The 144179-nt window shown below is 36.8% G+C and overlaps 5 protein-coding genes, 1 long non-coding RNA gene and 1 pseudogene across 11 annotated transcripts in view; 3 read left to right on the top strand and 4 right to left on the bottom strand.

Annotated features, from left to right (window-relative positions):
- LOC306851038 (protein turtle homolog B-like) overlaps nt 1-51877 on the bottom strand; it is a 63691-nt gene extending 11814 nt beyond the window's left edge. The window contains exons 1-10 of the mRNA XM_079387083.1: nt 51742-51877; nt 35921-36122; nt 28131-28273; nt 19253-19404; nt 11199-11316; nt 4072-4213; nt 2346-2491; nt 579-721; nt 336-476; nt 120-239 (exon numbers count right to left, since the gene is read on the bottom strand). Of these exons, the coding sequence (XP_079243209.1) occupies nt 120-239; nt 336-476; nt 579-721; nt 2346-2491; nt 4072-4213; nt 11199-11316; nt 19253-19404; nt 28131-28273; nt 35921-36122; nt 51742-51805 (1371 nt within the window). The 5' untranslated portion in view covers nt 51806-51877. The remainder of the gene's footprint in view (nt 1-119; nt 240-335; nt 477-578; nt 722-2345; nt 2492-4071; nt 4214-11198; nt 11317-19252; nt 19405-28130; nt 28274-35920; nt 36123-51741) is intronic.
- An 11236-nt stretch (nt 51878-63113) lies between these two features.
- LOC306851431 (junctional adhesion molecule 3B-like) lies at nt 63114-72994 on the top strand. The gene is made up of 9 exons (XM_079387652.1): nt 63114-63284; nt 67180-67248; nt 67663-67776; nt 67870-68022; nt 68426-68628; nt 69660-69759; nt 69969-70098; nt 70215-70266; nt 70620-72994. The coding sequence occupies exons 1-9, from the start codon at nt 63236-63238 to the stop codon at nt 70653-70655; spliced, it is 906 nt and encodes a 301-aa protein (XP_079243778.1). The 5' UTR covers nt 63114-63235; the 3' UTR covers nt 70656-72994.
- A 59-nt stretch (nt 72995-73053) lies between these two features.
- On the top strand, nt 73054-76812 carry LOC306851429 (vacuolar protein sorting-associated protein 26B). 2 transcript variants are annotated; one of them, XM_079387651.1, is made up of 7 exons: nt 73084-73281; nt 73371-73595; nt 73677-73833; nt 74551-74715; nt 75159-75334; nt 75483-75625; nt 75703-76753. In XM_079387651.1, the coding sequence occupies exons 2-7, from the start codon at nt 73373-73375 to the stop codon at nt 75832-75834; spliced, it is 996 nt and encodes a 331-aa protein (XP_079243777.1). In that variant the 5' UTR covers nt 73084-73281; nt 73371-73372; the 3' UTR covers nt 75835-76753. The 2 variants fall into 2 exon arrangements, with proteins under 2 accessions (XP_079243776.1, XP_079243777.1); XM_079387650.1 differs by having other exon boundaries at nt 73054-73595; nt 75703-76812.
- LOC306851430 lies at nt 76001-78212 on the bottom strand. The gene is made up of 4 exons (XR_013782498.1): nt 77940-78212; nt 77378-77442; nt 77189-77281; nt 76001-77095 (listed from the first exon to the last, which is right to left on the bottom strand). It is a non-coding gene; the product is annotated as an uncharacterized lncRNA (long non-coding RNA).
- Nucleotides 78213-78292: 80 nt separating this feature from the next.
- Nucleotides 78293-84453, top strand: LOC306850911 (isobutyryl-CoA dehydrogenase, mitochondrial-like). Of its 3 annotated transcripts, none has more exons than XM_079386872.1 (11): nt 78293-78436; nt 79044-79144; nt 79232-79401; nt 79595-79704; nt 82267-82343; nt 82419-82556; nt 82690-82825; nt 83077-83174; nt 83266-83418; nt 83513-83615; nt 83723-84453. In XM_079386872.1, exons 1-11 carry the CDS (start codon nt 78322-78324, stop codon nt 83776-83778), a joined length of 1257 nt encoding a protein of 418 aa, XP_079242998.1. In that variant the 5' UTR covers nt 78293-78321; the 3' UTR covers nt 83779-84453. The 3 variants fall into 3 exon arrangements, with proteins under 3 accessions (XP_079242998.1, XP_079242999.1, XP_079243000.1); XM_079386873.1 differs by having other exon boundaries at nt 78298-78436; nt 82419-82553; XM_079386874.1 differs by lacking the exon at nt 78293-78436 and adding an exon at nt 78891-78945.
- Nucleotides 84454-84917: 464 nt separating this feature from the next.
- LOC306851723 (V-set and immunoglobulin domain-containing protein 2-like) lies at nt 84918-86987 on the bottom strand (annotated as a pseudogene). The gene is made up of 6 exons: nt 86936-86987; nt 86249-86412; nt 85988-86188; nt 85924-85946; nt 85679-85837; nt 84918-85099 (listed from the first exon to the last, which is right to left on the bottom strand). The product of its transcript is annotated as a V-set and immunoglobulin domain-containing protein 2-like (transcript).
- Nucleotides 86988-87650: 663 nt separating this feature from the next.
- On the bottom strand, nt 87651-131259 carry LOC306851194 (endothelial cell-selective adhesion molecule-like). Of its 2 annotated transcripts, XM_079387340.1 has the most exons (8): nt 130853-131259; nt 102295-102440; nt 100711-100912; nt 100472-100627; nt 93731-93775; nt 90571-90693; nt 90346-90475; nt 87664-89208 (listed from the first exon to the last, which is right to left on the bottom strand). In XM_079387340.1, exons 1-8 carry the CDS (start codon nt 130917-130919, stop codon nt 88725-88727), a joined length of 1353 nt encoding a protein of 450 aa, XP_079243466.1. In that variant the 5' UTR covers nt 130920-131259; the 3' UTR covers nt 87664-88724. The 2 variants fall into 2 exon arrangements, with proteins under 2 accessions (XP_079243467.1, XP_079243466.1); XM_079387341.1 differs by lacking the exon at nt 93731-93775 and having other exon boundaries at nt 87651-89208; nt 130853-131236.
- Nucleotides 131260-144179: the final 12920 nt, after the last annotated feature.

Below are 144179 nucleotides of genomic sequence, written 5' to 3'. Positions count from 1 at the left end.
AGGATGCTTTGAGGGGGAGTAAAACATGGGCTAATTTTCATTTTTGGGTGAACTAACCCTTTAACTATCTACGAAAAGGGGAAAAATAATACACGTAATGTTGTGGTGGGTCATGGTACCTTTCTCCATACGATGGTTGGAATCTCAGGTTCTCCAGAAGCAGCGCAGGGTATGACCAGCTCTCTACCCGCCTCCTGACGGTACTCCCCCCCGGGCCTCACATTGAAGTAAGGGGGGTCCTGGGGTCACATGATGATGTTTACTTCACAAACCACACAACACATCTCAAAAATTCAAGGAAAATGTGATTTTTTAATTAAGATGTACTGACTCACCTTTAGCACCAGAGTGGCCGGAGGGGACTGTCCCATGGTACCTAGGACATTGTAAGGCACACAGGTGTAGGTGCCAAGGGAGTCTTCTGTGACCTCTGCCACCCGAATGCTTCCGTCTGCCATCTGGCTCCATCCAGGATACTGTGAGAGGAACAAAGGAGCAAAATCAGAGAACTGGAGTGTTGTCAAATGTTGTCAAAGAGTCTTGACATTTCAGAAGTCAAAAGTCCATGCATTACAGACCTTCTCAATTCTGAGGGGGTAGCCATCTTTCTCCCATCGGACTGACGTAACTGGGGGGTTCGCATCCACTGGGCAGCGAATAATTCCTGGCAACTTTCTTGGGACGTAGATGACAGGTGGCATGTTAACAACACGGGCAGGGTCTGCGGAGAGGATACGGTCCAAACAGGAATGAGGAGCAGGGGTAATAATGTTAGTTATGCTAAAGCATATACCACAGATGATGTAATCAAGTCAGTCTCGTTATGCTGTCAAAGTACTTTATCCATTTTTTTAGTACTTTATCCATCATAATACGTTTCATAGCAGTTATAGATATTAAAATCTAAATCAACACATCTCCCATATTTTCACTGCAAAATCGCAGTGTTCGGGAGCCTGTGTAAGTGATGTGTGGTAACAGAACATGTAAGTGTTATTTAAAGCCCTTCCTGTGAAGTTCTCTCACCTGCAGCAGCCCTGGGGTGTCGCTGACTGATGTAGCACAACCCCAGCGGCACAGAGGAGCGGCTGCTAATGAGACAGTCAGCCACTGCTCGGCATATGACACAATATAATGTGCTTTTCCACAGTTAATCTCTTTTCTCTTCAAACTGCCAGGCTATGTTTCCCCTCAGTTAATTCATTAAGGCCCCCTTGTCACCCCTGACCTCTTTTCTGCTGTGATGATATAGTGGGTCGTCCTGAAATACTGTTCGGGGTGGTAAAATAAGAGAAACAAGCCATCTTTTGAATTCTATATGCCCCCTTTCCAGCAGAAAATTCACATTCAAGAAAATACACATTTTCACTACACATTACACTTTCTTCCTATTGTAACAATCATGTGTGTGTATGTGGGTGTATAGTATATATACACACACAAACATAAAATTATAAGTTCGTTATTTAATGTTTTGCAATTTTATATATACATATATACAGAGCCATCCTTAGGTGGGTGCAACTGGTCCAGTCGAACCGGGCCCCGCAGCAAACGGACCGAGTGGCATACCAACTACCCCCAGCCCCACCCGGAATGCTTCAGCTAAGGTTATATGTAAAAAAAAAAAAAAAAAGAATACATATATATATATATATATATATATATATATACACACACACACACACACCCAAAACCCAAAACTGGTTGTGAATACAAATAATTATATTTCTTCATTATGATAACCTCAATGAATTAATATATGTAGGTGATGTTGTAGGAGATAACTGTAGGTGATATTGTAGGCTTGAAACATTGATTTGCATTCACATCTGTGTATTTTGTCTGTGTTACAGCAGCTTCTTTTAGAATCCAGAGCTGGAACTATTTGTTTTCTAATAAGGAATTGAAGTTGCTTCAGTGACAACTCTTGGCTGTCATTTATAACTGTCACGATTCCAATTTTTCATGGTGACTGCAGTAAGGCTTCTCCAAATCTGTCTTTTCTATTCAAGAGAGACAGACAGACAGACACAGAGGCAGCTCAGACTCAGGGCTTATCCGCCACTTCCTGCAGCACCACAAGAGTCCTGGTGCAGATGGAAGCGAGCTCTCAAACCCTCCAGAGAGAGGCAGCAACTAGAAAATCTCAGATGCCTGGCAGCCACCATGGCATCTCAAAGGGTGTAAATAGCTCTGTCCCTGTACGTGACAGACACCAATTACCCGCTCTGATGATAGTATACTTGACATAAAACACCTCAAAGGCACACAGGACATAGACTGAGATTTCAAACGCAAGCCTGGTGCTACCGGCTCTTTAAGAGGTTGAAGGTGAAACTCACATTGCACAGTCAGGTAAGCTGAAGCAGAGGGGGAGATGCCCAGGCTGTTACTTGGGCTGCAGGTGTATTTCCCAGCATCCTCTGGCTTCACTCTGTAGATAATGAGGGTTCCGTCAATAAAGATGCGAACGCGGAGCTTAAGATCACTGCAGGGAAGAGAAGAGAGATGATCCGTTAGAAAAATATTATTAAACGTGTTTGTACACCGAGAAGAACTGAGGCGGTTACAATGTATCATTATTATTGCAGTCTGTTTCTGCCTCAGAGTGAATAATAAAAAAGATAATTGTGAGAAAGTTTTAAATGAACGTTATACTTTTTGATGAAAAATAAACATCAAAACAGTCACAAGAATTAAAGCTACATTTGTGAGATATAGATGAAGAGTGCAATTAAGGGAAAGTCACAAGTATGACATTTTGATAAATTTGACATGAAGCCACAATTGTGATAAATAAAATTACAATTGTGATATATAAAGTCACAGTTACGAAAAAGTCATAATTGCGATACAAAAAAAGCAAGATTACGAGAAAGTCACAAATACGACAATGAAAAATGTGAGAAAAAGTAGCAATTTAAGAGTCACAAGTATGAGATTGAAATTTTGAGACGGTCAAAACTCGTAAAAGCGTAAAGATAAAACAATTTAATTGTGAGACATAATGTCAAAGTTATGACAGTCATAATGTTGGATAAAATACATAATTATGAGATAAAATCTTAATTATGAGAAATTTATGAGACATTTGTAAGTTATTATTATGGGAATTAAATTCACTTGTGAGGTATAAAATTGCAATTGTATAGACAAATTTGTGAGTATAATGTCACAATTATGAGATATAAAGTCACAGTTATGAAAAATAAAGACATATAAGATATACATATAAAAAAAACTTTAAACATTTCTTTTTATAATTGATGGGAAATGGCATTCAGTTTAATTTTAGCTTCTTAACTTTGGCTTTGGTTGAAGTAAACTTTATATTTTTTTCCCCCATCAATAAACTGTTCTTTTCACACACACACAAAAATTATATATATAAAAAAAATCAATAAACAAATGAAATGAAATAAAATAAAATAATTTGAGATTAGACAATATTTGGCAATCCCCCTACTAATAATGTACAACCCTGAGGATGAATGTATGTCTTCAGACAAAAAAAAATCACTTCTAAGCAAAAAAATATAGATTTTTATGGTTAATTTTACAAATATCAGTGTCTACTAAAGTGTTTTTACACAAAGTGGTAAGTTGGCCAGCAGTCTGAATATTCCCATGAACATCCGTCCGCCCCTCACAGTTCAATAGTACCGGAAACCGTTATTTCGAAACACTATTCTGGCCTGTCTCCACAAGAGAGGAACAGACTACAGCCCTGCATATAGAGGGTCAATACGGCCACGCTTGGGGGAGTCAGAACAGCTTCTGGCTCGGCTTCAGATGATCAGCATGTTTTTTTAGGCATGTGATGACACAAGCACAATGTCACAAGATGTTCCCATCCCGGCATAAAAACCTGCTGTGTGCGCCTCCGTCACTGCGCTAGCATTTGCCTTAATGCAGCTGTAGAGGGCTTGAGATTCAGGGATTCTGGGTCTAAAAATATATGTGGCTCTAATCTAAAACTGACAGACACACACACACACACACAGACAGCAGCTTCTGTGTTCAAGACTCTGAGACTTGGCACAGTAGTGAACTCGATCATAACTTTACTTCTTGAAGTAGACGTTGTCCTCCTCCCAGTACCAGGTATAGGTCAGGTTGCCAGGATACGCCTCTGCTTGGCACGTAAATTGGGCATTCTGGGATATGTTAACAGTAATGTTCTCAGGTGGTGACACGATGTATGGAGGACCTGGTGGAGGCAAACAGCGACAAGGGTTATAGACAGACAAATAAGCAAAAATCAAAACAGAAAAATTAGGGTTATTGTTTAGACTAATGTGAGCTGTAAGTAAAGTTGCAATTGTAAGGGAAACAATTATGAGAACTTTTTGAGATAAAGTCCCAATTATAAGAAATATAATTGTAACTGTGAAATATAAAGTCTCAATTGAGAAAGTCGCAATTGCACAGTCATAATTGCAGTATGAGGAATAGATACGTTTGCAAATGTGCAATTACAAGATATTTTTGCAATTATGAGAAGTAAATTTGCAAGAAATACATTTGCATTTATGAGATATAAAATTACATGTACAGTATGAGAAAGACATCTGTAAGATAAATGGTTGATGTTTATAAGATACAGACACATTTGTGAATTAAAGTTACAATTATGATATATACAGTAACAGTTACTGTATAACTGTAGTTTTTACAATATAATTTTTGTCAGCTGTGGTTGCCAGATTAATTTAGTAAAAAATACAGAAAAAGTTAAATTCACCACAAGCAGTGTTTCCACAAGCTTAAGTATATACTAATATACGGAAGGTGCACAGAGTCATTCATGCAAACACAACACACCATCATGGTAACACACATGACGCTTAAATAATGCAATAAACATTTAATAAACAACAGAAGATGTGCCATAAAACCCTAATGTACATAACTGATAAAAACTATTAAGTAGCATGATTATTCAAACAAAGCACTTTCAAATGTGAGACAGACACGCAGGGAATTCTGGGAATATCAATTTAGAGTATTTGACTGTAAATTATATGTTGATTTTCTCTTTTTTACTTCTAAAAACTACAACAAGCATTTTACTGTAAATTTACATGAAATGCCTGGATAGCTCTTTTACAGTTTTTCCCTGTATATAGTACAGGAACTTACTGTTAACCTACTGTGAATGTTTTTTTCATAGCTATTTTACAATATTTTACCGTTAAAATTACACAGTGTGAAAAATAAAGACACATCGGTGAGATGTAGTTTTAAATTTTTTTTTGGAAACAGTTTTTCATTTAAGCTGATGGCAAATAACTAGCACTCAGCTCAATTTTATCATCTTAAAGTCCGAATGAAATCTAAATTTACAATATTTATTTTGTTACTACATATTGCTAGTCTTAAAGGGAAAAATTAATCCGTGCAAGTTAATCCATTGAAGAAAATTATTTGTCTTCGTAATCTTTAATCAAAATCTAATCATTTGCTTCCGCTCTGAAATGGCATTCCTTCTCTGATGACGTCAGTTTGACGACATGGCCTATGGCTTGGGCAAAATTTGTTTAACCATGCCCCTTCAACCATTAGTTTGCGGTGAGTGAAAGATGAGAGGAGGAGCGCAATAATAAAACCCCGCCCTCTGTTCTATAGTTCCTGCTTCCCCTTCCATTTGTTCTCTGGTTCTGAGCCAAACAAGATAGCAAGACTAATCAAGAACAACCAATTACAACATATGACTAATTAAACAAAACAATAAGCCAGTGACATGACCGGAAAACAAAAGGAAGAGGAAGCAAGAACTAAAAGAATAGCAGATCAACTTTTAAAGCAGATCAAATAAACATACATAAACCAAACTGTGCAAAACCTCTTTAGTATTCATATTATATTTATGAGCAACTTTAACAACAGGTTGTCTAAATGACAACCTATAAATGCAATGCTAACAAGCTAGCATGCTAATGCTAACATGTTAGCGTGGTTATACTTTCAAAATATTGTGCCAGCCGTTCGCCTCCTAACGTTCTGTTTCTTAGCGTATTTACTGGAAGTGCAAACACATTTCATTTTTGTTTATATACACAAGGGAAAGGAATTATTGTCTGTGGTAATCAACTGCATGCCACAGATGTGATATTCCTTGCAATTATCCTAATTCTCCTCCATGTTTATGTGTGTATATAAACCTGTCTAATAAAGACAGCAAGGATACTACTGTCAGACCTTCCCACAGAGAATATTATCCTTCCCACATGAGGCTGTCACTGAAATTGCCAATAGACTTTTAATTAGACGTGTGGGTAGGCAGGAATATTGTCGTGACACTCGGACCGCTGTGAGATTTGTGGGTGCTCTGCAGAAAGATCCAGCATGAGTGCTGCTCTTTGCACAAACCCATGACTAGCTGTGAAATATCTTCTAATCTTAATATGTGGACTATGCTGAGAGCTTCCTGGATGTTTCCTTAATGTGTAGTAAATGACACTGCGTCTAAGGGGATTATTGACAGTAGCGCAGCTTTGCTTATTAAAATGAAATCGCAAAAGGCATCACTTGAAAGCGTCTAAAAATATCCCTGGCGTTGCTCATGCTCGTGTTATTGAAGCAGGTTTTAACTAGAGTGCCTCTCCAGAGGCTTCATGAGAATATTGCTTTTTGTAAAAACAATATTGCTAGTTTACTAAACAAAACAGCCCATGGCCAAGGCAATTTTGGCTCAGCACAGTTCATATGTGTCTCCATCTGACTCGTTGGTACTCAGACAAGAGCAGACGATCCTCTTCTAAATCACTCCAACTAACGCTCTAAATTCCAGGTAGGGCAGATTATATTGCTTATAAATATATATATATATATATTTCAATATGATCAGATATTCAGTTTTGTTTCAGTGTTTATGTACTCGGAATGGCTTAAATTGGTCAAATGTAATCCATCAATTCAATTAAGCAGACATTGTTGCCAAGTGGATTCAAAAAGTAATCAAATATCTAATTAAAATCTAATAAAAAACTAAAATAAATAATGTGTGTGTGTGTGTGTGTAACTGAATGTAAAGTTTCTTGTAAATGCTGATCAGTCCTGCACAATAACATTTAGGAGTTTTAGCCCATTCCTTAGTGCAGAACCGCTTAAACTCTGTGATGTTGGTGGGTTTCCTCCTATGAACTGCTTGCTTAGGTCCTTCCACAACATTTTAATTGGATTAAGGTCTGGACTTTGACTCAGCAATTCCAATTAAACATTAACTTTATTCTTCTTTAACCATTCTTTGGTAGAATGACTTGCAGAATGTGTGCTTGGGGTTGTTGTCTTGCTGCATGACCCACGTTCTCTGATGTTTTCCTTTAGAATTTGCTGGTATAATTCAGAATTCATTGTTCCATCAATGATGGCAGGCTGTCCTGGCCAAGATGCCGCAAAACAGGCCCAAGCCATGATACTACCACCACTGTTTCACCGATTGGATAAGATTCTTAAGATGGAATGCAGTGTGCTCTTTTCTCTGAGCATAATAGCTTCTCATTTAAACCAATAAGTTCTATTTTGGTTTCATCCATCCATTAAACCTTTCTCCAATAGTCCTCTGGCTTGTTCACATGTTCTTTGGCAAGCAATTTTCTTTTTGGAGAACATTGGCTTTCTTCTTGCAACTCTCCCATGCACACCACGGTTGCTCAGCGTTCTCCTGATGTTGGGCTCATGAACATTATCATCAGCCAATGTGAGAAAGGCCTTTGGTTGCTTAGAAGTTACCCTGCGAACTTTTGCAACATCGCAGACGCAGACTATTACACGTTCTGCTTTGGAGTGATCTTTGTTGGTCAACCACTTCTCGGGAAGGTAACAGTGGTCTTGAATTTCCTCCATTTGTCCACAATCTGTCTGACTGTGTATTTGTAGAGTCCAAACTCTTTAGAGATGGTTTTGTAACATTTTCTAGTCTGATGAGCAACATCAACTCTTTTTCCGAGGTCCTCAGTAATCTCCTTTGTTCATGACATGATTCACTTTCACAAACATGATCAGACTTTGATAGATCCCCGTTCTTTGAATAAAATAGGTCACGTACTGACATTTGATAGTCATTGCACTGTAAAATGTATATATATATATATATATATATATATATACACACACACACACATAAAACATTATAACATATACTAAAACATTTTTAAAAAGCCTCACACTGACTTTTTTTTTTTTTTAAGTGATGATGCAAACTAATTTGAAACATTTATTTGAAATTAATAATTACATCTGATCCAAAGAAATTAATTAAATTATTCTTATTCTGATTATCTTGTTACAGCATCTCACGCCAATAGAAATTTAATGTCTAAAAAAAATGCAAATCTGAAGTACTGTCCTGACATTGTACTACATCTTTCTTTACTGTATACTTTATGATTAACTAAAAAGTGATGTGAAGGGTGCATTAAAACAGGGTTCTTCAATGTGTTTTAGAATGTTTTTAGGGTTATAAAAGCTACTAATATATTTATAAAATCATGAGATAAATCACTATTATTTAATTCTATTGACAGTCTTGTTTTAAATATTTAAAAGATTACTTTAATGATGTGAATGATCAGAAAAAAATATGTCAACGGATATTATCTCTAGATAATTTCAAATAATAATTTGCATTTAATTTATTCTATAATACTGTATCAAAATAAAAGCCGATTCTTTTGAAAACAACATCAATTCTTTATATAATTTTAATATTTTACAACAGCATAAATTGGTCTTTATGCATGAAATTACATAGCTTTCATACATTAGCTTTCACTAATTTAGGGGAAATATTAAATTGTTTTGAAAGCCCTGCATTAAAATTTTTGTGATATTCAAGACATTGCTTCATTTTTCGCCAGCAAATCATCACAAATATATGGTAACTACTCAGTATATATCAGCCAGCTCTTAGCAGGTTGTGTAGGAAGTATGGACAAGAAGCTCCACGATGATTCCTGGTGCTCTGTGATCACAAGTGTCCTCTAAATTCTCCGTTTCCCAGCGCAGGCTGTGTGTTAGCGTGCTGCTCTGTATTCACAGCCATGCTCCACTGCCATAAATCTGACTGCAGTGAAAGCCACAAAGCCAGTGACAGGCAGCTTGCTCATGTTTGCTGTCATACTGTACACGGCCCATGGATAATAAACTGAACCACTTCATCATTCTGTACTAACGCGGAGGCCATATGGAGAGAGACTGTGGTATCAGTACCAGGTGCTGACTCAGAGCGAACAACCATTATTCTGTTTGCATGTGCATGAAACTCACACACTTATCAAACAGATCCCCTCATATCCATCATGAAGGAGACAAGACAGCCAGATCTTTTTCCAGGTGACGTTTGATCCATGGCTTAAACGGACCAGTGTGTTGATGACAGATTTGTTTTCCCTTTAAAGGAATAGTTCACTCAAAAAATTTAATTTTGTCATAATTTACTCGCCCTCATGTTGTTCCAAAACTAAATGTTTGGAACTTTCCAAATGTTGAACATAAAAGAAGATATTTTGAAGAATGCTGGTAACTAAACAGTTGTTGGTCCCCATTGACTTCCATAGGGAAAGAAATATTATGCAAGTCAATTGGGAACCGTCAACTGTTTGATTACAAGCATTCTTCAAAATATCATCTTTTGTGTTCAACAAAAGAAAGAAACCCGTACAGCTTTAGAATGACATGAGGGTGAGTAAACAACACAATTTTCATTTTTGGGTGAACGATCCCTTTAAAATCATTATTTGAACTCGTTCTCAGAAGCCAGGCCAAAAGGTATGGAGGCCCATTTCTGCCATTTAAGAAAACAAAATGCTTTGGTAAATCATGATATAAAATGTCATAATTTTGAGATTAAATATATAAATTATGAGATACTGAGTCATGGTTGAGATGAAAAGTCAAAAACTATGATATACAAAGTCAAAATTATAAAGTCCATTATAAAAGTGTACATTATGACAAAATTAAGTAGGAATCATAACAAAAAGTCAAAATCAAGATAAGTCAATTATGTCATTTTAACTTCAAATTTCAACATTTATATCAAAAGTATGGGAGCTTTAATTTTTTTAAGTGAAATGTATGAGATACTAAGTTATATTCATATCATATACTGTATCATGATTACTGTATGACTTTTTATGTCATGGGATAAAAGTCAAAATTGAGATAAAAGGTCATAATAATTATTCATAATATACTTTTGACATTTTGTCTTTTTATGTCCAAAAGAGTATCTCACGATTTCTACTTATGTTATAATAATGGCATAGTATCTCAATTTTGACTTTTTGTCATAATTATGTTACCGCAAGGTTTTTTTAAATAGATGCTGGTCGACAGAATGAAAACAGAAAATATAGAATTATTGTGAATGCTGATAGCATAGCTCAGATATTCCAATCAGAATTTTTTGATTCTTACTTTGGTAGTTTGCAAAAACTGAGCACTGCGGGAGAGATAACCAGTGTCCTTTTCTCCTTCTATTCTTATTACAGTCTAGATGAAATATCTGAAATATTAAAGAGATCTCCATACTGATCCTTTTCTATTGGTCACCAGCTAGACCAGCACAAATAAGCCTGACCAGCACAGAAATTAATGTGATCTGATATTTTCAGTAAGTTTGTAAATCAGCAGTTATGAGAAAGATATATAAGATCCTCATGTGAACTACAGGTTAATAAATAAACAGGCCACTCTGAAGGTGAGTGTGTACAAGACATGAGCGGTAACTGTAAACCTGCAGTATATCACCTCCATCGCTCCGAGCAGGGCTGTAAACAGCTTCTACTGGAAGGCTCCATTAGGAGCTGAGTGACAGGAAGTGATCTATGCAGATGGAGCGGACTGAGCGTATCGACTGCGGCAGATGTGCTTAGAGTGACGAGACGGAAAGACCAGACTTTGACAACACTTATGTGTCCATGCACAGATTCACTGAAAGAGACTAATTAACCAGGGAGCACTGAGGGCTTTGCATCTTTGCACCTAGTATCGACAAGACGCGATGACCACAGTAGCGAGAAAAGGACAAATATTGACAGTGAAGGACACTTGCTTGCTTCTCCTGACAATTACCGGAAGATTTTTTTTTTGTGTATAGATGTGTCTGTTGTGTATGTATCTCTTTGCTGGAGAAGGAAAATCAATGGATATGTGTTGCAACACAGACATTGCAATCTGTAGATGCTCACCTTGCACCAGAAGGCGGGTAGTGTGTAGCGCCTCCCCCTGGTCACTGTGGGCATGGCAGCTGTAGGCCCCCCGGTCCTCCCGCGTGATGGCCTGCACCGTCAGACTGCCATCACTCACCTGTACAAACAGTATATGTATTAAACATGGCTTACACAAAATGGTCAAAAATCAGTGTGGTAGCTAGTTGATTTAGCATGTTGCTAATATGCATTGAGCTCTTTACACCCCATTTTCATCCCATGAGGACATAAGGGGCCAGAATGCATCCACAGAAGAAGAGATCTTTTTTTTAAACAAAGTATATTTTATGGGACTGTCAATTTGACATATTGAGCTATTAATTAAATCCGTTCATAAGTTGTCAATTTTCTACTTTATCAAGGCAGCATTTTATCAAGTGATCTACAGTAAAAACATCAAAACATCTTTAAAACATGATATATTGAAAATATATACATTCAATTAAGTTGAGTTTTTTTTTCATTTTGTGCTTTCTAAAGAGTGGTTTGAACTATTTTTTAACTTACTGCCTTCAAAATTTCAATGGTAATATTTTTATACACAGCATAAATGGGTCTTTGGATGTGAAATTAATTATTTTAAGCTCCTTGTCATCAAAAAGTTTGAAAGCCCCTGCATTAAAATAATAAACAAAAAGAGTTATTTATTATGCATTTATTGCGGCATATATTTGTTTTTTTCTCTATCATATTTAATCTCCATTCAATACAAAAAAGTACTGCTATAATAAAAAAAATACATTTATAAAATAGATAATATAATAAAATATAATTGTCACGGTTGTGTCGGGAGGAGGAAGGCGAAGGAAACAGCTGGTGCAATTCAAACTCAGTTTAATAATAACAAAAAGGCAGAAGGACTATGGAGAACACAACATAGTATAACTGTGACCGGACAACCAAAGACTGAACAGACTGGGGCTTAAATACATACACAAACGAGGGTAATTAACTAGACACAGGTGAACGGAACGAACTAATCAGGGCAACTAGGTTTGGCCACTTTGGCCAAGAAACATTTTCTTGGGTTGAACCTGGGGTCTACAGGACAAAACATACTGAACATGTGACATTACTCCCGCGTCCTGCGCCGTTACAATTCCACCGGGGAGGGGGGGCGGGTGCCCTGGAGGCTGGTGCACAGCAGGAACAGGGCGGAGACAAGGGAGGCCTCTAGGGCGGGTCAGAGAGCCAAGGAGGCACCGGCAGATCAGGGAGCCATGGAGGTGCCGGCCATTCGGGAGGCCAAGGAGGAGCCGGCCATTCGGGAGGCCATGGCCGATGGTCCAAGGTCTTAGGTTCGGCCACTTTGGCCACGAACATATGCCCCCCCCCCCCCCCCAAAAAATTATTGGGGTGAACCTGGGGTCTACAGGCCAGGATGGACCCTGGAGGAGAAGGCACTGGAGGGCACCCTGGAGGAGCGGGAAGGGGTAGATGGCGGGCCGGACAGTGGATCGGCCGATGGGCTGGATAGCTGCTGTCATCCTAGGGCTTGGGAGTGGAGCGGCGGGCGGGCGGGCCAGACACAAAACATATGACAATAATATAATATAATATAGATGTTCAGATATATATTTGTGTGTGTGTGTGTGTGTGTGTGTGTATTTCTATGTTAAATTTTCATTCAACACTGAAAAGTTTTGCCATAAAATGGTTAAAAAAAAATTACATTTATAAAATGGTTTAAAATTAATGTTAATTTAATTTAACTTTAAAGCACATCAGATTTCAAATGAAACTTATCATTTGCAAATTAACAATATGGAATTTTAAAAGTGCATTTTTTTAAATCATATTTTATTTTTTTTAAAGAAATTCTGCATTGTTTTGCTTGTGCGTTTTAACAAACCAATCAAAATACATCTGCATCCCCATCTGAGCTTGAAAGTGCAGCTACATCTTTCTGCACAGGTTCCTGACAGGACGTTTTGGAAGAGGAGTGGGTCGAGTCTTATTCCCTGCACGTCGATAGCTTTAGCCAGAGGAGACTGGCATTATTGTTCCTCCCACACAATATCCAAAGGTGTGTCAAGTCCCGCTGGATGGTTGACACAATCCTCCAGGTCTGTCTCATCACCATCCTGTCTCTGACAGACACAGCACACTGATGACCCAGACAAGAGCAGGTAATAAACTCTCTCAAACACTGTGTGAGAGCTTTATTTAAACACACACTGCTGTGGAGGAGGGCAGGGTGAGAAAGAAGCTCTGTGCATCAAGACGAGACATCTGTGCCTCTTGCTCTTTAGTGTGTGTATTCCTTCACCGCATTCCTCCATTTCTCTAACAAGCCATGGAAGCAGGGAAAATAATGGAGGACCACCGGCGTCCACACCACTGTTCTCAAAGGTGAGGTCACGACACACTCCTTTTGAGTAAATGTCTGGGACTGTGGCTGGTTAGCAGTGGGAACGGCTTTTAAGAGCAAGAGCCAAAGCGGAGTGCTTTCTCCCTACAGAAGAAATAATTAAATATAGATTTGATACAATCTAATTGCAGCCGAATCAAGATTAATCACAGCGCATGGGGCAATTTACTAAATGCGATGTGGAATTTCCTAGCCTTCTGCCAGCATTCACATTCACTGACATAAAAATCAAGTGGGATTGTTTCTGCGGAGGGTCAGGGATTAAGTGTACAACGGCCCCCCTAAAAAGTATCTTTTGCACAATTAAGGTGGCTGCAAAAGGTAGGCATACTACATTTAAAGTTAAAAGTGGATAAAAACAGAACGACTAACTTCATCTGATATTTGTTGTGCTCAGAGCAACCAACTGCATGTTTCATAAACATTATGAAATGAAATCATGTTTTGGAGGCAAAAAAGGTCAATATTTTCAGATTTGTCAGGTTTTCTAACACTGTTGGCGACCACTGTAAATGCAAAAGCATTCTAATTAACAACAATTTTTATTTTTAATTAAAACAACAACAACAATAAATAATAATAATAAAAACTTAAATAAAAAAAATATAAAATTAAATAAAAAAATTAAATGTGACTTAATACTAATTGATAATAATTTCAATACAATTTTAATTAAAACAATAATTGTAATATTAATAAATTATAACTTAATACATGTAACAATTTAATACATATTTAGTTTGAAAAGTTAGCGTATTAAAGTAATTGCCACATGGTTTGTGTGTGTGTGTGGGTGTGTATATATATATATTAGTAATCATCATTTAGTCTTGTCACCTGTGTTTGATTAATTATCTAGTTTGCTCCTTTATTTCCTGTTTCTTTATAAGCATTCAGTTTTGTCTCAATCCTTGTCGGTTCTTAAGTTTATAATGGTAAATGTGTGTTGATGCCTAATAAAGTCTCTTTTTGTTATTCTTCATCGTGCGCTCCCGTATCTACAACCACCAACCGTTACAGAAGAACCGACCGCTTACCGAAGACGAGATCACTGCTCAGGATGCTTGAGCTTGTGCCCGTCGTTTGCGGGGGTTCACGCCACCGTTCGCGGCTCGCCCCTGCCCGTGCTGCGTGGGATGCCGATGAATGTTCCGCCCGCGGCGAGGAGGATTCCGCCGCAAGGGGCGATGAACGTTGCGCCGTCCGCGACGAGAAGGATTCCGCCGCCTATGACGGATTACCCCGAGCCGCCGAGGGAAGAAGTTCAGGTACCAGTGGGGGTTTTAATTGAGTTTGAGGGCATGTCATTCCCTCCAGTGCCTGCTCCTCGCCAGTGCCATCCAGTGCCTGCTCCTCGCCAGTGCCATCCAGTGCCTGCTCCTCGCCAGTGCCATCCAGTACCTGCTCCTCGCAAGCGCCCTCCAGTGCCAGCTCCTCGCCAGTGCCTTTCAGTGCCTGCTCCTCGTCTGAGCCCACCAATTCCGGCACTTCGCAAGTGCCCACCTGAGTTCCCGCTGGTTCCATCCAGCCCACCTGAGTTCCCGCTGGTTCCGTCCAGCCCACCTGAGTTCCCGCTGGTTCTGTCCAGCCCACCTGAGTTCCCGCTGGTCCCGTCCAGCCCACCTGAGTTCCCGCTGGTCCCGTCCAGCCGTCCTGAAGTCCCGCTGGTTCCGTCCAGCCCACCTGAGTTCCCGCTGGTCCCGTCCAGCCCCGCGCCTCCCGTGCGCCCTCTAATGTCCGCGCTGCAAGAGCGCCCTCTAATGTCCGCGCTACAAGAGCGCCCCTTTGAATCCGCGCTGCCAGAGCGCCCCCAAGTGTCCGCGCTGCCAGAGCGGCCCCAAGTGTCCGCGCTGCAAGAGCGCCCTCCTGCGTCTCCGCTGGTCCCGTCCAGCTCTCCTTCGTCTCCGCTGGTTCTATCCAGCTTCGTGCCTTCCATGCGCCCTCAAGTGCCCGCGCTGCAAGAGCGCCCTCAAGTGTCTGCGCTGCAAGAGCACCCTCCTGCGTCTCCGCTGGTCCCGTCCAGCTCTCCTTCGTCTCCGCTGGTTCTATCCAGCTTCGCGCCTCCCGTGCGCCCTCAAGTGTCCGCGCTGCAAGAGCGCCCTCAAGTGTCCGCGCTGCAAGAGCGCCCTCAAGTGTCCGCGCTGCAAGAGCGCCTTCAAGTGTCCGCGCTGCAAGAGCGCCCTCAAGAGTCCGCGCTGCAAGAGCGCCCTCAAGTGTCTGCGCTGCAAGAGCACCCTCCTGCGTCTCCGCTGGTCCCGTCCAGCTCTCCTTCGTCTCCGCTGGTTCTATCCAGCTTCGCGCCTCCCGTGCGCCCTCAAGTGTCCGCGCTGCAAGAGCGCCCTCAAGTGTCCGCGCTGCAAGAGCGCCCTCAAGTGTCCGCGCTGCAAGAGCGCCCTCAAGAGTCATCTACGCTGGTCCCGTCCAGCTCTCCTTCGTCTCTGCTGGTTCCGTCCAGCTCCGCGCCTCCCGTGCGCCCTCAAGTGCCCGCTCCTCCAGAGCACCCCCAAGAGCCCTCTCCTCCAATATGGCCGCCTGAGGGGAACTTTCCCAAAGAAATTTTGGGGGGGGGGGCCATATAGCCTCAGTTTGTGTGGCCAGGCCAAAGGCCAAGGCCACAAAGGACCCAGATCCGCCATGGTCGTCCAAGGACCCCGATCCGCCATGGCCGCCCGAGGACCCAGATCCATCATGGCCTCCCGAGGACCCCGATCCGCCATGGCCGCCCGAGGACCCAGATCCGCCATGGCTGTCCAAGGACCCAGTCCCGCCATGGCCTCCCGAATCTCCAGTCCCGCCATGGCCTCCCGAATCTCCAGTCCCGCCATGGTCTCCCGAATCTCCAGTCCCGCCATGGCCTCCCGAATCTCCAGTCCCGCCATGGTCTCCCGAATCTCCAGTCCCGCCATGGCCTCCCGAGTCTCCAGTCCTGCCATGGCCTCCCAAGGCCCCTGATCCGCCCTGGAGGCTTCCCTGTTCTCCTCCCTGTCCTGATCCTATGCCAGCCTCCAGGACGCCCGCCCCCCCTCCCCGATGTTACTGTTACGGTGCGGGACGCACCTACCGGGAGGGGGGCGATATCTGTCACATGTCGGTTTTCCTTTCAGTTCTGTTTGACCTTATTTGGTAGTTCCTGTTCTGATTTAGTTAATTAGTAATCATCATTTAGTCTTGTCACCTGTGTTTGATTAATTATCTAGTTTGCTCCTTTATTTCCTGTTTCTTTATAAGCATTCAGTTTTGTCTCAATCCTTGTCGGTTCTTAAGTTTATAATGGTAAATGTGTGTTGATGCCTAATAAAGTCTCTTTTTGTTATTCTTCATCGTGCGCTCCCGTATCTACAACCACCAACCGTTACAATATATATATATATATATATATATATATATATATATATGTGTGTGTGTGTGTGTGTGTGTGTGTATAAGAAATGCTCATTATAATAATTCAAATAACAATTACATTAACATTTAATAATTAAATTAATAAATAATTTTTGTAATGTTTTGTTTGAAAGGCTTGCTACAATAATAAATGTAACTGGGTTTGATATTTTGTTACATAATTCTAAGACATTAATAATTAATAATCATTTTAATAACATCCAATTAAAACAATAATTAATCAATATTTGAATAAATGTAACAATTTAAAAAACTTCTGAAACAAAATACAAATTAACATTAATTTTCTTATATTTAATAAATGATTATACATTTTTATATTACTATTAATGTAGATATAATTTGATATTTTGAATGTTTTCCTTGAAAAGTTTATAATAAATTTGAATAAATACCGGCGTGTTTGCTATTTATTTATAATATTGTATTTATTATATTATGCAAGCACATACTAAGGACATGCATATACTTTTATGTGGGAGTTCACAGGCTCTGCACCATCTCCACGCCTCAGCCGTCAAACAGCTTGCAAGACATCACAAACGTGACCTTTAGGGAATACACTGCATTGCCGTGGAGTGAAGGAGGAGAAGAGCAGCCACGGGGTTGGAGAATAACCTTGCTAAGAGCGGTCATGAAGGAAAAAACAGCAGCCAGCCATCACTTCCTGTTCATCAATCGCCGCTGAGCGAGAGTGGCAGGCAGAATACGGCAAATGGCACTCAAACACGCCTCGTGTAAATGCTAGCTGTGACCAAAAGCACGCTGGGAAATGCGGAACAAGACGAGTGCGACTAACAAAGGCGATGCAGGTGGCTAGTCTAAAACAGATGAAAGTGAACATTCAGATGTAAGACAGAAGCGGCTACACTGTCTCTCTTGTCTTTTATTTGTCTGTTTCCTCAGGGATCGCTCCTCTGATGTGCTGAGAGGCAATGCCTACTGGAGCCAGACTGACTGCCTGTTCTGTCAAATCCTGTGCCGCCTCCTCCCTCGCAGCCCGCATGCAGTGTAAGGTGGAAACACGCTTGTCAGTTTTCTCCATTCCCACTGCAGGCGTGTGCTCTTCAACTGTCAGACCCCCGACGCAGGCCCCGACTGACAGAGCCTTTTCTTACAAATAGCTAGTGATTATTCATGCTTCCATTTCCAAAAGAAAAATGAGACAGTACAATCCACTGCGGATCAAATTCATGGCTAGACTAAATTCATACTGGCTATATTTGAAGACAAAATACATTGTCAATTTCTACTTTATTAAGGCAGCAGCTATCCAAAACGAAAGTGCTCAAACTACAGTGAAAATGTTTTCTCACACACAATTAATTTTGTCTTATTAAAATATATAATAAAAGTTTCTTATGCTCACCAAGGTGTGTTCAGTAATATAGTGAAATATTTGTGATTTCAAAGCTGAATTTTCAGCATCACTACTTCAGTCTTCAGTGACACTTCTAATATTCTGATTTGGTGCTCAAAAACATTTCTTATTATTATCAATGTTGAAAACTATGAAAGCCTGTTTCCGCCATATAATAAGATTTATAAGCAATAATAATAATAAACATAATTGTGACTTTTTATCTCACACCTCGCAATTCTGAGGGGGAAAAAAGTCATAATTGTGAGATAAAAATTCTAGCAATACATTTCAAAAATTCTAAAATTTTCTAGCAATTCTGACTTTCTTCCATTTTTTTTCAGTTTACATCTCGCAATTCACTCCACCACGGAATAAAAAATCAAAAATATGAACAAATGTATTTTTATAAACTTTTTTTTCCAAGTTCTGACTTTTCTTCTGTCTTTTTTCCCACAGAATTGCAGGTTTATCACAATCCTGGGTTTATATCTTGCAATTCTCAGAACTGCAAGAAAAAAAGTCCAAATTGTTAGATAAAAAGTTGCCGTTATCTTTTAAAATTTGCAGTTACCGCTTAATATTTTTGGTGGAAAATGTGAAGTTTTTTTTAAGGATTCTCTGATGAATAGAAAGTTCTTTTCTATTAAATTTTTTTGCAGCATTAATGTCACTTTTTTTTAAATGTAATGCATACTTGCCATATAAAAGTATTAATTTCTTTAAAAATAACAATCTTACTGACCCCTTATGAACAGTAGTGTATTATGTAAAATCGAGTCTTAACATGTATGTAGTTTTCTTCTCAAGCAAATTGATCTTGTTTTCAGGATATTTCGATATTTTTAGTGGAAAACAAGTCAAAAACACTGATTAAGAAAGAGAATTCAACCCACTTACCGTGTATTTCTTGTTGCTGGTCAGCTGATCCCCCTCTCTAAGCCAGGTGACCACCGGCTTGGGGTTTCCAAAGGCAATGCAGGTCAGAGTAATGCTGCCACCCTCCCTAGCCTCCACATACTGCGGTGGCGTGTCCGTGAACGTAGGGGGCGCTGGGGGAGAAACAAAGACATGACAAGTTGAGTCCAGATTCTTGCATATTTACTAATCTCAAGTCTCTATGATGTAAGTCAGGCCTCCTTTTTAATGAAAGTCTATGGTGTTGTATTGTCACCAATCGTAACACATCTGATTACCAGAGTTGGGTATAACGCATTACTGTAATCTAATTACTTTTCCTGGTAACGCAGGAAATTACATTACTTAAGTTACAAATGCAGTGTTAAAAAAATGAAGTAAAAATCATGTTTTGATTGTTTTCAGTATGCCCTTTAATAAATCACCGGAGAATGCCAGCTAAAATGAGAGTCCTACAACATTTAGATGCAATGAAAGGTTGCCTATCATATTTCAAAATATTGCACTCTACGTATTTTAGTCTGGCATTATAATTTGGGAAAAGTTCAACAAGTGAATGTGTACAAGTTTATGTCACAGTAACACTAATAAAGTAAAAAATAAATGACTTATCAGAATGAGATCAACCACTGGATTAAACTGTGTCGGCATCACAATTCAAGGCTTATTCCTCACAGCGCGTCTTCTTCCAAAAACGGAAAGTAGCCGTGATGAACTTGAACCTTTCTACAGAGGTAACGTGAGCGTTTACATATTCGCGCATCTCAAGCTTGGTTCCCGTGAATGATTATCTTATAGCGCGCGATGTGCGTGGGCATGATCACATTATAGGTGAGCTCAGATGGGAAAGACTGTACCTCGCGTTGGTTTCATAAGGATTATTTTATCAGAGAATATTTGTTTTCGACATGACTTACTTCATTTAATAATTTACACTTCAAGCTTTCTTTAAATATACTGTATTTCTCATGTCATTTTCATTCATTCTAGTGACTCGTTTCAGGAAGATATTCACGGAGACTGAGAATGCAGAAAGCGCACCTTATTTGTTTTCTTTATTTTACAAAACCAAAAAAAACGTTTTGTTGATATTGGGAGTGAATCAGGGTAAACAAATAGGCCTACTTATGAAATTAATGAAAGAACTATGAGTTTCTCTTTGTAGTATATTTTTTAGGTTTGATAACTTAAACTTGAAAGTAACTTGAAAGTAAAGTAATTAGTAATCTGATTACTTTTTAAATACAGTAATCAGTAATGTAATCAAATTACAATTTTAAAGAAGTAATTAGTAATTTGGAGTGGATTACTTTTTTTGTAACTTAACCCACACTGCTGATTACACTGGATGTGTAGAACTTTGTGAATGATGATGATCATTCCATTTCAGCATAATTCTGCATAATCACACTTACGTGTACCTATCTATCAAGTGCTAATACAAGTCTAGAGGAATATGCATTGCACACTTTCAGTAATGAAATCCTAACTTCCTCTGCATGTGGGTCACCGTTAGCCTATAGCAGTTTTGCTTTCAACAGCGCAAACACCTGGTGAAAAACAAACAAAGCAAGCAATTAATGCCTCTGAACATCTGTCCATCTGTGCCTACCATGAGCTTTTTCATCCACACTACAATCTGTTGCAGGCTAAACACAAGGGAGAAGAATTTATAGCCCAAAACATCTTGCTGAGATCAGCATCAAATTGCTAAAAATATATATTCCCTAAGGATGGGTCACAATAGTCAGCTAATCCAACCACACAGTAGTCCGCTGTTGACTAGTTTATTAGATTTTTTCATGCATCTATTTTTACTTTTGATATTTTTCGCAGTAGTGCTAATTAATGTGCTGACAGCATGTCAAGCAGTTTTCACAGTAAAAACCCTTCAGAAAACTTGTGTTTTAAAGGGATAGTTCACCCAAAAATGAATATGAATATAATCGGATTCTTTCAGATTAATATAATCGGAGTTATATAAAAATAAAATGTCCCAAAACCTTATAATAGCAGCAAATAGGGGTCGAGCTTTTGAAGCCCCCAAAAAAGTGCATCCATCCATCATAAAAAATACTACACACAGTTCTGGGGGGTGGGGGGAATATGAGAATACGAGAATATGATAGTCCTGTGAGAACCAAACTTTGTTTACATCAAAGAAAAACTAATCTCCCATTGGCTTAAATAGAGATCCTCTGACATTGTTTTGGTCTTCTAATTCGAGACCGGTGTTTTGTTTTGCTCTTTTCTCTGCACTTCCTCATTTGTCACCGCATTTTCCAATCTCTTGTGAACACATGTGCAACAGTTAGCGGAAGCTAGAGATCATGGTTTATAAAGTCGTAAATATGGATACTTTTCTGAGAGAAATTCATCCATTCACTTCAGAAGGCTTTTATTAAACCCCCGGAGCCATATGGAGCAATTTTTATGATGGATGGATGCACATTATTGGTCTTCAAAATCTCAACCACCATTCACTGCCATTATAAAGCTTGGAAGAGCCAGGACAAATTTTAAAATAACTCTGACTGTATTCGTTTGAAAAAAAGAAAGTCATAGAATGGCTAGGATGGAGTAAATAATGGGATAATTTTCATTTTTGGGTGAACTATCCCTTTAAATTCATCCCCTTTAAACCACCTCCACTATAGTCATGTACATCATATCATTGTTATATAAGTTATACTTTAAATAAAAAAAAATTCACAACTTTCTCTTCCATTCCAACACATCCTATATTGTTTTTGAATGTGTCTTATGTCAGTGAATCCTAAAAAAAACCCTACAGTAGTTGTTTAGGCAACCCACCAAGTCTATTCTGACACTATGTTGTTTTGCAGATCCCTGATATTGACTTTCTTTCTTTTCACCATTTCCATCTCTGTTTTTCTCTTAGGAATACTTTTTGATGAACATTTGAAGGTACTTTAAGGGACAAACTAACTCCATTACACACCTGCCCTACTTTCTGGACTCTTCTCACTATGTGTTTTTGGGAAATCTTGGGCTCACACTGCGAATGACAAACAGAAGACATATTTCAGAAGGCACTTGTTTGAAGGTCTTTCCACATGAACAGATGGTCTGGACAGAGCTCAGTGACTAGACGCTCAACACTTTTTTCTGTGCTTCACACCAGACTTTAACTTCTAGCAAGCAAACAACCTTCGCTCTCAAATACTGATTGAGGTCTAATTAATAATACCTAAATAAAATGATTCAGAAAGACAGATTTCATATGCTGAGCTGCAGAGTGTTCACAAACTAATTTGCTTTTTGAAATTATGATGTAGATATACAGTTTCACACTGCTGTTGACCTCCATAGAGGGAAATATCTCACGACTAACAATTTTTAAATATTTTTACTGGCAAACAAGACAAAACTGCTTATTAAAAAGATACCAAAGCTCCAAATTTTAAAACACAACCAAATAATTTATTCTCATGATACTCATATGGTTTCGAACCTTTCTTTTTTCTGCAGAATCACACATAAATAAAAAAAACGAATCGTTTTTTATATAGTTAGCGTTCTGTGTGTGAACAGTTCTTAAGATGTTCTTAAGATATTTTCTTTGTGTTCCATAGAAAAAAAAAAAGCATGCAGGTTTGAAAAGACATGAGAATGAGTAAATGATGACAAAACTTCCATATTTTGGCTGAATTATTTCTTGCTCAAGGGGACAGTGATGATATCTGATCCATTGTGGGTTCAAACCTGCAACCTGTAGGTTACCAGCTCACATCTTTAACCACTAGGCCTTACTATTGTGGTTTGGACTGGCACTTAGTATCAGAAGTTAATGATCTGTGGCCACTATGGGGGTGGGCAGGATGCTCTGAGTGTGAAGTGTGATGGCCGCACTGATAAAGGAGGGCTGTGTGATGACCTGAGCGTCTCCACAGTGCCACTACTGTTCTCTGAGCGGGTACATCTGCCCGGCTGACACCTGCTGGGAACACGTGGGCAGCCAGCCACCCTCTCACCCGTCCTGGCAGGAAGAACAGCCACTGCCCACATAGGATCCATACAGAAGTGGATGCTAATATCGCCGGCTACAGGAAACCAGTGCTGTCAGACTTTCTGCCCTTGTGAGGCCAGACAGCACCTGCCCCAACAAAGACGCTTTTGGACAAGTGGGACAGTCTGAATATCAATGAACACCAGTGTTTCTTACAAAACTTTTTAAGATAAGCTTACACAGTGTGACTGAGTGTTCATATTTGTGATGCAACTAGAATCTGTACATTGAATAGTAAGTATTGAGCATATTATGCTGTGATGTCTCTTCCCAAAAATGTAAATAATGTGGCGGTCTCATGGTGCAGTGATAAACAGTGACTGTAAAACAAAACTAGGCTGCACAAAACAAAACTTAATAGCGCAAAATAAAATTAGATTGAGCGAAAAACATCATGGTGCAAAACAAAATGATATTGCAAAAAACAAAACTTGACTGTGAAAAACAAAACCATATTATGCAAAACAAAATTTGATTGCACAAAGCAACATTGTGTTAAACAAATCTAGACTGTGCAAAACAAAATGATACATCAAAAAAACTGGGATTTGCAAAACAAAACTACATTGTGCCAAACAAAGCTAGAATGTGCGAAACAAAACAACATTGTAATAAATAAAATGGATTGCACAAAACAAAACTAGGCTGCCAAAATCACAACTATATTATGCAAAATAAAACTAGATTTAGCCAAAAAAATGACACTGTGCAAAACAAAACTAAAATGCACAAAACAAAATACTGCAAAAAAACAAAACTAGAGCGTGCAAAACAAAATTAGATTCCACAGATAAAATAAAGCTAAGAATATGTTAAACAAAACTGGGGAGCGCAAAACAAAAACAGACTGTGCAAAACAAAACGATATATGTAAAAAAAACAAATTTTACAAAACAAAACTGGATTGCACAAAACAAAACTTAACTGTGCAAAACATTACTACATTGTGCAAAACAAAATTTGATTTAGTAAAAGATAATATTAAAAATGCAAATAAAATGCAATTCAGTTTTATTTATAAATTTCATATGTGTGAATTGAAACTATACACTTATTATTTCAAACTAGACACTGATGTTGAAGTTTACGAGTTTTGAAAAGCTATCTAGCATCCACAGCATTACATTATTGTTCAGTCAGCGAAAAAGCGGACCAGCACCAATTTGGTGGAAAAGGCATATCATAAAAGAATAGCAAGCTAAAGGTTGATGATTATAAAAAAATATTTTAGAGTTAAGTTTTTATTTCCAACAGCAAGACTTTTAAGTATCCATATAATAAATGCACATAAAGCATTTCATCACAAACTGACCAAGTCAGCTAATGGACTTCTCCTTAGAGGATCATCTTTAAAGGCATGACAATGCATGCTTATTAAAAGTCATAAAATGGTTACATCCCATAAAAAACTGCCAAAATCTACTGGGAGGAGCAATATCTACCTCTATCTTTTTTATTTCAGTCAAAGACTACCATGGCTGCTGGTCACTCACACGTCCGCAATCAAAGCAATGTAGTGAATTTCAAGCAGGCATTATGTCGTTTAGATTCAAAGCTGCATTGCTTGCAAATCCGACCATGAGCCATTTAGCCAAAAGGCTATTATACACACTTTATTGTAAAACGTCCTGATGACATATAAAAACCACACACCATCTACACACCGCAATCACTGATATTGACATTTCAGAAAGCACCTAAGGGCCTGAAGTGTGTGTGTGCGTGTGAGGGGACGTGACTGAGTGAACTGCCGAACTGACCATGAATGCAAACGAGGGAGGACATGAATGGCCGCTGCGGCAGTACAGAGGAAATAGGAAGCCGTGAAATAAACCCTCACAGATGTTCGCACAAGTGCCACCCGCCACAGCTGCACAGGTGACATTTCTCCGGCTGAAAAACGACGAGGCAGACACTGAACTCATTCACCCCGGGCCAAAAACACACACATACACAAACGCACCCCGCATGCAATAATACACCCTTCACTTGTGCCTCTCGCTCACTCGCTTTCCCGGCGCAGCTCAGAAATGGAGAAACAGCTACTGCACTTTCCAAATAAGTCACAGTGATTTCTGCAAGCGAACGGCTGTGGACTTTCAACCTGGACGCAAGGTGCAGCAGACTGTTATCCTTGCTGGTGTCATTGTTTGAAGTTTGGAATATGCATGAGTCTCACCTCACAAGCATATGTTAAATATACAAATAGCCTGTGCTTACGGAGAGCTGACAGCGCTGTGCTAATTATACCGTGCCTGTGGATGACACCTCAACGTCTGACAGCAGCCAAATAAATGTCAGGTGCTGCTTCATTTCACAATGAATAATCAACATAACTGAACGCAGAGATACAAATAACCAAACTATGTACATCACTGCAGCAAACATGTACTCATTGCCATATATCTGACTTGTACAGGAATGACAAATTAATTACTTTGTAATAGATGAAAACGGCTAGTACTGCTCTCTTCCTAACTTGTTCGGTTTACTTCAAACAGTACTAAAGGAAACATCTGTTTGGGCTGGTATAAATATTTCTTGCAAAGTAAAAACAGGTTAGGGGTGCAAAAGAGTGCGAAAGTGCTGTGGAAAGGTTTACTGAAAAACAAAAGTAAGCCAAAAAACAAAACAAAAACCAAAAAAAAAAAAAAAACGAAGCAAGACGAAACAAAACAAAATGCAAGGTAAAATTCACCAAATTTGACACTAGAATGTTGTACACTGTGCAAAACAAAACAATATATCAAAAAACAGCAAAACAAAAACAGAAATAGGATTTGCAAAACAAAACCACACTGTGCCAAACAAAAATAGAATGAACAAAAAAACTCAACACAAAAACTACTTTGCGCAAAACAAAGCTAGAATGTGCAAAACAAAACTGTGATTTGAAAAACAAAACTACATTGTGATAAATAAAAACAGATTTTTGGGTTTTATATATATATATTGGGTCTATATATTTGGGTAGAACGCTCAATCCCTCCTGTGCAATTTCAGCCAGGACGACTGCACACTTTTATCACTTCCTCTCTGCTACTGTTCACTGAATAGACACATATCTCACTTGGGGATGTGATTAAATAAATGGACACTATAAAGGACCATCAGAGTTCCTTATCACCAACATACCAACACACAACATACGCTAACGATTTCTCACCAACATGAGAAGAGACAGTGGTTCCTTAATGACGCCCATAATTATCTTTAATTGCTCTGCCACTGCAGCTCTACATGTAAGGTGGTGTACAGTGAGAATCAGTATGCAGTGCAGCTAAATACAAAAGACTCCAGTATTGGAATTAATCTGCTGCGTCAGCACTTGATTTACGCCTACAGAGGTGTTGCGATACTATTAATATGCGACCGAGGGCCTTTTGTATATTGACCCCCAGGCAATGATTACTGAGCTGTGAATCATGATAGTTTACATATTGTCTTAATGGATCGTATTAAATTCATCATCTAATAAAATGCAAACACTCACCGTGGAGGAGATAATATATTTCCAGCGGCGCTGAACCATGCCCATAAATAATGAATCAGGCAAAATGTGATGTTCAAACGGAATGAGAGGGAGGAACATGACATGACCAAAGCCTTGAGCTACCCCAAATTTGCCTCTGTAGTTTGGCACCATGGAAGACATCTCCATTAGTGTAATGGAAATGATGAGGGCTCTGCCTGGTGAAATATTACTCTGTTTATTAGACATAAGGGCATGCAGATCTCAGAGCGGGTCGATAGGTTTCTTCTGAATGCTGGCCCATACCCAAACGCTCATAATATTGAGTGTAGGCTTCATGAAAACACTTGACAAGCACAAAACAGGGAGTTTTGGCAGGGCATATCAAATGATAGCCCCTTTTATTTCTAAACAGCCAGGGTTTTGTTACATTACGTCACAGCCATGAACTCGAATTTGCTACTTGCTGGTCTAAGGGATTAGAGTAAATTTCATTGGATAAAAATCTGTGTAGTGCAGGATGAGCAGGATCAGTATTTTTATTCATTTTCCTAGAAATGTATAAACATTCAGGAGATAACTAACATATAGATGACCTTAAAGATTAGAGACATGGTTTAATAATTAAATAATTAAAATAAACATTTGGAAATCAAATCATTACCTATTATTGCCCAGTGTACGACAAGAACAAAATATTGGCTCTAAAAATGGAGACTTCAATAACATTTTCTGAGGGAAACAATGGCAGCAGACCTAGACCACAAGGGAGTACATTGCTCATTTCTGTAGCAAAAGCATGAAGGCTGTTTTTTGTTGGGTCTACCACACATATTAGTCACAGCAGCAGCTAGTCATGAGTGGTAAGAGACAGTCACATCCTCCTCCACTCCTCACAGCTCTGATTTACTGCTGAAATTAGAAATGAATATGAAATCAAGCCACGATTAGTCCTACTCCACCCCCAAAGCAGACATCCATTATAAACGGGGGGGTGGGGGGGGGGGGATGGAGTGGCACACCGAAAGAGAGAGTGAAACAAGGAGAAATGCATGTCGGCCCGTCCTGCAGTGTATGCAGTGTCTCAAGAGAAACTGAGTAGGCTACATACATTCACATATGCAGATATAAACAAAGCCTTGTACACAAACCACTGCAATGAGTCAAACAACTTGAAATGGATGGCACGACAGAATGAACGATAGATAGATAGATAGATAGATAGATAGATAGATAGATAGATAGATAGATAGATAGATAGATAGATAGATAGATAGATAGATAGATAGATAGATAGATAGATAGATAGATAGATAGATAGATAGATAGATAGATAGATAGAGTGGTGAGGTTCTCACCGTTGACTGTGAGGTGAACCCAGCTGCCATTGTGGAAGGTGTCGTATTGTTGCTCCAGCATGAGGACCCTGCACTCATACCAGCCCTGGTCTTCTGAGCGCACCTGGTCGATCTGCAGAGACGCTTTGCCATGCAGACTGGCTCTACCTGAAAGCGCACAGGAAAAGAGGAGAGCTGAGTGGGACTGCTGCAATGGACTCACTGCAGACAAAGACAAGCTTGTGTTCACTAAGCATGCATACACACATTTCATATCTCATTTAAAATGATCTGTATCTCATTAACATTAGAAAAAGAGTATGAACAAATGTATGTGTATGTCTCTGTGAATCTGACACATCAGAATTTGCATACAGGGTTATTATTGCTATCTAAAAGTAATTATTAATTAATTAAAGTAATTGAGTGATTTAATTAATTAAAGTAATTAACTAATTAAAACACTTTTATGAAATATATATGAAATTTCAAGCTGAAATTTCACATATATATATATATATATATATATATATATACTGTATACAGCTGTAGGGATGCTTTGTAAGTAAGACCCAAAGACGAAATAAATACAAAGCAGCTTCAACAAAACATCTCATTTATTAATCCATGAGGAGAATTTCAGTGTAAATTGTACATAAAACCATTCTTGCATACACTATCAATTTGAAGTGACAATTTAAGTAAAAATTGTTTTAAGATTTTCATTCTTGTGTTGCATGAAAAAGGCTCATTGCAATGTGCCACACATTGTGCTAATGTGAAGAATGTCGCATCCAAAAAAACCTGACATGACAGACAATGGCACCGGTTAATGACAATGTAACAAATGCACTGACGTTAACAAACAAGCTAGATGAATTTCAGGGTCTACAGTTTAATCTGCCTTGTTTAAAACGATTCTTACTTTGCTGTCACTGCATACTGCGCTCTGCTGAAACAGGAAATTTGTGTTTTAATTAGCTGTCTGTGTAATATTGGTTGGTGGAGATTATTATTAGTTGCTATCTCCATGAAATAAAGTCCAGTATTGCCATTATGATTACAGTTAATCACTCCAGCATATAAAGAGAAGAAGAAGAAAAAAACGCCCACTGAATGTTCTATGAATGTTATATGCTATATAGCTTAAAGTCTATGGAGGACCAAGCCTGCATGCAAAATAAATAAATTAATTAATATTATTTAATTATTTATGTATGCATAATTAATTTATTCTCACATGTCATTCTATATTTATTTGTTTATACATTTATTTATTTCATATAGAATCTTTGTATTTTTAAGGTTTCACCAATGACATTGTTGCAGATCACAAAATGATTAAACAATATTCAGCAAGCCAGCATGAGGAGCAATGTATAACATTACTAGCAAAGCAATCTTCCCTTGATTTTAGCCCTCCTACACTATTGAATGAAATGTGTGCTGTACTTGAAATAGAAAAGAACAAAGTATCACAAATCACATCTGAGTGTTACACGTTCTGTACCAAGAAGCTTAGCAACACCGACAATACAAATAGTCACCGAAAGTTAGAGAAATTTGGGCAATCAAGCATCTCTCTGTCTGAACTAAGCCATTCCAGAGCTGGCCACTATCAAAATAGAGTATCTCATTTGCCTATTTGAAGACTTTAGCTGGGATTTAATGTTTTCGAACGTTCACTGTGAGTGTCTCAGGCTCCGGCTGGCCCTCATACTTCATACTGCTGTGTAGTGAGCACTAGATATCATAGCCCTGGGATCACAGCTGCACCTGAGAGAGGAAACGGCAGGTTTCCAGAGCAGAAAATCAATACGGCACGGGGCAGAGGAGGCTGCGGTCTTGCAGTAAAAAAATAAGGCCTTCAAAATCACAGCTATTTTAGTGCGGGGTGATAAAGTACTGATGGGATCGAGCATCGGCATCAACGTTAGGGAGCATCTTCACACTGAATGTTACAGCAAATAAAAGGTTTTCTCGAAGCCACTGCTAACAGGACTGCATCATCTTTCCCACTACAGGCTTAAATGTTGTTCGGTGCCAGTGTTTTTGAACACGTTTTAACATGTTCTATATGCCAGTGTATTTTAACTTCATGTGTTTTCTACTAATTGGATAACTAATCAGTAGTCACATTTTAGTCATTTTAACCACCTCTTGTTTTTATTTGTATTTTAGTGTTTTAGTACGTAACACATGAAGCCAAATATGAATATACCTGTTTATTAACACTAAACCAGAATAGTGATTCTTGCGATTCATACAGTATTATGCTAAATAGAAGCAAGTATACCTTCATCACGAGAACAAAGTAAATGAGACATAAAATTAACAAAAAACAAAAAAGGAAAAAATTACAAAATACATTCAGGTGATAAAATATAAAGAAATAAAAATAAAAATGTAAAAAATGAAAAGATTTACATTAAATATGCCAAGTTTAACGACTACTTTACTCCAATGTGTTCGCTTTTGTTATAAATATATATTAATTCAATTTATTTGACATATTTATTAGGTTTTAAAACAAAAATTTTACGTTTAATATTTAAAAATGTATATAAATTTGCATACAATTTAGTAATATATTTTAGTCTCTCTCTCGCTCTTGCTCTCTCTCTCTCTCTCTCTATATATATATAGTAAAATATCTACAACATCATATGCAAAGTTAGTATGCATAATAATAATAATATAATAAAAATGCATGCAAAATTTTACCTAATGACTACTTTACCCAATACAAAAAAACATATCTCTGGATAAAAACAGGGTCTATTTACATCACAACAGTGCCGTTTTAGTAATTTTGTAATTGTCGCCACTGTGATTTAGGTCAAAAATTCATAAATAACTCAATACATATCAAGCAATCTGTAAGAAAAGACTAAGCAATAGTGACCACATAATGAAAACAGTTACTCAAACTTGTGTTGCGACATTACTGTCTGATTCAATATAGTCGGCACAGCATCGTCTTTTAGTTTCAATCTTTTTGAAAATCCTGCATCTGTCTTGTTTGTGAACAAAGGACCGAGTTCTTGCTGACACGGTCTAGAGCTTCATTAAAAATAAAGTTCATCTACTCTTTCCTAATGTTGGGATCAGAAGGAAAGCAATGCAAACACTGTTTTTCCACAACTTGGCACTGCACAGTCTTGTTGCCTTCAGAGCCAACTTTATCATTTAGTTGCGCAGACCTGCATGTTCGCCACTCTCGTAAACATTACATGCGCAAATAAGTGGGCGGAGCTAAACAGGCAGTGATGTAGAAGCAGGCGTTGATCTTCTTCTGCGGAAGCGGTGTTTAGCCACACTATTACATCATAAAGTAGAACATTCCAAAAGCTATCATTTTGGCAGACTGCCTTCTATTTAAGCTGTTTTTAGACTAACTATAAAGTGTTGAGTTCTGAAACTGTCAAAATATAAAGGGAATTTTGGTTTCTGAGTTCATGACCCCTTTAAACTGATCAAAAGTGACAGTGAAGATATTTATAATGTCACAAAAAATATCTATTTCAAATAAATGCTGTTCTTTTGAACTTTCTATTTATCTTTCACTGTTTCCACAATAATATTAAGCAACATTGATAAGAACGTTATCAGCATCGATAATAATAAAATATGTTTCTTTAGCAGCAAATCAGCATATTAGAATGATTTCTGAAGGATCACGTGACACTGAAGACTGCAATGATGCTGACAATTCAGCTTTGCCATCACAGGATTTTTTTTTAAAACAATTAAAAAAATTAATAATTTCACTATATTACTGTTTTTACTACATTTTGATCAAATAAATACTAATCCCAAACTTTTGAATAGTGGTGAATATATACGAGCTTCACACCAGTAGAGGTTTGTGAGGGCTCACCTCAGAAGATCACATTTTATTCACAGCACTCTACGTTCTGAGCGCACAGGGCCGTTCATTAAGCAAACTCGTTAGGCGCTTAATTACCAAAATGCTCCTGCAGGCCTCTTGCCAGCAATGACTGGGGATGGATTTGTGCACTTCGTTTTAGGGGCTCATAAACAGGCCCGTCCTGAATGAATACAATCTGCCTCTAGCTAAGAATCACTTTAGAAGAGCCTGTGTAAATCACATCTAAACTGCTGCAATGATTGCCGCATAGATTGTCCGTCTGCAAGACAATGAGGACTCTAATACGCTAAATTGGTGGAGGAATCAGACCCGGAGCTCTGGCAGTAGCCAACAGGGAGAGAGTTTGGGAATTTCTGCAGCAGAAAATTGTATTGTGAGTTACAGTAATAGCCTTTTGGAGTTCAATGGTAATTGTGTGCGGGTCCAGCCAAACTGTGAGACTAAAGCCTCATGGCGTAAAGGAACAATACGAAATGAGCTGCCATTGCGACGCTATAGTACCCACAGGAGACAATGATATACAGTCACACCGATGGAAGCCTGGAACTGAACATTAGATCTCATATCTAATTTAAAATGCAATGAGGCCACAACTAAACAGTAGAATGATAGTTAATTCACTTCCCCCTTCCTCTCCCTTAATAAAATCAATTATTTATTTTATGGATTTATGAGAAATTGCAATATAAAGATGTGAAGCACAAGTTCTTTCCTGGCCTTCTTTAGAGCTTCAGCCTCTCATTCAGAGAGGGAACAGTTCAATTAAAACCCCACATATGATAAGCCACCATAGTAGCACTGTTCCAAAACCTAGTGAGCTACCTAACTAGACGTCATGTGAAGGCATCATAATTGCGCTCTTGACATGAAAGCTGTTCATTAGACACATAACAATCTAGGAACAGTTATAATATTTGCAGCTAAACAGAGGGCAAATTATAAATATATATTGATTTATTTTTTATTTCTAAAAGTGTTACAAAAAAGTGATACAAAAAAGTATATAAATATATACAGTATATATATTAGGGATGCTCCATTCAGGAATTTTGCAGCCGATACTGAGTACCGATTTCTTGTCATGGTGATCGGTCGATACTGATGCCGATTCTGATGCTTCAAGCTTTATACATATGTAGGCTAATAATGTTATATCAATAATCACAAAAATTATTCCTTATACAGTAAACATTTTAACATTCCTTTAAAATGGTGTTTATGCATAACATTATGTATATCAGGATACTTAATATAAGACAAAAATAAATGCAAACAAAATGTGTTTGATGCAACTCAAGGCAAAGATGGGCTCGGGACTCGAGTCGCATTTTTATAGCCTCCAGACTTGACCTGAACTGAAATGACTCCAGACTTTACTCGACTCGAGGAAAAAGACTTGTGAATATTTTAAAAGCAACTCAAGTCTTTTATCCTTGAATACTTCTATACAGCAGCACCATTTCAAGTGAGCAGCACATCAAAACAGCGGAGTGGATCACACAACAAGCGCTCAGGGTCGTTTATGGTAAATATCTTTCAGCGCTATATCCTTGTATTTTTATCTAAAGCTAAACACACTTTTATTCAAGCCCTTTCAGCTCCGTGCGCTTTCTCTCTCTGATGCACGCCGGCGCCAAGTTCAAGAGCTGCTGCGGTTATTTTAACAACAACAGAAACACGATAGGCAAATTATAGATTAGCTTTCACTACAGAAGAAAAAAAACAATGCTGCAAATATAGTTATTCTTCTTTCTATCTATTTATCTATCTATATCCTACGACTCAAACCATATGTAACAAGACGTTTCTGATCTACTTTTAGCATTATTCATCTGTAGGCTAATATATATATAGAGAGAGAGGACAAAGTAAATTGAAACATTTAAACACCAATATGGAGAAGGCTGATGTAACTCATAAGGTTTAATACTGTCCAATTTATGACTGAAGAGGAAAAAAGAAATAGAAACATTTAAACTACTGAAAGAACAAAACGTAGTAGTTTGATCACGGTTATCCACGGGCACTGCAGATAAACCGCGGGTCGGGTAATAAAAAAATGCATTCTGATTATTTTTATATTTAAAATAAATCATAAATTATGCAATATTAACATTTTTTTTTTTTTCATTAGGCAGACAATTTCATTTGTGAAAAGAAGAAGATATTGTGTTTTATAAATAAATTTTCATAGAGCGGCCGCGATCAGCTCCGGTGCCTGTGGAGCCGTAAAGCCTGCGCGCCGCAGACATGTGCAGTGATGCGCAGATCAGCTCTAACCTCACTGAATCTGATCCATTCATCATATCATCATGCAAAACATAATAGCATTTCCACACTGGTGATGACATGCAGCATATGTCCCCACGCATCATATACGTAATTGCGATCGGTACGTGAGATCGGCTGGTATGAGTACCGATCGAGTCCTAAAATGTGATTATCGGCCGATACCGATCTCCGGCAGATCGATTGGAGCATCCCTAATATATATATATATTATATATATATATATAATTTATATATTTTAAATATGCAAAGTATTTTACCCAATATTTGTTTTTGCAATGCATTTTTAATTATACATGTTCATTCCATTTTTAAATGTTAAAAATAAAAAATAAAAAAAAAATTTATTGAAAAATGTATTCTTTTTTATATCAAACATTATTACAACATACATGGTTTTTTAAATAATAAAATGTATATTTTTAAATATAAGTTTATAAGTTTATATAATAAGTTTAACATAACTATTTTTCTCAATATTTGCACTTGTTATGTGTTTTAATGTTAGTTAGAGTGCATATATTGTTAGCTTGCTGCGAGTTGAGTCTCCTGTGCACTAATGTAAGGAGCGTTTTGTGTTTCTGTCCATAAACAGCGTTCCATATCATTAAACTAATGCGATTCCAGCGCAATCAGAATGCTCCCTTAGAACGTAGCTGCCTATGTAGGCCACAGACAGAGCTGCAGTTAAACAGGTTTTGGAACAGAGCTCTCTCGATGTAGAAAGCAACAGAAGTTTCCAATTTAATAAGGTGTGACATGGCAGTTGAGTGATCAAATAATCTCAAACAATCAAAGATGGATGTGTCTCACGCAGCTCTGCGCCCTGTGTCGTGGAGAGTGTGTGCTTTGAGAAGTGCTGACAATAGGTGATTTTTCACCCAGACGGCCAACAGCAGATCTGCGGTAATTAAGATTCTGGGCTCAATCCAAATTCACATACTATTCCTGCTGCAAAGCCCACTGTGAATTTCCATCCTGGTTTAGGCCGGTTTATGCTGGTTCATCGAATTATAAGGGATCCAAAAGTCTGAAAATCTATCATTCAAAATCTGATTTCCAAGTGGAAATAAACTGAAAGACATTCTGAAATTCATCGTAATTTTTCAATGTAACTTTTTATTCAAAGTGGGATGCTAGTAATATAATTTGTTATAAAAAAAAAATCCTTAATTAGAAAATAATGCACAATGGAAAGTGGTCTCAGACCAGTGTTATTTTAGAATTATTTGTACACTATTGTAGTATTATAAAGTATTATAGCTTTTATTTATATTTATATTCTTTCAATTTTAATTGCATTTAAGGTATCATTAATTTTGTTACGTATATATAGCTTAGCTTAGTGTGTATAGCAGGATAGCTTTAGTAATTTTAGAACTTAAACTTTTCAGATTTTTTTAAGCTTAACTTAATAATATTTACATATATATTTTATTTCAGCTTTATTTAAATTATCGAAAGTGATTTTTAATAGTTTTAGTTAACAATAGCAACATTGTGTCAGACTATACCTTACTATTGGAAGTGCAAAATGTAGTTTCTACACTTAGCTGACATACAATTAATTCTTTACTGTACGTAATAATTAATTGGAATTAAACTCTAAACATTACAAAGATGCTGGCACTTACCGGCATACTCAGGGTCCACATGAGGAGGATAGAAACGGAAGTTGATGAAGAAGGGGATAGGCACACCGAATTTGAACCACTCCACCACATAGGGAGTCTGCTGGCCGTTTAGGGGGTGGCTCACGTCACATCCCAAAACAACACTCTCTCCTGCACGGGCCGTCACAAACTGGGGCTCCTCTCTCACTCCGTGGGCACCTGGACACAAAAAACACACACATATTCAGCACAGTCTAAAAATAAAATAAAATAAAATAAAATAAAATAAAATAAAATAAAATAAAATAAAATAAAATAAAATAAAATAAAATAAAATAAAATAAAATAAAATAAAATAAAATAAAATAAAATAAAATAAAATAAAATAAAATAAAATTAAATTAAATTAAATTAAATTAAATTAAATTAAATTAAATTAAATTAAATTAAGGAGCTCTAGCTGGCCAAACTTGAATCTGCATCCTCAGAAGCACTACAGCTCTAACAACAACACACCAAAAATGAGCAGATTTAAGTGCACGTTTGCTGCATTTGTCCCTAAAAACTATACTCAAAGTGAGGTGTCAAACAGCTCATTGTCCTATTTAACAAACATTTGTTGTTAAGACTTGGATAGTTTCCCAAACGCTGGACTTCTGAAAGTTCTCAGGTAATTATTACTTAAAAGGAACGGCCAAGCACATAATGAGATGACAAGAGGCTTATCCACACACCTCATTGATCTCAGCTAATTCACACTTGGATGGCTTTTACAATAGAGGAACCAGAGTTTTAGCAATCAATGCACAAGCACGTCACATGCCTGTGGGTGACCTATCGGAACGCTAAAGGTCATTCTACCTGCCTCAGCAGAAAATATATTGGTGGAATGGATTTTCTTCAGCTAGCTCCACCACAGCCATTGAGCACTCTCTCCTCTATTAGAGTTAGCATGGCTTCAGCGCCTCAATGAAGGGGAAAATCACCTCCGGGATCAAAGGACCTGCTGACGGTGCATTCTCCACCACGGAGACACTGTATGGAAAACTAAGTGATTCAGTAACATTAAAATGTAAGAAAAAGAAGGTTACAAAAACAGTGCTCTCTGTCTTTCCTTCCTTACAACATACTAAAAAACACTACTATTTTTATAACACTGAAGTACCGCTAAAGCACATCAGAATGTCAGTATACCCAAGTATACATTACAAAGTGACAGTTCTCATTCATTTAAAGTTTAACATGACAAAATTAATGTCTTGTGGTTGACTTGTGAAGAACTGATTGGACTTAAAAGTTTGGGGTCAGTAAGAATTTTAAAGTAAGAAATTAGTATTTTTATTCAGAAAGGACACATTAATTTGATTAATTTGACTTGCATATGCGTTTTGATCCGCATTGACAGAAAATTGCAGACATTCCAAAACTATAAATGCAACTGAACATTAAGGATAGCATTCAGTATGTTAAAAACAAAATAGCAACCGTTTCTCAACTTTCTACCAAACTTATATGCAACTGTGGTTTTGTTTACCAGTTTAATCAGCTTTATCCAGTGGAAGAGTTAATCCACTTTATTTGATTTAGCTCACACAGGTTTTGGACTGAAACAGTGCAGATTTAATCAAATTACTCCTTTCCTAAAGTAAAGCTTGCACCCTACAGTCACGGGCCTGGGCCCTGAAATCCGCTCTACTATTGTGAGTGCAGAAGATCGCAAAGTACCACAAAGAGAGCAGCTTAACTTTAATGAGAGACCAACAGGGTGCATGCATACTTATAAACTCACTGCAATCTGCACATGACCAGGTTCACAAAGAGCATTTCAGCAAGCCGTAAATGTGGGTCAGGGAGCCCCACGTTTAGCCTCATTAGAATGGGCTAATTGTCATATTGTAACACTTTTGCATGGTTGGGAGCGTATATACTGTTATAAAAATGTTGCATGATCAAAATTGCACATTGCACACTTGAATCTCACATAATTAACACTTCACTTAGTCTGTTAACTAGCAATATAGCTATATTTAGACAGCTTCTTTTTATAGCCTCTACATACTTTATCTAACAGTTTATTTTTTCCCACTGAGATCCACTTGTAATTGTATGCGCTCTCTGATCCTTTGAATTAGACTTGGAAAACTTTCCTTCTTTCCTGCCTTACTTATTGTTACAGTAGTTCTCGTGATTTATACATATTATCTAACCTACTTCCTCCTTATTACCTCACTGCAGGGCTCTAGACTTACATATTTTATATATTCTACATATGGTGGCACCAGCACCTGATTTGTGAAGTGAAGTGACCCATACTCAGAATTCGTGCTCTGCATTTAACCCATCCAACGTGCACACACACAGCAGTGAACACACACACACACCCAGAGCAGTGGCAGCCATTTATGCTGCGGCACCCGGGGAGCAGTTGGGGGTTCGGTGCCTTGCTCAAGGGCACCTCAGTCGTGGCATTGAGGGTGGAGAGAGCGCTGGACATTCACCCCCCCCCCCCCCCCCCCCTCCCTCCCTCCCACTAACCATTAGGCCATGACTTCCCCCAGGAGTGACAGGAGTGAGGGCCTATAAAATGAAAAATGTAAGGACAGAAACCAATAACAATGGCAAATTATTGTATTTCACAAGTAAGAGCAGTTACCAGTAATATTACATATTTAAACTCATTCAAAAACCACATTCAACAATAAATCACCATAATTCACAAATGTCCAGGCTCTATAGTCCATGATTCTACTTTGCATTTGCCCACTTAAAAATAAACCATTTGCCCACTTAAAAATAAACCATAGTTAGTCTATAGTATCTATACTTTTAACAATAATATGCCGTGGTATGGTCACACTAGATTTTGAGCACATGAAATTTCTGCAGACACTATAATATGGCATCACACTCTTATGTCTGTGAAGCCACTTTGACACAATCTGTATTATAGAAAGCCTATAGAAATAACGGTGACTTTACTCTGTGTGTCTTTTTTTAAAACATAATTCAATATAAAATACATCCAAAATGTAAGAAATAGTCAATCCACTCCACTTTACTGCAATGCTGCAAACCTGCAGATTTATAGTTTGCTTTCTCTTTATTCATTTAAGAGGTCAGAATGCGACACATCCATCTTGGTCATATCTTCTCATGATATGAATTCGTAGGTCAGAGTTCACCAAACGTAAACTTCAGCTAAATTTGCATGAGCTTGCGTTTTCAGGAATGGAAATCAATGGAACAAAAGTGTAGTGTATCCGCCTCTATATTCATAGAGCTTTGCATCCAAAACCATGCATGACTTCTCAGAACTATGATTAAAATGAACTATGGTTTCTATAAAGCTTATGTTATTTGTGATGAAAAACAGTGGTCTAAACTAAAATAAAAAACTAAAAAGGAACTGCCTTACCCTTACGAAAATGAACTATGGTTTTATTATAGTAGTAGTAACTATGTTTTTTGGGGCATTGATTACCATTTCAATTATGACAACTCTCAGAAGATTTTAGCATGGTAATGGATCTGACAATGTTAATGTACTTGGTTTTGGCGGAATAGATCTACTACACTGCCGCTGAATTTCTGCTGCTGTTGGTTATTGCTGTAGTTTTAGATTATTGCTACTGATGCTGCAAACAAGTGCAGGAACTTGCTACTGCCAATTCATACAGCGATATGGTGCTGTGAGTGTTTCAGACACACTGCTGCAGCACAAATAGCATATAAAATAACCCATAGCAAATCTATACAGGTGAAGCTGGGGAAGATGGAGGGTTTCAGAGGAACTCTGAAAGCGCGCTGCAAAATGCTCAAGTGAAAACCAGCCATTTAAATATAAAGCAGTAAGCTCATTGGCTGTGTATGCAACATGTACCAATAAGCTTGTGCCAAGTCGTTTAATGCTGTGAATATAATCAGTTATGTTAAGAATCCATCAGCCTCCACCATCTAGAGTTTCATGAAAGAACTTGGCATTTTTACTACAAATACCATGGATAAGTTCAAGTTCAAGTTCAAGTTGAGCTTTATTGTCATTCCGCTACATGTGGGGACATACAGTGGAACGAAATGTCGTGCCTTGCAGCACCACAGTGCTACATAAATACAGACATACAACAATGAAGTAAAAAACACTATAAACCTGTACACAACTAACCTACTGACAGATTTTAACTATAAGTATACTATACATAAATATTTACCCTATACAAACTAAAAAATAAAAGAAAAAAAATACAAACTATACGAATGCTTCACATAAATATTTACCCTATACAAACTAAAAAATAGAAGATAAAAAATACAAACTATACGAATGCTTCACAAATACTGTACATGTGCAAAGAGAGGCATTTTCAGTCAAGCAGCTGGTTGGGGAACAGTGCAGGATGATTTGTAGTGCATGAGCATGTAAACATACATGTATTGCTGAGTCTTTTGTGGTATTGTGTACACGCAGCAGTGTGTGTAAGTGTCCATAGTGCACATAGTGTTAAGTGTAAGTGTCCATAGTGTAAAGTGTCCATAGTGCACATAGTGTTAAGTGTAAGTGTCCATAGTGTAAAGTGTCCATAGTGCACATAGAGGAGAGTGTGTTACTACAGGTGGTTTGTACAGGCCCACTCACCTGTGTGTAGCACACTTGAATTGCACAAAAAATAAAAATATAATAAATTAAAAAAAATAAAAAATTTAAGTTCCATACAGTTTTTTCTTTGGTGTGGTAAGGTTGGGGGGGTGATCCATGTTTCAGGAGGTAGGGGTTTGCATGGGGTTTCAGAGGGGGGCGGGGTGGTTTGCGTTCAGGGCTCTCACAGCCTGGGGGAAAAAGCTGTTGAGCAGTCTGGCGGAGTGGGCTCTGATGCTCCGGTACCGTCTTCCTGATGGTAGGAGCTGGAAGAGACTGTGGGAGGGATGGGTGGAGTCCTTCACGATGCTGTTGGTTTTGCTGGAGCATCGTGTAAGGAAAATTTCCAGGATGGAGGGGAGAGGGGCATCGATGATCTTTGCAGCTGTGTTCACTGTCCGCTGGAGAGTCTTGCGGTCAGCAGCACTGCAGTTCCCGTACCAGACAGTGATGCAGCTGGTCAGCACACTCTCAATGGTGCCTCTGTAGAATGTGGTGATGATGGATGGAGGGAGACTTGCTCTTTTCAGCCGACGGATAAAGTGTAGGCACTGTTGTGCCTTTTTGGAGAGTGACATGGTGTTGGTGGTCCAGGTGAGATCCTCTGTGATGTGCACCCCCAGGAATTTAGAGCTGCTGACTCTCTCCACAGTCGAGCTGTCGATGGTCAGTGGGGGTGGTCAACGGAGTTTCTCCTGAAGTCCATCACAACCTCCTTTCTCTTCTCCACATTGAGGGACAGATTGTTAATGCCACACCATTCAACCAGCTGTGCCACTTCCTCTCTGTAGTGCGTTTCATCGTTGTTGCTGATGAGACCTACCACTGTTGTGTCATCAGCAAACTTGATGACACAACAGCTATGGTTAATCGTGTTTAATTTGTGGTTACCATGGTTTAACTATAGTAACTATAGTAGTACATTTTCGTAAGGGTAGTATCATAGCAATATTAAATTATATTCACTTACTCCCCAAACACATGCAATGAAACAAATATGACTATATTAACAACATAAAAATATATTATATAAATATGTTACTGTATGAATACCAAATTTCCCAAAATATCATGATTAATATAATTAGTGCTTTTATAGTAGTAACTCTAGAATTATTGTTAGAATTATTTCAGATAATTTTAAACTTGTATAAGCAGAGACATTTGGGGTTTGTAGCAGAATCTGTGCCGAATTCAAACACTTTTCACTGAGTTGTATAATTTTAATATTGCTTTATCAAGACTGCTCCGTGAGGAAACGCACCATGTCTGAACTCGCGCCATGACGTCCATTGGTCCAATATGATAATTCGCCCGCAGTGCGCTGTTGACGCTGTTTTGTTACTGTTTAATATTTATTGTTATAGTAGCCTTGCAACTGAATCAAATGTCATGTTTTACACAGCTATATATTGTACGAATTACACATTATATGGTAATGTGTAATTCGTACTCGAAAGGCTCGAAAAGTGGTTTTTCAATTTTATGTCACAGAAGAACCATTTTGGTTCCCCAAAGAACATTTCAGTAAACAGTTATTAAAATAACATTATTTTCTTAGTGTGCAGAACACTTTAATAATGTAAATAACCTTTTTCCACTATAAAGAACCATTTGTAAAAAACTGCAGTCATGTAGCTCAAAGAAGGGCGTAAAACAGACTACTGCAAATGACTGTATGGCAGGCAGGGAACATGAGGATTAAAGGTGCTGGACCCCAGTACCAGCTCACCCTTTAATCCACTTGTGTCTGCTTTCACTCCCAAAGGCACAACAAAGACACATGACCCTTTCAGCGCATATAAACACACCAATCACTCACACTACACATTTACACTGCATTATATGGGCCCTTGGTGATCCGAATGGGGCAGATATTTGTGTTTTATATCATCGGTTGAGCTCTTAGCTGTTACGGTTCAGAGAACCTTCAAAGAAGAAAATAAAATTTGTTTGACATAAATTACTACAGAACAATGTTTTGTACAATTTTTGCTACTACCACGACTATGACTTACCTTTTTCTACACAGTCATTGCATCAAGAACACGTTTAAACTGTAATGTTTTTTTTTTTTCAGTTTGTCTGCTCCTGGTCAGTGAGAGAAATTATGACCTGCATAGCTCTCTCTATTTTCAAGGTCAACATGCCACCCAACCCTTTTTGAGATCATATGTAGGGGAAGAGAAACATGGGCTGGTCAGTTTATCAAAGGAAGACGGAAGCTTTCTCTGTAGATTAATACTGTCAGTGTGTGTATATTCATATGCTGAGGTGTTCAAACCAAACATCCATATACTTCAAGCTCACATTCCCTATTTTTTGCTGAGCACAGAGGAGATTGTGTTGAGAAATCATCCAAATCATTATTTATGCAGCCCTTTTACTTTGAAATATAAGGAAAAAGCATGGAACTAAATAAAATGCTTTCCCAGTCTGTTTTACTTATAATAGTCTTACCAGGAAATCAAGGAATCTGGCAGCATCCTTTTCAAATGAGGGAATTAATAAATTATTAATTGTAGGAAAATGCAACATTTATACAGAAGAAAATCTAATTACATTAAATATTTACAGGTTAAAAATTATCTTGATACCAATGATCTTGATAGAATGATTGCTGAAGTAGTACATCTCAAAATTATAGTTTTGTGGCATTTAATCCATAAATATACATATATGTGGTGTATACTTTTTATATAATTACTCAGCACATTAGCAGCAAAACCATCCATATCAGGCACAATCAATAGCCTATAGTTACCTAGGCCTATATGTACAAATATGGGGGTCATATAAGATACAACAATAAAAAAAATAAAGATTTTTTTATTTATTTTTTAAATACTGATATTTTTCTCTCTTTTCTTCATACAGTGCTTGGTAAAAAATAATAATAATAAATAAAACATTCTACAAAGTATCTCTTTTTGTGTTTCACAAATTAAAGAAAATTATACAGGTTTGGAACGACATGAGGGTAAGTAAATGATGGAAGAATTAAGCATTTTTGTGTGAACTAGCCCTTTAAGTAACACTATTCAACATCTTCTGTCACATCTAATTAAATCATCTGATCATATTCACTCAATGCTGGTTCCACATAAAACACTGATATCAAACATTACAGAACCGACTAAACCACTACAAACCATGAATGAGTCGACTCAAAGAGGAGCTCTCAGCGGTGTGGCTCCCTCCTTTTATGAGACACAAACAACCAAGCTGAATGGTTACTAAAGCTCAGACAATCCCCAACGTAAAAACCCTTTCCACTAGCAGATGGAATTATCCACTATCAGGATGAATAAGCTAATGCCAACATGCTGGAAGCCGATGAGTAAATTTGTTTATATTCATCATAATTAGATGCAGTTATACAGATTATACCATTCACTATACAGAACAGTCTTTTCAAGCTCACTAATGGTATAAACTAATACTATATGATGGCAATTACTCAGCACATCAGTAGCAAAACCGCACGTTCCTGGGATCAAGCGTAATCTGTGAGCCGAGAGGCAGCGTTAGTCTCCCTGCCAACAGGGCCATTGGGACACATCATGAATAGGCAATCAAATGGAGAACAGAGCAGAGGTGGGTTCTCAAGGACACTAACCCACTCGGCTGTGCAGGCCACTGACAAATCTGTAATTGAATGCCAGCCTGTACATGATGAAGGTCACTTCTGCGAGAGCAATGTGTCAGAGCTGCCCAAAGAAAGCAACACATGCCGTGAGGATGAGTGACCAGGGTAAAAACACCAGCGCGAGTGAAGATATAGACCAAGATATAGACTTCATTGATACTCTTGTGTCTGAATGGGAGCAAATTTCTCAATCCATGTTCTAACAGCATCTACTGGAAAGCCTTCTCAGAAGAATAGGTTTAACTCCCCAATCAATTTGGCTAATATGTGAATTAGGTGAACATTAAGAAAATGTTTAATAGTCAAGAGTATTTTGAGGCAACTTTACGGTTTAAGTAAAGCAAATATCCTCTGTATTGCATGATAAAAGTATAGTGCCCTCTCCATGACTCTAGCACAAAAGAAAAAGTTAGCAGATGAAATAAGAGACCTCTGGGACACCAGATGGCCGCTTTGCTCAATGGAAAAACAAGCCGCCATCACTGTAACAGGGTCGTAGGTGTCCATCTGACGGAACGCATTGCAAACTCATCACTGTGGTCCATCTGGAGGCTGGTGTCTCTGAACTTACCGATCTGTTCCTAGACTCAACATGGATTTGATAGCACCGTATGCTACAGTTTTCCAACTAGCCACTGGTTTAGAAATACGTTGAAGATTGTTAACAATGCTTTTAGGATCTTGAGTGTGAAATCTGATAAAGGAATTCGCTCAGTCACTGGCCCATTCATTTGCCCTGACATCATTTTCATTGACAACACACAGAGAGAGAGAGGGAGAGAGAAAGATAAGAACAGGATTTTATTTTTTATTTTAATTTTCATGCTGTATTTATTACTACTTTATTGCATTATTTAAGACTGTCACTAACAATTATTTTTGTAATCAAGTTGATTATGATAATTAATCGAGTGATTGGATAATTATACATTTTTATGTTGGAAAAAAATTTGTGAAAAATAGCCTTGCAAATTACATAAAATACATACAGTATATAGTAGCAATGAGGTAATACTAATTAGTCCAATAAAGTATAAAAAGCAAGTAATCATGGTTTTATTGAACAAAAATACAAAATATAATATAAACAATAGAGCTACAACTGCAGAGGACAACAAGTAACAGCGTGATGATTGTATTTGCACTTTACTGCATGACCTAATCCTTGTTTACTATTGACTAAACAACATTTAATTCAAATGTCCACTTAATCTTTAATATTTGGCTATTTCTTTATGACAGAAATGCTACAGCCACTGTAATTTCTTGAATATGTGGACATCAAAAAGTGTAAACTCAGAGTGAGGGTTTAAACTTTTAATTTGAAATCGCGACGAACAGTTAGCATATTAAGAAATATATTGATGTACTCTCTTATATTTGTGTAGGTTTATGAATGGTTTACCTTACAAAATGTTGTATGTTGCGTTCCCAGATGAACGTTATAACATCCAGCCTTGGAAAACTATCTAATAATGTGTTTCATGGATTCTCGTCCGTGGATTGCGCCACTTCCATTATTTTGCTGCTTACTCGACACAATCAAGTTTTGTTTAGTTTTTTATAAAATACTGAATCAAGGAATCGTTATAATATAATAATTCATTATATAATATTTAACAATCAACTTATCGTATTAATATAATTATTAATTAATATTATTTTATAATACTTTCATTTAATGAAATCAAAAAGCTTCAAGAAACAGCTTATATTACAATTCCATGATATTTAAAAATTCATAAACACACTTTTGCCGGCAAACGAATATGATCCAAAAATTAAATGATAATGCTTGTAATTTATCTGGCAAACATAGTTGAAGTTTCAACTGAGAGGAGTTGTGATCGACTTGAAATGGTTTGCAAATTTCAGGCATTATCACTTATGTTCTGCAACATTTTATATATTATTATATATTATTTATAAGTATACTATTTATAGATTTTAAATTATTTATTTATTTATTTCTGGTGCAGCCAACTATGTTAGCCAGCTAAGTGACATATTTAATTAGTCAGAACATTTTCAATATCAAAGTTTAGTACATCACATAAAATGAAGTGTTTATTTTTGTAATGGATAAAAACCATGCAAGCCATGCAACTCAATAATAGCCCAAGAGGCCAAGTAACAGTTTCATTAACTGTCCCTAAATTCCCTCAGCAGCCCCAGAACACCAGGCCGTACAGCACGGGGTATAATCTCAGTAAAACACAGCTAACAAAGAGCTCAAATACAGGAGGAACGCAAACAGAGGCAGGTACACAGAGTCTCAGATTGTAAAGTTTACTGCACCAGACTTGAAGATGCCTGGAATGTTGAAATGGCATTTGATTACAGTTACGCTTAAAACTGATGACAGCAGAGGAAGAAATCCACATTCTCAGCAGGAAATCCCATCTTGAGGAAAACAAAAGCAAAAGCATCAGCATCTTTTTCCACATTACACTAAGGTACGATAAGATCAGAAAGCATGACGACACCCACCACACAGAACAATGCAAGGTATCTTCTTAATAAGACGTCATCTAAAATATGATGAATAATGAAGCCGGCCAATACAGCGCCTCCACTGCGGAGTTCTCCGCTATAGCTACGCCTGAGGGAACGGGAGAGTCGAAGATAGTAAAGCGTCCCTCAGGGAGGAACGGAGATTCTTGTGCTTGCTATCTCCTAAACACAAAGCCATCAGTGTAATATTTCACAGGAACAATGCGAAGAGATATGTGGTGGAAAATTAGCCCAATGCATATCGCTACATAGTACGCCCTCCAACAACAAATAGCTAGCTAATGCATCAGTATAAAAGAGCGCATTTTAATGAGGAGAGTCTCCATAGCAAGTGTGCAGTCGAGTGCAAAGGGCTCTTCTCATGTAGTGCATTGTGTCTGAGTGGACTGTTGAATATTTCATGGCGGTGAGGGAAACGGCACGAGCCGCACCGACGGAGCCCCAGCTGATGGAGGACTGGAAGGAGACAGACTGTAAGGTGAGACTGGGAGAGGATGTAGGCAGCGCCGTGGCAGCATGCCCAACTCTAGCCGGAGCTACTGTCTCAGCTCAGCCGAAAACACCACTACATCGCACCCCAGCCTCACAAGGGCTGACAGCTGCACTGTGCTTTTACTGATTGACCCACACAGGCTGAAAATTGGATGCCTATAGATACAGTACCTCATGGCTTTTTCAACACTATAAAAAACGGAGGTATTGTCAACTAAAAAAAGTCTTGTGTTTGGAATGGCTATTGTAACATGGCTACATGTAACGATTTTATAAATATCGTGATATCTCAATAGCAAAACTATCTCAATATTAATCATGGTCACATGACAATATGAACCGATAGGCCTTCCGCGCAAAAGGTGCAGTTTTTTAAAATATATCTAAACTTCTTATTCTAACATAAAAGGTCTTTAAAGTTGTGTTTTGAGCCATTATGCTTTGGCACAATAGCTGTCAAACAAACTACAACCAAAAGCAAAATATGGCGTAATCCTTTCATCAAGTCTGTTTTCGCTACATGTATTGCACATGCTGTGAGTTTAGGGCGCATTTAGGAATGCAACAGCTAGCAGTTAGGCTTTATTTTCACGGCAGATTATTACAGAATTTCACTAGATTTGTAGTGAGACTCATTTTTGTAAGCATGTTTTGACTGAAGCTGGAGTATTCCTTTAAAATAAAAGCTCTACCGCTGTTTCTGTCAAAATAAAAGATTAAAAGTGCAGTATGAATTGCTGACAGCTTGCGGTTTAAATGCAGTCCAAATTCAAAATATCTATTTCAAGTGTAGAAATTAGGAAAGAAGTAACGTTATTGTAATTTGACTCCCTACTGTAGCAAAAATGCAAAAAATAATATAGGCTACCTATGAAATATTCATTTTCATTTATTTTGCAGCGCAACTGTTTTACAATATATGGCTATTACTGCTATTATTAGTAGTAGTAATTATTGTTGTTATTATTATTATTCTAATTTGTTTGGTTAAGTCCCCTTTAAAGTTCAGGTACAAGTCAATTCACTGACTTTTTCTGACTTAGGTTTTCTTAGTTAAGAACATGGGTTGGAGGAGCTCTTAATTTTGAACTCTCAGAGTGCATTAGACAGAATAATTTAACTTTAAAATGTACAAAACTTTCATTTTTTCCAATCCTTCATTTGTCTTTTTTTTTTAAAATATCGCAATAAATATAATTCGTATAGTGGACTTAATATCACAATCTTATCATATCGTGAGATTTTGATATCATTACATCCCTACTAGTTAGTCTAATAAACGTCCTGTAAATTCATACATTTGAGTTGTGTACATTTAAGAATTTGTAAAAGGACATGATGCTCATGTTGTCATATCTATGAATTTATTACATTTGTTTAAAAATATATTTCAATGCAATCTTGTATCAAATCTTTCAAAACCCATGACTTGCATCGAGCATGTTTTTCATTTCTGCATTAAATTAGTTTGGAATATATTATCATAATGAAGAAAAAAGATATATTAAAAGAATGACATTTTTAAGTTGTTTGGCATAAGCTTTTAATGTTTTAGAGAAATCTTAATAAATCATTCATGGAAACTTTTTTTGTGGAAAAATTTTAATTGGACGTTCATCTGACATTTTGTGGCAACTTGTTTCAGAATGTTTAGAAAACATTCAAAAGTAACAATCCCATGATGTTTGCAAAATGACAAAATTTAATCTACACCTAACGTTTTAAAATAATCTTAAAAACTGGACTAATATTTTCATAACTTAACAGGAACATTAGTTGGGTTCATGCTCATGGTGGCTGGGGGGCTTTTATGATCACGAAAATCTCAGTGGAAGTAGTAGATCTTTCAGGTACTACTCTTTGATGTGAACAGCCTCAAAAGAGGCCCCCTGCAGACCCTCATGACTGTGTCAAGGTCAATAGGTCTCTTTGAATAGATAATTTTACCTAATTCTCATTAGAAAAGGTTAGACAACATTGTTTTTTCATGCATCTGTCAATTCTGTGATTTTGAGCTTTTGGGTTTTTCATAAAGTATTTTTTCAGACTAGTGGAAAGAAAATATGCACTTTTACATAGTTCAGCCAAAAATGAAAATTCTGTCATTAATAGCGTTCCAAATCCATAAGGCATGCATGTTCACAAGAGTACCATGGTGCATGCGTGTGCATTCCTCTGCTTGTGACAATGTGCAGCGCAGTCGTGACACTCATGAATGCACGTCGAAGGCTGACACAGAAGAAAAGAAACTGCTGAAAAATGTTGAAACCCTTTTTAAAGCCTGACCATGTTATCCTCCCTGGAATCATATATACACAGTAGTAGACGTATGAAGCCACAACCCAAGATTTCAGAAAGTTGTCAGTTTTCACTCTTCCTGAACCGGGACCAGTGGTTGCACCCAACAGTCAGAAGGCTGCAGGTCAGACAAATACTGCTTGGCAAGGTAAGGGGGAAGGGAGCTTTGCCAGAGGTGTCCATTACCGACAATCTGCAAACTGTGCCAAGAGCTGCTCTTCACAGCTTTATTAAGACTGAGACTGTCGCTGGCCCTGCTTATTGTAACACTCTGTATGTGGCTTCAATTCAGAGGATGATGCTTGGTATAAGGCTGTAGGAAACTTTGGTCACCACCATTACTTCGCTTTTCTGAGATGGCAATCCAGCTGAACAGTATGAGTTGGCTTTTTTACCCTTCTATGTCCATAAATTGACTCATAGCTGATATTTTCTAAATACATTATCTCCTTTTTTTTGATTCAATGCTCTTCTAAAGGTTCGAATCTACTCACAGGAGTAGGATCACTGCGGCAATTTAACACCTAGATTGTAAATTCAGATACATTTTGAAGCTATTCCAGTGTGTACATTATTTTATTGTTCAGATAACCAAAATTGATGGCACTTAAATAACTCTTACCATTATATTTCCTCACAGGAACTTCTGATTAGATCATTTTTTCCTTGACTGCCTCAGCTTTTGTTGCAGCACATAATCTCTTCCAACATCTCACGAGTCTCATACGCGCATCTCGTTCTCTAAAATAAACCATTGGCTTTGAATTTTTGTGATTCACTCTCAAATATGAAACTGACTTATTGTCTTGAAGCTAACAAAGCCGGTCAACAGACACAAGAAACTCTGTGGCTCGGGCACATGTTGGGCAGCGGTATAATTTTGTCAATCAGAGAAAATCAAAGCGATGAGTGGTGCTCTTATCAAGCCCTAATTTATGCCACTCGTGCACTAACATTGTCTCATTACAGTGTGCTTGACGCTCCCTAAACGACAGCTTCAAAATGGCTGATGGTGGATTTGGGAGACAGGAAACAGACTGTGGCTATTATTTCATAGAGTACATACAATTACAGGCAGAAAGCTCTCAAACAAGCATCTAGGCCTGGGGTTCCCTGTTACTTTTTGTTTTGCAACCCACAGCAACAGATAACAGATTTTATTCACTGCACCTTCAAAGTGGTGACACTGGACTGTATAAATATTTAACTTTATTTTAAAGCTTTATATTATGACTATACTTCATAAATTTGACTGTGAGACAAAGTTAAATAATTATAATAAATGCTGTTGTGTGATAGACGAAAGAATTATATGCTTTTGTAATTTTGCTTTTGCAAATGTCAATTACAAGTATAACTTCACAATTTAAATTACTGTTTGTTTAATTAGACTATAGTTAAAGGAGGAAATAGCTCCTCCTGTCGGCCATAGGTGAAAAAGCAAGGTTGATTCAGTCCATTCGTCAACAAATAAGAGCTCCAAATATAAGAAATATATACGAGAAAGGATTTGATATCAGTGAAAGGACGAAATAAGCTAGCGAAAAGACCATGCACATCGTTTCTTTCGAAATATAGACGCGCCTATGTGTTTTGAGGCTATGCATTAGAGCTTTTATCATCATAATACACAAAATTGAGCATATATATATCCCTGTGTAAACAGGCACGACAGACTGTTGTAGCCCAGACAATCGCAGCATGTCTCCATTCAGTGCCGCACGCCCCTTTTCAACACTAACTGCAATTCTGGACAGACTTTCATCAGTGATATTCTGCATTAACGTCTCGAATCACAGCATACATCATGGATGATCAATGTATGCATGCATAAACGCTCTTTACGGCACACAAAAAGCGTTTGTCATCAAAAGAGCATCAATCGATTGTAATAGCGACCAATACACGCCTTCAATTGTCTCGTTCATGCCCTAATATGAGATCATGCAAATGCTATCAGAAAGGTTGAATAGCAGGTTCTATTCCAATTGAATATATGCATTTGATCAAATATATTAAAGAAATCCGCCGATTGTCATATACATGTAGCTCAACTGTTAGAGCATGGCGCTAGAAACGCTAAAGTCGCAGGTTCGAACGTTTGTATGCTAATAAAATGTATAGATTGAGATATAACGCAGGTCGCACGCATAAATAAAAGTGGCATGTAACGCATCTATTAAAACACGAATGTAACGCCTGAGTGTATTTCCCACAATGATGCAGAATAAAAATACTGCACTTCAACTCACCTTGAGCTGCCGTTCCTCGGGTGCTGAAAACACTTGCTATCAAAGTGGCCACATACCAAATCATAGTACTATTGCCGACCAGGAATAATAGCTCAAAGTGCCCCTTTCAATAAATCTTTCATATTCAGTTTCCTCCGTTTCCAGTCTGATACCCTGCTTATCATATCCTGTGCTCTCCTCTATCAGCGTTTTCCTTCATTTTTTTCCCCTGCCCGTCCTTCCTATGGCATCCTCCCCCGACGAGACAGAGCACCTGCACCAGCGCCTTTATGGAAGACGGAGATGTTCCGAAGTGCAAAGTGAAACCAAGTGTGGGAATGTAGCCATTGGGTCCGCCCCCGCCGCGCTCTGATTGGTCAGCACCAGGCGCTTTGGGGCGTGTATTGGTTAATCATCCGCCCCCTGGTAGTAAAATGGCATGGCAGATGCTCTTATTCAAGGTGAGTTGGAGTGTGCTGGTGTAGTACAACTGCTGCAGTATCATGCGCATTAACAGAAACCAAAGTCCGCACCTCTTTGGATCTTCTCTGTTGTGTCTCTTTTTGAGTGGCACATATGTTGTTCTGGATCTACGCAGATATGGACGACATTATAGTGCGCGTGGGTAATAATGAGCTTTGACCCGTGCGGTTTTAAATTCAGGATGTAATGCGGCTGCAAACTTCACTTGTGCACATTTCCTCTCAGGCATGACATTTGATTCTGATGGAAAGAGTGCATCAACATTACACACACACACACACACACACACACACACTTACGCACACTAAAGCACACTAAAGCAATGGGTGTGGCAACCAGTATCATCAGAGTTCAAGATGTTGCCATCCGCATTATTTAACTCGTCTGTTTTTTCATTTTATTATTTTTTGTTGTTGTTGCGTTGTTGTTGTTTCACCAGTCACCAGATTCTCTCACTACTTTCATGAACAGGGCACAAAAAGAGTCTCAATATATATATATATATATATATATATATATGGGATATATAAGTATTAAGTATTGAATAAGTGGTTATTTCTTTGGTTTGTTTTTAACCTTTTTATTCATTTAATTTGACCTTTTTATTTACTATTAATTTGATGTCTGTGCAACCATTATTATTGAGTGATTATTCAATTATTTAGTAATGAAAATTGAAATTAAATAGACAAAATGTGACAATTCAGTTCTCTTCCACCATGTACCTAGAAAAAAAGTCTAAATAATATTATTATTTGTCAAGAAAAAAAAAACAGGGTTACATGCCGGAATTTTGGTCATTTAAATGATAAATTTAACAAACATAAAAAGTAAAGTTTTTTCAGACATTTATTAATCTCTCTATCTACCTATCTATTATTTTTAGATGTATATATGTTTTGTGTTGAATGCATTTTGTGTGGTCATTGTTTTTTTCAGTTAATTTTAAACAAATCAACAAAAGTTCATTTTTAAAACAATTTTCAACTACAGAAATGTCAATGTTATCGCATTGTATGGTTTTATTTACTGTCATTTTTCTGATAGGTTAATTTTATGTTAGATCAAACATATCTAATAGGTTTCACAAATAAATAAATAAATGCAATTTGTGCTTTCATTGGTTTAAAGAATGACATAAGACACCTGGAAAGAGCCAACAACAGTCTCTGAAGTGGTGTTCTAAAAATGTCAAGCTGAGAAAATACACATGAGTTTACAATTCATGGTCTACACGTTATCAAACAGCTAGAATTCTAAATCATCCCAGTCATTAAGTCATGAAATCATTAATCATCAGGACCCAGATTTTAGTTTTGATCTCACTTTTGTCCTTGCCAATGTCAAGTTTTCTATTGTCAGGCGACACTGACTGCAGGCAGAGAGTTAACAACCCACTTTTAATTTTTAAGATGAAATAAAACTTTATGTACAGACAGACTGTAAACCTTTATTTTGAGAGACAGTTGTCCTTTGTGGTCTGTTCAGTCCACAAGGAAACTAAATTGTCCCATGAGAAAGCAATTATCTAGGATAATGAATGCTTTGAACCAGAAAATACAGACTATAAACTGCACTCTGTGCTTGTGTTTAACAATCATTCTGCTTGGAGGCACCACACGTATCTGCATGTGAGCCTTAACTACACATCAGATTAATCGCTTCTAATTGCTAAGGTTTATTCCATAATATGAAGATTATAGATGCCAAAAACAAGCAAAAATCTGTAGATTAAACTGTAATTGCTCGTGTTATTTGTTAAACGAATCATCTCATGTAAGTCAATCATCTCCGATTCTCATAATCTAAAAATAATTATTCTTAGTCCTGAAATAGCAGATTTCTGTTTATAAAGTCAGATATTTAGACTGTAGAGCTGTAGACTGCTGTAAATTTATATTCCAAACACAGAGTATCTGAAAACATTGGTATTCAATCAGAAGATGGGTAAGACTGAATAATTTGAATCAGGACTATGCAAATCTGTTTATAGTTACATCACCACACGTCCTGAGGGAATGATTTTACTCCACACTTAATAAAGGTTCAAAAATGGAATTTACACGGAGATGCCATAGAAGAATAATCTTCCAAAATTGCATTCAGTGAACAGTGAAGAACGTTTTATGGATCTAAAATACATTTTAAAGAATATTTTGTGCAATGGAAAGATTCCATGGATGTTAGAACCATAGAAGCCAATGAAGAACCTTTAAACCTTAAATGCATTAATGTTTCGCCAATCATTATTACATATTCGGGTTAAAGGTTCCTTATAGGCATCTGTATAGTTTCATGAACATCCATGGAACCTTTCATTTCACAAAACTGGTTCCTAGTCAAAAAAAATGTTCGTCACACTAAGAAAATAAATTGATCTTTCAAGAAGGTTCTTCGGGGAACCAAAGATTTTCTTCTATGACATGAAAACCTCCTTTTGGAACCTTCATTTTATAGAGCGTTTGCATTGGTGGCAACACTTTTTAGGTGTCTAATGAAGGGTTAGGTTTATGTATGGCATATAGAAGGGATTTTAAGTCATATTATGTTTTTGGACATCATTATTTATTGAACTAGACATTATTTTTATCATTATCCTAGCTTGTTCAAAGAGATGTCGGTTCATGAAGTAAGAAAGATGTCAGAAAGGCTTTGAATGTTTGACAGCTAATAAACCCATCTTTAAAGTTATTAAAGGGATAATTCACCCAAAAATATAAATTCTGTCATTAATTGCACCCTCGTGTCATTCAAAACCCATAAGACCTTCATTCATCTTCAGAACACAATTTAAGAAATTTTGATGAAATCCGAGAGCTTTCTGACCCTCCATAGCTACGAGACTGAAACATTAAAGACCCAGAAAAGTATTAAGGACATTATTAAAATAGTCCATGTGACATCAACATGCTATGAAGAATATTTTGTAATATTTATTCCTCTTCCAGGCAGTTTCGTTACATTTTCCGTTGATTGGAAATTCTTAATTATTGCCCTGATGATGGAAATGGGAATTTTCACTGCTCTAGCTCTTTTCTTAAAGCCACTTCACTAATTTGTAAAGTTCAATTATCTTTTGCTGCACATCAGAAATACATTCTTTGGTTTTTCTCATTGTGATGGATGACTAAGAGAATTTGGGCTTTGTTTTCCCTCCTATTTATATTTCTGTGAAACAGGAAGCTATGGCTGGATAATTTCATGTTCATAATCACCCTGGAGTGCTCAAAATTGTGAATATGAATGGGAATATACTTACTCAGAAGAATTTCTACCAATAATTGTGTCCAACGTGTATTTAAGAAAAACGTTTATTTCATAATGAGATTTTCCCCCATTTCAATTGTTTTAGTTCAATGAAAGGTTAGATTTTTGTAATTTTTTTAAATAAAAGATCAAAAGGATTAATAATCCAGGTTTATTTTCAAAGCCTTCTTTGATCATATTTACCAAGGGTGCCAATAATTCTGACCAAGACTGTATCTGAATTCAATCAATTCATTCCATAGAACAGGACTGAATAATAATACAAAGTTAATCAGGTCAAAAACAGGGTGACAGACATCTTTAAACATGTTTGAATGTTTGTCCAGTGACAGTGCTGTCATGGTCCAACTACTGCTTTCGGGCTTCATCTGCCATGGAAGAAGTGCCAAAATGCAATGGCTTTAATGTGTGTAATCCCTGCCTCACGTGATTCCTACAAGGGCAGCTTGAATTAGGAATTAAACAGCCTTTCCCGAATGCTTACAGTGATGCCTCTCCAACAGATGCTTTTCTAAACATCTGTTGTCCTAGCAAGGACACGCATGATAAAATCCACCATGTTGCAATAAAGTTGTATCAATTATCTACCGTTTAAAAGTGGAAGGCTCAGTGACTTGATCGTAATAAAGATACACACATAAATAAGTGTGAACCCTAATTTGGACAGGCCCAAATTTTCTGATCATATTGGAATATTTACAGAATCACATATTTTTAGGAATAAATAAAATAAAATCAAAACAAAAAAAATAATTAGCTAAATAAAATATGAAAAAAAAAAATCATACATTCATAGAAAGAACGTGATTAAAATAAAATAAAAGAAATTGAAGCCAATATACACTGTACTAATATACTAAATTAAATAAAAACATTAAAGGTGCTTTTTTATTTATTTATTTTTATTTTGTTTACATTTATATAGACTGTGCTAAACAGATGTGATAAATATGAACATAAAATAAATAAATAAAACATATTATATGACAACTAGAAAAAGCTGATAAAATGTAAAAACTGTAACTTGAATGCAATGTAAGTCGCAAAAAAAAAAAGCTTTAGTGTTTTTACCCTAGAGTATTTTTTGTTGAAGCATGAGCCTTTGACACATTCTGTTTCTATGGGAATGTGAGGTTGCCAAGTAATACCAAGAAAAGTCTAACTCTTGGCAACTGCAGCGTGTCATGGCCTCTGCTACTGATGCTGAGCGGAACAGACATTTTTCCCTCAACTTCATCTGTCCATTTAAAAGAGTGGGTGTAAGTATGTGAGCATGAACTGTGCATGGTGTACTTTCACTAATGTGGCAAGAGAGCATGTTTTCATGCTCCCAGTTCAGGCATGAAATTGCAATGATACGGCTGCTTTGTCAGACAAATATGCATGATCTCAGACATGTAGCTGTAAAAAGGTTTTACATTAAGCCGAAAGTGCACTATACTATGCTGCATCTTAAATAAACTAGTGCATCTTAGTAAAAGGGCATGACTTATTCCACATGTTGTGCTGAAAATCACTGAAGATATGAACAGTATATTTTTTTTAATTGATTTTGTTATTGCAGTGAAACAGTGTTGATGATACCTTATAAGGTAATGATTTTTTAGGATATATACTGTATATGCGCATCTATAATGTATAATTCCAATCATTTATGATAAACCTATATTTTTATACTATTTATATTATTCATGATAATTGTATGATTTTTATTATTTATATATCATTATTATTATTATATAATTCGCATATATACTAATATATAAACCTTTAAATATATTTCTACAATTATTATTTATTTATAACCTTATTTTCTTTCATCCTTGTTGGCACTGAATCTCTGTTGGTGAATTACGTTCTTAATGAACAAAAACAAAAAATGAGATTTACAGAAATACTTCAAATATTATACATGCAATTAAAAAATATTACATTTTTTACATTCATACATTATATATTACATATATATTTACATACATTATATTACATTTTTTTTCCATTTTTTTCTACATTTTTTAGAGACAGTTTGATGCCTAATAGTAGCAAATAATGCCATTTTCTGAATATATTATTATTAATATTATTTAATGTTTCAAACTTTACAGTTTTAGCAATGTAGCATTTAATAACATCAAATTTGACTTGCAGATTTTTGTCTATGTCTAAACTATCCATGAAGTCATCTCTAAGCTATTGTACTCCTAAGTGGATGAAATAATTTAAAGTAGATATATTAAAATGTAGTTTTTCTTGAAGGCAGACTAAAAATATTGATCAATAAATATTGAAAATAAAAAATAGAAAAATATAAATATTTACGGTATATTGAACTTTTGTCCAATCAAATCCTCTCTAATATCACCTGCAGATGACTAGCAATACAAATCTTTTTAACACATCAGAACTAAAAGTCATCTGATATTTTAGCAATTCAGCATTTTATGTCAGGGCAAATCAATCAATCAACCTGGTACTGTGATAGGTTGCTGACCAACCACCTCTTTGGCTGTTCTCCATTAGCGTGCTATTGCCAGACTGATTCTGTTGGTTGGTTTTACTGTATTTCCTAACACTTTAAGCTGCAATCTGTGCACCGCAGTCTAGTTAAAAACCATCCAAACCCCCAATATTATGAAAAATGCATATGAAAATACGTGTGCCATAATGCCTCACAGTAGCTGTAAACCAATAAAAACAAGACCTACAACTTTAAAACAAGATCTACAACTGATGTTACAGACTTTAAGCTGCCGATTATTACATAATTATCAGAGTGCATCGTACTAATAATGTCAGAGACTGAAGTTGAGTGGGAACTGCTGCGTATCCACTGCAATCAAAGAGAGCGCCATAAGTTGAGCCTTGATGAAATTCCACTGTTACCAAGCAACTAAACACACCATGAAACATAAGAAACGTGCTGACGGTCAGGAAGGTGTGTGAACTGCCTAATGTAATTATGCTGTGATGGAGGAGGCCTAATGACATGACATTAGGCGAAAACCATCTTTTGACACATGAAAAGTTTATATACATGTTTATACATTAGATACACGCTTAAAAGCCAGACAAAACGTCCATTTGTGAGGTATTTATATGTGTAATTCTGTCCACTGCAAAATCCTCCCATATAGAGTCAGAAAAAACCCAAATACCTATGACTAAATCTCTAATCCACTTTATCCTGTAATGATGTGTCTCATAATAAGCCAGCTATGGTAGTGGTACTGTCCAGACATGCTCAGGAGGTCTACACAAAAGCATCCGAAATGTGATTTTCCAAATATAAGCTGGAGCTACAGAGTAATGAGGCGTTTGTTGCTCTTCATATACAAGTTTATTATGTGTTGACTCAAGTTTTTTTTAGTTGATGGAGGCAAATATACTAGGTCAGTTAACTTACAAGCTAGTTGAGACAGTGAAAACTTAAATGTTAAGTTGAATGAACAAAATCAGAAACCGCAAGTCATGTCAATTAAAAAATGGGGGAAAAAAACATTGAAACAACTGCGAAATAACATTAGTGTACTGTTTACGACATTAAATTTAACTGTAGGGGGCTTCAAAGTAGCAAAAATACACAAAACTAATGACATCACGAATTCTGACTGCATGGTAATGAAATAAATAAATTGTCATATTTAATAGTAAAAATGCTACAGTAAAACCTGTTACGGTAAGCTCTCTACTAGGCTGTGAACAATTGTAATAAATCTAATGGAACATTTCATGTCATTTTACAGTAATGTGCTGCAATATAGCTAGATTTAAAATCACTTCTCCTTGGTATATATCACCATAACCATTATAGACATGGTATGATTTTCCGTAAGCTGCTTTGAAATGATTTATATTGTGAAATGCACTAATAAATTAGACTTTTCTTGCTGAATGATATAGCAAACAGCTCTTATCAGCACTATACATCTAAAAAATGACCTTAGCATCTTTCTCCACGTGTTTGCCTTTGATGTGAGGTGTAACACCATTTAACACTAATGTGGGCTTGTGAAACACATTCCTTTGGCCTTGTTTCCAGCTTGCCAGAGCACCTGAGATGGTTGCCATGGTTTCCTGGTCACATATGTTCTGATGATGCAGATCAAGTAGCTGTTGAAATGATCTTCAGATACATGTGCACCTTTGAATGATTCCATCCAGGAAGGCATTTGAATGTGTATTCAAGACATCATGCATCATATATAAATAAAAATATACCAGGCCAAGAATGAATGAAGCTCTGAAGGTGTCGTTGTTCTCTAGAGGACTAAAGTGTTAGTGTTTAAACCCTCTGAGCAGACGCAGCAGGCGCTGATAGAGCTGGACAGTTTGGTCGCAGTGTGTGCAAACACAGTGTAACAGTGGCGAGAGGGGGTGTGATTGCAGGCTGTCTCTTCGGCTGTGCTACAGTGGCTCGACTGTGTTTCTAAATGCAAAAAAAGGTTTTTTAACTGATGAAATGAAACCTGTAACTTGCATGAATGCATGAACATCCTATGTTGTTCTCAAACGAAGACTAATAACATCCATTGTCCTAATTAAAATGCCAATTAATAATTGATTCTCTGAGTTTGCTTCTGTGAATAGTACTGTACAACATAATAAGCTAATTCCCTTGTTGAGCATGGTGTGGTTCGAGCCCAAGAAGTGAATAATGCATTCAAATTATAACATGACATAAATAAATTAAATAAAAAAAGCGAATGCAGTGACCAGGGAATTAGTACATTTAAATACACTAATAATACACACAAAGACACATAACATCAAATACATAAGACATTTTTAATCCTTCAGTGTGACCTTTGACCTGTACTCATAATTCTATATGACTGTCCTCTCCATGTTATATGCAATTGTGTGTGAGTGTGTGTGTGTGTGTGTGTGTGTGTGTGTTTGCTTTTATATACCAGTGGGAACTTAAACCTGAATTCACACAGACTCATGGGGACTTGTGTCACGGTGAGGACCTAAATTGAGGTCCCCATGGGTAAACAAGCTTATAAATCACACAGAATTAAGTTTTTTGAAAATCTAAAAATGCAAAAAGTCTCCTGTGAGGGCTAAGTTTAGGTGTAGGGCAATAGAATATACTGTCTGTACAGTAGAAAAACCATTACGCCTATGGAAGTCCCCACAAGGATAGCGAAACAAGTGTGTGTGTGTGTGTGTGTGTGTGTGTGCGTGCATGTTTATGTGGTTTATGAGGACACAAATTTGTATAATGACATGGGTATGACAGAGGTATTACAATATGAAGGTGGTTTATGAGGACACTGCCTATATTCCCGTAATTCAAAAGGCTTAAAAAACATACTAAATGGTGTTTTTTTGAAAATCTAAAGATGCACAAAGTCTCCTGTGAGGGCTAAGTTTAGGTGTAGGGCAATAGAATATACTGTCTGTACAGTATAAAAACCATTACGCCTATGGAGAGTCCCCATAAACCACAAAAAACAACATGTGTGTGTGTGTGTGTGTGTGTGTGTGTGTGTGTGTGTGAATTAAAAGTGGTTGATGAAAGTGGTGAAATACCAAATATTTCATAAATATTTACTGCATTGCGTAGATTCTACTACTTCTTATTATTTTTATTTTCTCTAAAACGATTGGTAAAGGTCATATTTTTAATTTGAATTAAAAATAAATATATTATTTCCTTGTGATTTAATATTTGATTAGCATTTAGGGCAAAAAAAAAAAGAAAAATGTGTAAGCAGGTGTGAGGTGTCAGATACAGACAGACGCTGTTATGGTGTTACATTTTACTGCCTTTTTTGCCAACTCAAATAATTATATGCAAAATTATTAATTGCTTAAAATATCACACACTTCTCATCTACTCGTACAACAGTAATAATCACAACAATATATTAATCTTTTTGTCAGGATCCTACCCTGACAGTCTTGTCTGTCTTGTCCCTGTTCAATGTTTCTTTGTTTGTTTTGTGTCTGAGCACATGGCTCTGTCTCTGTTTGTGTTTGCCACGTGCTCCTCTTGTCCAACCTCCCTGTTTCCCATGGTCACGCCCCCTTGTTTAGTCCTTGTCTAGTCCTCGTTTGCTTGATTGTGTTCACCTGATCCTCGTGTACTCTGCTGCTTTATATTGCGTTCCTTTCACTTGTGTCTTTGCTGGTTCGTTTTGGTGTCTACCGGTTTCTTGGTCCTAAAGATATCCTTTGATCTAGCTCAAGTGATTTTTTTTGTTCTCTTGTCTTGTTATTTTATATACTCGGTTCCTTTTTGTTTTCTCTAGTTCTGTCTAGTTCTTGTTTTTTGATTGTGTATTCTTATCTAGTGGTTTCTCTTTTGATTAGATTTTCTTTTGTCTGTCTTGTGTCGTTGTGTTGTTGTGAGTCTTGTTTGTTATTGTGTTTTGCCCTGTCCTGCCCTTTACCCAGATTCCCTGGCCTCTGACCCCTACCACCTGGAAGCAGCTCTCCACTCTCACGAGTCAGGTCTTTGGTTCTGTGAGTCACTACCTGGCGGCTAGACTGGTGCGACTTCTGAGATTCACTTCAAGCTACGGGGTCCCTGTCTTCCTGCCTTCCTCTGGAGCTGCTGCCTCTGTGCTTGAGTCCGCTGCCACCTTGGACAGGCTCAGTGGTCATCCCTCCTGCCTGTATTGTTGTCTGCCCTGCCCCTCTGTTTGGACCGATTCACTTCTCACTCCACCTGCTGTTTCTAGTCAACGTCTTGTCAATAAATTACCATTGTCCGCTCATTTGCATCTGGGTCCCATTTCTTGCAGATCCCTGACACTTTTTGGTAATTCATTTTGGTGAGAGTCTGTTTAAAGAAATTATTCACTTGGATAAGAGGCGAAGAGTCTTACACTAATAAAAAAAGACCTATTTAGATGAACATGATATAATAGGTTCGTCAAAAAAATATTTTATACAGTGGTGGCCAAAATTATTAGACTAGTATTTTCACCAGCTAAAAATGTTTTTAAGATATTTCTATCTTTTGCTGTGGTGTCAGTAGGAAATATCAGTTTGCATTTCCAAACATTAATTTTGCCATTAATTGTAATCCAGTGCGTTTTTTTTTTTTTTTTTTTGCTCAAGGAGTCTGACAACAGCCAGTGCTCCACACAGAGATCTGATCTCATCATCATCCAGTCTGTCTGGAATTATATAAAGAAACAGAACAAACTGAGACCGACTCAATCCAGAAGAACTGTGGCAACGTATCCAAGATGCGTCAAGAAACCTACCTGTACACGTATCATGAATTTATAATTTATAAAGTATACAGTAATGATACGTGCCGTGGACAGGCCCCAGATATTATCTTTATCCTCTCTAACACTGCCATCTGGTGTTGAAATGTGAAAATTATGCAAGAGGCATTAAGTCGACTAATCGTTTTTAATGTAAATGCATTCGTTCTTTGGTCACTCCCTTTTAAATCCAGATCTCTTTTTAAACTATAAAAAAAAAAAATGTACGCCCAAGTGAACATGTATCGCTCTTATACGAGAAATAGCCTACACCTACTGCTAGGCCATATTTACCACATAATGACATAATTCTCGATTTAAGTACTATTTTAATACCTTTATTTCAAGTTTAATCCATATATCTACCATTAACGCTCATCACCAACCGGAAGTCCGCGAGCGCTGTCTCAGCCCCTCCTCTCTCTTCCGCTCAGATGTCCTTGTAGCTATGGAAACTCATCAGCGGCAGCATCCTCCAGTTTGTTCACCCCGTCGCCTGGACAGCTAAGCTAAATTTGTATGTAAAACATCTCTTCAAAATGGCGATCGGGCGTCAAACGCTTTCCTTGGTGCTCTTTTCATGGCTGTGTGAGTAAGATTTCTTTTTTTGCTGTGGATGAGTGAGTAGGTCTTGTTGAACAGGCGGTCGTGGATCCGTGTGATGGCATTCTCGCGCTGACCCCTGCTGCTAACGCTTTACTACCGTTAGCCATTTAACGCCACAAACAATTTTAGTGTAAACACGGTTTCTAGTAAGATGTGAACGTTACTCACTGTTTGGAGTAATTGGTTTATATCGCCCTGCGGTGGAATACGCTGCCTGCTTTGACAGCATTTTCGGGCGCGTTCGAACGTTCTAATATAAACACCCTATATTCAAAGACGCTGTTTAGGTAGGTAGTTCACTAGGGGTTGAGACACAGCTCTAGTTTGTATTCCTCAGCATGCTTGTATGATGTCTGTGTAATGATATCCTAATTGAGAGTCGTTTTTAATCAGATTACCCTTAAAAAGAAGTACACTAAGTTTAAAAAGAGGAACAATTACTAACTGAATATAATTAATTGCACACAATTAAATGAAAATGCATTGTAGTTTCAAATTAAGAATGTTTTTGACATGCAATTTCATAATTATTTCTGTTGCTTTTGAAATATAGTGTGTACTGGCAAGCATTTATGGTAAGCTAAAATCTAATGCCATTTTAGTTCAAATGTGTATGTCATTAAATATAGTTGTAATTACACATTTGTAATGATGAAGATGCAATTTAGTACATTTAAAATATATTGAATATCAAGTACGTTATGTGCTTTAGTGCAGTATGTTAATATTTAGTGTCAGCAACACATTCAAATAAGTGTAAAACATTACAAAGTTTACTTTTTAAAAGTTTAATTATGCGTGTTAAGCAGCAGACATGAAAGTGTACTCTTAAGCACACTTTTATTTCAGCAATGTTACATTATTAATATAGTTTTCTAAAGAAATATGCTTTTAAGTGCACATGCAATACACTTAAGCTCTTTTTCACAAGAAAATCAACTATTTAAGATCAATGTTGAATTATTTTACTGTAGCTCACATGTTTTTGAGGTATTGCAGGTCACATGTTATTGGACTCATTTTTTTCTCAGCACAATGTGCCTCTGTGCATGTTGTGTGATGTGTGAAGAGGTGTAGCTTCATTCATTCATTTTCAAAGCCGTTGCTGTTGGTCAAAGTGTCCTGAATACCAAGCTACTTTAAAACGGACTCAACTTCAGCCTATTTTCACTTTGTCCAGTGACAGGATCTTTGTATATTAGAATGTTCTGTCAGAACTGTGGAGAAGAGTTTTTGTAAATAATCATGCGATAAAGAATGTCTCAAGCCAAAGATCACACCACAACCTCCCCCTTTTCCCACTCTTTCTTTTCCTGTCACTTTTTAGGTCACTTCTTTAGTTAGTCTGTTTGTAATTTGAAATGCTACAACAATCAGCTATTGTCTTGTAAAGTAATTATACACCAAGTGTGCCATCAAAACAACCATAAACCGGAATCATAATTAACATAAATTAAAACGGATATTAAAAAGGGGGCTTTTGTTATGTTGTTTAGAGTGGAAATGCAGAAATGTGTTATTAGGATTTGTGTTATTTAAACTTACAATTACGATAATGTTTTTTAAACTGTTACAAATGCATATACATTCTTCTCATATATATATATATATATATATATATATATATATACACTGCTGCTCAAAAGTTTGGGATCAGTAAGATTTGTAATGTTTTTAAGGGAGTCTCTTCTGCTCATCAAAGCTTTAAAAAGTGCAGCAGAAATCTTTTCTAACAATGTAAGTCTTTACTATGACTTTTTATTAATTGAACACATTCCTCCAAAATAAAAGTATTAATTTCTTTAAAAAACGAAAAAAATGCACTGTCCCCAAACTTTTGAATAGCATTGTATATTGTGACACAAAATTTATTTTTTGAATAAATGCTGTTCTTTTTAACTTTTTATTAATCAGAGAATCCTAAAAAAAAATCACAGGTCCCAAAAAAATATGAAGCAGCACATTTCCACGTTTCCAACATTGATTATAAATCAGCATATTAGAATGATTTCTGAAGGATCATGTGACACTGAAGATAATAATGCTGAAAATTCAGGTTTGATCACAGAAATAAATTATATTTGAAAGTATAGTAAAGAAAGTATAGAAAGTAGAAAACTATTATTTTAAATTGCAATAATATTTCACAAAATAACAGTTTTTTTCTGTATTTTTGATCAAATAGATACAGCCTTGATGAGCAGAAGAAACTTCTTTAAAAAACATAAAAAATCTAACTGATCCCAAACTTTTGTGCAGTAGTGTGTATGTGTATATATATATATATATATATATATATATATAATGTATATATGTGTGTGTGTGTGTGTGTGTGTGTGTGTGTGTGTGCATATGTATACATGTGTACACACACGAAGAAAAATAATGACTACAGTAAAAAAAAAAAAACTAAATAAAATACAATAAAAATATTATCTTCAAATGCACAGATTTCTATACTTTTCAAACGTGACATTAGCTTTTCCTAATCTTAAAAGTTGTTTGCTGAAAAATGAATCTTATATTTAAGTAACATTCCTTTGTTTGATGTAAACAGGGACCTTTCTAACATTGTCGCTTCCATACTGTGACCGCATGCTTCCCAGCGGTGGATAATGTAGCTTGTCTAATCGGGAAATGTCAACAGCAGATGTAAAAATAGACCATGATGCATGCGATGGGAAAGTCAGCCTTGGAAACGTAACCGGAAACCTTGAAGTCCTCCAGCTGTGGCAATATGACTCTTTGCTCTAGTCTCCCATAAAGTGCCTCTTTACAGTGGTTAAATGCAGCAGAATTCAGTTCATCAGGTTTGTCAGAACTGTACCATGTGTAGCTATTCCTTGAGCTGACAGTCAAGGTGATGATAAAACGCCACAGATGTTTGGCTTGTGATAACTGAAGTCTGTCTCATGCTTTTGCAGAAGTCCATATGGTAAGATTTTAATCTGATGCTAAAGCCACAGATTATCACATATGGATCACTGTAAATATTCTCTGTGGATTTCATGAGATTATGTGAAAGTGGAAAATGCATCTGGAAATAGCAAATGCCCTAAACCCCAAATTATTTTCTCACATGAACGAGGCCTATCGGGACTGTCAGGCTTTGCCAAATAATTTGTTTCATATTTGCCTTTTCATTATGTCACACTGTCTGGCTTTTTTGAGTTGGTGCAGATAGACTAACACTGAAAAAACACACAAGCTCTTCTAAATATGTCCATGAATTTTCAACAGAAATTTGTTCAGGTCTGGGTACAGTTTCCCCAAGATACTTACAAAGTTTATTCTTCCATTATGCTTTCCATAAACATCATAAAAAGCTGAAAAAAAAGACTCTGAAAAACTGAGTCACCCATTACTGAAATTCATAACATTTTTCATCTGACATTAAAACAGAAAACAAATAATAATCAGAGAAGCAGGTATGAAATAATGTAGAAGCTTTTTTTTAAAAGGTGAAAGTATAAATAAATCTCACAAAATCATGTCTGGGACTGGGTCATATCCGATATTAATTCTCAACAATGATTCTCTTTATATTCTCATTACTGTAGTACAGTGATGAAAAATGATCCTGCCCGCACACAATACATTAAAATCAGAATATATTAAAGCCAGTACAACAAATATTATAACTGATACATCTTAAAAGGGCTATATTTAAGATGTTAATTTAATAAATTATAATAAATGAGTGAAGAGGCAAAACAGAATGAGAATGTTAAGGCAGTAATGTCTATTAAATTATGTACTTTTTATTTGAAAAAATTACATATATATAATAATACTTTGGTGTATAATGGTATAAGAATGTCTTATTTTTGTACTGTTCTTGACAGATCTGTTATCTGTTCTTTGTCATCTGTTGCAGGCAACAGTACAGCTTCTGCTGTAATTCTCAGAACAACTGAAAAATCAGTATGGGCAAATGAATTTGACTGTAAGTCTTATATGAAGCTGTTTAGTAAGGTTACCAGTGTTGGGAAGTAACTAGTTACATGTAACAGTGTTACGTAATTTAATTATAAAATAAATGTAACTGTAATCCGTTACAGTTACTTATGAAAATGTGTATGATTACAAAGGGTGTTACATCTGAATACTTTCTGTAAAAAGCTAGGATATGTTAAATAATGTGCATGATGCCTCCTGCCATTTAAAGACTGTTTAGTACAGCGATGCTATTCTGATGCTATTGATTGGTTCTCATGTTCGAATTTACAGTATATAGTGAATTTATATAGTATAGTAATAGTTATATAGTAAGTAGTAAGAAATAGTAACCTTCCCAACACTGAAGATTACTTGATTTATGTGTGCATAAATTGATAGGCTGTTTCTTGTTTCTTTAAAGCGATTGAGTTGACCTGCTTAATAGAGTCCATTTCTACAAACAATCCCAGAATTGAATGGAAGAAAATTAAAAACGGTGTACCCAGCTATGTCTATTTCCAAAATAAAATTTCAGGTAACAAATTCTTTCTCTTAGAAAATAATGCTGTTTACTTGCTGACAGTGTTTAAGCTAAATTCAACTGAACTGAGCTGCTTTATGTTCTCAGGTGACTTGGAGCACAGGGCTTTGCTGAGAGAGCCTGCAAACCTTCTGATCCTGAACACCAGCAGATCGGACACAGCTCAGTATCGCTGTGAGGTGGCGGCCATCGACGACCAGAAGCCCTTTGATGAAATACTAATCAGTCTCGCTGTAAGAGGTACTGTTGGAATAGTTCCTCTCAGGTTCAGCAAGGGGAACATTCTGTGAGTTTTAATCCATGGTTACAACTCTCAGTAATGTTGCACTGAAATGCTCCATGAGAACAGAACTGATTGGACTGTCCGGACAAAAATGTTTCAGTGGGCTTGAGGGCAGGATGAATACATTGAGCTGATCAACGTGATTCCTCGGGATGCACAAAAATGTTTCTGATTATAATTTGCGAACTTACTGTTTGGGATATAAAGCTGAGAGGGAATTTAATGCCATGCAGTATTAGATGTAATGTGAATGCTGTTTTCCGTTTGCAGTGCTCTTAAACTTTATTTAAAGTTGGTCTGAAATGAAAATTACATAGTGAAACATTGAAAAAAGCTGCTTTTTTTGTGGATGTGTTGCAGTGAAGCCGGTGATGCCCAGGTGTAGTGTGCCGGAGGCGGTTACGGTGGGTTCAAGCACTGAACTACGCTGTATTGAGAACGAAGGCTTTCCACAGTCACAGTATCAATGGTACAAAAACAATGAGGAGCTGCCAGAAGACCCAAAAACCAGCAGCAAGTTCTACAATTCTTCATACACCATGAACACTGAGACTGGTTCTCTGGTAAGTGTTTTGTGCTGACATGCTAGTAAAAGCAAAGTACGTTTATTGCTTTATTTAAAATTCAGAGGCTTGGATTACATTCTGTGCCACCATTGTTTTGCAAAAATAATGATTCGTTTTGCTGTGTTTACACTTTTAAAAATAAGCACCCTGTGAATGAATTCATTTTACATTTATTTAAAGCAGCAAACTGGAATGGAGAAAGTATTTTAATATTAAAAATGGCAACTTAGGCTTTAAATTAAATAATAAGAATAAGAAACAATAAGTAAAGGGTAAAAAGGGTTTAAAGGGTTAGTTCACCCAAAAATGAAAATTCTATCATTAATTATTCACCCTTACGTCGTTCCAAACCCGTACCGCCCCATTCACACGGGGCGCTGGCGTCAACGCTTGACGGAGGATTGGCTAGCATCTATGCTAGGGTATTTGCATAAAGGCGATCTGATTGGCTGACGCCTGCGTTGGCGCTTGAAAAGTTTTCAACTTCTGCTGTGAGCAACAACAGTGACAGACCCATAATTCAATTCGGCAACGCTTGACGTCACTCCATTCAAAGTAAACGAGTTGACGCCAACGTCCCGTGTGAAATTATTGTTTTCTTTGTGCACAAAAAGTATTCTCGGGGCTTCTTAAAATTATGATTGAACCCCTGATGTCACATGGACTACTTTACTGATGTCCTTGCTACGTTTCTGGACCTTGATCGTGATAGATCCTTGCTGTCTATGGAGGATCAGAGAGCTCTCAGATTTCATCAAAAATATCTTAATTTGTGTTCAGAAGATGAACAAAAGTCTTACGGGTGTGGAACAACATGAGGGTGAGTAATTAATGACAGAATTTGAATTTTTGGGTGAACTATCCCTTTAAATAAAAATTAGAGGTTTAGATGGAGTTATATATCTTTGTTTTGTTTTTTGTGGCCAATTCATTGGATTTTTTAAAAAAATTTTGAATTATGTTGTATTTTACCGGTTTTAACATTGAATGGGCTTTTGCTAAGTGTATGATTTACATTTGATCTACAGAAATTCCGGTCGGTGAAGAAAGAGGATGCAGGTGAATACTACTGCCAGGCCAGAAATGAGGCAGGATGGTCAAAATGCAGTCCTCAGATCATGGAAGTGTGTAAGTGTGCCCCTTCAATATGCTGGTCAGTAGCTGCACTTTGAAATAATGATTCAGCTTTTAATATAGAAATGATTGATTCACCCTCATGATGTTCCAAATGCAGTTTTTTTTTAATAACAAAATTATAATAATTCACAAAGAGTTAGTAATTTTTATTTATTTTTTTTGCTGAGTTATTTATTCATTTGTATGTAATTTCTTTCTAGATGATCTGGACATTGTGGGAATATTCCTGAAGGTGTTAGGTGGAGTGGCAGCATTTATATTGGTCATTGTGGGGATCTGTCAAATTCAGAAAAATGGCTACTGTTCCTGCAAAGACCACAGGGAAACCAAGTGAGTAAAAACCATAACCACAAAATGAACCTTACAGCATTACCATAAGGGCTGATCTGATTTGATCTTAAATTGAATGCACTTTTGGTAAGATTGCAATGCTCTGTTTCATACAGTTACAAAGTACCCCAACATGAAAACAGGATGGACTATGCCAGTCCAGATGAGGTAAGGCTGTGTGGATTTGTGACGTGATAAAGCACCACAGATATCATTTTCATGCATTAGCGCACGTTTAGAGGCTGTAGTCAACACTTTGAAATGTTCTTACAAGGATGAAGGAAATATCATCCAAGATTTGTTAGTGATTATCTTCTCAGATTACACCGCAGTGTTTCTCTGACTGCAGATATTTTCTTTTTATTAATGCTAGCAAAGCTCAAAGTGGTATTACTGCAATCCTCAAAATAATCTCTCTGTAAAATCTCTACATGGAAAAAATATTCGGCTGGATTATGTTTTGTTTCTATAGTGCCACATTTTAACTACATATTATTTGCCTGCTCTCTGTTTTTCCTCAGGGACATTTCCGCCACAAGTCCTCCTTTGTCATTTAAAATCAAAGAAGAGGAGACGAGCGCTTAAGCTGTGTGAAGGCCTTGTGAGCTGACTTTTGAACGGTCAAATTGTGGATTTTACGCAGAGGTGCGACTTGAGCTTCATGGTTTGCCAAAGTTATTACAAAAACGAAAACTACTGTGTTAAACAGGGAATTTTTACTCCCCTTATTTTGATTTAAACAGACAGGAATCAAACACAGGTTTACTTAATACTCCTCAGTTTATGTCTAAAAATGGCGTTCAATTCAACAACACTAAGATTTATAGCTATTACATGCATCTTGTTCAGTAAAAAAATCATTGTTTCAGCAAATCAAAAAGGACTTAGAAGTAACATAAAAGATGAGGTTTTTCCAAATGATTGGGAATTTCTGAATGCCAGTTGCATTTCAAATTGTAGCAAGGTTGAAACTGCGTCCAGGTGCTGCTGTATTTTTGCCCACAAAGTAGTCAACGCATAATACCAGTGCAGGAATTTACATGTCTTCAAGGTTAATATTATATTTCCCACTGGAAATATAGTCTGTGACTATGTGAAGAATCCTGTCAGTGTAAAGGTGTACAATGCCATGCCGAGACTGTTTTATCTGGGTCACTTTTGAGAAGAGGATTTTATGTGTTAGTGTTTCAGTAGTAGTTTTTGAGTTGATGAGCTATAGATTTGTAGCATTTTAGTTTGAGATTTAATCAAACATCTCCGTAAAGTCAGTAGACTTGGTTGTGCAAGATAATTCATTTACTTAGTTTCATTTTTGAAATATTCCTCTAGATACAGATTACGCACTTGTGGGTTTTTCAGAGTGCCATTTCTGTGTTTAAGTGACCTTCGATGCTTTATAATTGTTTTATACGTTTTGGACATATTGTCCAGGTTTTTTGACTCAGTGTTATTGTTTTAATCTATTTATAATAATATCTAGGTTGTAGTTCACTCCAGAGTAGTAGTTAGACTGTGGGCTGTGTCACAAGAATAAAACTGATTATGTGGAAGCAATCGGCATTGTCTATCCGTTCATTTTGTTTTTAAAACTTATATCTATATATGTAATTGGACCATCAAATTTACTTTGATTTAGCTTGATTTCCCCCCCCACGTTTTATAAGTAACTTGACACACTATGACAATATACATTAGTCTTCCTCATGGCATGTCCCACTGTCTAAAAACAGATAGGCAGACTGTTTATAGAAAAACAAATGAAAAAGAGAAACTGGGTTCGATCTTAATAAAATTGTCTACTGTATACTGTATATTCCAATTTGTAAACAAATGTAAAAACAGCATCTCTTATCGAATAATTCGATAATGATGGCAAAACATTTTATTGTACCTTTTTGTTTAAGGCTCAGTGTTTTTACATATACTATTGACTGCCAGTCAGTGGACAAAGAGAAGCTAAATTAGGTGTAGTTAAGCAGTTAATAATGAACTCACACTTTTAAAAATAAAGGTTCTTTATTTAGATCATCCATGAAGAAAAGTTAACATCCATGAAACCTTTCCATTCCACAAACGGTTCTTTTTACACTAAAAAGTTATTTTAAGAAACTGAAAGGTTCTTTGGGGCCCAAAATAGTTTCTCACTGGCATCACTACAAAAACCTCCTTCTGGAACTTTAATTTTTAAGAGTGCTGGTGATATTCAGCCACAATATTTCCAAACGATTCTGTATTTGATTTTTATACTATAACAAATACTATATGAAATACCTGACATTCCAGATATGGTTAAATGTTGAATGTATATCATTAATATTTAAAGTTACACTGCAAAAATAATCATTTTCTTAATCAATATTTGTTTTCTTGACAAAATGTGTTTTCTTGTTTTAAGCATAAAGCTAACAAAATTTAGTGACGTTTATGCATAATATATGTGTTTGCATAATAGTGTAATAAACATAATTCGAGAAGTCTTACACAGAGACATAAATGTGTCTTATTTTATGGATGTTTAGATATATTTTACAATAAAACAAGCGAAAAATATTGATTTAGATTTTTTTTTTTTTTTGCAGTGTATGTTATAAGGAAATTTGTCATATGTTACACTGTTGTCCAATTATTTTTGTATTATCTTTAATGTGTGGTTTGTGTGATGTGAAATCAAAACACATTATTAGAGATGAAATCTGAATAGCATTACCACCAAGATGTTTAATTTTGATGCCACTACACTATTGTACTATCAATAAATAATCCATTATATTATGCTTAGATTATAATATTCTCAGGTACAGTTAAAAGAAGTGACCATGCATGTGTACACTAAATGTGGTCTTGTAATCGGTTTTCTTTTACCACTGATATTTAATAATAAATACATTATTCTATTAAATAATCACATCGTTATTGTTTCCCAATCGCAGAGCTTTTATTATGAAATTAACCGGAACTCTTATTTTGAAATAACCCCTGCAGGAAGATCCAGGAAGTGCGGGAGTTATTTTATGGGCAAATATCTTTCCCGACTCCTGTCCTGCTGTAAATTGAGCTACATTAATTAAACCAGACAGAAATATGCATTAGATTTCGAGCATTATATCTTGATATCTCCATTTAATCGCGGATAACAGAGTCAAACGGCGTATGCGCTTGTTTTTGAAGGCCACTTGGTAAAAGGTAACTATCAGAGCGCTAGAGAACCTGTAGCTGCTGTCAATCAGGTGATCTATGATCGTGCAGCACTGACACTGACCCTCGTCCATCAGACATGAGCTTCTTCGGCTTCGGACAGACCGCTGAGATCGACATCGTGTTGAATGACGCCGAGACCAGGAAGAAAGCTGAGCACAAAACCGAAGATGGCAAAAAGGACAAATATTTCCTTTTCTACGATGGTGAAACTGTAAGTGGGAAAGTTAACGTGACTCTGAAGACTCCTGGAAAGAGGCTGGAGCACTATGGGATCAAAATCGAGTTCGTCGGACAGATTGGTGAGTTTATCCGTCTTTGAATGGACGTTTAGAAGCAGTCCTGGTGTTTATGTGTATATAAACGTGTCCTGTGATTCACAGAGCTGTACTATGACAGAGGGAACCACCATGAGTTTGTGTCCTTAGTGAAGGATCTTGCTCGACCTGGTGAGCTTTCGCAGTCCCAGACCTTTGACTTTGAGTTCACGCACGTGGAAAAGCCCTATGAATCTTACACCGGCCAGAATGTCAAACTGAGGTAAATCGTTCAATTGCCGTTCAACTGGTGCTTAGAGTAAATCTGTAGCTAGTGTTGGTTCTGTAAATACAGAAAATTATGGGATATATTGTCATACACACTACCAGTTTTTGAACAGTAAGATTTTTTTAATATTTATTTTCTGCTCACCAAGCCTGCATTTACTTACTTGATCCAAAATTCAGCAAAAGCAGTAATATTGTGAAATATATTAACTGCTTTCTATTTGAAAATATTTGAAAATGTAATTTATTCCTGTGCTCAAAGCTGAATTTTCTGCATCATTACTGCAGTCTTCAGTGTCACATGATCTTCAGAAATCATTCTAATTTGCTGGTCAAGAAACATTGTTTTATTATTATTATCAATATTTAAAACAGTTGTGTATATATGATTTCTGAAGGATCATGTCACTGGAGTAATGATGCTAAAAAATCAGCTTTGAAATGACAGGAATAAATTACATTTTATAATATATTCAAATAGAAAACAGTTCTTTTAAATAGTAAAATATTGCTAAATTTACTGTACTTTGGATCAAGTAAATGCAGGCTTGGTGAGCAGAAGAGACTTTAAAAATCTTACTGTTCAAAAACTTTTGACTGGTAGTGTACAACAATACAGCAGCATGGAGTCAGTACCCGAATGTACAGTGTGTTAAGTGTCTTGTTGGGAAGTACAGAACGTAGCTGAATTTCTTCATTCTGATCTGTTTAGATACTTTCTGCGAGCGACAATCAGCAGAAGGCTAAATGATATCAGTAAAGAGATGGATATTGTCGTACAGACGCTGTGCACGTATCCAGAGCTCAACTCCTCCATCAAGATGGAAGTAGGAATTGAAGATTGTCTCCATATTGAGTTTGAATACAACAAATCCAAGTGAGTACCCATGTTGTGCCATTAATAGAAGTTAAAACAGTTAGATTCACCAAAATGTTTGACACAATTAACCCCAAAAATGAAAAATATATTATATCGTGTATAATACTTATATATAGTTATTTTTTATGAAAATTTTATTTTATAATGTGTAATGAAAATGTTAAGCACATTTTACGGTCTTAATTTTTATTACAAAAATGTTGTATTTTTATATTATTTATATATATAATATCTAATCTATAGTTACAAAATAACAAAAAATACAGTAATAAAATATACTTTTTTTTTTAAATAGATGTGTGTGTAGATGGATAACTAGATAGATGTTGTAAAATGTGCTTAATAATATTGCATACAAAATATATAAATGTCACAATGCAAAAATAGGCCTAAAATTGAATGTTTTTTAATCATAATATAATTTCTTGCATCCTGTTTAGATACCATCTGAGGGATGTTATCGTAGGAAAGATTTACTTCCTTCTTGTGAGGATAAAGATTAAACACATGGAAATCGATATAATAAAACGGGAAACGACTGGAACAGGACCCAGTGTGTACCACGAAAATGACACCATTGCCAAATATGAGATCATGGATGGGGCACCGGTGAAAGGTAAAGCTAAACCTGTCATCTGTATTATGTTATGATATTATAGTCCATATTGTATGATTTTTTTGTGGTTCCTTTTTCGACACTTTTCTGAAATGCATTATTTTCACATGCACTTAATGTTATGGTTTTGCTCCCTTATTCTTTTCAGGCGAGTCGATCCCCATCCGCTTATTTCTCGCTGGATACGAGTTGACGCCCACCATGAGAGACATCAACAAGAAGTTCTCTGTGCGTTACTACCTGAACCTAGTCCTTATAGATGAAGAAGAGCGACGATACTTCAAACAACAGGTCCGGATTCCACATATAATGTAACATTACTTGTTACTTAAAAATGAGTAAAATACATTGCTGATCTTTCTCAACAGGAGATCACACTCTGGAGGAAAGGAGATATTGTGAGGAGAAGTATGTCCCAACAGGCCACCATTGCCGCCCAGAGATATGAGGGATCAAACTCTGAATCTGCGTCAGCACAAGCCAAAGAGGAGAGTAACTAGACGCAAGACGCTTTATGTTCCCTCGAGATCTCAAATGAACCTTGTTACATCAAAATAATGTTTTATGAATCTCAAAGGAAGAAATGTAACACGATTTTTGCCGAAAAAGTGAAATGAGATCAAAAATGAGAATTGAGCTTGTAAAAGGCAGTCCAACTATGTGTATAGATTACAAAATATTTTTTTATTTCTCTTTCCAATACTGCATACATTTCCATTATTCAAAAGTGACCAACAGTTTTGAAATGCCAGACACAATCTTTTCACATGTACGCCGCTGTGTGTTTGATTTGTGCTTCATGAAGTTGTAAGGCTCAATACGTTCCTCTTGTTATGGTCAAATTTTGCCTAAGTCAAGTACACTGAGAAATCGGAAACTAGCTTCTGTACTTTGTCCTGTTTAATGAGCCCAAAATGAGATTTACTGTGATCTTTTATGTTAAATTTAGCGCTTCATGTACTCTTCATAGAGCTCTGCACAGTATTATTCTGTCATTTAGGGGATTTCAAATGGAGGCCTCCATAGAAATGTCTAATAAGGGAACTACTAACTTACTTAACATGAATATTTTTATTGTTGATTTTTTTTTCTTTCTTTTGATCAGGTGTCTAAAGTTTATTTCCTATAAATAAGAATCAGCAGAATCATCGGCAGCACAAGGTTCCAGTGTTCTCAAGAGTGCAGTTTAATGCTGTAATCGAGTAAATCCTTCTTGTGATTGTTTGCTACTCATTTTTAAGGTGAATTGTCCATTTTTTCCATGTGTATGACATTGTATTATACTAAATATTTGTTTAATGGCTTATTAGCTATTCAGGTGATGAGGTATACTATTAACAGCCATGCAACCATGAAAACTTCTGCAAAAGGCTTATTTAATCACCCCTATTGTAATAAAATTTACTAACCTCTGCATTCAATGATTTCCTTTTTTTCTCCGAAATTAAAATAAACTGTGATAACTGTCTTCTCAATGTAGACAAATATGGTAATATGAAGTGATCTGAAGGAGACAAGCACAAGCTAATTTTTTATTTAAAAAACGAATGAAACGCTTGGTCATCCTTTCAAACTGAACATCCACCTATACAGAATTATTAATGTGTGGTCAGTTCTGAAGGCAAAAACAAAGTCATCTTTATGAATGTTTCTGTGGTCTGTTAAGACACACCATGCTCCATTTAGGGTTGTCTGCTTTGCTGGAGGGGTCACAATGTTCTTGTCAAATTGTGTATGGTCCACATAAGCCTCCTTTACAATCTGTAAAAATAGTTAATGGAAATCATTCTCACTATTGTTATGTATGTGGTGATAATGATAAGGTGTTAAGCTTCTGCTGTAGCGACTCCTCACCTTCATGAGGCCAGCAATACCTGGCTCTTTGCAATTACTGTGGTAAAAGAAAGCCTGCTGGCCCACCTTCATATCTCTCATGAAATTACGTGCCTGAGGAGAAAAGTCTCAGGTCTCAATATAAGTGAATGTTCTGCATGTGCTTCTTGAAAAACATAGTCAATAACAACACAAATAATCATAGTCCACCTGATAATTCCTCACTCAATCCCAGCATCCGGTCTGGGAAGGGCTTTGAGGTCCTCAATTCCAAACTGCAGTTGGAGGATGACAAGATAATATCATATAGCATCACTTCACAATTAAGTTGTTGAGATAATTAGGTTAACCTAGTAACAACATGTACAAATCTCCTTCAATAAAAAGCTCCTGCATTATTGAACTTGTTCCTCATATGGAAGTCAGTTTCCATCACATAAGAAAAAGTGAGACACCAAGTCACAATTATGAGATAAATGTCAAAATGATGAGGTACAAAGTCATAATTGAGGTGAAAAATAATTATGACATAATTGGAATAAGTATGCGATAAGTCAAAACTATGAGATACTATGTAATAATGAGGTAAAACAAAAATATGACATACTAAGTTATGAGTTAAAAAGCTAACATTTGTCATAAGTGTGACTTTTTATGTCATAATTTTGATTTACATAAACATTTTTTCCCGTTCTTTTTTCATGTGGTGGGAATAGACTTCCAATTGTTGTGGAAAAAACGATGCATCCCTCATATTAAGCAGATTACTTACAATGTTTATTAGATTTAGCGCTGCTTCGTGTTATTTTCTTGGGTGGCATGTTTCACTAAATGCGAGGAAATGTTGTTTATGCAAGCTCTCGTGATAAAACAGCGCCCTGGCAGATCGCATGCGGTCTGGAGGGTCATTTCTGGATTTAGTCTGCTTTTATTTAAAACACAACCACAGAATAAAAGTATATTAAAATTAGAACGTTTATAATGATCAAAACTGCTTGCAAGTTAAATTTACATTCATGCGTGGTATAAAAAAAACTACAGCTGCGTTGATGCTGCGCGTGAATGATTCACTTGAAGCTACCTGTCAAGTCCGAGCTGTTTAGAACTACATTACCCATCATCCCCGCGGTGATTGAACGCGTCATTGAATCAACATGGCGGCGGCTAGGGCACTCGTAGGTGTCCGATTAGGTTCATATAGCATCGGTAGAAGTCGCAGTTTAATATTTAATAGTGTACAGAGACGAGGAATAGCAGCTTGCATCGATCGTAAGTCAAATTATTTAAAGATTTGATAATAATAACAGTGTTCCTAGAGAGGCAAGGACAAGCCATTTAGGACTACTAACTTATAGTGAATGTGTTTAAAATTCAAAAGTTTGTGTAAATCTAATGTAGATTTTATTTATTGTAATCTCATATGATTTTATGATTTTAAATATGTCGATGGCCTTATTTCTGTGGAAGTCACACATTCAGTGTTTGGTAAAAACGAGTCTGTTTTTAATTTGAGTTTTATTAGAGTAATACATTAACGTCATTTTAATCAAAATTTTTGTTAGTAAACTCAGTTGTGCAGGATTGTTGAGTGAATATAACACTTCATTAAAAAATGTTGTTTGATAGTTTATTATGAAATCTTACGTTTTAATAACATACGTTATTTAATCGGGTTCGTGCAACGCTATTGGTTGGCTTTTAATGAGATCAACCAATCAGATTTGGGGGCGTGTATCGAGCGCAGTTGATTGGCTGAGACGCCGTTTCCTTTGATACTTGTTGGTCATTACAACATATACTGCTGCTAATACATACAGTAGATAACATTAATATATTAGTATATATAACAAACATATTTCTGCATATATCTCCACAGCCTCTATAGGACTCACAGATGAACAAAAAGAGTTTCAAAAGGTGGCATTTGACTTTGCTGCCAACGAGATGGCACCACATATGGCAGAATGGGACCAGAAGGTAACCTGCACATCTGACAGTAGTGCTTATTGTTTATATTTAATGCTGAAGCGTTTACCAAAGTTAAGCCTCATTAATATCTTGTAGGAAATTTTTCCTGTGGAGGCCATGAGGAAAGCCGCCCAGCTAGGGTTTGGTGGGATTTACGTGAACCCTGATGTTGGGGGGTCGGGACTCTCTCGTCTGGACACCTCTGTCATATTTGAGGCTTTATCCACAGGTTGTGTCAGCACTACTGCATACATCAGTATTCACAAGTGAGCCATCTATGCCTCATAAATATCCCTACTAGTTTACTAATATAATACTTTAAAGTTGTTGCTGCATCATAATAATACATAAGGTTGGACTAAATATATTTTTACGTAAAGTGGTGCATGTGCTTGGCAGTTTTTGTTCTTCGTGGTTAATTAGGTTTTACATGATGTTTACTGGTTGTGTTTAAAACAGCATGTGTGCCTGGATGATAGACACATTTGGAAACGATGACCAGAGGGAGAAATTCTGCCCTGATCTCTGCTCTATGCAGAAGTTTGCCTCATACTGTCTCACAGAACCTGGTAAGTTCAGGATCACATTTTTCAGTGTTCCTTTTTGGGACATATCAGTGTTATTTTCATTAAAGCTTTGGTGTGAGAGACCCGGGTTCGAATCCACTGTGAGACACCAATGTGTCCCTGAGCAAGGCACTTAACCCCTAGTTGCTCCAGAGGCGTGCGACCTCTGACATACAGGTCCTTTTCAAAAAATTAGCATATTGTGATAAAGTTCATTATTTTCTTTAATGTACTGATAAACATTAGACTTTCATATATTTTAGATTCATTACAACACAACTGAAGTAGTTCAAGCCTTTTATTGTTTTAATATTGATGATTTTGGCATACAGCTCATGAAAACCCAAAATTCCTATCTCAAAAAATTAGCATATCATGAAAAGGTTCTCTAAACGAGCTATTAACCTAATCATCTGAATCAACTAATTAACTCTAAACACCTGCAAAAGATTCCTGAGGCTTTTAAAAACTCCCAGCCTGGTTCATTACTCAAAACCGCAATCATGGGTAAGACTGCCGACCTGACTGCTGTCCAGAAGGCCATCATTGACACCCTCAAGCAAGAGGGTAAGACACAGAAAGAAATTTCTGAACGAATAGGCTGTTCCCAGAGTGCTGTATCAAGGCACCTCAGTGGGAAGTCTGTGGGAAGGAAAAAGTGTGGCAGAAAACGCAGCACAACGAGAAGAGGTGACCGGACCCTGAGGAAGATTGTGGAGAAGGACCGATTCCAGACCTTGGGGGACCTGCGGAAGCAGTGGACTGAGTCTGGAGTAGAAACATCCAGAGCCACCGTGTACAGGCGTGTGCAGGAAATGGGCTACAGGTGCCGCATTCCCCAGGTCAAGCCACTTTTGAACCAGAAACAGCGGCAGAAGCGCCTGACCTGGGCTACAGAGAAGCAGCACTGGACTGTTGCTCAGTGGTCCAAAGTACTTTTTTCGGATGAAAGCAAATTTTGCATGTCATTCGGAAATCAAGGTGCCAGAGTCTGGAGGAAGACTGGGGAGAGGGAAATGCCAAAATGCCTGAAGTCCAGTGTCAAGTACCCACAGTCAGTGATGGTCTGGGGTGCCATGTCAGCTGCTGGTGTTGGTCCACTGTGTTTTATCAAGGGCAGGGTCAATGCAGCTAGCTATCAGGAGATTTTGGAGCACTTCATGCTTCCATCTGCTGAAAAGCTTTATGGAGATGAAGATTTCATTTTTCAGCACGACCTGGCACCTGCTCACAGTGCCAAAACCACTGGTAAATGGTTTACTGACCATGGTATTACTGTGCTCAATTGGCCTGCCAACTCTCCTGACCTGAACCCCATAGAGAATCTGTGGGATATTGTGAAGAGAAAGTTGAGAGACGCAAGACCCAACACTCTGGATGAGCTTAAGGCCGCTATCGAAGCATCCTGGGCCTCCATAACACCTCAGCAGTGCCACAGGCTGATTGCCTCCATGCCACGCCGCATTGAAGCAGTCATTTCTGCAAAAGGATTCCCGACCAAGTATTGAGTGCATAACTGAACATAATTATTTGAAGGTTGACTTTTTTTGTATTAAAAACACTTTTCTTTTATTGGTCGGATGAAATATGCTAATTTTTTGAGATAGGAATTTTGGGTTTTCATGAGCTGTATGCCAAAATCATCAATATTAAAACAATAAAAGGCTTGAACTACTTCAGTTGTGTTGTAATGAATCTAAAATATATGAAAGTCTAATGTTTATCAGTACATTACAGAAAATAATGAACTTTATCACAATATGCTAATTTTTTGAAAAGGACCTGTATATAGCAATTGTAAGTCGCTTTGGATAAAAGCGTCAGCTAAATGAATAAATGTAAATGTGTAACTGTAAAGCTGCAGTCCGTAACTTTTTTGTGTTCAAAATTAATAAAGCTTTTTATATTAATAATAATTAATATAATACGCAAGTACTTCATGAATCCATTTTCCAAATCATGTTCTTGGCTTATCTTAAACACTACAGTACACATAATTGTTTTATATTCGGACTGGTACTGGTGGGACTGCTGCAGAGTACCTGTGTGATTCGTTGTAGACATAAACAGAGAGAAGTAGCTCCGGCTACAATGTTCTTCTGCAAGACGCACGCCGTTCTGTTTATCGCTAGAGCACCAAAACTAAAGCTTTAACTAAAACTATTTAATTCTAAATAAAATATAAATATTAGATGAAAAACTTAAAATATCAAAATATAAAAAAAAATACAAAAACACAATAATTACTAAACTTAAATGAAAGTAGAAATTTTGTATAGATATAGTAGTATAGAAATAATAATAAAAAAACATTTAGGGACATTTTAACTTTTAACAAAAATATTAAATGTGAATGAAATTTTACGCTTACACTTAAAATGATTATTTTTACGCCCTAGCTATTTAAGACATTGATGCCATAGTTTTAATCATTCATATATATATATATATATATATATATATATATATATAAAATATAATTTTTGTATTAATTAATTTATTATTTATATTAATTTATTATTATTATTTTATTTATTTATTTATTTATTTTTTGGTTCCCCTCAGGTAGTGGGAGTGATGCCGCTTCACTTTTGACAAGTGCAAAACTCCAAGGAGATCATTATATCATGAATGGCACCAAGGTACCTTGAAAAATGATTGAGAAATTGACAAAAATCTCCATGCAGCTTCCCAACACTTCTGCTGTTTCTGGTCAGGCGTTCATCAGTGGAGGGGGAGACACAGATGTTTATGTGGTGATGTGCAGGACAGGTGGGAAGGGACCTAAGGGCATCTCCTGTCTGGTAGTTGAAAAAGGAACCCCTGGACTCAGCTTTGGCAAAAAAGAGAAGAAGGTAATGAACATTTTCAGTGTAAATGTCTTATGTAGGACAGGAATACTGAGCTGTAAAGATCGTCCAGCAGATGGCAGGATTGAGTTATATCATCACTGTTGTGATTTATAATGGGTGTACCAACATTTTTCAGGTAGGTTGGAACTCGCAGCCAACCCGAGCCGTGATATTTGAGGACTGCGCTGTCCCGGTGACCAATCGGCTTGGAGCAGAGGGGGAGGGCTTCAACATTGCCATGAAAGGCCTTAATGGAGGCAGAATTAATATTGGTGAATTGTTTCATAACTTTGATTTGAAACCTTTTTTGATAACCTATTTGTTTTGACAGATTTGTGTTCTGGTCATTTTAACCCAGAGAGGATTTTGAATGTTATGACATTGAATATTCAGGAATATTCACAAATAATGCTTTTTCAATAAAAATTAAAAAAAGCTTTACGAGAAAAGAGATTTACAAGCAATTTTTCTAAGGATTTTCAGCACAGCACAAGGGTTAACGCTTGTTCTTTTGAACCCACAGCTTCTTGTTCCCTTGGAGCAGCTCATGCATCTGTGCTTCTGGCCCGAGATCACATGTGTGTGCGGAAACAGTTTGGAGAAACACTATCAAACAGCCAGGTACAAGATGAATTGTCTAGCACTGATCTGTCTAAGATTCAGTCAAATGTCCTATCAGAAATAGGAAGTTATTATTGACGTCTGTGTTCAGTTCCTGCAGTTTAAGCTGGCTGAGATGGCCACTAAGCTGGTAGCTTCTCGGCTGCTGGTGCGTCAGGCGGCAGCGGCCCTGCAGGAGGGGCGACCGGAGGCGGTCTCGCTCTGCTCAATGGCCAAACTCTTTGTGACAGATGAATGTTTTTCCGTGAGTGTATATACTCATTGCTCTGTGGGATTGTGATGAGCTGTTTGATGTTGTTACATAAATACATTCAAGTTTTTGTGATCATCTCTTTCAGATATGTAACCAGGCCTTACAGATACATGGAGGTTATGGTTACCTAAAGGACTATGCAGTGCAGCAGTACGTCAGAGACATTAGAGTACATCAGATATTGGAGGGTAAAGAGTTTTTGTCTTATAAAAAATTTTAATATATCTAATAATATATTTAAAATAGTATTAAAAAACAATTATATATGTCTTATTATTATTATTATTTTTTTTAGGTACAAATGAAGTGATGAGGATGATCATTGCGAGAAGTTTGCTCACTGAGTCATGATGTTAATGAATGGTCTCCTGTATGGGAAAAAAACGTTTATGTCTTCATTGTCTAAAATGTTCATCCTAGATATAAGGTTGAGTGACTTCTGTATTTATATGTCCCACATATGACTGTAGAGATAACTGGTCTCTCACACTCCAGCATCTGTTGATTTTGATCATGAGATATCGACAGTATTTTATGCAGGATGTTCAGAAAGTTTGTGCCTTAAACTTGTGAATTAGTAAATCTAGATTACAGTGTTTATTATAACAACACTGAGGAATTTGGTTTGTTTACTGGCAGGTTATGAAACGGTATGTAAAGAGAAACACTGGCTATAACATTAAAACGAAGCATTTACAAACGTTACTGAAACACTAGTTTAGTTGAAATCATAGAATTAAGGCTAATAAATCCCCAAATCTAATATTTTGTGTATCTATATAGATATCAGATTAATTCAATATTCAGAACTTACTTTTTATCACAGACAGCTGTCTTTGTGAGATCGTTTGTGAGAAAGCACAGAAAATCAAACCAATTCAACTGTGGCTTTTTATTGTTGGTCTTCAATACAATATGCATAAATCTGATCTTTATATCATTTCTGAAAATCTGTTTTTGTATGTTTTGTCAGCATGAGTTTATAATGTTCTTAAAGTCAATAAGAATTAAAATGCTATACATTACAAAGGTCTCAGTAGCTTTAATCCATCATTATAGTATTAATGAATGAAATAAGTACAAAAGGTACGCTTCTAGGTACATGGAAAGGTGTATATTTATTGTAGGCTCAGAAATTAAACAAGTAGAACAGATGCAAAAGAAACATCTGATAAACTTCTAAACAACTGGACAGAAGTGAGACAATTTCAAGTCCGATTGGTCTTCAGTACTGGACTGAAAGAGTAGTAGGTTCCTTCCACTCTGCTGATGAGATGCTGAATTGTTTTTCACCTGCCTTGTAGAAAAATGAATGAACATGTTGAACATCACATCTAGTTTATAGCGATTTAAATGCATTTCTAACCTCTTCTGCATGTTTTCTGGACGTGCTTCTCCCTTTTCCATGTGAAAGATAAATGATATATAAGTCCATTACATCAAACAACAGCACACAGAGAGATTCCCATAAACAATGTCAGGAGCATCTATCAATAGAACACCATGTCAAATGTATTCAGTGATTTTAGAGCTGTGTGTGTGTTGTTCTCACGGTACACTGTGAGGTTTATGCTGCACTCTGCCTGACCGAGTTCATTAGACGCTTTACATGTGTAGGTTCCAGCGAAGGCATCAGACAGGTTGTGCAACATCAGAGAACCTGTGTGCTGTTCTGAAGAACAAATGAGACAGGATGTTTAGTAATTGTATGGATTTTTGAAGGTTGATATCTAGATATCTAGCTGGGTGGCTGATGACTAATGGTGATATACATGTACAATTTACTGACAGCAAATGAGATGTACTTAAATTAATATTTATTTTTAGCCACAAAAGAATGAAACCATTAATTATTAATTACTATAAAACATTTTGATTGCATTCGGTTATTACAAACACGCAGCGTTTCACTTTACAAGATGTTGGTTGATGGATTGGAGTGGTGTGGATTATTGTGATGTTTTTATCAGCTGTTTGGACTCTCATTCTGACGGCACCCATTCACTGCAGAGGATCCATTGGTGAGCATGTGATGTAATGCTAGATTTCTCCAAATCTGCTCTCATGATCAAAGAAACTCATCTATATCTTGGATGGCCTGAGGGTGAGTAAATTTAAAATTTTGGGATTTTTTGGATTTATATAATCCTGTTTGGTTCTTTATAAAAGTTGATTGAGCAGATCTGTGCCATCCGTGCTCTATTTCTAGGTGCCAGATTTACTGTTATAGCAGCAGCTGATTGTTTCCTACCTTCAACAAAACTGTCTGATGGAAGAAGGGCTGCATTCTGCTCTCTATGCCATGAATAGACTGGTGTTGGGTGATCCTGAGACGAATTACATGTCAGAATCACATCATTCCCCTCTGAGAAGTATACCTGCAGCCAACATTCTGGCACAGATGGAGGAGCTGATGATGGAGAGAACAAGTTTCAAAGCTTGAAAAAGTGGGAAAATAAACGTGTAAAATTTAATACATAAATTTAAATATATCACAGGAGGTTATTATATTTGGGGGTCTATGGCATCAAAAAGTTTGAAAATCCATGATCCTTCTTACCTAGCAGTGAGGTTGATCAGACCTTGTCCACTGCTGGACCAGTCGTTGGGGTTGGTGAACACACATATACAACCCAGTATCAGATATTTCAGCATTGATGATCCTGACAGAAGCAACGCCCGACACTGGAGGGTTCTGCACGAGAGCCAGTCTTCCCTCCCTAGAGTTCACCCAGGACAGCTTCCCACTGTAGTGAAGAACCTGTGTCAAACAGGACATTGAGATCAGATGTGGTGGTTTATTGTAACTGATTCTAAATACAGGAGTCCTCATCCTCTTGGCTTGGACGGCAGGAGTTCCTGGAGAGGCATAATGCCACTCCAGGTTGAAGCCCTCTGAGGCATGTGTATCAAACGTGCAGGTCAGCTCAGCCGATGACCCCGACCGGACAAACACAGAGGGCTTAACCACAACCGCTTGCACATCTGTACAAAGAGAACATCTCTATACCTTGTAACAGTAAAGGCATTTAGAATGTTACAAAAGATTTCAATTGTGAGTGTTCTTTTAAAGTTTCAGAAAAACAAGTGTCCTGAAAAAAACGTGTCACAGTTTGCACAAAAATATTAAGCAGCATGACTATTTCGTTGATAATTATTTCTGAAGGATCATGTCACACTGAAGACTGCTGACTGCTGAAAATTCACCTTTGTCATCACAGGAATAAATGACATTTTCAAATATATTAAAATAGAAAGCAATTGTAATTATATTATACAGTATTACCCTTTCTACTGAAGTTTTGATCAAATAACTGCACCCTTGGTGAGCAAGACTTTCAAAAACATAAAAAAATCTTGCCACAATCAAACTTTTGAACATTAGGGTGATATTTATTATATTAGTAAATCCATATTTACTCATATATTAATGAAACAGAATTTTCTATTTACTAATATAAACCATTTCAAATTGATATTTAATAAAAAGGGTGAAGGAATTACTCACCGAAGAACTGGAACAAAATGTAGGTTGTGAGGACAATGTGACCATATGCCATTATGCTTCTAATATTTAGTTGTCCTTGCACTGAGATAAGGAACAGCTCAAAACTGGTCAGCTCTGACTAACAGAAAGCACAACGTCCAGAATGTGCTTGCAAAAAGGGAAGGCAGGTGTGACTAAACACTTCTTATTGTTCTTCACTAAAGCACCTTTTTCTTTAAAATTGTTGGATAAACTGTAGTGGAGAAAGTCTTGCAAAAATATTCAGACTTCGGAGTTATTATTTTTTATCATGCTTGAAAGACATGTGGCCTAGAAGAGTATCTTAGTATCAAAAAATGCCAACTTCATTCAAAATCTAATTTTTTCCAGTGGGAGTTCACATCTGGCTTTTGTAATGTTCAAAAATATTTTTACAAATGATTTCTATAGGATAAATAGAACATTTTTAACCAAAACCACCCATGAAAAAGTTGGCCATTCAATAGCCGTCTTCTAAGACAACCAATATTATTCTAAATATTAATTTTATTCTTACTTCTAAAAGAATTTTGGTTCCCACGATACAAGAAAACACTGTATTTCTGTTATGGCCATAATAGAAATCGGGGGCTCGTCCGGGATATCAATTTGAGAACTCCTGTAGACAAAGTAACTAAAAAGAAGAAAAATATTGCATTAAAGAGATGTGCTAGTTTAACTCTTTAAAAAATGTTTTACAATGCAATTTTGTATTGGTTTAATAAGCAGAACATTATGGTAAGTGATCAAAACAAGCACCACCACTTAAACACTTGAACCTCACTGAGGCATTTTCCACTTTGAGCCCATTTCTTACATCTCTGCTTCCATCATATGGACAGTTACTGTATAATGCCTTCAATTCCATATAATGCCAATTTGAAAATAACAAAATAAGTGGAAAAGGCTTACAGAGTAAACAATATCTTCAACCAGAATATTCACAATAACATTCAGCATTAACACTATTATCAAAAATCATAAAACATTGCTTCCAATATTCAAGTCATTAAACCACAAGGCTAGTTTTTCATACATTATCATGAACACACAAATGAATAAATGGACACTTCCATGTAACTTACATGATCAATTGTTTTACAAATTAATAGTCCTTCCTGCTCCAGTAAACAAGCATGGCAGACACTGGCATTTATTTGTTCTCTAAATCATATTTTACATGTACATAATTTCACAGGCTCTCATTTTACTTTCTACTTTACAGTCATCCCTTTTCTCTCTAAATTTCTAAACGAACTTACATTTGAAATAAAAAATGCGCTGCTTCTGAAATCTGTCAACCACTTGACAGAAAAAGCGAAAACTCCTGAGAGAAACGGAGGCACAAGAGGCACAAGAACATCTGACGCTAAAGGTTATTGTCATAAATTTAACTGAATGTCTAAATAACTGGACAAATCTGAATCCATAAACACAACTGTTACAAAAAGTGGACGTCTGCGTCCCATCATAATGTATAACACACTGAAAAATAAATGAAAAATACTGTTCTCGGTCAGTGAAACGGTTCGAAAAGATGACTAAAAGAACTTCACAGAGTGTTCAGGCATCAAAACACAGATTAAGCTCATTAAAAAAAACATGTAATATTTTAGAAAACAAATCAAAGGTGTTTTTTTTATATATGGAACTATATTTTACTGTACTTTACTCTGTATAAAAAATTTGCCAAATTTACCGTCACATTTGTCGAAACCCTTCTCCACATACGTTTGGCTAGTCGTTAGCACATTATTAGTCTTGAGGGCCATTACACCAGTGACCCGGCGTGGTTCTGGGTGGGCACCATGATGGGCACGGCCCCCATGCGGGACAGGGTAGCAGTGTTTATTGGCATGTTGTGCGGGCGTGGGGTCTGCGGCTGCGGCCCCTCAGTCCTCTGTGTGGAGCAGCTGTTGGGACTGAGGACTGCGGGAGTGTGATGGCGATGGTGGTGATGGTGGCGGTGTGTGTGATTTGGTGTGCCGCTGGCGTTGTATCCGGGCAGGCCGTGTAGTGGGTTGGGCTCCGCTGGGCGGAGGCGGAAGGTGGTTGTGCTTCCGGAGGTGGTGAGGATGGAGGCGGTGTCCGATGCACCAGGGGCGAATGGGTAATGGTTGTTTTGGAGTGGATGCTGAGGGTCCTGTACAGGAGGGCTAGTGGCTATTGAGGACAATGTGCCGTTCTTTGATATGATGTCCGATCCTGTGCCGCTTTTAGCCCAGGAGACACGTTTCGGAGCCTGTGCATCTTCCCTTAATGCAATAGAAAGCAGATACTGCAATACACACATCTAACCTGTAGCATTATGGATGAAGTGTAAAAATCAAGTACAGATATTCAGTGTTGGGAAGGTTACTTTGGAAAGGTTACAGATTACAAGTTACCCTACTTAAAATGTAATAAGTTGTGTAACCATTTTAATTACTTTATTAATGTAACTGATTGCCTTTTCTTACTTTTTGATTACCTTTCTAAATTTCTAATGAATGTTTTCAACTTAATCATTTTCAGACTTTTAAAACAGGCAGGTTAACCTTACCCTAGTAAAAAAGTAATATATTTAAAATTCATTTGTTTCATACTATGTATAGTTCAAATCTATTAACATGTTCACTGATTATCGCTCAAGACTTACTGATATAAAAAATTAGAATTCAACTTTATTTGGACTACTACTTGTGCACAATGCACATTTCTTAATATCAATCCTAAAATGTGTTTTAATGCCACTATTGATGTGGATTGTATGATCTTTTAATAATATCGGTCTATAAATGCAAGATATTTAAAATAGCACACTTGCAATAGTTCCACTTAAGCACAATCAAATTTATTTCAGTATATCTTTAGTTAAGACTATAACACTACCTATGCAAAATTAGTTGTTCCAATTTAGCAGACTTTAAGTAGGCCTATACCAGTTTAGTATACTAAAAGTACAATTGCAGGTTTTTTAAGTACATATGCTTAGCATAAAATAAATGTATTTCAAATACTTTTTTAGCATATTTCTTTTAGGGTACAGTATGATTCAACACTGAATACTGTCAGACTTTCAAAATCCTTCATCACTTGAATTAAAATGATAATAATTTCATTTTAAAACACAGCCACCACAAAGTCTGAATTTAGCACCTCTTTTTACTTTGACCTCGTTCTGAGGTTAAATACAGATTCATAAAATCATAACAAGAAATAGTAAATATTAATTCAAGAAGCATTCAGATGTAAACCCCTTCGTAATCGTTAACATTTTCATTTCATTTTCATTTCTCTTAGTAACTGTTACAGATTACAGTTACATTTATTTTGTAATCAAATTACATAATGCCATTACATGTAAATTACTCCCAACACTGCAGATATCCTAATAAAATACACATGCTCACTTGATATCATTGGCCATCTCCTCTTCTGTGTCACGGCTTCTCCTCAGGATGAAGATCAAGAATAAAACTAGAGCCATCAGACCCACCACGGAACCCACCGTGGCGCCGGCGATCACCCAGGCATTGTTAGCTGCAGCCACAAGAGGAACAGTTAGGTTACAAATATAGTGATTACTGAAATCTACAATATAGAATATTGCATTAATCTTTTTGAAAGATACTTACGGGTGGAGACCTCTAGATTGATGTGGCAGCTGTCAGTCCCAGCCGTGTTGCTGGCGTGGCAAACATACTTGCCGGACATGCTTTTGGTGAGGTTGCTAAGTCGAAGGGTGCCCTGCCTCTCATCTGAAAATACAACCAAGCATTCATAATGTCATAATTGAACATCAAATATGTATTTTCAATAGAGTTAACCTCTCTGTATCTTTCAGCTGTTGTGACCTATTGTAGCATGCGACTGCTTATTATGGGTGTTTATTCAATTACAGGCACGTTTGGCCCTGAGGACTTTTAGAAATTAAACTAAATAAATAAATAAAAAATAAACTTTCCCACTCTCACCAGTTCAATTTATTCACTAATATTGTTAAACTGTATACACCACCATTTAAAAGTATGGGGTCAGTAAGATTTAAGCCTCTTATATTTACTAAGGGTGTATTTATACAGTAATATTGTGAAATATTATTACAATTTTAAAAAACTGTTTTCTATTTTAATATATTTAAAATGTCATTTATTCCTGTGATGGCAAAGCTGAACAACAGCAATTACTCCAGTCTTAATTCTAAATAAAGTCATAGCTATGCAAAGATTTGATTTAAAAAACTGTATTAAACTATTTCTTGTTATGATTTTAAATCTGTATGTAACCTCAGAACAATCTCAACGTAAAAAGAGGTGCTAAAGTCTGATTTTGTGGTGGCTGTGCTATAAAGATAAATTATTATATTTTTTGAAAATTTTCTATTTTTGGATTTTGAAAGTGTGACAGTAATCAGTGTTAAGTATTACTGTAAAAGTAACCCTGCCTGGTTTAAATGTTTGAAAATGATTAACAGTTTATTTAGAAATTTAGAAAAGTAATCAAAAAGTATTCAAATGTAATCACTTACATTAATTTTTCCATTACTTTAAGTAATTGAAATAGTTACACTACTTATTACATTTTAAATAGGGTCACTTGTAATCTGTAACCTATTACATTTCTAAAGTAACCTTCCCAATACTGCATACAGTACATACATCATGGGAGAAAATAATAAAATAATAAAAATGTCCACCACAGATTTGTAATGAACAAGCACACTAACTTTATTAAAAAGAGGCAAATTAATTTGGTTTGGTGGAAATGATACGAGACAGCTATAATTTGTGGAAAATTGAAATTTCATTCATATTTTTTTTTTTAAATCTCATTTGTACATAAAATGCATTTGAAAAATAGCAAAGGTAAATGATGAAGGAAAGCTAAAAAGTTTCCAAAACGTTTTTAAGTGACCTTCATTTAAGAAAAACCTAATAATCTAGTAGTTTCAGTAAAAAGCATAAAAAACACTTTGGCCATAAAAGTGTACAAAGTTGAAGAAACCACCCTTTTCAAATAAGATGATATAGGAAGTAAATAAGAGTGCAATCCTTTAAAATCCCTATTTATGAGAGCACTTTGTCATGATGACGGACACATATGAGACATATGTGTTAATGACTTGGCTACAGTTATGTTGACAATACTATGCCTATTTTCACTGCATGATGCTGGCAAGAAGGACGAGAAGTTAAAACCATCAAGGCAGAGAACAAACATTACATTTCTGCCATTATTACAGTGTTGGCAGAGATTGCAGTCGACCATCTGCTGCTGTAGCTTCTGTCCACACACTGATTGGCCTGCAGTGATGAGCAGCCAAACTCAAATTCCTCAGTGACCCAGAGCCGAGGCCAGACGCCCAGGGACCCCAGTCTGGGCTTTACAGATTTCACAGGCACTTTTATACTAATGAAGTGTCACTTAAAATGATTGACTTCATAAAATCACCACTTCAATGGTCTGTTCATAAAAACCTTCAGTTTGTGTTGCTTCGAAACTATGAGACACAGGACTGATTTTAGCTCTCTAACAAGACACACAAATAGTACAGCACCACACGATTCATAATTTCAACAATGGGAGGGAAGAAAAAAAAATGAAAGGGGTAGGATGATGTTTAATATGCTTTTAGACTGATATGCTTGGGATATTGAATCACTTTAATCACACTGACACACATTGATACAAATGGCTGATTGCTAAAAATGCTTATCAAGCTTTAAGCTTTTTTGTTGTTTTTGTCCTTTTTGCCATTTTTTGTTGACCAAGGTTTTGTGCAGATTGTAAACCTCTGTGAAGATTAGAGGTGCTGCGGGATTCAAAATAGTGTGTGAACTTTGTATATTTTTCACAGAATGATGATCCAACACTGTCATGACCTGAGGAGATGAGTAATGATATGAAGAACGTGATGGGTGAGATCAGGAAATAACCCTGGCCAGATTCAAAGCCTGCGAGGCCACATTTCAAACATATTTCTAATCATATCATACAATATTTTAACAATGATGTTTCAAAGACTATCTTTAAAGACTGTTTTTGATCAACAGCATTGTATTCACAGTCAGCCATTTATTTATTCTTACTTCAAGTAAAAATGTCCCATTACAGGGGGCTTACAGAATTTTAAACATATAAAACTGTTTTTAAAAAAAATACTAAGTGTACCTTTAAAAGGCAACTACACAACCTTTCAAAACTTTGGGGTCACCAAGATTTAAAAAAGTCTCATATGCTCACCAAAGTGGTGTTTATTTGCTTTTTTTTAAAAAATACAGTAAAAACAGTAATAATGTGAAATATTATTACAATTTAAAATAAATGTTTTCTATTTGAAAATATTTTAAAATGTTATTTATTCTTGGGATAATAAAGCCGAATTTTCAGCATCATTACTCCAGTATTCTAATATACTAAATTGCTGATTGTAAAATATTTCTTATTTTATCAATGTTGAAAACTGTTGTGCTGCTTAATAATTTTTGTTGAAATCATAATAAATTTTTTTGGAATCTGATGAATAGAAAGTTCAAACGAACAGCATTCATTTTTTGTTTAGTCAACTTGAAATTGTAAGTTACTCAATGTTAATTTAAGAGATGACTGAAATATTTTAGTTGACTAAAATAATTTTAAGTCGGCGGGGTAACAAATTATTTTAAGTTGAAACTATTTTTTTTTTACAGTGTTCCTTACTCAAGACAAGCAAACAAGGGTTGAGGAATAAACTAAACAACACTCTCAAGAGTCTATCTAAAGGAGTTTTCTCTATCCTAGGGTCTATTCCCTTACCCAGGTATCCCAGCACAAGCACAGGCTGGGGGCAGGACCTCCACTCTGTGAATGTGCAGATGAGAGTGACAGAGAGAGGGCGAGAGGAAGACAGATGACCAGGAGAACACGATACACTTGTCTTTCCTGAGGGAAGAATTACTGAGCACCTCACCTCCTTCAGGACTCTCACGTCAGGAGAGAAACTGGGAGACCCACGTGCCTGGGATCAAGGAGGAAATTTGCTACATGGTTGATAAGTATAAGCCAGCTTTTGTGAACAGCTGGCACAGCCGTGTATTTCGACCAAAGATTTGTGCTGATCAGAACGAACATGTCAACAGAAATCATCATGATATTTTTGGGAAAAATGTATTGGATACTGCACATTTTCTATTTCTGTAACTGTAAAATGTCATGCTTTCTTTATCGTTTGATAAGGACTTCAGAGAGCATGCCAGAAGATATGTAAGATGTTCCTGGCACTCAGACAAGGTGAAACTTGTCGTGTTTAGAGGCAGATGGGAATGTGTCTCTCTGGCTGATCTGAGGGATAGAGATATTTCCACCTCTCCTCAGGCCAAAGAGAGGGTGACATGCTAAATTAGTGATATATGATGCCTGTGCTCCTCCTTTTTTCACAGCATCTAACCAATTTCATCACGATAATAAACAGATCGAGCACAGAGAAAAAAAACAGCCCCTTAAAATAATACAACAATAATAACAAAAAGAAAACTTATTTAACACAGTCTACTGTTCAAAATTTATTCCTGCGATGCAAAGCTGAATTTTCAGTATCATTACTCCAGTCTTCAGTGTCACATGATCCTTCAGAAATCATTCAGAAATGCTTGAGAAAAATGTGGTTATTTGCTGTTGAAAACAGCTGTGCTGCATAATATTTGTGTGGGAACTGTGAAACATTTTTCTTGCTATATAAAAGAATTCATTTATAAAAAAAAAAAGTGTTAAAAATCATAGTGTACTTTTTTCTGCTTTAGTAAGATTTATCAATAGAGCTATTTTGTTTTAAGCCTTAAAGCACACAGCATTTTTTGGTCAATAGGTCCCCTAGGAATTTTGAATGGGTTTTAAAAATAGCTTTTTTTATTAGTAAAATAAGCATTGTAGTTGACATTACTTCAGGAGACTATAACATAAATTACGGTCAATCAACATTAATTTTAAAACCATTTTATGCATGGTTTAAAATAGTTAACAAGTAGCAACATTAAGTCTAAAACAGTTGACTGATTTTTACAGCATATAAAATTCCCAAAATAACAAACAAAATTTCTGGGGGAATGCATGGTAGTCTTCCAGGTTGGTCTACAAATAGATTTCATAACAGAACAACTTTATAACCATATTCTGATTACTTTTCTATCTAGTCATGTTGTGCTACAGGTAAAAGCAATTAAAAAGAGAAAGAAAAAAGAAGCACTTATACAGAATATGTATGTTGTATGACTGTTGATAAATCTGTTAATGCAGCATAGCAAATAATAATTGTTGATGACAGGATGGCCTTGAGTTAAAAACATAGTTTATCAATTCGAATTCTATCAATTTATCAATTTAATTTAACAGCCAATGTTCAATTGTATTATTGACACACAATTATTGTTACAGAGCCGACGAGGCGTGAGGCTTACGGATCCATGTGCAGGCTTTTATAAAGGAACAAAGTCAAACACAGGCAGGGTTAAACATCAATAAACAGCTATGCTGAGGGCAAGACACAAGAGTATTCCTAGGACATGCGTGGGTCATCGATCGGCGAACAATATCCAAAGGGCTTGACAAGAGGGGCAATCCAAGAACCTGAGCAATAATCAGAATCAGAATCAGAATGAGCTTTATTGGCCAAGTATGTTTACACATACAAGGAATTTGTTATAGTGACAGAAGCTCCACAGTGCAACAGAAAGACAGTAACAGGACAGGACACAGGTAATAAAACAAAATAACAAGAAATAGCCAATAACCAATGTACAAAGCAGCAAAAAAATAAAAAATACACAATATATAATATATAATATAGGCGACTATGTATGTACAGGTCAAGTATGTGCAAATTAGAAATGAGAAAATAAAAATAAAATAAGTGAGTGTGGTGAATGGATAATGAATTAGTTGTGTGTTCTACGTTTATTTATTGAGTGTTCATGAGATGGATTGCCTGAGGGAAGAAACTGTTCCTGTGTCTGGTCGTTCTGGTGCTCAGAGCTCTGTAGCGTCGACCAGATAGTAACAGTTCAAAGAGGTTGTGTGCTGGATGTGAGGGGTCCAGAGTGATTTTACCAGCCTTTTTGCTCACTCTGGATAAGTACAGTTCTTGGAGAGTGGGGAGGGTTGTACCAATGATTCGCTCAGCAGTCCGGACTACTCTCCGTAGTCTTCTGAGGTCAGATTTGGTAGCTGAGCTGAACCAGACAGTTATTGAGGTGCAGAGGATGGATTCAATGATGGCAGAGTAGAACTGTTTCAGTAAGTCCTGTGGCAGGTTGAACTTCCTCAGCTGGTGAAGAAAGTACAACCTCTGCTGGGCCTTTCTGACAATGGAGTCAATGTGAATATCCCGCTTCAGGTCCTGAGAGATGGTGGTGCCCAGGAATCTGAATGACTCCACTGCAGTCACAGTGCTGTTCATAATGGTGAGTGGGGGGAGAGCAGGGGGGTTTCTCCTGAAGTCCACGATCATCTCCACAGTTTTGAGCGTGTTAAGCTCCAGGTTGTTGAGACTGCACCAGACAGCCAGCTCCTTAACCTCCTGTCTGTAAGCAGACTCGTCACCGTCCTGGATGAGGCCGATCAGTGTGGTGTCGTCTGCGAACTTCAGGAGCTTGACAGAGGGGTCTTTAGATGTGCAGTCATTGGTGTCATCTCTGTGAGCTCGTCCAGATCATTTGCCGCAGCTTCAAAAACAGTCCAATCAGTCAGGTCGAAACAGGCTTGTAAATCCCGCTCTGTTTCGTTAGTCCATCTTTTAACAGATCTTAATACAGGCTTTGCAGACTTAAGTTTCTGCCTGTAGGATGGAATAAGATGAACCAAACAGTGATCAGAGAGTCCTAAAGCTGCTCTTGGAACAGAGTGATATGCGTCCTTTATTGTTGTGTAACAGTGATCCAATATATTACTGTCTCTGGTGGAACATGTGATGTGCTGTCTGTATTTTGGCAGTTCACAGGAGAGATTTGCTTTATTAAAGTCCCCGAGAATGATTAAAACAGAGTCCGGGTGTTGTTGTTCACTCTCTGTGATCATATCAGCGAGTTTCTGTAGAGCTGTGCTCACGTGCGCTTGCGGTGGAATGTAAACACTCACGAGAATGAATGAGCAGAACTCCCGCGGCGAATAGAACGGCTTGCAGTTAATGAAGAGCGTTTCTAGATCTGAACAGCACATCTTCTTTAACACAGTTACATCTGTACACCACCTCTCATTGATGTAAAAGCATGTCCCGCCGCCGCGCGATTTCCCCGTTGATTCTGTGTCCCGATCTGCTCTGATCAGCTGGTAATTAGGCAGATGAATCGCGCTGTCCGGTATGTCGCCATTCAACCAGGTTTCCGTGAAACACAGAGCAGCAGAGTTAGAAAAGTCCTTGTTTGTCCGGGAGAGCAGAAGGAGTTTGTCCGTTTTGTTGGGTAGAGAGCGGAGATTCGACAAATGGATGCTCGGTAACGCCGTTCTAAATCCGCGCTGACGAAGCAGGTATAAGCAGAGTCCGAACGGCGAGATAAGGGTTGATTCAAGATACATGGGCAGGAATCAGGAAACGAGGCTATAAACAAACTAAACTTAAGCACGATTCAGACGGTAATTGTTTCTCGGGGACGTAAGTGATTTTCACCATATACAGGAGGTAGTTGGTGATTTAATTGCCCAGGACGTCTGTGTTTTTCTCTCACCACCCCCGTAAAAATCCCCGGCCAAATTACCTACTGTTTTTTGACAAACACCAAGGTCGTGTGGTAATTTAATTGCCGTCCGAATCCAAATATCTGAGTTTACGAGAAGAAATCGATTGAAAAGTCAGCGTTTAAACCCTTTTTGAACACTCCCGAACACCGTAAGGTAACTGTTGTACTTCGGTGTAATGGGCTAGTCGTATATCTCCGCCATCTTGGATTTCCGGTGTAGCGAGTGTGTGCATAGACACTTCCGGTTGTGTTAAACGCCAGTGCAGAGAGCCGGAGAAATACAAATATTACCTTCTATATATATGTTTACAGGATTTATATTATCACTTCAAATGCAAATAAGATCTAGACTGCTATTATCACTATACTATAAATGTTAACTGTGCCAGTGCATTTGAAACTTAAGTATGTTTGTGTCCGGTGAATGAATGAAATACACTAACGTTAATCCCTACTGTTCACAAAACGAAAGTTGAACTCATGGTGTGTACACACAGCTACACATTTTCCCCTCACCAATTATGAACAAATTACTTATTTCTCGAAAATGTTTGCATTACATTGATTTTTTTTAAATGAAATGTTTATCTTGTAAGACTTGGGCTGCAATTGATCTTCATAAATATGCATTTCTCAATTGTGCATATACATCAGTTGGTTCCATCATCTTTTTCACAACATATTTTAATATTTTACACAGTTAACTTTGCATCAAACATATTTTTTAAATGAAAAAAGGGGCTGTAAAAGGATGCAACTGATACATGACTAATTTAAAGATTTGTTTTATCTGATAATTAATGCAAAATAAATCGTAAAAATACTTGCGCTGCATAATTATTTATGCAACAGATCTTTCACAAAATAGATAAATATTAATAAAACACACAGTTAATAAAAACACAGATCTTTTAATTAATGCCAACCTACAATATGATGTTAAACTGTGCAGTTACAGTTATAAATTGTTATCAAAAAGTTAATATAAATACATGCAGATATCTCTGACAGTCTCGTTTGACAGTTATGATCTTATAATTAGCAGTCAGAACAAAATCAACTCTTCGAAAATGTACAGTATTGTACATTTGAATGATTTGTGTTTGAATGAAGAGATCCCTGTAGACGGATAAGCGCTGATGTTGAGCCTCATCAACAAAAGAAATAAGAAATCTCGGCGTTTTATCTTAATGAATGTCCACACCGTAGCGAGGATGTTTTCTCTTGTCTTTGATATACCACTATCCGCTTTTTAATCTGAAAAACATTAATTATTTCTATCTAGCCAAGTTTCGTATGAAGTTTCCCCTTACAGTAAATGTGAATGTCGCAAGAAAGGAAGTAAGTATGCAGCAGGTATGAAATACAATCTTAAAATGTGTATTATAAACGCATATATATCACGTATAATAATATACAACTATAACGCGTATTTCCCCAGTTATAAATAATCAAATAATAAATAGGATTATACATTATTTAATGCTTGGAATAATAAAAATACATTTTACATAATAAGTATTTTTAAATACATTTTACACAATAATAAGAATAAATTTGTAAATAAAATTCATTTTATTTACAGCAGACAATCATGTGACTGGCCACGTGAGCTGCGCGTTCTCAGGTTTGCAGGATCCCAGAACTCACTCCTCCACTGTGAATAAATTGTTATCCGAATACATGAGTTTTATCACTGAGGTGATATGTAAATTAATTTTTTCAGATGTCCATATGAGAAATAATTACCGTCCGAATCGGGCTTTAGACTTAGAAAACACAGAAGGGCTCCGTAATGTAGCTATCACTAGGAGAGCGATAAACGCTAGACAATACTGGAACTAAACAAACACAGAATGGCTCGGTAAGGGAGTTAACACTTGGAGAGTGCTAAACGCAGAACAACACTCGGCAACTAAATCAAGAACTGAATGTGTTTATATGGTGTGTGTGTGTGTAATAGCTCTCAGGTGTGATTGGTGACAGCTGTGTGATCAGTCTCAGGTGTGAGCATGGGATTAGTGAAATGGCTGCTGGGAAATGTAGTCCGGGGTAATGTGAAACAGTCTGTGCAATGAGAGCGTTAATATGGTGGAGGAGTGACTTCTGGTGGCGAGCGAATGAAGTCCATGAACCGGATTTGTGACAATTATGCTATTTGAGCACTTCTTATAGTCTGAATGTCTCAAGTTTGCTAAAGTATAGACAGTTTTGCCAGTTTTTTTTTTGTTTACGAAATTAATAATTCAGAATCTAAAGCAACAATAAAGACATTTCTAATATTAATATTAAGATTCATGTTTCAAATAAATGCTGTTCTGCTGAACTTTGCATTCATCAAAAGTTTCCACTTGGTTTCCACAAATATATTGATCAGCACAAAATATTCAGCATTGATAATAATAAGAAATGTCTCTTGAGCATCAAATCAGCATATTAAAATGATTTCTGAAGGATCATGTGACATTGAAGTCTGGAGTAATGATGCTGAAAAAATTGCTTTGCCATCACAAGAATAAATGACATTTTAAAATATATTAAAATAAAAAACATTTATTTTAAATTGTAATAATATATCACATTATTAATGTTTTACTGTGACAGTACCATTTAAAAATCTCACAGATTCCTAACTTTTGAATGTTAATGTATCATTTAATTTAACCACATTTTAACCAGTCAAAACATATCAATTCATACCACAAATTCAACAAAACTGTCACAATGTACCTTTTGGTATCATTAAAGTATGAAAAATAAAATAAAAAATGCATCCACAGAAGTTCCTGAATTTTTCTCAGATAAAGAAACATAGATTCTGGAGACTCACTTTGCATGGGAGAGAAGAAGACCTCAGAAAGAGGAGCTGCTTTGGTCCATTTGTACTGAGGAACAGGTTTGCCATAGCTGGATTTACAGCTCAGTGTTACATTGCCATTCAGTACAGGATTTCCTGTCATAGAGCACACAGGCGTGGATGGAGGAACTACAATGAACAGAAAAAGAAATCATGAGACAGACAGTTAAATGCCCCAAATATGTGAATATAGACACATTTTGCCAATGTACCTTTAACATTGAGGTGTAGCTCTCCAGACAGGCCTGGAGCTCCAGGAATGATGACGTGGCAGTGATAGCGCCCGGAGTCAGACTCCTGTGTGTTATTGATGTAGATGGACAGATTGGCAGAGGGCATCGACATGGCAAAACCCACCCGCCTCCGAAAGTCAGTGCTACCGATGCCAATCTGTCCTGAGAAGTAGGAGATGACCTGCAGTCAAAAACACACAGCGATGCCTTAACACACAGCTAGGCATGTGCAGTACACAAAACAATAATAACAGAGATAAACTGTCATACTAAAGATAATCCTCTGACGCAAATGCAGATGGTCATGTTCAAATATTAGGCTGATTTCCATTTATTTATGAAAAGCTAGCAGGCAAAGGGAAACCAGTGAAACTACAGATTATGATAAGCAGCACAAATATTCATATGCATGCGTACGTTGCATGTGATAGCTGGCTTGTGCATACGGTATAGCTTTACACATTATCATGCCTCAGGGTGTATTAGCTGACATTTACATCTCGATCTAAAACCCTCAGCGATAACGGCTCGAGTTAATTCACTTCTTGCCCATCCATCAAATTCATCACGTGTATTTTCATAAGCAGTCTTTGACCTTTCAAGTGTCCCATACTCTTCCTGTGACACTAATGTGAAAGCCATCTGTTGAGTGAGCTGGGTCTGACATGTCAGGTTCATGTAATTTATTAGTCTGCTGATGGAGGACAACAGATTGTTCTATCATGTAATCCATCCCTCTTTTTTTCAAAACAACAGCAAAGGAGGACAGGAAATAGATAGCTGACCAGTAAAATGGACTTATTTCAAATTCAACAGTAAGATTAAATTAAAATTGGATAAAGAAATTTAAGATTGGATTAATATATGTATATATATTGTTATTAAATTGTTATTGAATTGTTATTAAATGTATATAACATGGATTTAGACTTATATATAATGTAGACTTCGAAAATCACCATCAACATTATGGGTTTAATATAAAATATAATACTGTATATGCGCATTTATACTATATATATATATATATATATATATATATTATAGTATATTTATATTACATATAAATATATTTAATATATAAACACAACATTTTTCTTAAATATATAGATGCATATGGCTGTATTTATATATGTATATATACACAGTACACACTCATATATTATGTAAACAAAAACTTTTATTTTAGATGGGATTAATCGAGATTAATCATTTGACAGCACTAATATAAATATACTTAATTTGTTATGAATAAATGACTTACACATTACATTGGACCTATATGTAACATATATACCTATCTATCTATCTATCTATCTATCTATCTATCTATCTATCTATCTATCTATCTATCTATCTATCTATCTATCTATCTATCTATCTATATAAACACACATATATATGTATGTGTGTGTGTGTGTGTATGTGTGTGTGTGTGTGTGTGTGTGTGTGTGTGTGTGTGTGTATGTGTGTGTGTATGTGTATATATATATATATATATATATATATAAGATTATTATAATGTTAAAAAAAAATTAAAATACTGTTTCCAAACATACTCACTTGTTTGGAGTGATTGGCCATGAAGGTCCAGATGACCGCGTTCTTCTCAATGGAGGTAGTGGGGGTGTACCAGGCCTCCAGAACAACCATTTGTCCCATGATTACCTCCATGTCTTTCCGTGGCATCTCGACCCGCTGAGAATCACCTGTGACAGCAGAGAAACAGCCAGTGTTGAGACACTTATCCTGGACTTAAGAGGGCAAGTTCGGCGACAGGGCTTGACTTTTAGGTGGCATCATTAAATTGTATATTTGACAAAATATAATAATCCTACAAAAATTCCTAATCCACCCAAACACACACACAGACAAAAAAAATTAAAACCCTTGTGGATCCCAAAAATCATGTACTGAAAAATGAATAAGGTGATATAAGGCATCTTTTTCAGCAGTCTATTGCACACAATTTTTTGTATGCATACAATGCATGTATACGAAAATGCATCTTACAGTATAGAAAAACCATAAATACATCCAAATATGTAAATGTATGCTTTCATTTGATGGACTTGGTACAAAGTACTTCTCAAAAACTAGTTGATGTAATTAACGAGCTCCTCAATAAGCAACAAGAGGTCACAATGAATTGCCAAGATAGTTTGAGCAAAGAGCAAGAAAACTGAATATAAAAATGAAAAACAAAGTTAACTTGTTTATAAGAAAAAAAATGCAAAGCTTCCACTGAAGGAAACTAATTTGAGGAGACTAATTTAAGTACACCCAATGTCAGAGGTCACTCACAGGGAAGGAAATCTCCTGAGCTGCTCAGCTGGAGGTGGATCAACTGATCCCAGCATTCCAAACTGTCCTGGTCAGCCAGTTTGGCGGTGGATCCCTCACTCGCAGACAGACGTGGTGCTGGAGCTCTGCTGAGCTGCTGTGCTGCACTGCTGCTATATTCCCTTTTACTTTCAGCTTTAAACTGAATCTCTCTGTGACGTTAAGATGCCGGCGTCTTGCTTTAGGCTGAGCGCTGCCCTCAAGCTGCTTTGGTATTGCTCATGAGACTGCGCCCATCTCTCCATTTTTTAATTTCTGTTGTGGATCTGAACTAGTAATCCTCCAACAATCCGCAGCTCAATCTCGCCACGCATTCTATGGGCTCACGTGAAACAAGTCAAGCTCAGTTGGACTTAAAGATGATGTAACCGATGGCTCCTTTGACAAGCACTTTCACTGCTGGACTGCCTTCATTCATATTCTCTCAAAAAGATAAACCTCCCAGATTAAAGGATCCGATGAGAAACTGATCTAAATCACAACCATATTCCTTATCATTTATCCTCATTAACCTCACAGGGGGAGACATACATTAGTGCAAAATCTAATTAGCAAAAGATTCTTATTCGTATTACTATAAATAATAATACCAATAGTAATCAACTGATAATAGCTAATTTTATTACTACATCACAATATTTGTTTTTTAATAATATTAAATTTATAATTTTAGTATATCTAGATATTAAAATATTAATAAATTATAAATCCTAATAATAACAGAAATAATCTAGTAAAATATATATTATATATTATATTATATTATATTATATATTATATAGTATATTAAAATTGTATTTTATATAATTATAATTATATATGATTACACTAATAAATTATAGCTATTATAATAAACAGTAATAATTATTTATATAATATTTTAGGAATTAACTTTTATTCAGCAAGGATGCATTAAATTGATCAAAATTGACAATTAAGAAATTTAAAATGTTATAAAGGTTTATATTTCAAATAAATTCTGTTCTTTTGAGCTTTATATTCATCAAAGAATCCTGAAAAAAAAGTGCGTTGGGGTTTCTACAAAAATATATAATATTAGGCAGCAAAACTTTATTGATAATATGTTTCAATAACACTGAAGACTGGAGCAATGGCTGCTGAAAAGTCAGCTTTGCATCACAGGAATAAATTACATTTAAAATATATTAAAATACAAAACAGTGATTTCAAACATTTCAAAATGTCACCGTTTTTCATGTATTTTTGATAAAAAAAAATAACAAATGCAGTCTTGGTAAGCATAAGAGACTTCTTTAACCTGTTAACCCGCATCGGCCCGTGGGCGGGCCGGAAGGGCGTGGTCGGGCGTGGTCGGACTTTTTATTACCTTTGTTTTAGAACAATATTCAATCAATTATCATTAACTATATATCATTTGAAAGCTAAAACACTCAAGATTAACGATGTGAGCTTGTTTTTGAAATCAATACACCAGAGAGGAAAGGGTTAACAGAAATGCTGAAAGACCGGCCATTTAAAATGAACAAAGCGAACCGCAGTACTCACGTTTGATCGCCAATAGCGCTGGTCAGCTCAGACTATTCCAAGACACACCAGCATACATTTCAAGAGAAGGGTCCACTCTTCAAAATGCATCCACTTTTTAATCCAAAACAACGAAAAAATAGGGGAAAACACGATAGATCCTCCTTTGTTTACATAAGCGATTCGAGTTATAGTTATCGATAGCGTCCATTTTCCAATAAATATCGATTATAATTCGTATTCCAGCTTTGAAACGCCATCTATTTCCAGCAGAATCGTCTCTTCCGAGTAAGAATAGCCCTCCCTCGTCTCTCTCCTTCAATCGCAGGAGCTGTTATAACCCGGGACAGTAAGCGCGTCCGTGAATGGGTCAGCGAGGTGTCAATCCGGACACATCACAATAGGGGTGTTTGAACCCAGCCAATGCCTCGCCAGCACAGTTTTGATGGATGGAAGTGTTAGCCAACCACAAGGACGTTTAAAGTGATTGACAGTTTGAATAGTTTACGTAAGATTGTTTAGAGAATAGCTCGGCGTATTGTCCGTGTGTTTTCGTGCGCTCTCGGGTTACGCATGAAGCGTACACATAATGGCGTCGCAGCGCTACACAGACTGGCTATCAGCGAACAGATGTTGTCCAAAGCTCACATCTGAATCTCTCCATCGTGGATCTTCGACTTGAGAAGTGTTTCTGTGGCGTTTGGTGGTGTTTTGGAGGACGTGGGGAGAAAAATGGCTAATTTAGTAGCCGAATACGCGCTGAGATCGCTGGGAAGCGTGGATAGCATTAGCACGTAAGTGTCTCCACCCTCCTCTTGAATGTTTATGTGTCTTTATCATGTATTTGCAGCTTTTGTTTCATGTTAGCTGTTTTAGATTCTAAAAATGACAACGGAGAGGGATAATATGAGGGGATTACATGAGTTTTGTTCGTGTGGGTGGGTGGGTGTGTTTGTTTGTGGGTATGTCCCGGTTATTGTGTGTGTGTGCGTGCGCGCGTGTGTGTGTGTGTGTACAAAATGTAAACAGTGTTGCAAGTTTGATTTGTTTTGCTTACACACTTTCTCACTCTTTTTCTCTCACTCTTCCCTGTCTTTTCAGAGGTCTGGTGAATCCAGATGGTCAGAAAAAAAACCATTTTAGTGGCTGCTAGAGCGTCTTCCTCCACTGTAAATACTGTAAATAGTTTTTTTTTTTTATTATTTAGTAATATTAGTAATAGTAATCTATTACTATATTAGTAAAATAGTAATATTCATAATATTCACCATATAAAATAAATAAAAAATACAAATGTTGTAAAAACAATGTATTTTGCATGTTTTGTGTTTTCACTAGTTCAAAAATGATCAAATCTGTTTTGGTTCACTGTTTTCATTATTGGAATTGTTCAGAATAAAGACTGTTTAGTTATGTTCAAATTCTGAAATAGTTTTGTGTTTTTTTGTGGTTTCATTGGTAGAGCAGTTCTGAATTGATATACATATGTAGTATGCAGTGTCTTATGGAGTCTCTAAATAGCATTTTTGAAAGGATTCCTAGACTTTTCTTGAAATAAAATATCCAAATGACTTTTCCAAAGCTTTTCTTGAAATGAAATACCATAAAGATGTACTTTCTGTAAGTCTTTACCTATAAAAAATTTATTATTTCATATTTTATTTCAGGAAATATTTAGGCGTTTTTTTTCAAAAATGCCATTTGTAGACTAACCAAATGACTAAATGAGTCAGCACTACAAATGCTGTTCAGAAATAGTTTTTTATTGTGTGTTTTGGTGGGCAGAGCAGTTCTGAATTGATATACATATATGTATTATGTAGTTTTGACTCATTTGGACATTTGTTTACAAAGTGTCTATTTGGGGTCTCCAAATGGCTTTTTTGAAAGGACGCCTAGATTTTTTTTAAATAAAAGCTTACAGAAACTACATTTTTGGGAGTATCATCCTCAAATTTGAATCAAAACATGGTCAGATGTTCAGCTTTATCTTTATGGTGTTTTCAGGCCTTTGGCATGAAAGTCTCATCCATTTTTCCCTTAGTGAGCTTCATTAAAACATATCGCGAGTCAATTTCATGTATATTTTACCTTGTTTTACTCTATTGCTATACTAATTTTGAGTTATTATGACTCTAGAGTAACAAAGGATCAAGTGTCTAGTTTCAAACAACACCAGATTTTTAAATATAGACCTTAGGGTTCAAGAGCTACAGACATTTTTATTTGGTTATATCGTTTTTTACAAAATGCTCAAAAATAGGGGCGCAGGGTAACAGGTTAAAAAATATTTAAAAATATTACCGACCTCAAAATTTGAACAATATATCAAACATAAATATGTAATTAAAGATCAGGGGGAAAAAAATGTATTTAAACTTTCCTTGGATATTTAGAAAAAAATTCGCTTCACGGACTAATTCAATCAAAATATTATCCAAAAACAGTATTGTACTTGTTTCTGTCTGCCAGATTTGTTTAGCACTTTGTCAACCTTTAATCTTTTTAGTGGTAAAAGCTCAATCTTCCCCTTCGTCCCGGCCTGGGACTTTGGAGGGAGTGTAAGTAGGACATGCATCGCCTGGGCTCATGAAAGCAGCGTGCCGATGTGTGACGGCTTTCTGATGTGCTGCGCTCAGCAACTGTCTCTGTCTGCCCAGGTTTATCCCTTTCATTTCTGAGCCATAGTAGTTTATTAAATCAAGGGAAATCTTCCCTAATCCCGTCGCTGGCTCCATCTGTGCTGCTCTAGACAGACACACACAGCACCAAGGTGGAAAGCCTGACATGGACACCTTGATTCGAAGATTAGCACATGGCCACACGACACACACATGTACATTTACACTCAAAAACAGACCTGATGAACTCATTAAGACGTTCAGATCTTCATCCTGATGCACAGCTATTCACAGTTTGTACTGTGCTTTTATGAAATGTCCTTCCTGAAATAAAAAATAGGCCTTGAACCAAGCGTTGATATGAGGCTACTCTCATTAAACAGAGACCCATTGTCTTCTAATATAATCGCGTCTTTTGTTTGTCTCCGGCTCACAAGGTTTGTCTGATAAAGCTTCAGAGCCAGATGTTTCCAACAGTGTAACATATAGTGCAGAGAGGACATTCAGCAGGTGCAGACTGGAGAAGCTGCACAAAAGCGGGTGAGGGACATCTTTCGTTGATGTGTGGAAAATTTGACCCCCTAAAATTAAAAACCAATTGGAAATGGAGATCATAAATTATAGTACAGATTATTGCAGTTACAATAGGCCTCCTAGTGAGGGCAGCACAATACTGCAGGATGAGAACAAACGAGTAAAAGTGATAGATGAGTTTAGATTAACAGATTTAACAGGGTATATATCAATGCCACTGAGTCTCATGTGCATTCGAGAGAATCAGAAATCCACATCAGATCTCAATCTATAAAGCAGATTTTAATCCAGGGTCTTTAAAAATAAAGGCTCCAAAAGAGAGTTTTTATAATGATGCCATAGAAGAACTATGTTGGGTTCACCAAAGAAACTTTTAGTGAAAAGTTCTTAAAAGAACCATTTTTTCTTAGTGGGAAGAAAATTTTAATAATCTAAATAAACTTTTTCCAAAAAAGAACCTTTAGTAAAATGAAAAAGTCCCATGAACGTTAAAGATACTTCATGGAATTATCAATGCCAATAAATAACCTTTATGTTGTGTAGTGTAGTGAGCTTAAATTTCATCACAAAATTTTAACAATATTATTTAAAAATATACATATAATATACATACAAATATACAATTCATTTTTACTGACATTTCTGTTAACTCTAAAACATAATGCAATGCAAAATATAGAATATTTTATTAGTGTACATGTATGCAATTTAAAGGGCATCTATTATGCAAAATTCACTTTCACATGTTGTTTGGACATAAATGTGTGTTGGCAGTGTGTGCACACAACCACCCTATAATGATAAAAATCCATTTAAAGAGACATGCTCTAAAACAGCGTGTTTCTGCTTCCACTCAAAATAGGTATTTTCAAAATGATATAATAAATGATCTGTGGGGTATTTTGAGCTAAAACTTCACAGACACATTCTGGGGACACCTGAGACTTATATTACACATTGTAAAAAGGGGCATAATAAAGGTACCCTTTAACTCAACAACTGAGTCATACAGCAAGTTTTTTTTTTTTCCTTAGCGAATCAGACTGATCTGATTTAGCTCACTGGCTCAGTGATCCAGTCGAAAGAGTTCTCGAAAGTTTATAGCTCACTGGCGAGGAATAAAAACCAATGTCTGCTCCTCACACCAAGCTATCGAATGCCTTCAATAGATTTTCAATACAGAGGTGTGGACAGATGTTGTTAGTGAAGATTCTTTAAAATTCTCATTTTGTATTTCACAGAAATACAAAGCATAGAGATTTGAATGACAAAGGGCTGAGCAAATAAGTACGAGATTGAAGTGGATTTCTAGGCAGCAACTAGACTACAAGTAACTAACTTCATCCAAACATTCATTGTCAATTTATAGGCCTACTCTAAAAGCAAAAGCTGAAATCCCCTGGCACAAAAACAGGCAAGCAGCTTTAATCAAACGTCCTTCCTGAAAAGAATAAAATAAAACCTTGAACCTAGAGTTGATAGGAGTCTACTCTCATTAAACAGAGACTCATTGTCTTCTAATATAATCTCCTCTTTTGCTTGTCTCTGGCTCACAAGGGTTGTCTGATAAAGCTTTAGCATGAGCGATCTGAGCCAGCCTTGATATATCTGCTAACCTTGGGCAGCTGCACATCAGAAAGCACTTAACTGAGGAATGGGCGATGCGGCTCAGGTCTGAGGAGTACGACCGACCCTTCCTGTTTTATTTCAGACTCTATTGTCAGGGAACACAGGATTTAATTATCAGAGAGTTTAAACGCCATCTTTCCCAGAGGAGGAATTTGTGGGTTAAGCAAGAGTTTTCTGGCAGATGGCAATTGAATAATAAAGATTTGGTGAAGGTTCCTTTAAATAAGATTACATCAATTTAATCTCTAGTGCTATTTTAAGCAATTTTCTGTGTGTTGTCACATCAAAGGACTGCTTAATCCCTGCAAGTTTAGATCAATTCTTCATGCATACATGGACACGGACAGGACTGTCATCAGGGGAGGACAATCAGAAACAGTGTCAGTGCAAGGTCTTTTAGGTTGTAGCCTATACTGATCCAGGCCTTATGAATGGCCTTATAAATTTTAGCAAAGGCCCTGGTCATAGTAGCTACCTAACCACAATGGAACTTATTAAGTAACTGATTTGGAACACTTTACATAGGTAGCATCTCTGCATATGCTAAAATAGTGATTCACAAGCAAAGGGTATGAAAGAGTTTGATGCTATTATGTTGCTAAGCTAACAATGTGATAAAAATTACATGCAAATTAAAATGTACACTACTGTTAAAAAGTATGGGGACAAAGATTTTTTTATGTTATGGAAAGAAGTCTCTTATACTCACCAAGGCTGCATCTGTTTAAAGAAAAGTACAATAAAAACAGTAATATTGTGAAATAATATTACTATTTTAAAAAAGTGTTTTCTATTTTAATATATTTCAAAATGTAATTTTTTACATTGTGTCACAGTGTCACATGATCCTTCAGAAATCATTCTAATATGATGATTTGCCATTCAAGAAACATTTCTTATATTATCACTATTGAAAAAAGTTGTGCTCCTTGATATGTTTTTTTTTTTTCTGGAAACCATGATACAGCCATGATTTCAGGACTGATGAATAGAAGGTTAAAAAGATCAGCATTTATTTGAAATTATAAATGTTATGACATTATAAATGTCACTTTTGATCAATATAATGCATCCTTGCTGAAAAGTATTCATATATACAAAACTGACATATATACATTTATAAACATCTCTCAATGTCATGCTAGATTAATTTTTCACTAAGCCAATCGCAATGCATTCTGGGATCGCCCTGTTCATGAAAGATGCATGTCATGCTGCTGAACTTGACCAAAATGAGGAATATCAGAAGCTGCCTATCTTTTGAAACTGCCTTCAGGTCAGCAGTGCGCCCATGATGACTTAAAATGCTGGCTAGTCAGTTCACAAGTTTTGAGCAGAGCTTTTTCCCCCTTTTCTCCTCTCAGCAATTCATATCCTCTTCCTCTCTCTTTTCGGGCACACACACCACTATAATAACTAATATTAATCTTCAAAAAAATAATATATTGTACAATAGAGGCCATATATTGTGACATGACATTATGGGAGAAGCTAAAATAGAACGACTGCAAGGCTGGCGAAAAACTTAACGGCCATAAATATGGTCTTAAATCAATGTGACCATTTTTTGCTCTCAGTCATCATGACCCAAGCTGTCAGCTGGCCTTTCAGAGAAACCCAAACAACAGAAATAATACCTCAATATACAGAGAGTTAATAGAATCTACAAGTTCAGTCAATAACTGATCATAAAAACACGAGTAGACAGCCAGATACATAGATTTTCAGTATACACCTTTAGGCATCATTACAAACAGTCTTGCTTTAAATAATCTAAGCTGCGACCAAGATCATTATATTTGTTTACATGTCTGACTGCTCTTAAATTGGCGCACATGCTTTGTTTTGATTGGTGTATTGGTCCAGGAGAGCGCTATAAATCTAAAGAGTGCTGCCTGTGTGGAGAGCATCAATCAGCCTGAATGTGACGGTTCTGAAGTGCTCTCCATCTCTGCCACTCAAGTCTGCGGGAAGAAAATGATGCCGTTCCACAAAGCTACTCTCTCCATAGCCTCAAGCATATGGACACAATCTCCTCCTACAAATCTGTGCAGAAAATATTAATCCATGCAACAGGCAGATGGATCGGGCTTGAATTATGTATAGAGCTCGAGCTCAAGGAGGAGAATTACTCCATGTGTCTGACATGCAACATCAAAATCAGGTTCTGGTAAAGGAAAGTCAGGAGAGAAGATCATTAAGGACTCTTTGGATGAGATGTGATTCACAAAAATAGGATTAGGGTTGGAGTCACAAAGGAAATTTAATGGCCATAAAAGGCTATCAGGAGAGATGAGGCGGCATGTTGCCTCGGGTCCTCAGTTCACTCGGTTCACAAAATTGCAGAGACGGTTTCATCAAAGTGTGCGCATAGTAAACTGTTGTCCTTGCTGATTCTGAACCAGAGAGCATTGAATTCTGGGTAGGCAGTTACAGCATTGGTAGAGCAATGCAGAAAATGCTGATGGAATCATGGAATCAAAAAAATTTGAATTTACTGTATAATGCGGAATGTGATGGAATTTGCCAAATTTTGGATGGACAGTACACTTAAATCAAAATGCGATATGGATTAGTGTATGTGAATATTAAGCCGCAAAATACCATTTAAATATGAGTCCTGTATTTTCTGCTTGTCTCTCTGTAAATAAATGGAGCAGACACGCAGTTTCGTTTACTACACTGAAGCAAGAGTGACGTTCGCTGTATTTTCAGCCTCTGCCGCCTCAATATATGAGTGCATTAACACATGAATATAATCACTATAACGGCTCTGAGTGTCACTTCAAGGGCATTTCTTCTGAGAAAAATATTGTCATATCATATACAAGCAGAAACAGGACTTTACAGCAACCCGTCAAAATAAAAGTTCAGCTTAACGTGAAGAAACCGTGACAGAAATAGTACTTAATGTAATGATAGTACTACTACTACTAATAAAATTACTATTAAGGCATCATTTTTAAAGGAATATTTACCTGAAAATTAATTTACAAGAATTTATTTAGCAGAAAAATGTAATACACAACACAGTATTTCTGGAAAAATAAATAAATAAAATAACCCAGCAGGCACACAACTTCATAAGACGTTGATATTTGGTTAAATTTCGGTAGAGACGTCAGGTGACAAAAATTCAATGTCAATTCAAAGCCTAATGTCAATGTAATTTTGACGTCCAATACCGACGTCAGCTGATGTTGATATTTGTTGTTTTTAGGTTGTGTAACCAAAATCCAACGTTAAGTCAACATCAAATTGCAGTCAATTACTGACGTTAACCCGATTTTCATTCTCAACCAAAATTCAATGTCTTTCCGACGTCATGTCCAACATCAACCTGACGTTAAATTGACGTTCTGTGCCTACTGGGAATAATCAATTATTTTTTAAAATATAAAATCAATTAATTAGAGATGCTTTTGATTATTAATATTTAATGAAACCATTAAAATGGAATCAAGAAAATTTATGGAAAACAGAACTTGGTTAAAATAAAACTGAATTTGAGAATAAATAATAAATTTCATAGGGCCATAAGAATGTCATTTTTGTTAAGCTTTTAATAAATTGCTGTTTATTATTTTAAGTTTCATGATTTCAATTAATTAGACATGCTTTTTATGAATAAAATTTAATTTAACCATTAAAACAGAGTCTGAAAAAATTTTAAACCGAAGGAACGGCATCCAGAAAAATTTAAACAGAAAAAAAACTGAATTTGGAAAAACAAAATATGGGAAAAAATCAAATGGATTTCATAGGGCCCTACCTAGGTTTGGACACAGATCAAAAAACTACAACTGACATCCTGCAGGATCTACATAATTATAAGTGGGAAATGTAAAATGTGGATAAGATTTCTTATCAGTGAATATTAATAGAGAGATGATAACACTACTTGTTATCCATGTGTGTGTTGGGATCTGAATGTGTCCATGTGTAATGACATTGGCTTTATTGGACACCCTCCATCTGTATGCACTTATCAGATGTCTATCATCTAATAGTAGGCAGGTCTGTGGAGCTTGGCTCCAGGGTGGGCTGTCTGGATTATAAAAAGAACAAAATGAAATCTAAACTAAATCACAGAGACCTTAAATCAGACGGTCTCTCCAGTCATGGGCTGTGGGATAAATATTTAGATGTCAGCAAGGGGAATGGATGCACGGTTTTCATCTCTTGGATGTATCATTTCCAGGGAGATCAGACAGCTGCTATGGCAACCTCACTTTCACTGGGGGAAAAAAATATCACTCAGAAGTTGATAGAAATTGCCAGAAACTTGTCAAATAATTACAAGGAAATGGCAAATTTTAAAGTAGAAGCAACTAACACAATAAAAAAAAACATATATAGTGCATAAACACACACACTTGTAATATATATATATATATTTTAAAGTCTGCATTTATTTGATCAAATATACAGTAAAAATTAAATAACTGTTCTCTGTTTTAATATAAAAAATATATATAATTTATTCAATGCAGTCAGTCTTCACTGTCATTCTTTCTCCAGAAACATTTATTATTATTATCAATGTTGAAAACAGTTGTGCTGCTTATAATTTTAAATATTTATATATATTTAAATATATAGGCTATATTTTAAATAATATTTTAAAATGTGATACATTTTATCAGGAGTCTTTGATGAGCAGAAAGTTCAAATGAACAGTATTTATTTAAAATCTAAAACTTTTGTAGCCTTATGGATGTCATTACTGTCAATGCTTGATCTGACCTAGAAGAAGAGGAGGGCCATTGGGAGCTGGGATGAATGTGAGAGGTCTGTGCCTAAATCCCACAGGGCAGCCCCGTACAGCTGTGGGACAGAGTGGTCCCTGTGTTGAGGCTCAGGTGTTTTATACAGTTGCCAAGCAAGAGGAGCTCAAAGCTAGCATACAGAACATGGAGTGCTTCATCACGCGCTCCAATGGAGAGCTGGAAAAACTTAAAAATATGGTCACATCTCAATCTGAAACCCACAGCAGACCGCCGGCCTTCATTTATTGACATTACTAGAATGCTCTCCAGGGATGGGAATACATAGCAACACAGTCCTATGAGATTTAGTAACATTTAAACAACATTTTTGAATTTTGAAAATATACAACACTATCAACATAACGGAAAACAGTACAAAGTAGTCACTCAAGCTGTCAACATAAAAGTTTACACTACAGTTTAAAAGTTTAGTAAATTTTTTTGTTTGTTTTTGACAGAAGTCTCTTATATGCTCAGCAAGGCTGCATTTATAAAGTAAAAACAGTAATACTGTAATTATTTTCCAAATTTAAAATAACTGTTTTGTATTTTAATATATAAATTAAAATAATAATTTTTTTTTCCTGTGATGACAAAACTGAATTTTCAGCAGCCATACTCTAGTCTTCAGTTTCATATGATCCTTCAGAAATCATACTTATATGCAGATTTGCAAAAACATTTATTATTATCTATATTTTAAAAAAGTGTTGTGCTGCTTATTATTTTTGTTGTGATATTATGTGATATTAATATTTTTGTTTCAAGTTCTGATTTGTTTTCAGAATTCTTGAATAAAAAGATCAAAAGATCAAATTTATTTCAAATAGAATTTTTGTAACATATAAATGTGTCGCTTTTGATCAATTTAATGCTTTCTTGTTGAATAAAAGTATTAATTTATTTTAAAAAATGGTATGGTTCTTCATCAGTTCATCAAGATGCATCACTTGGCCAGAGAACTGGGATGATTGGCTCCAGGGTGGAAGATGATGAGTCATTGTGAATCCATATCGTTTGCGCCACTGATTGAAATCATGAGTCTGACCTGATCATGTGCTCCATATTAAGAATGTTTTCAGAGTGACACAATTTTAAATGGTCTGTTGAGTTTTAAAACAAAACAAACAGTTAAAGTCTACAAGGGAATCTTCCACCTTAATGCATACAAAGAATAGCATTTTCACACATCATGATGTCTCTCGTCACACTGCATCATGATGTCTCTCGTCACACAATTTTATGTGTCAAAATTGCAGTGCACCTCTCATCAAACACCATACAAATTGTCCTGTAATCATTCAAAAGGTCAGCAGCAAGCAGGTTCAAATTCGACTGGATTGGGTAACACAGGCTTGAGAAACACAATAATGCAAGGATCCTAAATCTTTTGTTTTGCTTCTGGAGACACATGCTGCTTTTTGATGATAAACCATAGGAATGAGCTTGGAAGATGAATGCATCTTATTAAATATTTGACATGTTTATAACTCTGCTGAAAGGACAGGTCAGGACGCCCAGAGCGAGGCATAATATTGGCACAGTGCTTTGCAGTTATACAAACAAAATGAAACATAAAACTAACAGACCAATTTTACACACCACATTAGCTAACCTGTTGACAAAACAATTAAGAATAAATTCCACTGTTGTCATGATGAGTTCTAAAATAAATTAATGTAATTATGTGGACTTAGCAGACTCATTACTATAAATATATCAGTATATTTATTAGATATCAAATAAAGGGTACAAGATTGTTTGTATAATTTATCAATGTACATTTTTTGCTGTATTATGAGTAAGTTGTACCAAATGTTACATACGGCTGTTGTGTATACTAGTATATCTTTTTAAATAAACTATATATATACACTATATGCACTTATCACGGTTTCTGCAAAAAATATTAGGTGGCACAACTGCTGTCAACATTGATAATAAGAAGAAATGTTTCTTGAGCAGCAAATTAGCATATTAAAATGATTTCTGTATGATCATGTGACACTTAAGACTGGAGTAATGACGTTAAAACATTCAGCTTTGAAATCACAGAAATAAATGACTTTTTAAAATATATTAAAATATAAACCAGTTATGTTTAAATTGTATTTTGCAATATTCATATTTTTACAAATTTCAATAAAACAAAGACGGCGTGGTGAGCATTCTTCTACTTTTCCCAGAAGCATTTAATAATATTACTGACCTTTTAACACTATAACCGCCATGGGGTAAATTTCACCCATGGCTGTTTTTCAAATGTAGCCTATGTAACAGATTTTATCCTACTTCCTTCTAATTCTCATTGTCAGTGCAGGCTTGTTTAGCTTATATTGACCGTTATGAAAAGTGATTAGTCACCTGCATAAAAAAGCCTTGAACATAAAACAGGACAAAAATATAGTTGATGACTAGACATAATCATTTCATGACTCTAGACACTTCTTTGTGAAGACTGGCATAATACAGTGAAATACTATGATCTTTAGCCATATAAAAACAGTTGTAATGTGTGCGGGTAAAATTTACCCGCTGGCAGATTCAAGTATACAGCAACCACTGGTGGTTCTAGTGTTAAACAGTAGTGTAACAATGATATACATATATAAAACAGGCTGATGTTTTACTCAATCTAAGCAACTACCAGTCATAAATATACTTGTAACTCCAAAAGCAGATAAGAATGTCACATATTTTTGCATCCTGTCATATTATCCATAATACATTACTGCAAGATGTGCATGACATGCAAATATTTAAACAAAACAGCCGTTAGTCTTCACACTGAAGGAGCAGCACAACTGTCACACTGAGCTGTGTTTTAATCTGTCAGCAGATACACAGGATACGTCTCCTTCCTCTAACTGTCACACATGCTATTTAGTTAGTAGGCCTATACTAAGACGTTCAGCAAACACAGTACACCAATCACAGAAATGTCTCCCTGGAGCAAACCTGAGGTTAAATGCTTTGCTCAAGGGCACAACAGTAATAGGTTTCCTCATAAGCACACACATTGCCTGGACATGGAAACAAACCTGCGACCAACGTACAGTATGCAATGTGTAGAAAAGAAAATGATATGAATATTGTTAAGTACCATGAGCTTATTCAAAAGTAAAAATTGCTGCCACTGATATCAAATTAGAACCCTAAAAATATGCGTTATACTCAAACACAAGACTTTTTAATCTCTGAATGTATCATTGTCTCAAAACAGAGGAATCTGCTGAAATGTGCAAGTGTTCATTCGCTAACGCACATTCACATCAAAGACATTAGACTCTCATTCAAAGCTATGAATGTGCGATAGGTTTATATGTCCTGCAACAGACCTTGCAGAACATTTAATTTGAGGGAAACAATGCTCTGAGGGATTGCAGTACTGTGCGCTCAATTTGACATACTGACCTAGGTCATATCTACTTTTCACTATCTGAAATGTTTTGTTTACTGAAAATTTTCAATCCTTTCTGTGAGCTTGTTTTCATTCAAGTTGAATTACCTATGGCCTCTACTCCTGACTCAAATATATAACAGACCATGACAAGTGGATATTTTGAGGCAAATTAAATTAGTGCCTCAACAGTAAACAAGCCAATTAAACGAGGAGGATAAAATGGATGCAAATTTAAAACGATGCATGCGTCACTACTGCACCATGGATTTGAAAACCATAAATACTAAAACAGACACAATCATCCTGACTCATTAACCTTGTCTCATTAGACATGCTCAGTCCATTTTGAGCATTTGTGATTCTTTCTTTACAAAAGCTACAAAAAATTTAATTTAAAACATTTTCAAAACATTTCAAAAACCCAATCTATCAAATTTGTCAGTGCTCTACATGATTCACTATAAAAGTGCTGCTACAAAACTGGTGGCTACTCTAAGCCTTTATATCAAGCCAACATATCAAACATTAATTAGTACATTATGGATTTAGACAATTTATGGCCTATATATGAACTAATAAAAATGTATTAAAACTTTGAGGTCCAAATCTCCCTACTGTTAAGAAAATGTGGTCATGCAGAATAAAGCATGAATATGTGTTTTATAAGTACTAATAAACAGTCAATGTGCATGTAACTTGGGATAATTGGTCCTCAAAATAAAGTGTCACCATTAAAACATAAACTGAAATAAAAAACACTCAAACATAAAGTACAACATTTATTTTATGTTTTTTTAAAAAGCTAATTCAAACATATCAAAATACTATTATAAGATAACACTAAAATAACACTGATAGCAAGCATGATTTGGTGGAAAAGCAACACCTTCCATCTGCAAACAACTGTTAATCATTTGAGTTACCTAATATATACGACTTAATACATAAATAACGCTGGTCAAATCAGTTCATAAAGCTGTCAAGCGTCAGCTCTGCAACCGTAACTATTTTAGAGTGAGAGCTGTTGTTGTTCTGTGGTGTGAAAGATACTGTAATTAGCACTCAGTACGATTACAGTAAACTTTTACAGTAAAAAATGATGCGAGAGTGTGCAATCAGGAACGATGACCTTTCCCCCGACTTCTTTTTCCTGGGGCATTTTGTGGATCCTTAGGGGATTGGATGATGTTCCTTAGTCCATGTAGCTAAGCTGTCTCTTCACACTATAATCCCATTAGCAGCCCAAGCTGTCTTTACGAGGAAAAAGACAGGCCGATTCTGGCCTTAACGAACAACAGTTCTTAATCTGTGACTTTTCAATTCCCAGTACAATTGCATTAGGCATTGCTAGTAATTCAGAGAGTGGGTGGAAACCCCTTTTCACATGCTACAAGGAGGATTTCAGCAAATCTACTTTTGCTTATCTATGTTACCAGCCAACAATAAGTCATCTATTACTATAAAAATGCAATATTAAAATAGATCAGAGGGAAAAACAGAAGATGTTAAGCTACACAAGTCTGATGCAAGCTGTCTATAAAAATAACCTGTCAAGTGGCATCTGTACTGAAATTAATGGAACTTCATCACACCAGCTGTGATGGATTGATGTCCCGTTTTGCCTGAAGGAAATCCTTTGCCCTACATTTTGGACAGAAAATCTATTCTATACACCTGATGGTAATTATTTATTTTAATTGAAAGAGAATAAAACTTCCTCTCCAACAACCTAATTCTTTACAGGCCTAAACGTGGGGGTCTGATGGGAAACACGTTCTCCTAAATAATTGATCACACCACCAGTTCGCTTTAAATTCTACAATGTTTTCTTGGTGCCTGAAAGATCAAATACTTGAGCAACATATTCGCATGAGATGTATTCGCCTTTGCTAAGCAATGACGCATTGGGTTGCTGTCACTAAAATAAGGGAAAAGTGGGGTCTTGCTATGACTGAATGCCCTAGCGAGCATTTAATGTAGTCACATTTTCCCAAATATTATTATTGCGCTTCTCTGCTTGACAGTAACAGTCTGCTGCTCAGAAATAATAGATGCTCACCAAAACACTACTTCTTTTACCTCATAGAAAGTCTATTGGCTACGTTTTACTGCTCTTTATCAGGCTTTATGTTACAAACTTTGACAATCAAATTATTAAGGGCAAATGGTTAATAAACAGCACTGAGCCCAATGTACACAGCACAATTTCCACAGCAGAATGTAGAGCACTCCAAACCTCCACAGACTAGGATGCCGGGCTTATCAGGTCCAAGCAGGTTTCACAGATGCTGCTCTGTGCGTGGAACTGGGACTACATCAATTTAGCAACCAAGCTGGGGAAAATTGAGGCCTGACATAGAAATGAGAAGGTAACACAACATTAAAGATGACAACAAATTTCCAACTGGACACATTTGCAATTTTTTTGCAGACCACCTTTTTTCCCAAAATAGTTTACACAACTGTGTTTATAACTTTATAAATATAGATATATGTTTTGTATACATACATGCATGCACTGTTTGGGGTCAGTAAAGTACAGTAATGACAGTAATACTGTAAAATATTTTTACAATTTAGGCTATAATAACTGCTTTGTATTTTTTATATATTTTAAATGTAACTTATTCCTGATTCTTTGCTGAAGTGCTGGTGTTTTGTTGTTGACAATTCTAAAATTCTGTTTTCACTTTGTCATTATGAGGTACGGAGTGTAGATTAATGAGAAAATAATGAATTTAAACAATTGTAGTATCAGGCAACAAAATTGAAAAAAGTAAAGGGGGTCTGAATACTTTCTGAATGCACTGTATGTATCTATACACACACACACACACACACACACACATATATATATATACAGTGCCCTCCATAAGTATTGGAACAGTAATGACAAAATTTCTCTGTTGGCTGTGTGTTACGTGAGTACAGATCTGGCAGGCAGGCGCAGTCAGATGTCCCGGGTAGATAGCCACACCTTCTGTCCCGGCTGATATATGGGTGTGGCTGATCTTCGGACATCTGCTGTGATTCTTTGTCTGCGCACTGCCTGCTGCAGCTGATGGTGGGCTGCGTCCCAGACTCACTCGCTCTCCCGGAACCAGTAATCTACTGCGGGGACATCAGATGGTTCCCCCGACCAAGGGAACAGAGGAGGCTGGTAACCGAGCACGCACTGGAAGGGAGTGAGTCCATTGGAAGCCTGTCGCAGGAAGTTCTGAGCGTACTCGGTCCAGCCTAGGAACTGGTTCCAGGAGTCCTGGTGGCCGTGGCAGAAGGTTCTTAGGAAGCGCTCCACCTCCTGGATCTTACATTCGGCTTGCCCGTTAGACTGTGGGTGATAGCCCGAGGTGAGGCTTACGGTCACACCTAGGAGTGAGAAGAAGGCCTTCCAGACTCTTGAGATGAACTGGGGTTCTCTGTCGGATACTATATCTTCGGGGAGGCCGTAATATCAGAAGACTCGATTGAAGAGGAGTTCTGCTGTCTGGAGTGCGGTGGGAAGACCCTTGAGGGGAATCAGATGACAGAACTTTGAAAAACGATCAATGATGACAAGGATGTAAGTATTATCATCAGAAGCGGGTAGATCCATTATGAAATCTACTCCTAAGTGTGACCACGGACGGTTAGGTGTGGGTAATGGTAGGAGTTTACCGGCTGGGAGTTGACGGGGACTCTTTGACATGGCACAGTCAGGGCAGCCCTGCACGAACCTTCTCACGTCCCTGGCCATATTGGGCCACCAGAAGCAATCTTTTAACAACGAAAGAGTGTTGTTGACCCCTAGGTGGCCAGTGCCCAAAGAAGTGTGAGTGGAGTGGATGAGGGGTGTACGTTGTGTCCGTGGTACATACCGATGGTCTGGTGGACAGCCCGGCGGAGTGGCAGGAGGAGTTGGGGAGGCGACTGGTGGAGACGTCCACTCGATCGGGCTGTAGATGAGGTCTGCGGGAATTATTCTCTCTGTCTGTTCCTGTGATTCTTCGGGTGCATGAATACGGGATAGGGCGTCAGCTTTGACGTTTCGTGGGCCTGGGCGATCTTGAAATGGAATCGGGTGAAGAATAATGCCCATCGGGCCTGACGGGGATTGAGTCGTTTAGCATCCCGAAGATATTGTAAGTTCTTATGGTCGGTTAGTACTAGAAAGGGATGTGCTGCTCCCTCCAACCAGTGCCTCCACTCCTCTAAGGCTAATTTAATGGCCAGGAGTTCACGATTGCCGATGTCGTAGTTTCCGGGAGAAGAAGGCGCATGGAAGGAGTTTTGGATGAGTCCCCTGCTGCTGAGAAAGCACCGCTCCTACTCCCGTGGTTGAGGCGTCAACTTCCACGACAAAAGGGAGTTCCAGGTTGGGATGGACAAGGAGCGGTGCGCTGGTGAATGCCTTCTTGAGAGTATGGAAAGCTTCTATCGCAGAGGAGTTCCAGGACAGAGACTTGGCCTTTCCTTTGAGGAGGTCGGTGAGTGGACTGGTGATGCTGCTGTAGTTCATAATGAAGCGACGATAGAAATTGGAGAAACCAAGGAAGCGTTGTAACTCTTTAACTGTGCTGGGGATGGGCTAGGATGTGATGGCCTCCACCTTCCCCTCGTCCATGCGAATGCCACCACTGTCAATGATGTATCCCAGGAAGTGAACTGAGGGTTGGTGGAAAAGGCATTTTTCAGCTTTGAGGTACAAGTGGAACTTCCTTAACTGCTTGAGGACGTCCGCAACATGGGTGGCGATGTTCGGCCAGGCTCCGGGAGTAGATTAGGATGTCATCAATATACACGATGACGAAGCGATGGAGAAACTCCCGGAGCACCTCATGCATGAAGTCTTGGAAGATCGAAGGAGCGTTGACTAGTCCATACGGCATTACCCTGTACTCATAGTGGCCAGTAGGGGTCACAAAAGGCAGTCTTCCATTCCTCTCCCTGACGAATGCGAATGAGGTTATACGCGCTGCGGAGGTCCAACTTGGTGAAGATGGTGGCACCGCGTAGATGTTCCAGGGCTGCCGGGACGAGGATACCGGAACTTGATTGTGATATCGTTGAATTTTCTGTAGTCAATGCATGGGCGCAAGCCTCCGTCCTTTTTTGACACAAAGAAGCTAGAAGCAGCAGGGGATGTCGATGGTACGATGTAACCTTGCTTCAAGGCCTCCACAATGTACTACTCTATGGCCTTCTGTTCGGGAAGTGACAGAGGATAGATCTTGCTGCGAGGCACTGACTCACCCAGAATGAGGTCGATAGCACAGTCCCATGGCCGATGTGGTGGTAGCTGTGCAGCTCTCTTAGGGCAGAAAACATCACTAAAGGGGGTATAACATGATGGAATCTCGACAAACTGCTTCTCGACAGGACTCTCGATGGAGGTGGAGTGAATGGGTAATGGAACAGGAACCAAAGGTAAGGGCTGAGGGAGATCCGGGAAACATAGAGAGAAGCAGCTATCACCCCACTTTAGGACCTCACCCGTGCTCCAAGAGAGGATGGGATTATGCTGCACCAGCCAAGGACGTCCAAGAATGATATCCAGGGTGGAGCCCTCCAGAACCAGCAAATGCAGAGTTTCCACATGAAGTAGCCCTATCTGGAGTTGAATGGGCCCCACACTGGTTTTGACGTGACAACGAGTGAACGGTTTTCCAGTTATGGATTGGATCTGATAGGTGGTTTCAGTGGCCGAAGTTGATGAAAAACTTTTTTTCGGCAATGAAATTGCCCGCTGAGCCGGAGTCAAGGAGAACAGATACTGGAAGAGTAACATTAGAGGCAATAAGTTGCGCGCATGTGGAGAGAGGATTCATTTTCCTTAGAGAGGGTTGAATAGCACTCACCATGGGCCGTGGTGGACGAAGGGGACACGCCAGGATCATGTGTCCATTAGCTCCACAGTATAAACATATGCTCCACTATGCTTTACAGATGAGGCTGTATGCTTTTGATCATTTGCAGTACCCTTTTTCTCCACATTTTTGCTTTCCCATCTCTTAGATAATGGTTCATCTTTGTCTCATCAGTCCATAAACACAGTTCCAAAACTCTTCTGGCTCACCTTTGTGCTTTTATGCAAACTCTAATCTTGCCTTTCTATTTTTGGTGCTGGTCAGAGGTTTGCATCTTGCTGTGTAGCATCTGTAATTCTGTGTCAAAGTCTCGTGAGGACAGTAGATTGTCAGAGCATCACCCCAGCTTTCTGGAAGTTGTTGGTGATTTTACAGACACGTCTTTTAGGGTAAATTTTCACAGCTTTTATGATTTGTCTGTCATCAACTACTATTGTTTTCTCAGCCGATCAGGTAGTTGTTGGTTGCTGGTGTCACTGGTGGTTTCCAAACTCTTGATTTCTCCATGCCCTTTATTTTTTCTATAGCTCTAATTGACTTCCTCTTTTCTTTCAGCATCCAAATTGCTTGCTTTTCTCTCAAAGTCAGCTCCCTCATCTTCATCCTGGTTTGTGCGTGTCATCATCAAATGCAAGATTCAGAATGCAGAAGTAATGGATATAACTGATACGACACATTCCCTGCTTTTAAAAAAAAAAAAAAAAAAATATTTACATTTAGCTGACGCTTTTATCCAAAGCGACTTACAATTGCTATATATGTCAGAGGTCGCACGCCTCTGGAGCAACTAGGGGTTAAGTGTCTTGCTCAGGGACACATTGGTGTCTCACAGTGGATTCGAACCCAGGTCTCTCACACCAAAGGCATGTGTCTTATCCACTGCGCCATCACCACCCTGTCCTGTCCAACTCTTTTAATATCTGAAGAATTAATGCAACAGGACACAGCTGATCACTTAGAAAGACCTGTGAGGCAACTGTTCCAATACTTATGCTCACATCAGATAGAGGGATGAAACTCTAACCAATCTTAAGCCGCTGGGGTATATTTGTAGCAAAAGCCAAAAATACATTGTATGGGTCAAATTATCAATTTTTCTAATTATCAATCCATGCAGATATTTTGTGAATTTCTTACCGTAAATATATCAAAACTTCATTTTTGATAAGTAGTATGCATTGCTAAGTTGTTAATTTGGACAAATTTAAAGGCGATTTTCTCAATATTTAGATTTTTTTGCACCCTCAGATTCCAGATTTTGAAAATAGTTGTATCTCGGCCAGATATTGTCTGATCCTAACAAACTATACATCAATGGAAAGCTTATTGATTCAGTGTATAATGTTTATATGTATTGTTTATAAAACTGTATCACAATAAGCAATATTGCACTCACAAACATACTGCTGTACTGAACATGAGCACACGAGTGTGGGAAATTGCTTAATTTCAGACATAATCACTGTCTTTGGACCTTTAACTGCTATTTCGGGGATTCAGAATTAAGTCATTGCTGTGCTTCATGTTGCAGGTGCTGAATGCTGCCCCACACAGATGACTGCGGGCTCAGCCCCATCATGCCTGTGATTATTCTCCCTAATTACATTTGCAGGTGATGGTTGCACAGCATGGCCAACCTCTTCCACCTTTGATATTATCTCACATGGCCATTTCTCATCCTCGGGCACATCAGAGTAATTGCTACTACTATCAGAGGGACGGCGTAATAAAAAGCCCTCCAAGATAAGAGTTAAACACACGCGGCCCCTTCACAAGAAGTCTGTCACGTAGAGTCAGTGTGATGAAGGACGGACGGATGTGGATCAGCTGCACAGATGTAGCGGCAGGGCAGGGGGAGGTTTAATAAGAGCTCAGGAGAGATGGGGGAGAGATGTTATGCTCCACCGCGATAAGAGAGAAGGGAACGGACGACTCCGTCGCAGATCAGAGAGAATGAGAGCGAGGAAGGGGAAGGCAGATGAAAGCTTAAAACAATCAGCAGCGTTAATCTGCAAGGTGCAACATCTGCTCCTGGTGTATTCTGAGGTGGCTGGCCCAGATCGGATCCTTTAGGCCCTTATTAGCCTCACTCGACCAGGTCTGCTCTGCCTAAAAGTCAGTCCCCTCAGACTATCCAAGGTAACAAGGATTATGTGCCTCCAGGACCAATCTTGCCCCTAAACCGCTTTTAACATCATGCTCAGCAGGTTCAGTGAATAGCGCTGACTACTATAATCTAAAATCAATATATTGCACTATAATGGGTGGTTTGAAAAATATCATGATTTCAACGGTAAAAGACTGTAAAAATGCTATGGTTAAAAAACTGTTAATTAGTTAATAGTAGGTTTCATTACTCTATGAAAAACTGTAATATACCTAATGGGGCATTTCATGTGAAATTTAAAGTTGTTGGACATTAAAAAGAAAAAGGCATGTTATAATTGACAGTAAAAACATAAACTGAGCTTCCCAGAATTCCCTGAGTGAGCTCACATTTGATGGTTTTTCACTGAAATAACTATGTTTCTTATTATTATTTTAAATTTGTGTTTATGGCACAGTGCACTTTCTGTGTGTTTGGATTTGGATTTGGACCTCAGCTTGTGGAAAAACGTCTTGTGAACTTTGATTCATCGTGTGGCTCTTTCTTTACCACTTGTGTTTTATCACAGTATTATATATTATATTATATTTAGAGCTGGGTAGTAACTGATTACATGTAATCTGGATTACATAATCAGATTCTCTCAAATTCTTCTTTTTTTTTTTACAACTCACAAACACTGCAGTTCTTACATTAAGCCCAGTTTGGGAAACCCTGGTGTAATGTTTAATGCATTTTATGATGTTCATATAAAAAGGAATATATTTTCTTTCTCTTTGCTTTTTACAGAAAAATGGGATATTTAATAGTAAATTTAAAACAAGTTTGATAAAAAAAAAGCATTCTAAAAGTAATCTTAAAGTGTAGTCTGAATACTTTACCTAAAAAGAGTAACCCAAATTACGTTACTTACTACATTTTGATCATGTAATCTGTAATAAATAATGGACTACAATTTCTAAGTAATCGACCCAGCTCTGATTATTATATTATATTATATTATTATTTGATATACCAGATTTCAGAAATATGGTATACCAACATAATGTCTGGTTTATGAACATTATTATTATTTATTTATTTTTTACTGTAAATTTAAGTTAAACCTGTAAAACCTAAAATGTTACTAGTAAAGTTTTTGCCATTTTTTTTAATCGTAACTTTCACAGATTTTTTTTTTTTACAATTTCATTACATTAGTCCTATACAGCACACACTTCATGGTATTTACATAAAAAATAGCTCTGGGTCGCATGCCTCATGTAATATCACATGTATTATTGTGGTGCTTAGATCAATATAGCCCTTGACAGCTGATCTATGCCAGGGATCCGTCCATCCTAATGAAAGGATAAGATTCTCCATGTCTAATCCCGCTGAGATAGCTATTTCTCCCCAATAATCCCCATAAAACATACTCTGAACATACAATGACACTATATAGAAGTACCTATGGCATATATTGTCAATTGCTGGAGTGTGTGGTCAGCTAGTTTGCAGATTCCCAGGTGTCTCTGAAGCCCACACAGGCGCACAGCAGTGTGCCCAGAGGAGCCATGGCCTCATTTAGATGGCTGAGATCCTCATTACTGTATCCACTCTCCCAACTTACACCTGCTGTAAAACAGCGTCGCCCTCGCCTACGCTCCGGAAAGCGAAACACCGGCACCTTTGAACGCGCAGCGGGCTCTCAAGGGAGGTGCAACTATGATGCCATGTTGATCTGCTGTTGAAATTGCATGCAAGTTTATAAACAGACTGCAATTATAATTATTTAAGAATCATGTTGAGAAAACTGTATGGCAGGGGCGTCCGCCCTTTCGCTGCACTACTTCCTGCAGGTGGCAGAGAGAGGGGGAGGGCAATGGGGCTGCAGGTGTGATATGGTAGCACTTACATGAGATGCTGTGTCTCTTCTAAAGCATTAATGAGAGCTGAATCTGTCTCGTCTCAGATCTGTCTGGATATTTCTTGACAGATGAATGTGGGCTTAATGGTTGTGAGCCGTACAGTTTCCTGGTAAATCCTGGAGTTAATAAGGACTGCACATATAGAGATATAGATATGCCATATAGCGAATTCAAAATAGGGATGGGTAGTATAACAGCAGAAATTTGTCATCCAGTACATTGTTTATGTATATTTGCACAGCTAGTGGTCAGGACAAATTTACATTATCACATGTGAAAACAACAAAAAGAGTAATTCAAAAATACATGGTGGAACATGTCCCGCAAATGAACATAAAATGTTATAGGGACAACACAATTACAAAAATAGCATAACATGTAAATACAGAATTCAACTGTTATGTGGTTGTAGCTCATCCAATCAGTATTTAGAGTCCGAACTTATTTTTATAATATTAGCTTTACTATTTTAAGTCTTTGTTTTAGCTCAGATGTTGCATAATGTGAAGCTGTGCACTGTCAGACATTCATTTGTTATGAATAATCTACTGTTTTAGTTTGCGCCCACCAAGTTCAAAAGAAAATGTTCATTTGTAATATATTTAATTGACTAAATTGTCCCGCAAAAAAATATTTTAAATGAAAGTAAGAGTATGGTTTACAAGAAAATAAAATTTCCATCCCTCTAATTAAAATTTTCATGTGTAATTCAAAGTTACTTGTCATTTCTTTGTAATTATTTGTGAAATTTACTAGCAATTTTTCAGTGAAAGTAAAATACAACAACTACACAATTTGTCAGTGCATGCATTACAAGGTTATTTGAATATATGTATTATTTCAGTTTTCAATAAACCAAATTATACAGTGATATATAGTGTGATATTATACTATCATGTAAGATTTATGCCTAACCCTATTTTATAATAATCTATATCAGAACAAATCAAAAGATTGATTCCAACAATAAACCGGTTGCAGGGTTAATGAATTGAAACATGGATTTTTTGCCAGTATTGAATGTTCTTTGCTGTGCAGGGGGCAAACATAATTGCCTCTGGTAGGTGAGCATTACCGTTTCTAATGATCTGTGAAGGCCCAGTGATCCGCACTCAATTACAGCCATTGATTATCAACCTCCGGATTTTCACTGAGGATGAAATAGTTTGTTTAAACATTCCGTAATTTGCTACAGGTGGTTTTGTGCTCGGAGAAGCCAATTATTTTATTAGATTTTGATTGATAAAGATGACAATTTTGCAGAGTCGCCTACTAAATGTTAGACTTATTTCAAACTATCTTTTCTAAAGCACAATCACAATTGACCTTGTACAGTCTAGGAAAAGATCTACGCTATTTTCACAAAGGTTGTAGGATCAAAAGTAGATGTAGACCAGAGTCATACTGACCACAACTGAATACTTGATCAAGGGACTTAAGCCATCTCCTGTGGGGCTTTTCCTTTAAATCAGTATGGAGTGTATTTAAGCTGTATGGATTAAAATGGGCTTGATAACTGGCATTTAAATATTGGGCATTTTCATTTTCAGAAGATTTTAGTTCACAGCAGGCATTAATAAGCCAAAACTGATGTTTCACCATTAATAATAAATAAGGGGTTGTGCCTACATTTACAGCCTGCATACAGAACATAACCTTCAGAGCACCTTCAGGACTTACCTTCATGTCATTCCAAACCCTTAAGACTTTGGTTCATCTTCGAAACACAAATTTATATTTATATATATATATATATATATATATATATATATTAATTAAATCCGAGTGGTTTCTGTCTCTCCATTTGAAGTCCTGGAAATGAAAACTTTCATATCCATAAAGGTCATAAATTCGTTTTTTTTTAAATGAATCTAGTGGTTTACTTAAAGCCTTGTGACATACGATAGCTTCTGATAAACAGATTTAATTTAGGCTATTGTTTACATATAAACAATGACTGACATATATACATAAAGCACATCAAATATGGTAAACATGGAAGCTCAATTTTTGTTTTGTGACGGATCTTCCATGTGTTTTTATGTGAGTAAAATGTTCAATAAAAGTTAAACCTGTAAATGATATAAAGCAATCCTATTTCTTCACGTTGCTTAAATTAAACCACTTGATTCATATAATTTTTACAAGGCCTTTATAACCTCTTTGGATCTTACCTGAGTAACTGAATTGAACTTTCAATGGAGGGACAGAAATCTCTCAGGATTCCTTAAAAAATATCTTAATTTGTATTTCGAATATTTATCATAGTCTTATGAGTGAGTAAATGATTAATTAATTTTCATATCTAGGTGAACTAGTCTAAATGTTTCTAAAAAAAATGAAATCCTTTCAGTATCAAGCATAATATTCTACAGGCTATACCACAAAAGCGTAACTGTGCAATGTAGTAATTTTCTGCAAGGCAGCATATTTGGTGGCAATTTCCTTTCAGAGTCACTCAAGACAGGTCAAACAAAACAACTAAATATGTGCAGGCTACAGCAATGTCATCTGGCAGTTTCCCCATTATAAGGCACACTCTCCATATAATGCGAGAATGGTGCCTCCCTGGAGGTACAGAAAACACCACCACATTAGCAACTTGCCATGTTGGAAACACAGACCAAAACCCTGACAAAGCAACCAATACCAGTTTAATAAGGCTGACTACATTTCGAAACAGCTAAGAGGTTATGAGGGCATGTGAATGCAATTTTATTATATTCAACCTTGTCCATGAATTGTGAGTTTTAAAGCTCAAGGAAGAAAAAACTGCAACATAATGACACGGTTTAATCTAGTCGGCCAGCACTGAGAGTGAATTCGTACCTTGTCCTTGCTTGTAAAAATGCCAGGGTAATTCAGTGGATTACAAGCTCCTCTGACTTGAGGCTTGTTGGAGATTAGTCAGGACAATGGTCATATCACGGCGCCTGAATTCACTGTCACTACTTTCAGGTGTCGGCTGCAATTGGTTACCAACAATCTTCATTTTACCACCTGATTTACTATAAGGAAAAATCAGGATTCAAGTCGTTAAGGGTTAATGTGATGACTTCCCATTTAGCAATGAAGAACATGGCTGTACACCAGGATAAACTGTATCTGTTGGTACGGAGGAAATATTCATTTCTAAAATAATGTCTACAAAACATATTATGTGGACGCCTATGTGTCTTCGTTTGTTTATAAATCTCTAGGCTACATCAGCTTCAGTTGAATGTTTACACTGCAACAAAATGACACGGTTTACACATTCAACTACTAAACAGTTGTCTTATTGCATAAGATAAATGTATCATCACAAGATAAAACATAGATTGATGTGAGACTTTACTAATGATACAGTCCCTTTTAACTTTGTCAGAGTTCTCTCAACACAGCATAGACAATTTTGAAAATGTAGTATTTACATTGTAAGTTAGCTGGTATTTATTTTCTTATTTATCGTACCTGGAAACAACCACAGCAAGGTGAGAAGCAGAAATGTTGGAGGTCTCCAGTCCATCAGCATCTCCATCGCCCCTCATACAGCATCCAGTGACAGTCACGCCCGCGCTCTTCTTATTCTGCCCCGAGCTGTCTTCTGCCGTCCCTCCGATGATATAATTAATATTTTTGTTTGAGTATATCAATTCACTCAACCCCGACAGAAGAACTAGACTCCAGCTTGGAAAGAAATCCCATTCCCTCCTTTTCTCTCATCCGCGCGGCGGACGGCATTTGGAGAAGGGCTCTTTGTAAAGCTCTGGTGGTTGAGGATAGTTACGCAAGTATTCTCATTCATAACTGAAGTTTTTGGCTGTTTTGGGACAGTATGAATCGCGGCTGTCACCTGAGCGCGAAGCCCCTCGCAATCTAGATGTGTGCGGGAAGCCACGCCCCTTTCAGCCTACAGGTGTAATGAGTAGGGATGGGCGGATCGATCCTAAAGTATTTAGTATGCTTTTTTTTTTTAACCATTAATTTTATTTATCAAGAAACTCTGTGCATAAAATAAGCTTCTAAATGGAAAAATAGACTATATTAGCGAACAATAGTGTTGGATAGAGCTATTTCTCCTGCTCACTTGAACACACGCAGATGCTGAACGACAGAACCAATCATTCACAGACAGCGTTCGCTGCTGACGCATGGCTCAAAGTGTTAGTTCAAATAGAGCTGCGTTTCCCAAAAGCATCAGAAGCATAAGTAGATCCTAAGAAACCATTGCCACATTATTACATTACATTAAATATCATTATTACTATATATAAAATTAATTCTGAAAAAATGCACCACGATTTATACACAAATATGAAGCAGCAATAATAATCAGAAATGTTTCCTGAGCAGCAAATGATATTAGATTTATTTCTGAAGATCATGTGACACTGAAGACTGGAATAATGATGCTGAAAATATTTATTTTAATGGTTATATTTCACAATATTGCTGTTTTTACTGTATTTTTGTTCAAATAAGTGCAGCATTAGTGAGCATGAGACTTATTTAAAAAATATTACAAAATCTTACTAATCCCAAACTTTTGTGTACATGTAATATTTATTTTAAATAGGCTAGTTTGTGTAAGTAAATTTAAACTGTTGTCAAAAGTTCAAATGGATTCTGTTATGTTCTGTAATTGCTGTTAATAAATCTGTCAGAAAAAATATGCTAAAGTTTCACTTTTAGGAGTACAGCATTCTGGCAGCCTTTTAAAAAAATTAACCATGGTTTTATTACAGTAACCACAGTTTACCACAGTATTTGTAGTAGTAAAACTGTAGTAACAACAAATTTACCATGGTAATAATAATAATAATAATACATTTTAGTACTTACTGTATGTAACACCATGTTTATTTTTCATGAGGTACCCTCAAAGGTACTGAGGTTTTGAGGTTACTGCCCCAGTAAAGGGCTAAAATACCATTTTAGTGTATCTAATTTCTGATAGTATAAACAAAAAAGGCCTGTGAAATGTAAAAAAAAAAAAACATGGCTTTAAAAAATGGCTTATATTCGTTTAATAATTTAAAATATTATTTTAGTTTACAGGTATCAGTATTGGTATCAATATCAACGATACTGGGCTTGAAAATATGGGTATCGGATCGAAAATAAAATAAGAGGTATCGCCCATCCCTAGTTATGAGCGCTCCTCAGTCATTTCCTCTCTGTATTATCCCTTAGGGAAAGCCAGTTTATCCATATACTACTTTAATAAATTCAATGTAATTTTGTAATATAAATAAAATGTTAATATTATAACAATTTAAATGATTCAATAATATTGTATTGCAAAAACAGTATGAAATCTGCTATCGTTGCAAATGATTAACATCACATACAACCGATACTGTTCAAAACTGAACTAGTGAAACATATTTTGAGACTATATGTATAGAATACATTTGGAATTTTTTTCTTTTTTTCTGTTTATTTCTTTGATGCTAGAATCATAACTGAAAACATTGTATTCACCTCCTTATGTATATTTCTATGTAAATGTTCTTGTTTGTTCTACATTAAAATAAATAATTAAATAAAAAATAAAATAAATAAAAAAAAAAAAACATCACATGCAACATCACCAAGAAAACACACAGTGAACTAACTGATCATTTTAAGTCATCCTGACATAACAAGCCAACAACAAAACATGCAACAAAACCAACAGTGCAAGCATATTAATAACTCATGCACAGTGAATCCTAGGACAGTGGGGAATGGGTCTAAACCAAGAAACCATTTCTTTCTCATTTTAGGTTCATTTGAATTAAAAAACGATGCACTGATCCTGATTTGATCTGCTTGGTGATAACAATTTGAGTACAAAAAATAAAGTACACAAAGCTGTATCACGGTCCATTAACATATGATGTTCCTGAAAGCTTACATTTTCAGAATACCAAATCAACCGACATTACAATAATCAGGTAAATCTTTGATTATTTTTTTTATTTGACCTACAAGAACCATTTTCAGTGTAAGTTTCCATAAGACTGTGTTGGAGCAACCAATTACTGTCCCACATATGTGCATTGTGACATGAGTTGGTCTGTGATATTAGGCTAATCAGTAGGCTGAGAAAGCATATACAGACCCCAAGCAAAGCTCATTCTCACCCTCTCCAATTGGATGGTTGCCATAGAAACACATCATAAGTTCATGCATTAGGGCTGCTCAATTATTGGTGACTGGTGAGCTCAGGTCTTTGATAGTCTTGTCTGAGCTTAACGCTTAACTTGAACTACAGGTACAACGTGTCTGGCACAAAGACTGTGATTAAGAAACAATGGTCAACTAGAAGTCTTGGTGGTATGTCAAACCTGTTATGAAAGAGTGTTATGTTTAACACTCAGTTATTCAGTGTTAAAATGCAGCCTACTGTACAATTGAGTTGCATTTCCTGAGCGATTTTCAAACGGCGACGTAAGTATAATTTAAATTACGAAATATGTTAATAAAATCTACTTATTTATTAAACTGACTGCTGCAGTCTGGCCAGGATTAACAATTATCATATTATTGAAGACAATAGGCAATGTCACTGGTCAACATTCACACCACTAATATATATTTAAATATGATATTATATGCATATAAATATTGATATATAAATAGAGATTTAAAAGTAGACGCCAAAAAAATACAATTTGGGGTGTCTCTGGGTGTCACCGCTAAAAAAAGAATATTCTGAGTGGCAGCAAGTTACAGCTGCTGTCAGCACTGCTACTTCAGTGAGAGGAGCAAAAATGATCAGATCTTATGGTTGTTGACTGATGAAGCAGTGGCAATATATAAAAAGGTTTTACAGGCTGTCAGTGTTGTGTATGCAACACAGAGGGAGACAGCACAGCCTGCACATAATGTGTGTGCCAAACAAAAAAACTGAGAGACAAATATTCCACAATGACTTACGTTTTTCTTCACATTCAATATTATAATATCCGTTTTGAGTTCCACGACATTGAAAACTATGTTAGCAAAGGCATGGTTTAAAGAATAGGTCACAAAATATGAAAACTTGCTGAAAAGGACATGGATGTGGATGATTTTGTTACTTCATCGGAACAGATTTAGAGAAATGCAGCATTACATTACTTGTTCATCAATGGATGCTGTGCAGTGAATGGGTGCCATCAGAATGAGTCCATTCTGTGAGTCCAACCAGCTGATAAAAACATCACAATAATCCACAAGTAATCCACACCACTCCAGTCCATCAATTAACAACTAGTGAAGTGTTTTTATCAGCTGTTTGGACTCTCATTCTGACGGCACCCATTCACTGCACAGCATCCATTGGGTGACAAAGTGATGTAACGCAATATTTCTCCAAATCCGTTCTGATAAACAAACAAACTCAGCTACATCTTGGATGACTGGAAGGTGAGTACATTTTTAGGTGAGCATTTATTTATTCTGGTGAACTATTCATTTAAGGTCATTGCATGTCAGCTGTATGGCAACATGTTTTTGGATTCATGTTCTGCATGATATACCATTTTATATTACATGCTGTAATTGTGTGCAGTAATGATTGTCTTTTTCTCTTGTCTGGAGTTGACCATAGCCACTTCAGAAATAATTTGGTCAAAGCGACCACAGGTTACTTACAAGTGCTTTTTGATAACAAAAGCAAATTCATTAAGAGCCTAAATTTTATATTCAGTATATAATTATATATAGGTCTCTATGGCAAGGTTACATAAACCCCCTGTTGACCAGGATTTTAGGCATGAGGCTTATAATTTACTTTTAAATATTGTAATTTTGAACTATATTTGAATGCTGGTTTGCCCAATGTTATTAACCCAAATGTCTCTCGTTCTCGTTTAATTTTATTTATATGGCATTTTTATATTTTCTATATAAAAGTAGTTTAGATAAGAACTAAATGTTTCTATTTTAAAAGGAAATAAATAGCTTTTAAACAAAAAATGAAAAATGAAGTAATACATGTTCTATATAGCTTCACTCGAACCTACATTTCTAAACAGATAATATAGGAGTCTTCTCTGCCACCTAGTGGTCATAAAGGACCCTCCAAAATTTTCAAAAAGACTTGATACATAACCAAATTACATTCAAGATATTTCTTTTTCTAAAAAGGAACGTCTTACAAGGTCAAATTTGTGCAGTTCACAGAGGGCTATCTCTGTTAAAGTGTTTGACAAATGGGACAGGATATGGTTTAAAAACACTCTGTATATATAACAAATGGTTTTAAATCTGTTTAAAATCTAAGCCAAACATACACAGATTTACTGACCTTTAACCAACTCCATAACATAGAACAATCTGCTCATATAAAACTATAGCTGCCAGTGGTGTTACCCAACCATTAATCCAGACATTTCACAAAGTAAGGTTTTGACCCAGTACGGTTCATATACACATAGACATATGGAGCAGGAAAGGCCGGAATAGCCACTGACCCTGGCTGGGAGACTGAGACAGCAGCCCTCCACACCAAACAATCAGCTCATGACTGTCATAGGCGGAAATCCCAGGGGGGACAAGCTGTATTTTAGCTGTATTATTTGTGTCCCCTTCAAAAACTGCTCTTGGGAAGAAAAAAAATTTGGATCATCAAGAAATGTTTTCGTTTTCCAGAGTCGCCATATCAGTCTGCTCGTGACCATATTAGCGAATTGTGCTGTTGCTTGCTCATTCCTGGAGTTGATAAATTGTCCCCCAGATGTTTTGCTTCAGTATTTTAGGCCGTGATATCTTCTACTCATACTAAAATTATTTTAAATTATGCAGAAGCCTCCAAAGTTACGTATTTTTGGTCACGCTTTGCTACGCTGAATTCGCCAGCATCATGACCTCGCCATTGGCCTGCACGAGAACAAGGTACAGAATTGAATGGTTACTTCTCATATGTATCAAAATTGTATAGCTATACAGCTCCAGATTTTTTATGTTTTTGAAAGACGTCTCACCAAGACTGCATTAATATACAGTAAAAACAGCAATATTTTGAAATATGTGACCCTCTCTGTGAAATTCAAGCTAAAGTCTCAAAATCTAATTATGAGATAACATTAACAAGCATCAAAGTTTGATTTCAACCATTAATTTCACTATAATTTCAATCTTTGAAGTGGCCTTACTGTCAATATAAAAGATATAAAGGTTACATTTTCACAGAATGCTCTTTACCTTATGAAGGATGATTTTATGTAGAATCTTGTTATTTACAAGTTATGTAAATCACACAAAAAATGACTTTAGCTGGGTTTTCACAGAGGGGGGTCACGTATTATTAAAATTGAACAATAACTGTTTTCTGTTGCATTTGTAATTTATTCCTGTGATTGCAAAGCTGAATTTTCAGTAGCGATTACTCCAGTGTTCAGTCTAAACTGATACTTTTTTTCAAATAATTCTAATACATTAATTTGGTGCTCAATAATGGTCCTTCTTATTACTCAATGCTTGTAAAGGAGTACATTGCAAAATACAAGCATTAGGTACCTGTATCTCTTAGTGTCAGTTTGGACTTTTCCAACAATGAAAGCTGTGTTTTTAAGTCACTGTTTTGACATTTTGAACTCAAACAGACTGAGCGAACATGTTCTCTTCTAATGAAACATCTGTTAGGTTACATAGAGATCCATGTATCTGGAATCCATCAGATAAATCAATAAGTCTAGTGACTGCAGGGCAACAGTGTTCTGTTCACTGCCCCTTGGCCACTCAGATTCAACATAACAAAAGGCAGGGTAAAGAAACAATGACGTGAACCTCAACTGTGAGAATGCACCTCATCACAGGGACAATAGACTCCTATATTCTGCCTTCATAAACACATTCCTTGGTTTTATTTTTGTTAGTTAATAGTGCGGCACTCTTTTCTTCGTCAGAGGTGCTGGTTTAATTACATAGAGTTACAAAAGAAGCGATCTGTCGGTAAGCATGTTTCATATAGATTCTTTGGTACAATCTGTTGAACAGATTCTCTGGGGAATCTTTGTAAACAAATGATGCAGATGGACAGAAAAAGAGAGAGAGAGAGCAAAAGACACACGTACAGAGAGACGGAGCTCCAGTGGCAGTAGTCATTTCCAGTAGCCACATAGCTGGAACTGATGCATTTGTTTCACCTCTGCTTTCAGACTAAGATAACTCTATCCATTTTTATTTCAACAGTATCTTCTGATCTCAGACTTACTTGAATGGATGTATTTTGATTCTAGATTGACATTGAAGACTGAAGCAAAGATTTGTGCACACAAGAAGAAAATGCTGCTCCATCTACTCAGAGCACTTCTTCAGTTGAACATATATACACAATCTAAAGACACAGATATCACGCTTCCCTTCACTTCAGTCACTGCAAAGAGTCTGTCACACCTGGATTTGGAGGGAGCCATTGACGTCAACGGTGAGTTAATTTTCCTAAATGTTTTAGAAGGTGTTTTACAGACTTGATGTAAGCTGTCTAATGTAATATAAAATGCACTTCATGATAGATATGTTTCTTGTCTGTATAACTGAGTGTATTTGAATCAAACTGACTGCATTTAGTTTGAAGTAGTCTTAAAAACTATCATCCAAAAATGACTTTTATGTACCTTACTGCTAAAACAGGTACAGTCTCAAGGGGCTTCTTGGTCGTTGCCATGACAACAGTTGAGGAGTGGTCCTGCAAGGACTTGAGTTGAGTACCTTTGGTACATTTGCAGAGTATAAAACCTTTTGTCCCTAATGCTGATTTTTGTATTCTCATCAATCCCCGATGAGCATTTAAATATTACAGTTAGTTGAAAGATGTTTGTTTATTAAAAAGAATAGATTCGTTCATTTGGGAATTACACTACACTGGTTGTACTGTAAGGCTGTGTTCAAAATTGCCCCCTATATTCATTCACTCTTCCCTACATCATGAAAACAAGCAAACGATTTTGGGTACTGCATTCGAATTGGAAGCGCGCCTGAAGGGCTGCCGCTTTTGCAGTTTGTGCTTGTCATTTAATAATCATTTGAAATTTAGAAAACTGGCAGCTCCAATAGTAATGAAAAGATATATCTTGAACTTGGATATTAGCATGTATAAACCTTAATTAAACAATTGAATAATTGTTAATAACTAATAATTGTTTAATAACTAAAGGTTACCAGGCTTATGTACTGTGAAATTCTACAAAGCAAAGTTTTCTTACAAAATTCACTATGAATTTTCATATACATTCTTACAAATTTCATAATACATTTTCTTGTTATTACAGTATTTCTTATAAATTTTAAAACATTTAGTAAAAAATGTGTTACACAAAATTTATTAATCATGTATAATTTATTGTCATTACTATAGTAAGTACATGTCATGTAATAAGGACACTATACATTAAAAGTTACTTCAATATAACTATAAAAACGTTATATAAATATTTATTCATCTGGCAGTACTGCTTGCAATACTGCCAGGTGCAAGTATTGCTGCTTCAAGTCAAGGCACTACCAGGACTTGCTGGTAGGCATGGAAAGGCCGCTCATGTCAGCCCACCAGACGCAAAGCTTACTGCAGACAGAAAACAACTGGGTGGCCTTGACAGAAGTTGTTTTCTGATGTTCTTCATGTATTACTCCATGACCTGAAACAAAAATAAAATCAGCATTATTTGTCTAAATACTTTACATTTAGAGAAAATTTGACTTGACAAAAAGTTGTCAAGAAATTAAACTTCTCTAAACAATGTAAAAGAATTGTTGCAAAACGTTATATGACAGAAACATATTAATCACTGCAATAATGATTCAATTCTAGCCTCTTCCGTATTTGTTTATTTATATCCAAATAATGACAACCTGGTTTTTGCTCTTAGGCCTATATGTGATTTTGCGGGACAATGTACAGTAGGACATGCATTTGACAGATATACTGTATTTAACACCATTATACTATGTAAATAATGATTTGCATTAGTTGGTAAGCCTATTTGCCATCACGATGGTTGAATGATAATGTTTTAAATCGCCAAAATGATTTGTTAACGGTGACTAACTCAGTTACTGGCACAATTGCAAAAAGTTTGAGTGATGCAGTGTAATTACTGTATGGGGCCTATTCAGTTTACTAAAAATAATGACCTGAATAACAGGCTATAGCTAAAAATAAATTTCCTTAATAGGAAATAGGTTTATTAATAGATTTATTTTTCCATCATTAGAATATGCAAACATTAAACACGTTTTACCAAATTCAGTGCATCTTGTACTTGTATCTTGATCTTTGTTGGATCTGGCAGGTTTGATGTTATACAATAAGCCTACTGTTTGAAGCGTATTTTTTGCACTCCTTCCAGTTGCCTAGTCACAATTATCCAACATAGATTATGAAAATAGATTATGAAAATGTAAAACTTGAATCCCTGCATTATAATGAAAATTATAACTTTTGTAGATATGCACATGATAAGAGTGCTGTATTTGACAAATTTCATTCGTGCATATATGGCTAAATTTATAGGCTATAAATCATTCATACTTTAAGTATACCTGGGACATTTTTGTACGTTCACATTTAACATAATCCCACAAACAAACCCCCTATTGTGCTTCCCAACCCTTTTATTCACTAAAGGTATTGATATCTCCTGTAGGTGGCAGTAAATACATATATTTGAAGCACTATCTCAGTAACTATCAGTTTCTAAGGCCATTATCATCATAATTCTGCACAGATAACCTCAAGAGTTTATACTCTAGTGATAAACCACGCCACCCTCAAGTGAATTAATAAACAAAAGCATCTGTACCATAACAGTCATGCTATTCCCAGCTGAGGTCACAATTGTGTCTACTAGACGTCAAGCTGTGAAGTTATATTGATGTTGCCAGGCAGGTGTACGGTCTGCTCTTTTATCCCAACTGACCCCACTCCCCCTCCCCAAAAATACACCCCTCATCCCAAACCCCTACATTTATCATCCTCCACACTTATACACAGATGAATGCCCTCACTTCTGTCACTGATCCGTTATGTGGTTGTGTCAGACCACAGGGAATCATCACAAGTCTATTGTGTCCTCACAATACGCATGTCTACTTGAGCACACGTCAGGCCCTTTATTATGAAAAGCTTGACCTGCCCCGGAGTGACCCGCAGTCTGTGTCTCCGTCCCCCACCTCTCCCACCCCTTTCCTGAATCCGGGAGAAACTCTGAGCCAGGGCCATATGGCACTGCCACACCACTGACAGGAACTGTAGATAGTAAAAACAGAAACATGGGCTATAGGCCAACTTAGGCCATCAAGAACCCAAATACGTGTGTGTGGTGCAGCGATTATGTTATTTTTAGTGTTGTGCTGTTGTTGTTTCCTCACCGTGTGTTTACACGGAATACATGGAAGCATATCTGCAGGTGCTTGGCCTAATCAAAAGTACTCAAATGTACTTGCACCAAGGGTCCTCTTCAAGCATCAACTATAGCGTTTTTGTAAACGAGTATGGATGAGTCAGTGTTTACCTTCACATGCCGTTGTCTTGAAAGAACAGGAAGCCGCCGAAGGAAGCAGACGATAACCTGGGTCACCTTAGAGCTTTGCTTTTTCTTTTCTGTCTATTTATTTGTACCTTGCATCCCTTTGGCAAAGTCTTGTGTGAATCAAAACAGTATTTACAGCTGAAGGAAACTGGTGATGCATCGCCATGCTTTTTCCAAGAAAAGTGTTCCTTTGAGACATGGTGGATTAATAGCCAGTTCCCAATGGGGAAATATCACTAAAAACTAGCAAGTTATGGAGGTGCTTTGTTAGAAAGTCTAGAATTGTAGTTCAAAAGGTCTTGCACAATCTGCTTCTTTTGTAGAAATGTCAATAAAAGCCTTTGAGGAGATAAAAATGTAGTTCTGTGTGTTTGTTTGTGCTGTCAATTTTTTTAAAATGTGCCCCACATTGTTAGAGTCCATAGTTTCTGTGGCAGAAAGAAATTATGACTCATCCGTCTTTGATTACAGGATAGCAGGATGATCATTTGTTTGTGACACTGGTCTGAATATGTCTAAACACATAATTGTGTGTCATCAGCAAGGCAATCATTGCTAACATCCTCCTTTGACGTGTAGGTGTATGTTGATGACAAACATGTCACTGAGAGTATCAGAGAAATGGCTGAATGTAAACGAGCAATTTTGCATCTCATCTCAGTCTGAAAGAGTTATTATTTTAATTAAATGTTTCATATAGGGAACCAGATAAAACATTGCTTTTAGAATTTTGACGGGGCGTTGTTTCTGACTCGAGCAAAGAAGCGTGAATCCAACGTGCGTGGACAGCAAATTCATGCTTTTAAAATAGTTGTTATTGGTGCAGTGAGATCTTGATGAAGGTTTTAATTCGGACCTCTCAGACATTGTTTGCTATTACTCAGAGCAATTTCTCAACCGAGGTGAGGAGAATTTCAATTTGTTGCACAGTTGGTTTCCTTAGAGCTCGCAACTGTTGTCTGTCCTCAGATTCTCGGCCCATTTTGAGCATCAAAGAAAGACAAATGTTCACTTCTCGCTCCAATAATGGTGGTCTTTCAGAACAGACACAAAGTCAATGCAGTAAAGAAAAACGGCACATGGTATAAGGAAAGCCCTGGAGAAGAGCACCAGTAAATCTTGAGAAGGCCGATCAATGAGGGGTTTGACTGCATTGGAAATAACGTCCACTTAATGGGTTGCTGTAAAATATAGCCGCATATCTATTCATCAGAAATGCAACACTGAAAAGAATAGCCAGGCAGTTTAAACAAAGATTATTTTTGCTTCAAATTACACTGACATTTGTTAAAGTGAGTCCTGCTGATGCTGAGGTGAAACAAAAGTGCAAGGGCTACAATACAGTTGCATGAAGCTTGAAAACATAAATGCTTTGCTTTTTTATCACATTGTAGGTCAGCTTGACTGAGAGTCAGTGTCAATGATTAAAAAAAGAAAAAAAAACTTTTAAAGAAAATGTATTTTTTAAAGAAATTGTTAACCATCAACTAAAGATGAAACACTAGGCTGTATACAGTGGTGGCCAAAATTATTATCTCCAGTTGGTTATCTCTGTGTGTCAGTAGCAAATATCAGTTTACATTTCCAAACATTACATTTTGCCATTAATTGTAATAATCCAGTGAGCACAAGGAGTCTGACAACAGCCAGTGCTCCACACAGAGATCTGATCTCATCATCATCCAGACCAGTCTGTCTGCAATGACATGAAGAAACAGAACAAACTGAGACAGACTAAATCCAGAAGAACTGTGGCAATGTCTCCAAGAGGGCAAAAGCTGCACACCATTTGTTGATTTAATTTAATTAATTGATAAATAAAATCTGTTTATTACATTATTTTCGACAGCATCCTCATTTTACAGCATTTTTACAAAAGTGCCTAAAACTTTTAACAGTAGCTACTGTAGCTTTGCAGATCAGATTCCTTGTGCAAACAAAATCGCAATGGATTATTAGGCAATTAATGGCTAAATTAATGTTTGGAAATGTAAATTGATATTTCCTACTGACAAGCTACAGCAAAAGATAGCCTACTTAAAACCAGTTTTTAGCTGGTGAAAATACTTTATAATATATAATGTATAATAATATATATGTATATATGTATGTATGTATATATACACTCACCTAAAGGATTATTAGGAACACCTGTTCAATTTCTCATTAATGCAATTATCTAATCAACCAATCACATGGCAGTTGCTTCAATGCATTTAGGGGTGTGGTCCTGGTCAAGACAAACTCCTGAACTCCAAACTGAATGTCAAAATGGGAAAGAAAGGTGATTTAAGCAATTTTGAGTGTGGCATGGTTGTTGGTGCCAGACGGGCCGGTCTGAGTATTTCACAATCTGCTCAGTTACTGGGATTTTCACGCACAACCATTTCTAGGGTTTACAAAGAATGGTGTGAAAAGGGAAAAACATCCAGTATGCGGCAGTCCTGTGGGCGAAAATGCCTTGTTGATGCTAGAGGTCAGAGGAGAATGGGCCGACTGATTCAAGCTGATAGAAGAGCAACTTTGACTGAAATAACCACTCGTTACAACCGAGGTATGCAGCAAAACATTTGTGAAGCCACAACACGCACAACCTTGAGGCGGATGGGCTACAACAGCAGAAGACCCCACCGGGTACCACTCATCTCCACTACAAATAGGAAAAAGAGGCTACAATTTGCACGAGCTCATCAAAATTGGACGGTTGAAGACTGGAAAAATGTTGCCTGGTCTGATGAGTCTCGATTTCTGTTGAGACATTCAGATGGTAGAGTCAGAATTTGGCGTAAACAGAATGAGAACATGGATCCATCATGCCTTGTTACCACTGTGCAGGCTGGTGGTGGTGGTGTAATGGTGTGGGGGATGTTTTCTTGGCACACTTTAGGCCCCTTAGTGCCAATTGGGCATCGTTTAAATGCCACGGCCTACCTGAGCATTGTTTCTGACCATGTCCATCCCTTTATGACCACCATGTACCCATCCTCTGATGGCTACTTCCAGCAGGATAATGCACCATGTCACAAAGCTCGAATCATTTCAAATTGGTTTCTTGAACATGACAATGAGTTCACTGTACTAAAATGGCCCCCGCAGTCACCAGATCTCAACCCAATAGAGCATCTTTGGGATGTGGTGGAACGGGAGCTTCGTGCCCTGGATGTGCATCCCACAAATCTCCATCAACTGCAAGATGCTATCCTATCAATATGGGCCAACATTTCTAAAGAATGCTTTCAGCACCTTGTTGAATCAATGCCACGTAGAATTAAGGCAGTTCTGAAGGCGAAAGGGGG

The sequence above is a fragment of the Barbus barbus genome (assembly GCF_936440315.1).
Source record: "Barbus barbus genome assembly, chromosome: 31".
NCBI classification, from domain to species: domain Eukaryota; kingdom Metazoa; phylum Chordata; class Actinopteri; order Cypriniformes; family Cyprinidae; genus Barbus; species Barbus barbus.
Note: the sequence above shows the minus strand (reverse complement) of the source record. Positions and strands in the feature narration are given on the sequence as shown.

What these genes read in the sequence shown, in the direction of transcription:
- LOC306851431 (XM_079387652.1), top strand. Translation starts at nt 63,236, where the DNA reads ATGGCGATCGGGCGTCAAACGCTTTCCTTGGTGCTCTTTTCATGGCTG. An exon ending in AATCAGTCTCGCTGTAAGAG is followed by an intron (nt 68,023 to 68,425) that starts GTACTGTTGGAA and finishes GATGTGTTGCAG; the next exon opens with TGAAGCCGGTGATGCCCAGG. An exon ending in ACACTGAGACTGGTTCTCTG is followed by an intron (nt 68,629 to 69,659) that starts GTAAGTGTTTTG and finishes TTTGATCTACAG; the next exon opens with AAATTCCGGTCGGTGAAGAA.
- LOC306851429 (XM_079387650.1), top strand. Translation starts at nt 73,373, where the DNA reads ATGAGCTTCTTCGGCTTCGGACAGACCGCTGAGATCGACATCGTGTTG. An exon ending in GGCCAGAATGTCAAACTGAG is followed by an intron (nt 73,834 to 74,550) that starts GTAAATCGTTCA and finishes TGATCTGTTTAG; the next exon opens with ATACTTTCTGCGAGCGACAA. An exon ending in GACGATACTTCAAACAACAG is followed by an intron (nt 75,626 to 75,702) that starts GTCCGGATTCCA and finishes CTTTCTCAACAG; the next exon opens with GAGATCACACTCTGGAGGAA.
- LOC306850911 (XM_079386872.1), top strand. Translation starts at nt 78,322, where the DNA reads ATGGCGGCGGCTAGGGCACTCGTAGGTGTCCGATTAGGTTCATATAGC. An exon ending in TGGCAGAATGGGACCAGAAG is followed by an intron (nt 79,145 to 79,231) that starts GTAACCTGCACA and finishes AATATCTTGTAG; the next exon opens with GAAATTTTTCCTGTGGAGGC. An exon ending in ATACTGTCTCACAGAACCTG is followed by an intron (nt 79,705 to 82,266) that starts GTAAGTTCAGGA and finishes GGTTCCCCTCAG; the next exon opens with GTAGTGGGAGTGATGCCGCT.
- LOC306851194 (XM_079387340.1), bottom strand. Translation starts at nt 130,919, where the DNA reads ATGGAGATGCTGATGGACTGGAGACCTCCAACATTTCTGCTTCTCACC. An exon ending in TGGCCAATCACTCCAAACAA is followed by an intron (nt 100,913 to 102,294) that starts GTGAGTATGTTT and finishes TTTTGACTGCAG; the next exon opens with GTCATCTCCTACTTCTCAGG. An exon ending in GCTTGTGCTGGGATACCTGG is followed by an intron (nt 90,694 to 93,730) that starts GTAAGGGAATAG and finishes TTGTATTTTCAG; the next exon opens with ATGAGAGGCAGGGCACCCTT.